Here is a 144,179-nt window from a genome sequence, read left to right as displayed (position 1 = left end):
AGCCTGAACGTGATTCGGAAGATAGATGAGCCAACTGAGTGGGTGAGTTCCCTCATCGTTGTGGACAAAAAGAATGGAAAGCTCAGAATTTGCCTGGATCCAAGAGATCTAAACAGAGCAATAAAGAGAGAGCACTTCAAGCTTCCTACACGTGAGGAAATCATGGCACAGTTTGCAAATGCAAAGTATTTCAGCAAGTTAGATGCATCATCAGGATTTTGGCAGATGAAGCTGGACGAGGCAAGTTCAAGACTGTGCACGTTCAACAGTCCATTTGGCAGATACAGATTCCTAATGTTACCATTTGGCATTGCCTCAGCTCCTGAAGTGTATCACAAAACTATCCATATGATCTATGAGCACCTGGAGGGAGTTGATACATCAATGGATGACATCATCGTATGGGGAACCACGAGAACTGAGCATGACAGGAGACTGAAAAAGTGCTGGAAGCAACAAGGAAAACAAACCTGAAGCTGAATAGAGAGAAATGCCAGCTCGGGGTGACAGAACTGACATTCGTGGGAGATATCCTCAGCAGTGAGGGCATCAGACCAGATCCCAGAAAGGTGTCCGCCATTGAGAATATGCCAAAGCCACAATGCAAAAAGGACATGCAGAGGTTTAATGGAATGATCAACTACATGGGTAAATTCATATCCAACCTCTCAGAAAAGATGGCGCCACTGAGAAGACTAACTGAAAAGAACATAGAATGGGAATGGAATCATGAGCATGAGAAGTCATGGAGCGATCTAAAGAAACTGCTCACAGAGGAACCAGTTCTGAGGTTTTATGACCCAGCGAGACCCATCAAGATATCATCAGATGCATCACAGAGTGGGCTCGGTGCCGTTCTTCTGCAAAAATACGACTACTGGCAACCTATTGCATATGCATCGCGCTTAATGACAGACGCGGAGACGCGATATGCTCAAATAGAAAAGGAGCTGCTCAGCATCACATACGCCTGTGAAAGATTTCACCAGTTTGTGTCAGGACAAGCAATCAGTGTAGAGACTGACCATAAGCCCTTGATTGCATTGTTCCAAAAGCCACTAAATAGCTGTCCGCTTAGAATACAAAGAATGATGATCAGGCTGCAACACTATACACTGAATGTTGCGTACACACCGGGTAAGCTGATGTATACAGCAGACACATTGTCCAGAGCTGTTGACCCAAGTGGGCCCGCAAACACCACAATGGATGAAAAAGTGAACGCCTACGTGGACATGATCACAAGTGCACTGCCAATAGCAGATGCAAAAATGGAGCTCATAAAGACTGAGACAAACAGAGATGAAACAATGAGACGACTGAGGAAAAGCATCTTGGATGGATGGCCCAACGTGAAGCAAGACTGCTCACCTGACATGGCAGAGTACTGGAACTGCAGGGTGGAACTATCAGTGGTCGAAGACATCATCTACAAAGGAAGTAAAATAGTTATCCCAAAGAGTCTGAGAAAAGAGATGCTAAAAAGGATCCATGGAGGACATCTGGGAATCGAAAAGTGTAAGAAAAGAGCACGAGAGGTGATGTACTGGCCACGAATCAACCAAGATGTAACAAATGAGGTGTCAAACTGCACAATATGCCTGAAATATCGAGCAAGCAATCCGGTAGAACCACTAAAGCCACACCCAGCACCAGACAGACCTTACCAGAAGGTAGGCACTGACCTATTCGTATGTCAAGGGAAGGACTATCTTGTAGTCACAGACTATTACTCCCTGTATCCAGAGGTTTGTAGACTGCACACCACCACTGCAGATGCTGTGATAAGATGTATGAAAGCCATATTCTCCAGACATGGCATGGCAAGCGAGGCCTTCACAGACAACGGACCCCAGTTTTACAATGCAAGTTTCCGACACTTTGCCAAAGAGTGGGACTTTGTCCACACAACGTCAAGTCCTCACTATCCACAGTCCAATGGACTAGTGGAAAAATCAGTCCAGACAGTGAAAAGGCTGATGTACAAGGCAAAAGACAGTGGAACTGACTTCTACCAGAGCATGCTTGTATACCGCACAATGCCGCTCAAGTGTGGTAAGTCACCAGCCCAACTCCTTATGGGACGTCGGCTAAGGGCAAACCTACCCATCCCGGAGAACCTCCTGAAAACAAAAGAGGGGGAGAAAGTGAGGAAGTTCAAAGAACAACAGAAAGAAAAGCAAAAGTACCACTATGACAGAGGAGCACAAAACCTACCTGAACTCCACACTGGTGACCAAGTAAGGTTCAAAGACAAAACAAACACATGGACTCAGAAGGGAACTGTCCTGAGTGAAGTTCAACCAAGATCATACACCATTCAGACAGATGAGGGTGCTGTTCTGAGAAGAAATCGTCGAGATCTTCTCATGGGACCAGCCACAGCAAGTCAAAAGACTGATACTGTTGAACAACCTGATCACACAGCTGAGAACACATCATCTGAGGCAACAACTCAGATTCAAGGACAATCAATCAGAAAATCCTCAAGACACGTGAAGCCTCCTGAGAGACTCATTGAGCAAATTTAAGGACTATTGTTATAGAAGGAAGTAATGTTATCTTATTCTTTCTTCAAGTTCTAGTGTATTTACATATTTCATGTGAACACACAAAGCAAGGTTAAAAAACCTTGATCATGATAATGATAATGTAAGTTCATTAAGTGTTACAGTTAAAATGCAGATTAATACAAAGAAAACATGTTGTTAGTTAAAAGTAAAATACTTTTGTTTTAAGAAAGGGAGATGTAATGATATCAGCAAATAGTGATGTTATTTGCCTGTTTGATTATGATGCCTTACCAGCATGTTTGCATGTATTGATTACTTATGCCTGACCAGCAGAGGTCATGTGAGAGACAAGCAGTTGAGTTTAGTTTCAGTTTCGTTCTAGATGCATCACTAGCATGATGTCTCCTGTAAATGCTGTTAAAAGAGTTGAACAAGCGTTAGATTAAAAGACATTCTCTTTCCTAAATGTCTCGTCATTGAACCCACAAAGAAATCAATACAGTGGTGAGTATACAATTTGGTCTTATCGACCTCCGAAAAGTCAAATTCACGGAATTTTCGAAACAGCTCTGTTAATAGGGCTTGATACAATTTGGCAATCTCTGCGGGGCACCACACGGGTAAGTGTACCTCAGTGAGGTTTAAAATCACCGAGGCCACCGCGTAATGCACCCCTTGATACAGCACCTGGTCTGTGGGTACTAGCACCAGGCCATTCCCTGGTTCCTTGGTGGTGGCGGGGCATCCCTCTGCTACTGTCCATGATGTCGGGGTCATGGGCAGGTGCCATCAGGGGCGGGTCACTAGTTCAGTGGCATTAACTGAGATTGGGGAGTACAGGATCGCGCATGCATCCAGGCGGGACTCCCAGTCCATCCCCCTCCCGTTATTTTGCCACTGACTGTGGAAAATGATGGAAATGCCTATGGGGCAGACTTTCTCTGATCCTCACATACAAACGTAGATCCCCTGATCCAGTTCCCACCATTTATCCCAACACACACTTAACCCTACCTGGGTCCCTGTAATGGTCCTGTGAGTGTCATTCCCTAACCTTTCCCACTCTACCCTGGGGTACCGCATGTCTTTGCTTAACTTTCTGAGCCACCACCACCTTTCCAGGGAAACATTCCCATTACACGTCAAACATATTCTTTTACCCACGGTGACGCTAATCCTTGGGGTGACGATTCGTATCCTCGGGTACTGGAGGGAGGCCTCCCCATACGTGAAGCCGGTCTCACTAGAATACTGGGTCGAATTGGATCCCAGCCATCCTGGCCAGCTCCCCTCATGGACATACAAGGTGATTTCATCCGCCTCCTGTGGACTACTTCCCTCGTGTGCTAGGGGCGCTCTCTTCCCCGAGCATCCGAAGATATGATGGTCCTCGACATCGCCCCTTCTCGCAAGGCTCAGACCGAACAGGGCGAGTAGGATTATGCCTCCGCACATTTCAAAATTCTGAAATAGACATAAAAGCATCTAGCCAGGTTCCCTGGAGGCTCCCTGGCTCTGGGGAAGCGTGAATGGGTCCCGCGACCTCGGCTCACGTAGACAGCACTCTGGAACAGTTCCATACTTAAAACTTATAGACTACCGGTTCCTTACATAGAATTAAATTAAAACACCCTAACTTAACCTTATACACATTACTAAACTTAAACAAAGCTATGTACATCTGCCGGCCGTCTCCGAGCGGCTAGCCTAATCTCTGTTAGGACTGTTGCAGGCTACTACCTGCGGCGAAGCTGGACTGATCTCCACTTCTGGTCCCTCACAGCTTATGGCTGCTGGCTGGGGACCTCTGCCTTTCGGCTTCTCCCTGACTCGGGAGTCCGCCGTTTTGAACTGAAGAGCCGGTGACCATACTTTTCTGGGCTGGGAGTGCTACTGGTGAGGCTACCCTGGTGAGTGGACCCTTGGCTCGGGTCACAGTCCTCGCTGGCTGGGGTCTTCTCCCTCGGGTCCCTCCCCTCCCAAACCTGAACTGGGGACGGGCAATCCCCCGCCACTGGCTGCCGGTGGCTGAGGGTCTTCCCCTCCAGGTTCAAAACCTGGTTCTGGGGCAGGGCCATCTGGTTCGGGCTCCTCCTCCTTGGAATCCTATAAGAGAGGGGGAGTGGTCTGGACAAAGTGCTGGGGAACTTCTCCCTTGACGCACGCGACTGCGCCTGCGTGTACAGCCTGTGTGTGCGTACCCGCTGCAGGCTGAGGATTTCTAACCTCGGGTTGAATCCCAGCTGCCTGTTTCCCTGCCTCCGGCTTAAACAACTTACATTGATTCACATGGAACCATTTTGTGCGCCGGGGCATTTTTACTGTGTAAACCATGGGGCTGGCTTTATCGACTATGCTATAGGGTCCCATGTACAGTGGCTCTAAACTCCCCACTCGGGCGTAGTTCCTAACCATCACTTGGTCCCCTATCTCCCACTGGTGACTTTTGCTAGGCTCGAGCAGCAACCGGTTATTCCGATGTTGCTTCCCCATACTACCTGCTGCCTGTTCATAAATCTGTTTCAGGCGCTCGAGGAGTGTTCAGGCGAATTTATCCCGATTTACCTCCCGAAGCTGCCCTTCAGTAAGAACTGGGGCTAGGACACGGGTAGGGGTCCTCATAACCCTACCGGTCATGAGTTCGTGCGGGGAATACCCTGTAATCTTGGACTGGCTGGCCCGGATCCCCATGAGGACTAGAGGCAGGACCTCTACCCATTTTTGGGGCGAGCCCACTGTCTCCTTCCTCAACTTTTCTTTAACGGTGCGGTTCATGCACTCCACAATCCCTGAGGACTGTGGATTGTGGGCTACGTGCCACTTCCCCTGAATACCAAGCAGCGTAAGGGTGTTCTGCATGACCTAGCCGGTGAAGTGGCTTCCCTGGTCGGACTCCACAAATTGGGGAAGTCCCGACCACGAGAACACCTCTCGCACCAAGATCCTTGCAGTCCCCAATGCTGTGGTCGTTTTGCAGCGGAAGGCTTCCACCCACTTGGAAAACACGTCTACCAGGACGAGGCAGTATTTGTAGCCTCCCTGGGTGGAGGGCAGGGGCCCGATGTAGTCGATCTGGATCGACTGCCATGGTCCCTCTACCCTCCTTATGTGTCCCATAGGCACCTTCCTTCTGTGGGGGTCGGGGTTGTTTACAGCGCACACAAGACAGCTAGCACAGAACTCGCGGACGTCTTCCAGCCACCATCCCGCCTGTTCCACCCGTTGCCAGGTGGTCTCAGGCCCGGGGTGTCCTGCCCCCGGACCCTCATGGGCCAGTTGAAGGAACTCCCTCTGGTGTTGCTGGGGTACTACCCACTGTTCTTCTTTGAACAGCATGCCTTCCCTTATGGAGAGGGCCGCTGCGCCGTAAGGGCCTTCTACCTTCCTGCCCTCCACTGCTGCGCTAATGACGGTTTTCAGGACAGGGTCCTGGGCTTGGACTGTTTTAAGGTCTGGGGCTAACACTACTCCTAAGCTCCCTTGGGTCCCATCCCTGCCTCTAACTGCCGCCACGGGCCCGGACTCATACGGGTCCCAGAAAGTGCCTGCGCGTGCACCCTCCTTGGCCAGCATGTCGGCTTACTGGTTACCCTGGCTGCGGGGCACTGTGGAGGAATGGGCCTTCACTTTGCGGATGAAGACTTCGCCTTCCTCCCCCACGGCTGCCAGGATTTTCTCCAGCAGGGGCTTTACTGTTAAGGGCCTCCCGTCGGCGGAGGTATACCCATGACGGGACCAGATGGCCAGTTATTCCGTACACAAGTTGCAAGTGAACATGCTGTCCGAGCAAATCGTGTATGGGGTGGGGAAGATTTCAGGGTGGGTAACCATGTACTCCACCGCGGACAGTTCAGCCTGTTGGGCGCTCATGGTGCTGGGGAGCTTGATCGCCAGGGCAATGTTTGCCGTTGGGTCATAAACACCACAGCCTGTGAGTCGTTCGCCAGCAGATACCATGCTGGAACCGTCTACATAGATTTCGCGGCCTGAGGGATGTATCCCGGCCCGTAAACCTACGTTCACCTCCCATACCCCTTCTATGGAACACCGATGGGCTGTTCCAGGATATACCATATTGGCCGCGAGCTTTGGCTCGCAAAGACCCCTCACCTTCAGATCCATCTGCGAGAGGAGGAGGGTCCAGCGTGCAATGCGTACACTGCTGACTGTCCCATCTTTAATCCTCCCGTCCAGAAGCATCTGGGTGGGTGTGTGGTGTGTGAGGAGGGTGATGGGAGAGGTGCCTGTGAAGATCAAGGATCTTTTCACAGCCCAATACGTGGCCAAAAGGTGCCGTTCGCAAATTGAGTAGCTCCTCTCCACATCAGTGAGTACTCTGGAGGAGTAGACCACGGGCCTTAGCCTACTATGCCTCTCTTGGAGCAGCACAGCACTCAGGCTATCCCCGCTAGCCGCTGCCTCCACAAAGAACTCTTTCCCCCCATCTATGGCTCTTAGGGCTGGTGCAGTCTGCAAGTCTCCCTTGAGTTTGACAAATGCTGCCTGGCAACCCTCATCCCAAGACCACTCCACTCCTCTGTGTAGGAGTCGGAGCAAAGGGGCTGCTGTGGCTGCATAGTCTTCAATGAAGTCCCTGCAGTACCCCGTTAACCCTAGGAACGACTTCACACCTCTCACTGTGTTGGGGACCTGCAACTCTTGGACCGTTTCCCTCCTAGCCTTGTCTATGGCTCTCACTCCTGCGCGGACGGTTCGGCCCAGGAATTTAACTTCCCGCTGGCCGATCTGTGCCTTTTTCGGGTTGACTTTGAACCCCTTACTCTGTAGCAGCTCCAGCAGTTAGGCGAGTAGCGGGCCATGCTCCCCGACTGAGTCGGTAAACAAGAGCAGGTCATCCACATACTGCAGCAACTGGGTGGGCTGACTAACTTCCTTTAAGCTATCCGCCATACACTGGTGGAAGATGCTGGGGCTGTTATGAAAGCCTTGTGGCAAGCAGTTCCAAGTATACTGTTGCCCTTTAAAAGTAAAAGCGAACTTATACTGGTCCTCCCTCCTCGAGGGATACCCCAAAACCCATTTGAAATATCCAGCACCGTGATCGTAGTTACGGATGCTGGAATACTCCCGATGAGGTCGGCCACTGCTGCCACTGTGCGGGCGCACACGGGGATATTGCTGTTGAGCACCCGATAGTCCACCGTCGCTCTCCATGAATTGTCCGGTTTTCTGACCGGCCAAAGCGGAGAGTTAACATGGGTGGCTATGGGCCTCAACACTCCCTGCTGTACTAAAGAGGACATGGCTGCCTCCATGTCGGGCTCTGCTTCTCTGGGGAAGTTATACTGCTTCAGGGGCCGGGCCATGGGGTCCCCTTCCACTCTGACCTCAAACCCGGTGACCCTCCCGCAGTCGTGTTTGTGCATGGCAAACACAGCTAGGTTAGCCTGCACGAATGCCTGAAATTCACCCGGGACACCATCGACCATGAGCCCGAGGTTGTAACCTTCTTTCAGCTTCAAAGTACATAGAAACATAGAAACATAGAAGATAGGAGCAGGAGTAGGCCATTCAGCCCTTCGAGCCTGCTCCGCCATTCAACGAGATCATGGCTGATCATCCAAACCCTAGCACCTGGTCCCTACACCGACAGCCATCCCACCCAAGCCCTATCCCCGTAACCCCACATATTTAATCCCCCCTAACACTAAGGGTCAATTTTTTTTATCATGGCCAATCAACCTAACCCGCACATCTTTGGACTGTGGGAGGAAACCGGAGCACCCGGAGAAAACCCACGCAAACACGGGGAGAATGTGCAAACTCCACACAGAATGTGCAAACTCCACACAGGGTCCCCTTCCCTTCCTTGCTCGGAATGACTACTACACCTCCCTCTTTACCCGTGTTGGCTCCCCAAAGGCAATGATTGCAGAGATCCACGAGGATCCCGTGGCCCACGATGAAGTCGGCCCCTAGGATCCCCTTTCCTCCCTCTGCTTCCCACCTAGCCACAATGCACGTCCACTTGGTCCGGAGCGTGCCCAGGCGGATTGAGAGCGGCTTGGAGAATGATCCCGCCTGTTCCTTACCAGTGAACCCCAATAGAACGTATGGAACCCCGCTAGAGGTGAGGTGGTGGGATTAGCTGCGTGGATCATGGTGCATGATGCTCCCATATCCAGCAGATAAGTCCCTTTAACCTTCTCTACCTCCATCTGCACGAGCGGTCTCTTCCATCCGTCATACCGGAGAGCACACAGGTAGACAGGCTGCGCGGGCTCCAGTCATTGTGGGGCATCAGAGGGGGCCGAGGGAACCACCACACCGGTGGTGGCTGCTATTCTCCCCTGGCTGGTCATAAGAGATCGCATGGTCTCAAAAATGACTCGATCACAGCGGGAGCAATTTCCCTCTCTGCCTTCTGAGCTGGGGCTGTGGAGTTCTTTACTTTATTGTCTTTCCATGGATTTTTACAATCCTTCACCAGTGGCTGTCCTTCCCGCACCCGTAACAGTTTAACTTAGTCTGGGAGGGACGTTTCCCCTCCTGGTGCCATTCTTTCTTATTCTGGCCCCCCGGTTTAACCTCATGGACCTTTCCCTTGGGTTGGGGCGTCTCAATACCCCTCATATTCCTAAACGCTACCATGAGCTGGCGGATCACCATTTCTTCGGTGGCCTGGGGGCTTCGGGGGTCAAACCAGGCCGCAGCCTGGGCTCGGATTTGGGGCAGGCAGTTTATCATTAGACAATGGAGCCAGTGGGTCAATTGGACTTGGTTCAGTAATGTCCACGCTGGCTTTCCCGGGCATGCACTCCGGTAGACTGGCCACAGCCTGTCTGCGAACGCCTGCGGGGACTCCCCTGGGAGCTGTACCGTTTTTTCCGCCCGGGCGAATGGACTACCGTCATTGAGTCCCATGGCCTCCAATATCTCGTTCCTCAAATCCTCATAATCTTTCTGCCCCTTTTTACATTCATCAGATAGGGTCTGGAGGAGATCACTCCCCAGAGAAAACAGCAGCATCTTAGCTTGCTCTGCGTCATCGCAGTCATTAACGCACGCTGCCTGTTCTATCTCCCTGAAGTGCAGAGAGGGGTTTCCCTTTTTGGTGAGCTTGGGGATGTGACTAACCATGGCCCTGAGCTGTTGGGTGCCATGCGACACCACAAACTGATTTTGGATGGCCCCTGGGGCCTCGTCATCAATGGGCGGGCCGTAGCTCCGTTGTCGGAGGGTGTACACCGGTCCTGGTCCCGGCCTATCTAGCGGGGCCCGCTGTGCTTCCCCTACCACTTCATCCTTCACCCCCCCTTGCTGCCAGAACTCCTGAAAGCTCGGAGCTATGGGTGGCGGCCGTGGGACCTCTGATTCCCTAGCCAACTTTGTTCTGGGTGCTGCCTGTGGGATGGTTCTGTTTGGGTTGCTGGTAAATTCTGACTGGCCCGCCTTCGGGCTGATGAGGCATACCATGCCCTTCACCCTCAATAAGGCCATGCCCAAGCTTTCTATCTCCTCCCTACAGGGCCCGTGATCTGCCTCCTCGAACCCCCGGTCGCAGGCTAGCTTGTATGCTGCCTTTACCTCCCTTACTTTCTCCTCCTGCTCTTTTAATTCTTGGGTGAGGTCGCAAATCATGTCCTGCAGCCTTATCTCGCTGTCCCTCACCTCTCTGGCCTGGTATTCCAAGTGCTCCATCTTGCGCCTAATGCTGGCTTTAATTTCAGCGGTCTGGTATTCCAGGCGTTCTACCTTTGCCTGATGTTCCCATTGCACTTCGATGGCCTGAGCCTCCAGGCGCTCTACCTTTGCCTGGTGTTCCTTTGCCATCTGCGCTCTTTCTTGGCTTAACGCCTGAAGCGCCACTAGCACTTTCTCTTCCACTAAAACCTTATCCTGCATTTCTATGGCCAATTTCTTGAACTTGGCAGCCTGTGCTGCTACAACACTGTCCAGCACTAGGACTTGTTTCTTGTAACACATTAACCAGACTGCCTTTTCAATTGCCCTCTTATGCTGTTTACTCGCCGTCCACTGGGTGGTGGCGTCTATGGGACGCTCGGCCTTTAACATAGCGCCCACCCATTTCTTGGCGATATTGAACTTTCTGCACACATAAGTGGACACCCTCTCTTCCATTGCGGTTTCTCCCTCCGCACCACTGTCTGTCATATCGCATACTGTCGCCGATGGTCCTGCCGCGGTCGCCATTTCAGTAGGGGGTTTTGGTTTGGGGTTTGTGTCTGGTCAGTCAGTCGTGTGTCTGAGCTGCTCCAGCCCTGTGTGGTTCAAATCACTTCCCCTTTGATTCTGACCACCGGACATATTTACAAGTAGCGATATAGACAAACGAGACCAGTGGTTCGGTGCAAAGAAAACCAATGTTTATTAAAATAGAGAAAAATTACTATACAGAGAAAATCACTATGGATGCACCACAATTACACTTAACGGGGGAGGAAAAACGGACACATCGAGGGAAAATGACTAAAATGACACTTTAGCAATTCCCCCTAACTCCCACCCTTTACACCTATCTAGATTATCTTGTGATGAGCCAGAAAATTGATGCTCACCAGTCTAGGATGTTGAAACGCCTGCTCCATGCCCTGTTGCCTGCCGATGTCTTAGGTTTTCACCGCCCAAAGCAGCGATACCCCAGTAATTTAAACGTAACTGCGGGTATTCTACTTCCCTGGACGGGCTCTTCATCGACGATCCTCTTGCTGGGTTGATGTTAAGGCAGGGCACCAGAGATGAGGCGGGAGCGAGAAAGAGAGAAATGGCCTCCCAAGGGACTAGCTATACCTTTCCTGGTAGCCTTTATCTCCCACCAGATCAGCTCATTTCTTTTGTCTAATCTGGACGTATTGAAACTCATACAAAAGGTACCGATCTGGGCCCATCGACCGGGATGGCCGGTAATTGGTTTTACTGGTCTCATCAGTGTTCCCCTTTGTCCAATTGTTTACGTGATGGGGCCATTCCAGTCTGAATGCCCCGTTGATCGTTTTGAAGTACTTAGGTAAACAATGTTGACGTTCTCTAAACGAAGGCCTGAATGCAGCTGAGCTTGTCCCACTACATATTCAATAGGCCCTGTCTGCTCTTGATTGTTTTTGCAAACAACCTTGATGGCTTTTAATCAGAGGCCCGAATGCCACTGAGTTTGCTTCTAATGCATAAATGCAGAAGGTCTGTCTGCATTCAAGTTCTGGAAAGTTCCTTCTCACTGTCATCAGAATACAAGCTGTCAGTCCAAACTCAAACTTACAGGCTTTGGCCATGAGGCTGACCGCAGCCATCTTGTTGTGCCCTGGATTTTAAACTCAATCCGACCAGGGTTTCTTTAATAAACCAAAAGCAAATCCTCGGGGGAGAGACATGAAATTTGCGAATCCTTTCAGCCCAGGGAATTTAAATTCAGAGGCCGGGATGGAGACAGCAGCAGGGTCGTGACCCCGACGTCACCCGAAACGGACCCGCGGAGGTTCGTAAAATCGCGGCCTATGTGTCAGCAGTAATAAAAAAAATTACAAAATGCGCCTTTAAGAGGCTTGAAATACTTGCCTGGAAAAATCTGTGGGTCTTTGAAATTCTCTCCTGCCTGCAGGTCTTCCAGAGTGCTCCACCTTGCCAGGTTTCTATGGAAGGGTTGGGGGCGTGATGTCCAGCACACCTGGGGGCTGGCAAAAGGTGTGGTGTCCTTTCTGCTCTCTTTTACAAAGGGTAATGAGGCACCCACCTGCTTTGGACAGGAGCTCTCCACACCCACCATCCCCCCACCACCAATGTTCCCTTTAGGCTGCGTGGCTGTCTAGGGCTTTCGCGCAGCCGGCTCAAAGGCTTTTAAATGCACAAACCGCCAGGCAGCTCAAAAAATTAGAGGGAGCAATGCCCACCACTGACCGCCGCCCCCACCCCCCGCCCCCCAGAATAGTAGGGCAGTCCCAAAACCCAATAGAAGTGGGCAGGATCAAATCCTGCTCCATCTACCTACTGCTATTGCCCGATTTTTGGATGCACAATAGGGGCATTAAAGAGATCAAATTTGGCCATCATGTCTTCTTGACATGTGGTTCTCAGATAACTTCAATGTCACATAATTACTGTATTATTAAAACATTATGGGGGGGAAATTGGCTCACGCCCCCTTTGGCGCAATAACTTCGCCGGGGTGCTACTTTTAGCGCCGTGAAAAAGTTAGCGCCCCCGCGCCCGAAATTCAATGGTAGCGCCCCAAGCAGGAGGTGGGGCACAACTGGAAGCGCTCCCCCTCCCTCTTGGGGTGCTCCCATTGAATATCGCGGCATTACATGCAACAGCGCCACACTCATCGGCATATAGAGCCGTGGTACCGCAGGCCTCCCTCCCCTGATTAAAGGGGAGGGGCCAAGCGCAGCGCACTCTGGGGCCCTGCTGGCCCACCAGGGAGCAGAGTGCCAGCAAAAGAGCCCGGCACTCAAGGGGAGTCTCGGGCTGACGGATCGCGGCCGCCATCCCGCAGCAGGAGGCCAGAGGGGGCAGGTGCTGGCAGGCGGCCCAAAAAAAAGGCCGCCCGGCAGCAGTCCTTTGTAGGGGGTGGCGGGTGTGGCGCGTGTGCCCAGTCAGTTATGCCTCTGACTTGGTGAGCGGTTCGAATCGCTCCCACGCCCCTGGGTTCTAAACACCGGACTTAGGTGCAGGCAGCGATACAGAAGAAAATCGAGTAGACAAGTGGATTGGTGTAAGAAAACCAAGATTTTATTAAAACAGGAATAAAACACAGTCTTATGAGAAATTACTGGTAAATGATTACAGGCATAAACAAAATAACTATACTTATACAGGGAATGGGGAACACACGGCACATCGAGGGAAAAACAATTACTTTAACAATCCCCTTATCCTTATCCCACCCCTATACCTAATTAGATTAAGCTATGAGGGGCCAGGAATTCATGCTCACCAATCCAAAGCAAAGCCTGTTGTTTTAGCAATCGCGGGTTTTGAGGTCTGGTCTCCTGTCCTTTGGGGTACCTCGTTGTCACATGGCCTCAGGGCATGGTGCTGGAGCTGTTGCTGCGACACACCTTTCCTCTCCTCAGCTACTGTCGTCTTCTCATCGCAATAGGTTCTCTTCTTCTTCTCCCTCGGGCGGTTGTTGGCGGTAACGTTGCGTTGGCAGTCTTTACTGCTTAGATTTTTCTACCCATTCTTAGAACGCCAGTATATTCGTTATGGCATGGACACCTGCGTTTAACGCCTGCTTAATTCGCAGTGGTCAATGGCAAACTTATTCTCACTGTCCATATATTTTCTTCCTCCAAGCGCCAGCTTATAACTAGGTGCTCGGTTTTTATTAGTGCGTCTTCTGCTGCCCTTCTCTGCTCTTTGTTGGGTCTCTACCTTATTCTTCGTCTCGGTTCATTTTGCCTCGTTTCCTCTGCCCTCTCTCGTGGCCCGGGTGTCCTGGGTGACTTTGGACTCGGGTCTCGTTCCCTTCTCCTGCGATTGGTATGGATGTCTTTGACTGCTGAAAACCCAATGCAGGGAGCGAGAAGAGAACCCCCCACGAGGCCAGGGCACGGGTATGGGTGGCAGCAGCCCAAGAGGTCAGAGCAGAGCAAGAGACAAGAATGACAAGAGTAAGAGAGCGATTGGTACTGATGGGCCTACAATTATACTCCTTCGGCAGGCCCTAATCTGCGCGCCAAATCAGGTCAGTCCATTGTTTCACTTTTGGTGGGCTGTTTTAAATGATTACACCAATCTAAACTAACTGGTTTTAGATGGCCGCTTATCGCACCTGATGGCCTGATGTCCAAGCTGTATTGTCATTAATGCATTTTAATCAGCCTGTCCAGCCTTGGTGGCTTCCTTAAGCTGTTTCTGATTATTTATGCGGACAAACTAATGGCTTTATGCTTTGGCCTAACTGGGCTGATCTGTTCCAATCTGACTAAATGCATATTCAGTGTTTGCTTAACTGTCTGGGTTTTTTTTCAAACACAAAGTCCTTTTTCACAGAAATGCATTTTAAGTTTCGATTTCCCGAAACTGCCTGTTCTGTACTACAGATGCCAAGCTTTTTAAAATCTTACAGGCTTTTGGTCACGAGGTGCGGACGCCATCTTTTGGGTACCCTTTTTAAATTGTCCAGGCAGGGTCCCTTTTATTAATAACCTTGGGGGAATGTGGGAATTTTGCGAATCTTACACTTTTATTATCACTGCCCCGGCCACAAAACACCCCCCTGACCCTGTTGGACATAATGTTCGGCGGTAGGTCAGGGGGAGCGAGCGGGGCGTGAGCAGGACACTGCACACGGTGATGATACCATCGCCAGAGGCACAGCACAGCGGGGCGCTACCGGCTACTGCCGCCGCTAACCTCCTCCTGAATTTCGTGGGAGGCGTTAGCGCCGCTGCAGCAGGGCGCTTTCCTGTTAGCACCCCGTCGAGGTGCAAAGCAACCGAATTTTTCCCCTATAAGTATTGAAAATATTGCAGCCATATTATTTTCTATAGTTTATGGCTTATATTTATTTTTTATAATACCTATTAAAATATGTACCTATATATAAAGATCAAAATAATGTCTGTACATGCAGTATCCTGCTATAATAAAAGATGCATAAATGTTAGTCAACATCTGATTGGGAAAGACAGGCTAATGTTTAAAATGGGACCTTTCATTCGAATTTTCCTTTTTATTTCAGATTTCCAGGTTCTTTCCCATTTTATATCTGTATTTATATTTGGGTTGAAAAAGAATGGCTTATTGAGATGGACAGTGAGCTTTTAATTACATTAAAGGTTCCTGAACATGAAATCTTCCATTCAGCTGCTCATACTTTCCATACATGATAAACCAGAGTTACTCGGCCATTGAAAGCATTAGTTATGTTTTGTCAAATATGGAATTTTTTAGCAATCGTCCTGTGTAAACTTGCTTCTTCTGTGGCAACTGTTTCCTCTCAGTCATGCCCACTGGACAAGTTTAACATCAAATTATTATGCAAACACCTGCATACCTGCTATTAATTCCTTATGCAAGGCTGCGGCTGCAGCTTCTGAATTTTCCAGAACGTTTATTTGATTTGCCACTGGCTTTTGCTTTTTAATCCTGCTGAGCCCTCTACTGACTTTTCCATTCAGCAGAGCTCAGGAGTGGTATGATATAGATACACAGCTTTAACAGTACGTACAACAGAAATCATCGCTTTACACTGTTAATCGTTTCACACTTATTTTTCAGAAAGTGTCCATATAGAGATATGACAATGTTTTATCGATGAGATTATTTTACATCTCACTGTTAATGTTAAGACCACTATTGAAAACATGTTTTTTTCACCACACTTGTCAGATCACAGACTGGCTCCTGGGTGAGAAATACGTGGTAATGTTTGGAACTGTTACATAACAGAAATTTGGTGGCTTCAAATTGGAAAAGAAAAAGAGAACAGTTACTAAAAAGATATATACGCAGGGAAAATAGGTTATAAAAATAACATTAAAAATTAAACTTTTTCAGGAAAATTGACTATGTTAAAACATAGATCAATAGGATGTACAATTTTGTTATATGTAATGCACAGAGAAAATCTTCCCTCAACACTTCTTATCTAACATTTCTGGGCGAGTTCATTTTCGCATGACTACATCATTTGGGTTATGACATTTATGTTTAGATAAACCAGTCAATCTCCAGTGGCATTGTATATGGGGAGTCCAGACCAAGTGCAATCTTTAGGTCAATCAGGGTTAGAGGGTAGAGGGATAATTGGACAGAGCAAAGAAAGAAGGGAAGAAGGGGGAAAGGAAGGGGAAGAGAGCAGGGGAGTAGGAGAGCAACAAGAGGGAGAAGAGTGAGAGAGAGAAAGGGCAAGGGACCCGGGTTCGAATCCGGCCTCGGGTGACTGTCTGTGTGGAGTTTGCACATTCTCCCCGTGTTTGCGTGGGTTTCCTCCGGGTGCTCCGGTTTCCTCCCACAGTCCAAAGATGTGCGGGTTAGGATGATTGGCTATGATAAATTGACCCTTAGTGTTAGGGGGATTAAATACATGGGGTTACGGGGATAGGGTGGGATATGTGTTGGTGTAGGGGTTACGGGGATCGGGTGGGATATGTGTCGGTGCAGGCTCGATGGGCCGAAATGGCCTCTATCTGCATTGTGGGGTTTCTGTAATCTGTGATCTGTGAGATGTATAAAAGAGGAGGAGAGAGGAGAGCGAGAGGAGGAGGTGAGAGGAGGGAGAAAAGTAGAGGAGGGGGTGGGAGGTAGGAGAGAAAAGGAGAAATGTGGGGAGAGGTGGTGGGGAAGGTGAAAGGAGAGGAGAGGGAAGAGAAATGGGAGGAGGACATAAAAAGGGAGAGAGGATAGGGAAGTGGAGATGAGGAGGGTCAAGGAGAGGTAGTAAGGAGATAGGTGGAGAGGAGGGGAAAGGGAATAGCAGAGAATGGGGGGGGTGCACAGAAAATGGGAATGGGGATGAAGAGGGGAGCGAGGGGGGAAAGAGGACAAGGAGTGAGATGGGGAGAGGGGGGGATCAGTAAAATCCAGGGCAGGGTAAAAGATTCACAATGGATGCAGGACAGAAGTATATATGAAGTGGGAACAGGATTGTTTCTCAGTCGGGAGGACGATGAGGGGAGAATTGAATTTCAGCAGGAGAGGGTGTAAGCACAGAATTGTTTTTGAGCAGGGGTTGGGTTCAAAGGGATGTGCAATGGAGAAAGGGGATTCCAGTTTCTCTGAATTGTCTCAGGAGGAGGGGCTGTGTTCCAACAGCTGTGTCGCTGCAGTGGGGTGGGGTGGTGGGGCGGGGGGTGGCGGGCATTGAGTTGCTCAATTGATCAAGAGTTAGAAGAACAGGATAAATGCATCTAAACTATGATCTTGTGAATGTTGGCCAGTGCGTTTGTCAAAGAGGATTAAGGCTGGGTAACAATGAATTTGACAAGCAGGAACTTGGCTGCCTCTTGCCTAGCTCAAGGATGCTGGAGCCAATTGCACAGCCCCATTTGCTGCCCTAAGCTAAAGCTCTTTTTCAATTTGCTTTATAAAAAGGAAGTTCAACTAATACTTTTACACAGTTTGCCACTGCTCTCAATAAGACATTATGGTAATAGATCAGTGAGTGATTCATCAATACAGGTCCAAGTCATTTTCCATGTCATTGGATGCTGCTTTTCAACAGTTAATGTCAACAAGCTGTCAATATATGGATTAGCATCAATGTTAATATTTCAAGTTATAAACATTTTTAGCTCCTTATTATGAGACAAATACAATTATGTTCTACACAATGGGGCTAGGGTTCCCAACTCTGGTTGGACATCTTCCCGGAGGTTTAATCACATGACTTCCCACCTCCAACCGCCCCGCCGCATGCTCCCACCATTGGTCGCCCTACATGCCTATCCTCGCGGTGCACTGCTTTCTCTGCCACTGGAAAGAAAATACGATTCTTCATTACCCGATTAGATGATTCTTCACTGTCAGTCAACCTGTCTTTTTTCCCCATCTCCAATATTTTCATAATTATGATGCTCGCAGCATTGTGTCGGAGCAAAAGGTGCAAAGTGATTTCACTCTTTACTTTGGGGAATTGACGTTTTATCTTCACGCGATTCAATTTTATTTTTAACTTAATGGGCTCTTTCTTCCAAAGAAACTTCATTATGAAGAAAACAATAATTTATTATTAACACGTTAGAAAATTTTCATTAGCATCTAAACAATATGTTGGGTTTATGCACAAATTAGAATTGCCTTAACAATACACTACCATCTGAATTTCCAAAATGCATAACCTTCAGAATTAAATGTCTATCCAATACTAACCCCATAATGAAAGACATACGTAATCATGCTTGACTCAAGCTTGTCAGGAAGATTGGCAGCACGCAGCCAAGAGGTGAGGTGGTGCCGCCAGGAAGTGAAAAGCGAGGTGGGAGCAGTCACGGTGCAGCTGTGTCTCATTTCCACTCTTCAAAGAATCTAGCTTTTAAGTCTGTTGTAAACTGGAACCACAACTGAGATGGTGGCTTGTCAGCAATTAGTTCCAACAAATACCACCCACGAATGAGTGACACACTTTGTTTTTAATCGTTTCTGGAATGTGGGCTTCGCTGGCAAAGCCAGCATTTATTGCCCATCCCGAATTGCCCTCGAGAAGGTGGTGGTGAGCCACCTTCTTGAACCACTGCAGTCCGTGTGGTGAAGGTACTCCCACAGTGCTGTTAGGTAGGGAGTTCCAGGATTTTGATCCAGCAACGAAGAAGGATCGGCGATATACTTCTAAGCCAGGATGGTGTGTGACTTGGAGGGGAACTTGGAGGTGGTGGTGTTCCCATGCACCTGCTGTCCTTGTCCTTCTAGGTGGAAGAGGTTGCGGGTTTGGGAGGAGCTGCCGAAGAAGACTTGGTGAATTGCCGCAGTGCATCTTGTAGATGGTACACACTGCAGTCACGGTGCGCTGGTGGTGGATGGAGTGAATGTTTAAGGTGGGGATGGGGTGCCAATCAAGCGGGCTGCTTTGTCCTGGATGGTGTCGAGCTTCTTGAGTGTTGTTGGAGCTGCACTCATCCAGGCAAGTGGAGAGTATTCCATCACACTCCTTACTTGTGACTTGTAGATGGTGGAAAGTCTTTGGGGAGTCAGGAGGTGAGACACTCGCTGCAGAATACCTAGCCTCTGACCTGCCCTTGTTGCCACAGTATTTATGTGGCTGGTCCAGTTAAGTTTCTGGTCAATGGTGACCCCCAGGATGTTGATGGTGGGGGATTCGGCGATGTTAATGCCATTGAATGTCTAGGGGAGGTGGTTAGACTCTCGCTTGTTGGAGATAATCATTGCCTGGCACTTCTGTGGCGTGAATGTTACCTGCCACTTATCAGCCCAAGCCTAAATATTGTCCAGGTCTTGTTGCATGCAGACATGGACTGCTTCATTATCTGAGGAGTTGTGAATGGTGCTGAACACTGTGCAGTCATCAGCGAACATCCCCATTTCTAACCTTATGTTGGAGGGAAGGTCATTGATGAAGCAGCTGAAATGGTTGGGTCTAGGGCACTGCCCTGAGGAACTCCTGCAGCGATGTCCTGGGGCTGTGATGATTGACCTTCAACCGCCACAACCATCTTTCTTTGTGCTAGGTATGAATCCAGCCAGTGGAGAGTTTTCTCCCCGATTCCCATTGACTTCAGTTTTACTAGGGCTCCTTGATGCCACACTCAGTCAAATGCTGCCTTGATGTCAAGGGCAGTCACTCTCAGCTCAACTCTGAAATTCAGCTCCTTTGTCCATGTTTGGACCAAGGCTGTAATGAGGTCAGGAGCTGAGTGGTCTTGGCGGAACCCAAACTGGGCATCAGTGAGCAGGTTATTGGTGAGTAAGTGCCACTTGATAGCGGTGTCGATGACACCTTCCATCACTTTGCTGATGATTGAGAGTAGACTGATGGGGGTGGTAATTGGCCAGATTGGATTTGTCCTGCTTTTTGTAGACAGGACATGCCTGGGCAGTTTTCCACATTGTCAGATAGATGCCAGTGTTGTAGCTACACTGGAGCAGTTTGGCTAGTGGCGCAGCTAGTTCTGGAGCACAAGTCTTCAGCACGATAGCCGGGATGTTGTCGGGGCCCACAGCCTTTGCTGTATCCAGTGCGCTCAGCTGTTTCTTGATATCACGTGGAGTGAATCGAAGTGGCTGAAGACTGGCTTCTGTGATGGTGCGGAGCTCAGAAGTTGGCCGATATGGATCATCCACTCGGCACTTCTGGCTGAAGATGGTTGCAAACACTTCAGCCTTGTCTTTTGCACTCACATGCTGGGCTCCACCATCATTGAGGATGGGGATATTCATGGAGCCTCCTCCTCCCAATAGTTGTTAAATGGTCCACCACCATTCACGACTGGATGTAGCAGTACTGCAGAGCTTTGATCTGATCCATTGATGTGGGATTGCTTAGCCCTGTCTATAGCATGCTGCTTCCATTTTAGCTCCCTGTGTTACAGCTTCCCCAGGTTGGCACCTCGTTTTTAGATACGCCTGGTGCTGCTCCTGGCATGCTCTTCTACACTCCCTATTGAACCAGGGTTGGTCTCCAGGCTTGATGGTAATGGTAGAGTGAGGGCTATGCCAGGCCATGAGGTTACAGATTGTGGTGGAATGCAATTCTGCTGTTGCTGATGGCCCACAGCGCCTCATGGATGCCCAGTTTTGAGCTGCTAGATCTGTTCTGAATCTATCCCATTTAGCACGGTGGAAGTGCCACACAACACGGTGGAGGTTGCCCTCAGTATGAAGACGGGACTTCATCTCCACAAGGACTGGGTTGTCATGGCTACCAATACTGCCATGGACAGATGCATCTGTGACAGGTAGATTGGTGCAGATGAGGTCAAGTAGGTCTTTCCCTTGTGTTGGTTCTCTCACCACCTGCCACAGGCCCAGTCTGACAGCTATGTCCTTCAGGACTCGGCCAGCTTGGTGCTACCGAGCCACTCTTGGTGATGGACATTGAAATCCCCTGCCCTGAGTATATTCTGTGCCCTTGCTACTCTCAGTGCTTTTCCCAAGTGGTGTTCAACATGAAGGGGTACTGATTCATCAGCTGAGGGAGGGCGGTAGTTGGTAATCAGCAGGGGGTTTCCTTGCCCATGCCTGAAGCCATGAAACTTCATGGGTTCCGGAGTCAATGTTGAGAACACCCAGGGCCACTTCTTCCCGACTGTATACAAGTGTGCCTCCACCCCTGGTGGGTCTGGCCTGCTGGTGGACAAGAAGGTGATGGAGGAGTCTGAGACGTTGGTTGAAAGGTATGATTCTGTGAGTAAGACTATGTCAGGCTGCCGCTTGACTAGTCTGTGGGACAGCTCTCCCAATTTTGGCACAAGTCCCCAGATGTTAGTGAGGAGGACATTGCAGGCTCGACTGAGCTGGGTGTGCCTTTGCTGTGTCCAAAGCCAGTGCCTAGATCGACGCCAGGTGGTCCATCCATGCGGGCCACAAAAAAACAATTGCTGACGCAGAGTTGGGCTACTTCCCCCCGACTGGCCAGCAATTGCGCATGGAAATGTTACAGTTGATGCAGACAGGCACAGGGCCTGTTTGCATCAGTGTAAGGGGGATTTTCAGGCATGGTTGAAACGTTTTCATATCGTACATTATATGCATACATTGAATCAAATATTGGCCTGGATTAGAGTTTCAATGATGCCCAAAATTATTACCAAAAAATAAATTTTTAGTGAGGTTGGTGGAATGAAGCTACTTATGAATTAAATTCCAATTCTGTAAAATGTAATTAGATGAGATTTCGGGATTCCCTTCAGAAATGATTAAAATAGAATTCTGCTTTGTGATTGGAGGACCAGGCCCACATGATCCCAGGTATGCTTCTGCACTACCTGCCTCCCTGGGATCCATGGGCCATTACGCATCCTCAGACCGAAAGTATTCACGGCCTCACTGCCAGCAGGTAGGTGCGTAGTTCAGAGGCGTACTCCAGAGGTACGTCTCGGACCGCAATTTAGGCCCAATATTTGTTTCTCCAATATGAGCTCCCAGACTGTCCATATTGTTGGTTTGACTGCAGTGAATTGTTTATTGTCTGGTCCCCGTTTCCTACTTATTGGAGGTTGAGGGTTTAATTCTCCACCTTTCAATTTGAAGGAAGGCTGCATACTAATCTCACTCACTTTTACTCCAGATTGATTTTCTTCTTCTCATAGAATCATAGGCCTAGAAATTGGGTTGGGGCGCCAAAGTGGCGCAAAAGTCGCCTGAGCGAAGGATTTAGCTCAGCGATCGGAGTGATGCCGATCGCCAGAAATTCAGTTTCAGTGCCCCTCGAGGGAGACGGGACGAGGCTCGAGGCGCTCCGCGTCCCTCTTAGGGTGCTGAAACTGATTATCGCAGCGCAACGTGCCGCAGCGCCACATGCTGCGGCACGGCACGCTGCGGTACTGCAGGCCTTCCTCCCACTGTTAAAGGGGAGGTGCCTGCAACAGCGTGATCCCCGCTCGCGAGTGCCGGCAAATGAGCCCGGCACCAAGGAGAAGTGCCGGGCTCTCGGGAAACAGCCGGCAATGCCGCGGGGGGGGGTTAGGAGGCCGGGGACGGAGGTGCTGGCAGGTGGCCGCCGAAAAAGCGGCCGCCCTGCACCTCCACCTTAACTTGCGCCGCTGCCGGCACAGTAAGGCCCCGTGAACCGGGCGCGGGTAGCGAGTGGCGCAACTGCGGCGTTCGCTACCAAATATCGCGAACGGGGCATGAATGGGGCGCTGCGCACACCAATGACGTCATCGGTGGTGGCACAGCGCAAATGCCTAACGCCACCATTAGCGCCCCAACTGAATATCGCCAGAGACGCAGCCAGTGGCGCTACAGCCACTGACTGCCTCTTTAGGCGCTAACAGGTGGCGCTACTCACCCAATTTCTCCCCCGTAGAATCATAGAATTGTTACAGCACAGAAGGAGGCCATTCAGCCCATTGAGCCCATGCTGGCTCTCTGCAAGAGCACTTCAGCTAGTCCCACACCCACACCCTTTCTCCGTAGCTCTGCAATTTTTTTTCCTTCAGGTACTTATCCAATTCCCTTTTAAAAGCCATAATTGAATCTGCCTCCACCACCCTTTCACGCAGTGCATTCCAGATCATAACCACTCACTGCATAAAAAAGTTTTTCCTCATGTTGCCTTTGGTTCTTTTGCCAATCACTTTAAATCTGTGTCCTCTGGTTCTCGACATTTTCACCAATGGGAACGATTTCTCTCTATTTACTCTGTCTAGACCCTCATGATTTTGAACACCTTTATCAAATCTCCTCTCAATCATCTCTGCTCTAAGGAGAACAACACCAGCTTCTCCAGTCTATCCACATAACTGAAGTATCTCATCCCTGGAACCATTCTTGTAAATCTTTTCTGCACCCTCTCTAAACCCTTCATATCCTTCCTAAAATGCGGTGCCCAGAAATGGACACAATACTCCAGTTGTGGCCAAACCAGTGTTTTATGAAGGTTCATCATAACTTCCTTGCTTTTGTATTCTAGGGGGGTGATTTTCATTCAGAAGTCGGGAAGGAGGCGGGACTACAACTTTCGGGGTTGTAGTCCCGCCTACATCGAGATGCGGCCAATCCACACAATTTTAACTTGATTGACCTTGTTGAGCCCTCCCAGCGGGCTCAGCAGGCCAATTAAAGGCCACCCAGCAACAGGTGATGTCACAGACTGAAATTTAATCTGTCAAGATGTTTTGACAGATGAAATATCAGTGTTTCACAGCTGTTTGAAGCTGTCAAACACTGACAGTCTTACTTCTAACCTGAGTCCTTCTACACAGACTCAGTTAGAAATCTCACCAGCACAGAAAGCTGCAGGCTGTCACTTTTGACAGTTCGCAGCCATTCTGCTTTCTGTGCCGGTTCGATGATGGACTCCCGAAACCTAGAGGAAGGAAGGCTGAGAAGGTAAGTACAGGTAATTTAAACTTCTTTACAAACTTTAGACACACCAAACACACTTACCTTTGCACTCATGCATCCATCACTCACCTGAACACCGACATCTCGACCCCTCCAAGTCCTTCAACCTGACGGCCCGACTCCTCTAACTTGGCGTGGTTTGGAGCCATCGGGAATCCCACACTTCAAGCTTTAAAATAGGGATTAGGCTAAAAACTGCCTGTTAACAGGCAATTAATTGGCACTAATCCCTTCCCGCCTCGGGTAGGTGGGTCCCAGTGCGGGCGGGTACCCGCCTCCTTTGAAACTTACATGGAGGCGGGTTGGGGGTGGTATGGTGTCGGGACCCCTGAATTCAGGACTTTACCCCCCCGCACGCCTCCAATCCCGACTCCACGGGTCAATGAAAATCAACCCCATGCCTCTATTTAAAAAGCCCAAGATCCCGTATGCTTTTTTAACCGCTTTCTCAACCTGCCCTGCCACCTTCAACAATTTGTGCACATATACCCCTAGGTGTCTCTGTTCCAGCACCCCCTTTAGAATTGTACCCTTTAGTTTATATTGCCTCTCCTTGTTCTTCCTACCAAAATGTATCACTTTGCACTTTTCTGTGTTAAACTTCATCTGCTATGTGTCCATCCATTCTACCAGCCTATCTATGTCCTCTTGAAGTCTATCCCTATCCTCCTCACTGTTCACTATACTTCCAAGTTTTGTGTCATCTGCATATTTTGAAATAGTACCCTGTCCACCTAAGTCCAAATCATGAACATATATCAAGAAAAGCAGTGGTCCTAGTGCTGACCCCTGGGGAACACCACTATATACCTTCCTCCAATCCAAAAAACAACTATTCACCACTACTCTGTTTCCTGTCACTTAGCCAATTTCGTATCCATGCTGCCACTGTCCCTTTTATTCCATGGGCTTCAAATTTGCTGGCAAGCCTATTATGTGGCACCTTATCAAACATCTTTTGGAAGTCCATATACACCATGTCAAATGTGTTGCCCAAATCAACCCTCTCTGTTACCTCCTCAAAAAACTCAATCAAGTTCGTTAAATATGATTTGCCTTTAACAAATCCATGCTGGCTTCACTTAATTAATCTACACTTGTCCAAGTGACTGTTAATTTTGTCCTGGATTATTGTTTTTGAAAGCTCCCCACCACTGAGGTTAAACTGACTGGCCTGTAGTTGCTGGGTTTACCCTTTCATCCTTTTTTGAACAATGGTGTAACATTTGTAATTCTCCAGTCCTCTGGCACCACCCCCATATCCAAGGAGGATTGCAAGATTGTGGCCAGTACCTTCACAATCTCCACCTTTACTTCCCTCAGCATTCTATGATGCATCCCATCCGGTCCTGGTGACTTAGCTACTTTAAGCATAGCCAGCCTTTCTAATACCCCCTCTTTATCAATTTTTATCCCATCCAATATCTCAACTACCTCCTCTTTCACTATGACTTTGGCAGCATCTTCTTCCTTTTACTGTTTGAACATTATCATTAAGAATTTCAGCTTCTGAAATTATCCATTCAATTTTTGTTTCATGCGTTTCTACATCCCTAGTAAGTTTACTTTTAGTTTGAAATGGCAGGGAATGAAAATGTAGGTCCTTATATTGTCTTTCCTCAACATTGGGGTGGTCTTCTCCCCAAAAATACACCTGTTTACATTCATGAAAATAATCCCTAGGGCGTTCATCAGGTTTGCATGACATTGCATCAGCTGTTCTTATTACTGCAGTGCTATTGTGGTATGTACCACATTTCTTTCTCAGTATTATGCAAGTGGCTTCTACCGTTTCTGTGGTGTATGTGCCTTTAAGAGCAATTATGGTGTATGTGCCTTTAAGAGCCCCAGGTGTGCGTAATGCTGGTAATTGCCACTTGGGCTATATAAGCCTGTGTATTGTGTATATCCTTTAGAAAACCCCCCCCAGACTTGCTTAGTAAATACCTATGAACCAACTCCTGTCTTCAGTGTCTTTATCTACACACGGACACTACAGTGGCAACGAAGTGGAAACGGACTTACCTGCAATTCGGCAGCACCTCAAGGACATCGATTCCTCCAGCGTCCAGAAGACTCAAGGAAGTAAGAGAAACTGTGGTTTCACCAGCTGGCCAAGCTGGTGACAGGTACTGCGCTAATCCTTCCTGGGCGTCAGGCTGGAGCTCCAGCGGTGGGCTCTACAGCTGAGACAGGCAGCGAAATCGGAGGCAAGCAATAACGGACTGGGAGGGTGCACTCGAGAGACGGCCGGCGCGGCAAGCAGTTCAGCGTTTAGACCTCCGTCGGGAACGAGTCTCCAACAGTGAATAAACGGAAACCACAGTGAAACAGCGTTGTTATCGGTAGCAGCGGCGGGAAAGCACGGGAAGCGCCATATTGTTGCTACAGAGAAAAAAAAAAGCACGGGAAGCGCCATATCTTTTCTGAAATGCCTAAATTCTGGTAATATTGAGGCTTTTGATGGCGAAATAGAAGATTGGACCACATACGTGGAAAGAGTAGAGGTTTATTGCACTGCAAATGGAATAACAGATGAAAAAAAAGCTTCAGTACTTCTGAACTTAATGGGCGCGAAGACATACGGGCTGTTACGAAATTTAATCACTCCAGCCAAACCAAAGGACAAGACTTTTAAAGAAATTGTTGATACCCTGCAGGAGCATTTAAACCCAACACCACTGCTGATAGCGGAACGATTCAAGTTCTTCAAGAGAAATCAACACAAGAATGAAAGTAACGCTGATTACCTAACCGAATTAAGAAAGCTATCAAAGTACTGCCAATTCGGAGCAGGACTATCGGATTATCTTCGAGACAAATTTGTTTGCGGTCTCTTAAGTGAAGGAACACAAAAAAGACTGCTTTCTGAAAAAGATTTAACATTGGACAAAGCTTTCAGTATGGCTGTATCATACGAAGCAGCAGCAAAAGGAGCTGCAGAGATACAACAAGAGACACAGGACTTCGGCACCCATAAAATGACACAGGAGTTCGGAAGATGTTATCGCTGCGGCAGATCCACCCATAGCCAGAGGGACTGCTGGTTCAAGGGCAAAGCATGCAGGCAATGTGGTAAGATTGGACACATTGCACGGGTATGCCAATCTGGACAAAATAAATCCACTGACAGAAAACAAAAAATCAATAAAGAAAAGTACAGGAAGGTACAAATGATGACGGACAATAGCTCCGAAGACCAGAATAGCGATAGCGACTCCGGAAACAAGAGACTAAGCTGTCTCAAATTACATAATGTACTTGTCAAAGAGGATTACCAAACCATTTGGGTTACCCTCACAATAGCAGGGTCCCCAGTTAAAATGGAGCTAGATACAGGATCAGCTCTAACCGTAATAAATCGACGAGATTACGAGAGGCTATTTTCACATATACCTCTAAAGGACACATCCATTATCTTAAAAACATATACGGGGCAGAAAGTCTACCCCAAAGGAAAAATAAGGGTGCCTGTGGTATACAACGGCAAAGAAATACAAAAGTTGTATTTATACATTCTACAAGATGGTGGTCCACCGTTGTTGGGACGTGAATGGATAAGGAAGATACGTTTAGACTGGCACTCCATTCAGGCACTGACGGTGACCAGTAAGGAAAAAAACAATGATGACATCATACCTGAACGATTAAAAGACATCTTGGCCAACGCCAAAGAAGTGTTTCAAGAGAAACTAGGAACCTTGAAAGGCATCACCGCCTCAATAAAAGTGGAAGGTACAGCAATTCCAAAAATTTTTAAGACAAGACCGGTGCCATACGCAATACGTCCGGCAGTTGAGGCAGAGCTGAAGAATTTGGAAAAGGCAGGCGTATTATCCAAAATAGATTGGAGCGAATGGGCAACACCCATCGTTCCAGTCATGAAAAAAACATTGAAAAATAACTCTGAGGAACAGAAAAAATTCGCATCTGTGGGGACTTTAAGGTGACTGTAAACCCGGTCCTTCACACGGTACAGTATCCTCTTCCGAGGATAGAAGATATTTTCGCCTCACTATCTGGAGGGAAACGTTTCACAAAAATTGACTTGGCACAGGCATATCTACAGATGGAGGTTGAGGAGACCTCTAAAAAGTATCTCACAATAAACACACACAAAGGCCTGTACCAGTACAATCGACTGGTTTTTGGAATAGCATCAGCTCCAGCTATCTGGCAAAGAGCTATGGAGCAAGTCCTGCAAGGGATTCCGGGGACTCAATGCTACCTAGATGACATCCTTGTAACAGGAGAAAATGACAACGAGCACCTTGCCAATTTGGAGCAGGTGCTCACTAGGCTGAAAGAACGGGGCCTACGAGCAAATCGCCCCAAGTGTGAATTTTTCCAAAATCAGATATCATATTGTGGCCACATAATTAATAAGGAAGGGTTGCATAAGTCACCTGAAAAAATTGAAGCAGTTATAAAAGCCCCAGCACCTGAAAATGTTTCACAATTAAGGTCATTCCTGGGATTAATAAATTACTATCATAAATTTTTACCGAACTTATCAACTATTCTACACCCTCTTAATGATCTTCGACAGACAGGAGTGATTTGGAAATGGAACGAAGACTGTAAACGTGCCTTCCATAAATGTAAAGACTTAATCACATCCGAGAAAATTTTGGCTCATTACAACCCATCACTACCAATCAGACTGGCGTGCGATGCATCCCCTTACGGCATAGGAGCGGTATTGTCCCATAGATTCCCTGATGGCTCGGAACGGCCGATAGGTTTTGCGTCACGCTCATTGAACTCAGCTGAGCGTAACTATGCCCAGATAGACAGGGAAGCACTCAGCCTGGTATGGGGAGTGAAGAAATTCAACCATTACCTACACGGACAAAAATTTACCTTGCTGACTGACCATCAACCCCTCATCTCCATATTCAACCCTAAAAAAGGTGTCCCCATTATGACGGCACAAAGACTACAGAGGTGGTCCCTTTTTCTAGGAGCACACCAATACAACATTGAATACAAAGGGTCAAAACAGCATGGGAATGCTGACGGTTTATCACGCCTACCGTTGCCAACGATAGAAGAGGCACCTACAGTAGACCCAGTAGAGATATTCCACTCTACCATAGTGGAATGTCTACCGGTGACAAATTCTGCCATTGAAAGGGAGAAAAGAAATGACCCTACTCTCTCACGGGTCTACGATTTAACAGTGAAGGGATGGCCAGCACATGGCGAACCACTGTTGCCAGCATTCTCGCAAAGAAGAGAACAGCTGTCAGTGTGCCGAGGAACCTTGATGTGTGGATCCAGAGTGGTGATTCCACCCAAACTCCAGGATAAAGTGCTAAAGGAGCTTCACGAGGGGCATCTGGGTGGAGTGAAAATGAAGAACGTAGCTAGGGCGTTTGTATGGTGGCCAGGTATCGATGGAGACATCGAAGACATGACCAAGAGCTGCCTAGGATGCCAGAAGGTCCAAAATGCTCCGCCACAGGCCCCTCTACATCCATGGGAGTGGCCCTCATCTCCCTGGCAAAGGGTGCACATCGACTTTGCTGGTCCATTTATGGACTCAATGTTCTTAATCGAAGTTGATGCACACTCCAAGTGGCCGGAGGTAATAAAGATGTCCTCCACCACCACGGAAAAAAACCATCACAGTATTAAGGACCATATTTGCCAGGAATGGGCTGCCGGAGCAGATATGTTCTGATAATGGACCGCAATTTGTGTCCGAAGAATTCAGAAAGTTCTTAAAGAACAATGGGGTAAAGCACTACACGTCCGCCCCATACCATCCCGCCACCAATGGATTAGCTGAAAGGTTTGTCCAGACCTTTAAGAAGGCCATCAAGGCCATGGGTAATGAAAACATAAAACTTCAGCACAAGGTGGATAACTTTTTATTTGCATATAGGAATGCAACGCATATGGTTACTAACCAAACTCCCGCCATGATGTTCTACAATAGAAACCTAAGATGCCGGCTGGATTTGGTCAAGCCCAACATCCGAAGGGATGTGGAGAACCGGCAGTTTCAGGGCATGAATGAAAGGCCAACTAGGGTCTTCCAGATAGGCCAACCGGTTTTGGCCCGGGACTACCGTACTGAGAAATGGCAGCCTGGAACTATCTGCACACGATTAGGACCACTGATGTATACCGTGGACATCGGAGACAGCATAATAAGGCGCCATGCTGACCAAATCATCAAGTCATCCGAAAAGGGACAACCTACACCACCACTCTATACATCTAACGATGAAGTAGAGATACCCATATCTACCTCCGATCCGGTGATACTGGAGCCCGATGAACCCGACACTGGCCTTCAAGCCGAATCAGCCTTGCCAGAAGAACCTACTACACCACCAGAAACTACTACACCCCCGAGGCGTTATCCGGACCGAGTCAGGAAGCCTCCTGAGAGACTAACTTATAATTAATTAATACAGCAATGTATATTATTTTGCATATAACATGTAATTAATAATTACTTAAAATATGATGTACTAGTTAGCTAGAAGGGGAGGAATTGTGGTGTATGTGCCTTTAAGAGCAATTATGGTGTATGTGCCTTTAAGAGCCCCAGGTGTGCGTAATGCCGGTAATTGCCACTTGGGCTATATAAGCCTGTGTATTGTGTATATCCTTTAGAAAACCCCCCCCAGACTTGCTTAGTAAATACCTATGAACCAACTCCTGTCTTCAGTGTCTTTATCTACACACGGACACTACAGTTTCTTTTGCCTCTAATGGTAACTGATCAAACCACTCTCTATGTTCATCATATAAGGACCACTAAAACATTTTACCTTTTTCGCTCTCTGAATTTATTTCAAGAATATTCAGAGCCCTTTTCACTCTACAATGGAACATTTTGACTTATCATGCGAGTATTGCTTTCCCATCAAGTACATCAGGTATCAGATTTTCTTTGCCTTAGATATGGCAGTGATCTGTTTTCTTTTAAAAATCAACAAATGCCTGAAGGGTCTATACGACGCTTCCTAATTCAGAATTTGAAAATCAGGATGTGAAAAATGATGCCTGCATTCTCCACCAAATTATGTAGGAGCAAAAAGGTGCAAAGTGATTTTACACTTTGCTTTGGGGAATTGCCTTTTTATCTCCACATGATTTAATATTATTTTTAATTTAATGGACTCTTTTTTCCAAAGATACTTCAGGCACAAGCCATGGCTTTATAAAGAAAACTCTCTCTCCACAGCCTGACCTGCTGAGTGTTTCCAACTTTTTCTGTTTTTATACCAGATGTGGGTTGCGCAGTAAATAGGAAAACAGGAACACTGCAATAAAAATGGAAGATATCTTAGATTGAATATAGAGCCTTAAAGTAGGGCTACAGGTCTGGATTACATCCACCAAGGGTGATTAAAGATCCCTTTTTGTTAACAGCTTGCCTGATTCTGGGATTGTTCCCTTGGATTGGAAAGATGCTCATGTTGTACCAAATTTCAAAAAGGATGCCAAGTCAGATCCAGGGAACTACAGGCCCGTCAGCCTGACATCAATCATAGGTAAGAGGCTTGAAGGGATCGTAAGAGATGCTTTCTATGATCACCTGGCTAGGGAGGATATCATCAGAGACACTCAACACTGCCTCTGGAAAAGGAGGTCATGTCTAACTAATCTACTGGAATTTTATAAGCAAGTTATAAGATTAGTGGATGAAGGCATCCCGGTAGGCGTTGTCTACTTGGACTTCCAAAAAGCTTTTGATAAAGTACCCCACAATAGGTTGCTCGACAAGACAGAATCTTGTGGTATTGGTGGGGAGCTGTTAGAATGGATTAAGAAATGGATACATTCCTGTAGACAAAAATGGCATCTACCCGGCAATGTGGAAAATTGCCCAGGTATGTCCTGTCTACAAAAAGCAGGACAAATCCGACCCGGCCAATTACCGTCCCATCAGTCTACTCTCAATCATCAGCAAAGTGATGGACGGTGTCGTCGACAGTGCTATCAAGCGGCACTTACTCAGCAATAACCTGCTAACTGACACCCAGTTTGGGTTCCGCCAGGGCCACTCAGCTCCTGACCGCATTACAGCCTTGGTCCAAACATGGACAAAAGAGCTGAACTCAAGAGGTGAGGTGAGAGTGACTGCCCTTGACATCAAGGCAGCATTTGATCGAGTGTGGCATCAAGGAGCCCTAGCAAAACTGAAGTCAATGCGAATCAAGGAGAAAACTCTCCATTGGTTGGAATCATAGCTAGCACAAAGGAAGTTGGCTGTGGTTGTTGGAGGTCATTCATCTCAATCACATGACATCACTGCAGGAGTTCCTCAGGGCAGTGTCCTAGGCCCAACCATCTTCAGCTGTTTCATCAATGACCTTCCCTCCATCATAAGGTCAGAAGTGGGGATGTTCGCTGATGTTTGCACACTGTTCAGCACCATTCGAGACTCGTCAGATACTGATGCAGTCTGTGTCCATATGCAGCAAGACCTGGACAACATTCAGACTTGGGCTGACAAGTGGCAAGTAACATTCGCACCACACAAGTGCCAGGCAATGACCATCTCCAACAAGCGAGACTCTAACCATCTCCCCTTGACATTCAATGGCATTACCATCATTGAATCCCCCACTATCAACATCCTGGGGGTTACCATTTATCAGAAACTGAACTGGACTAGCCATATAAATACTGTGGCTACAAGAGCAGGCCAGAGGCTGGGAATTCTGCAGCAAGTGTCTCACCTCCTGACTCCCCAAAGCCTTTCCACCATCTAGAAGGCACAAGTCAGGAGTGTGATGGAATACTCTCCACTTGCCTGGATGAGTGCAGCTCCAACAACACTCAAGAAGCTCGACACCATTCAGGATAAAGCAGCCCGCTTGATTGGCACTCCATCCACCACCTTCAACATTCACTCACTCCACCACCGGCGCACTGTGGCTGCAGTGTGTACCATCTACAAGATGCACTGCAGCAACTCGCCAAAGCTCCTTCAACAGCACCTTCCAAACCCGCGACCTCTACCACTTAGAAGGACAAAGGCAGCAGACGCATGGGAACATCACTGTTGTGCCCGTCAGTAATAAGACACAAGACTGCAGGAGAACGGTACAACAGGTGTTTACTCAACATGGCTCACTCTGGAACTAAACTGTACAGATTACTACTTAGTGCTATATACAGGTGTGCTCACTGCCGGTACTGCAGTATACATGAGCTGTAAAAAGTAGTTCCTCCCTTAAAGGTATATACATTCTATATATACATTACAATTCCTCCCCTTTTAGATTAACAGTACCATAACACTTTTTTAACAAATAAATATCAAACTAATTACAATTAACACTTTTAACATACAACGTTATATGGAAATAGTCCATTTATATATTCAGTCTTTGGGGAGGCTTCCTGATCCTTTCTGGATAACGCCTTTCCCGAGTGTCTCGCTCTTGGTGCGGAGGCGATTCTGGCACCCTGTCGTCGGTTGGGTCATCAGCTTCTGATGCTACTGCTTCTGAGGTAGATGCGACCTGTACGTCGGGTTCATCACCAGGTACGTATGGGTGAGACATGGGGTTGACTTGTTCCTGTGACTCTAGGATCTGGTCAGCATGGCGTCTCACGATGTTCTCCCCAACGTCCACTGTGTACATAAGTGGGCCCTGCCATGTGCATATCATTCCTGGCTGCCATTTTTCTGTTCGGTAGTCGCGGGCCAAGACTGGTTGCCCTACATTGAAGCTCCTTGTTGGCTTCTCATGGATGTGCTGGAATTGCTTACTCTCAACATCTCTTCGTACGTTTGGTCTGAGCAAATCCAGGCGAGATCTTAACCTTCGGTTAAAGAACATCATGGCCGGGGCCTGGTTGGTGACTGCATGTCTCGCATACCGGTAGGCGAACAGGAAATTGTCCACCTTATGCTGCAGCGGAATGTTGTCATTGTACATAGCCTTTATTGCCTTCTTAAAGGTTTGTACGAACCTCTCAGCCAATCCATTTGTGGCTGGATGATACGGGGCGGATGGGTAATGTGCAATTCTTCATAAACCTCTGGAACTCTTCGGACACAAACTGTGGTCCGTTATCGGAGCAAATCTGTTCTGGCAAGCCGTTCCTGGCAAAAATGGTCCAAAGGACTGCAATAGTTTTCTCCGTGGTGGTGGAGGACATTTTGATGACCTCAGGCCATTTCGAGTGCGCATCCACGGCTATTAAAAACATTGAGTCCATGAATGGACCAGCAAAATCAATATGCACCCGTTGCCATGGAGATGAGGGCCATCCCCATGGGTGTAGAGGGGCATGTGGTGGTGCATTTTGGACTTTCTGGCATCCTGAGCAGCTCTTGGTCAGGTCCTCGATTTGTTTATCAATTCCCGACTACCACACATAAGCCCTGGCAAGGCTTTTCATTTTTACCCCTCCCAGATGACCCTCATGAAGCTCATTGAGCACTCTATCCCTTAACTTGGGTGGAATTACCACTCAGGATCCACACATCAAGGTCCCCTGGCACACTGACAGCTGTCCTCTTCTTGACGAGAATGCTGGCAACAGTGAGTCGCCATGTGCTGGCCATCCCTTCACCGTCAAATCATATACCCGAGACAGTATCGGGTCATTTCGGGTCTCCTTTTCTATACGAGCGTTAGTTACCGGTAGGTATTCAACTATAGTCGAATGAAATATTTCGACAGGATCCACTGCTGGTGCTTCCTCCGCAGTAGGCAGTGGCAGGCGTGATAGCCCATCAGCATTTCCATGCTGTTTCGTGCCCTTATACTCAATCTCATAGTGGTGCGCCCCTAGAAAGAGTGACCATCTTTGTAGTCGTTGCGCAGTCATCACCGGAACGCCCTTCTTCGGATTAAAAATGGAGACAAGGGGCTGGTGGTCAGTCAGCAAGGTGAACTTCTGCCCGTGCAGATAGTGATTGAACTTTTTCACTCCCCACACTAGGCTGAGGGCCTCCCTGTCAATCTGGGCGTAGTTATGCTCGGCTGAGGTTAGTGATCGTGACGCAAAGGCTTTTGGCCTCTCTGAGCCGTCTGAGAAATTGTGCGACAGCACCGCCCCAATGCCGTAGGGTGACGCATCACACGTCAACCGAATTGGTAGTGCTGGGTTGAAATGGGCCAATGCCTCTTTCAATGTGATTAGTGTTTTGCTCTTCTGGAAAGCTCGTTTACATTCGTCACTCCATTTCCATGGCACCCCAGTTTGCAGTAGGGTGTTCAGTGGGCGTAGTATTGTAGACAAATTTGGCAAGAACTTATGGTAGTAGTTTACCAGCCCGAGGAACGACCTCAGTTGTGACATGTTTACCGGTGCTGGAGCCTTGACTACTGCCTCAATCTTTTCTGGGGACTTATGTAACCCCTCTTTATCGATAACGTGGCCACAATACGAGATCTGTTTTTTTAAAAACTCGCATTTGTGGCGGTTAGCTCGGAGCCCATATTCCTTCAATCTAGTGAGCACCTGCTCCAGGTTGGCGAGGTGATCACTGTCATTTTCGCCCGTGACCAGGATGTCATCCAAATAACACTGGGTCCCTGGGATCCCTTGCAGGACTTGTTCCATTGCCCTTTGCCAAATAGCCGGAGCTGATGCTACCCCGAATACCAGCCGGTTGTATTGGTAGAGACCTTTATGGGTGTTGATTGTGAGGTATTTTTTTGATGCTTCTTCTACCTCCATTTGCAGATACGCCTGGGCCAGATCAATCTTAGTGAAGCATTTCCCTCCAGATAGCAAGGCGAAAATATCTTCAATCCGCGGAAGTGGATATTGTACGGTGTGAAGGACTGGGTTAACTGTTACCTAAAGTCCCCACAGATGCGAACCTTCCTTGGTTCCCCAGGCGTGCTGCTCAATGACTTTTTCATCACAGGGACGATGGGTGTAGGCCACTCGCTCCAGTCTACCTTGGACAGTACACCTGAACGCTCCAGACTCTCCAGCTCTGCTTCGACGGCTGGGCGGATCGCATAAGGTGCCGGTCTGGCCTTAAAAAATTTTGGGCTTGCGTTTTCTTCGATTTTAATTGTTGCTGTCATGCCTTTTAGTGTTCCGAATCCTTGCTGGAACACTTCTTGCGTGTCGGTTAGGATCTTTGACAGCCGCCCAGGTGTGCCCTCGTCATCCTTTTTGGCAGCCACATTCAGTGCTTGTATGGAATGCCAATCTAGCTGTATTTTCTGGATCCATTCACGTCCCAGTAATGGTGGTCCTCCATCTTGCAATACATACAGGTCTAGTTTTGGTGTTTCCTTACCGTTATATATAACGGTCACCCTTATATTTCCTTTGGGGTAGACTTTTTGCCCCGTGTACGTCTTCAAATAACTTTTGAGTCTCTCAAGGGTATGTGTGAGAATAGCCGCTCATAGTCCCGTCGGTTTATGACTGTTAGGGCTGATATTGTGTCCAATTCCATTTTTACCTGGACTCCTGCTATCTTGAGAGTGACCCAAATGGTTCGGTGATCCTCCGTTTTGATCACATTATGTAGTTTCAGACAACTCAGCTCCCTGCTTTCAGAGTCGGTATCACTCTTTTGTTCATCTGAAGCATTCTCCATCACCTTATGTACCTTCTTGTACTTTTCTTTTGGAGATTTCTTATTGCTGGTTTTCTTTCCCGACCTGCAGACTCGTGCTATGTGTCCTACTTTTCCACACTGTCTGCACACTTTGTCTTTGAACCAGCAATCATTATGGTCATGTGTTTTCCTGCCGCAGCGATAGCACTTCTCTGTTCTGTATGACATTTTGTTTGTGCCATATTCTTGCGGTCTCTGTTGTATCTCTGCAGCGCCCCGTGCTGCTGCTTCATATGATACCGCAATGCTGAAAGCCTTGTCCAGCGTAAGGTCCTTTTCAGATGAAAGCCGTTTCTGGATTCCTTCACTTTGAATCCCACACACAAACTTGTCCCTTAAGGTGTCTGCCAGTCCCGTTCCAAACTGGCAGTGTTTCGATAGTTTGCGCGGTTCTGTTAAATATTCAGCATTGCTTTCATCTTTATGCTGGTTCCGTTTGTGAAACTTGAATCTTTCTGCTATCAGCAGCGGTGTGGCATTTAAATGTTCCTGTAGTATTGTCACTATGTCTCCAAAACTCTTTTCCACTGGCTTCGCTGGAGTTACTAGATTTCGTAATAAGCCATACGTCTTTGCACCCATTAAGTTTAACAATACCAGCGCTTTCTTGTCATCTGGCACCTATTTGCCTTGCAGTATACCTGTATTTGTTCGACATATGTAGTCCAATCTTCGACTTCATTGTCAAATGCGGTGATACTGCCACTCTTCGGCATTTTGGGTGTGGTTTAAAATGGCTTAAAATGGCGTCTCCTGCGCTTTCCTTCCTCCCTCGCTGCTGCCAATGAGTTTTCCACGGGCCTTCCTACGCTGCTGCCAACGCCGCTCTCGGCGGTCCTCGTGGCAATGGCGGCGCCTTGCGGGTTTCTGCACGTCTCTCTCTCTCTCCTCGACGCTGCTCGTCCCCTGAACACCGGCTACACCCTGTGCACTCTGCCCTCTCTCTCTCTCCCCCATCGACGCTGCTCGGCCCTTTGCTGTGCCGCTCCGTCGGGCTCTAGCCCGCTGCTGTCCAGGAAGGGTCTGCGCACTACCTGTTGCCAGCCCGTTTTGCTGGACCACTGTGACTTGAAAGCCAAGCCTGGCTCTCAACAGCCTCCCCCGCAATTCTAGAGTTTCTGCTGCTCTGATGGATGACTGGGCGGTTGCCCGTGGTCGACGCCCATGTCTCTGGCCTTGACCTCCAATCTTCTGGTCTCCAGGAATGAATCCCTGGGAGGTGATGCAGAGTTGCAGGTAGGATCGAATTTTTCTCGTCGCCAATGTTGTGTGCGTCAGTAATAAGGCACAAGACTGCAGGAGAACGGTACAACAAGTGTTTACTCAACGTGGCTCACTCTGGAACTGAACTGTACAGATTACTACTCAGTGCTATATAAAGGTGTGGTCACTGCCGGTACTGCAGTATACATGAGCTGTAAATAGTAGTTCCCCCCTGAAAGGTATATACATTCTATATATAAATTACAATCACCATCTACAAGTTCCCCTCCAAGCCACACACCATCCTGACTTGGACCTGTATCGCCGTTCCTTCACTGTCGCTGGTCCAAAATCCTGGAACTCCCTTCCTAACAGCATTGTGGGTGTACCTACACCATATGGACTGCAGCAGTTCAAGAAGGCGGCTCAGCACCATCTTCTCAAGGGCAATTAGGGATGGGCACTAAATGCAGGCCTAGCCAGCGACGCCCACATCCCATCAATGAATAAAAAATTTTAAAAAATGCTTGCAGGCTGATTACTAGTGGTATCCTGCAGGGATCGGTCTTGGAACCGTTGCTTTTTATTATTTTCTGAATGACCTAGATGCAGGTGTTGGGGAAATGGTCCACAAGTTCGCAGATGACATTAAAATGTGTGCAAGTGTCAGGACTCCACAGGAGAAGAAACTTCTGCAAGTGGATCTAAATGTGCTAGGTGAATGGGCCAAACTCTGGCAAATGGCCTTTAACTTAGTTAAGTTCAAGTATAATGCACTTGGCAGGATCATCACCAAGTGTACTAACACAGTGCATGGTACCAAACTAAAATCAGTTGAGAGAGAAAGGGATCTTGGTTTAATTGTTCATTACTCCCTAAAGGTTCATGACCAATGCCGAGAAGCTATAGCCAAAGCAAACAGGATATTGGTTGCATTAATAGAACTATTCAATATTTTAAAAAGTGCACCATTTTGTCCTTGTTATTCCTGGTTAAAGTGCATTTGGAAAACTGCATCCAGTTTTGATCCCCTCACATGTTGGAAGTTATAGAAACATTGGAAAAAGTCCAAAGGAGAACAATGAGGATGTTATTCAGAAAGGCCTAAAAGGCTGAGTCGATTCCCTTTAGCAATGAGTAGACTTCGGAGGGATGTGTTACAGTAATACAAAATTGGTAAAGGGCTTGATTGTGTACCTCATTTCAACTAGATAGGTTGGAGTAGAGGGCATACAGATAAATTATGTAAGAGTAGAGCTAGGTTAGATGTTAGATAGTTCTTCTTTTCCCAGAGGATAGTAGACGTATGGAACAAGTTACTAGCTCCCGTGGTGAGTGCAAACTCTCTGGCTGCCTTCAAGAGTGTGCTGAAACAGTTTCTGATTGGGATGAAGATTGAGTCTTATAAAAGGTAGGTAAAATATTAGGTACTTTATGCATTGACCGTGTGCTCTCCTGGACTAGCTTTGATTGCCTGAGGAACTGGAGTGCAATTCCTAGATTCTTTTTCGCCCATTAGCCTTGGGGTTTTCATGACTGATGGTGGGCTGGTGGGTACGTGGGCTGGTGGGTACGTGGGCTGGTGGGTACGTGGGCTGGTGGGTACATGGGCTGGTGGGTACGTGGGCTGGTGGGTACATGGGCTGGTGGGTACGTGGGCTGGCTGGTACGTGGGCTGGTGGGTACGTGGGTGAGTGGGTATGTCTGCTGGTGGGTATGTGGGCTGGTGGGTATGTGTGCTGGTGGATATGTGGGCTGGTGGGTATGTGGGCAGGTGGGTACATGGGCTAGTGGGTACGTGTGCTGCTGGGTACATGGGTTGGTGGGTACGTGGGCTGGTGGGTATGTGGGCTGGTGGGTATGTGGGCTGGTGGGTATGTGGGCTGGTGGATATGTGGGCTGGTGGGTATGTGGGCTGGTGGATATGTGGGCTGGTGGGTATGTGGGCTGGTGGGTATGTGGGCTGGTGGATATGTGGGCTGGTGGATATGTGGGCTGCTGGGTATGTGGGCTGGTGGGTATGTGGGCTGGTGGATATGTGGGCTGCTGGGTATGTGGGCTGGTGGGTATGTGGGCGGGTGGGTATGTGGGCTGGGGGGTATTTGGGCTGGTGGGTGCGTGGGCTGGTGGATATGTGGGCTGGTGGGTATGTGGGCGGGTGGGTATGTGGGCTGGTGGATATGTGGGCTGGTGGGTATGTGGGCTGGTGGATATGTGGGCTGGTGGGTATGTGAGCTGGTGGGTATGTGGGCTGGTGGGTATGTGGGCTGGTGGGTATGTGGGCTGGTGGGTATGTTGGCTGGTGGGAATGTGGGCTGGGGGCTATGTGGGCTGGTGTGTACATGGGCTGGTGGGTGCATGGGCTGGTGTGTATGTTGGCTGGTGGGTATGTGGGCTGGTGGGTATGTGGGCTGGTGTGTATGTGGGCTGGTGTGTATGTGGGCTGGTGGGTGCGTGTGCTGATGGGTATGTGTGCTGGTGGGTATGTGTGCGGGTGTTTACATAGGCTGGTGGGTACGTGTGCTGGTGGGTATGTTGGCTGCTGGATATGTGGGCAGGTGGGCATGTGTGCTGGTGTGTAAGTGGGCTGGTGGAAATATGGGCTGGTGGGTATGTGTGCTGGTGGGTATGTGTGCTGGTGGATATTTGGGCTGGTGGATATGTGGGCTGGTGGGTATGTGTGCTGGTGGGTATGTGTGCGGGTGGGTATGTGTGCTGGTGGGTATGTGGGCTGGTGGATATATGTGCTGGTGGGTATGTGTGCTGGTGGGTCTGTGTGCTGGTGGGTATGTGTGCTGGTGGCTTTGTTGGCTGGTGGATTTGTGGGCTGGTGGAAATATGGGCTGGTGGTTATGTGGGCTGGTGGGTATGAGGGCTGGTGGGTATGTGTGTGGGTGTGTACATGGGCTGGTGGGTATGTACATGGGCTGGTGTGTATATGGGCTGGTGGATATGTGGGATGGTGGGTATGTAGAATCATAGAATCATCGAAAGTTAACAGCATGGAAGGAGGGCATTTTGGCCCATCGTGTCTGCGCCAACCAACAAAGAGCTATCCAGCCTAATCCCACTTCCCAGCTCTTGGTCTGTAGCCCTGCAGGTTACAGCATGCCAAGTGCACATCCAAGTACTTTTTAAATGTGGTTAGGGTTTCTGCCTCTACCACCCTTTCAGGCAGTGAGTTCCAGACCCCCACAACCCTCTGGGTGAAGAAATTTACCCTTGAATCCCCTCTAAACATTCCACCAATTATTTTAAATCTGTGCCCCCTGGTTTTTGACCCCTCTGCTAAGGGAAATAGGTCCTTTCTATCCACTTTATCTGTGCCCCTCATAATTTTATACACCTCAATCAGGTCTCCCCTCAGCCTTCTCTGTTCCAAGGAAAACAAACACAGCCTATCCAATCTTTCCTCATAGCTAAGATTCTCCACTCCCGGCAACATCCTTGTAAATCTCCTCTGTAACCTTTCTAGTGCAATCACATCCTTCCTGTAATGTGGTGACCAGAACTGCACGCAATACTCTAGCTGAGGCCTAACTAGTGTTTTATACAGTTGAAGCATAACCCCCCCTGCTCTTGTATTCTATGCCACGGCTAATAAATGCAAGCATGCGTGCGGGTGTGTATGTGGGCTGGTGGATATGTGGGCTGGTGGGTATGTGAGCTGGTGGGTATGTGGGCTGGTGGATATGTTGGCTGGTGGGTATGTCTGCAGGTGGGTATGTGGGCTGGTGGGTATGTCTGCAGGTGGGTATGTGAGCTGGTGGGTATGTGAGCTGGTGGGTATGTGGGCTGGTGGGTATGTGAGCTGGTGGGTATGTGAGCTGGTGGGTATGTGAGCTGGTGGATATCTGGGCTGGTGGGTATGTTGGCTGGTGGGTATGTGGGCTGGTGGTTATGTGGGCTGATGGGTATGTGGGCTGGTGGGTATGTGAGCTGGTGGGTATGTGGGTTGGTGGGTATATGGGTTGGTGGGTACATGGGTTGGTGTGTATGTGGGTTGGTGGGTACGTGGGTTGGTGGGTACGTGGGTTGGTGGGTGCGTGTGCTGGTGGGTATGTTGGCTGGTGGATATGTTGGCTGGTGGATATGTGGGCTGGTGGATATGTTGGCTGGTGGGTATGTGGGCTGGTGGATATGTTGGCTGGTGGGTATGTGGGATGTTGGGTATGTGGGCTGGTGTGTATGTCTGTTGGTGGGTATGTGAGCTGGTGGGTATGTGAGCTGGTGGGTATGTGGGCTGGTGGGTATGTGAGCTGGTGGGTATGTGAGCTGGTGGGTATGTGGGTTAGTGGGTATGTGAGCTAGTGGGTATGTGAGCTGGTGGGTATGTGGGCTGGTGGGTATGTGGGCTGGTGGGTATGTGGGCTGGTGGGTATGTTGGCTGGTGGGTATGTTGGCTGGTGGGTATGTTGGCTGGTGGATATGTTGGCTGGTGGGTATGTTGGCTGGTGGGTATGTGGGCTGGTGGGTATGTGGGCTGGTGGGTATGTTGGCTGGTGGGTATGTTAGCTGGTGGGTATGTTGGCTGGTGGGTATGTTGGCTGGTGGGTATGTTGGCTGGTGGATATGTTGGCTGGTGGGTATGTGGGCTGGTGGGTATGTGGACTGGTGGGTATGTTGGCTGGTGGGTATGTTGGCTGGTGGGTATGTTGGCTGGTGGGTATGTTGGCTGGTGGGTATGTGGACTGGTGGATATGTTGGCTGGTGGGTATGTTGGCTGGTGGATATGTTGGCTGGTGGGTATGTGGGCTGGTGGGTATGTTGGCTGGTGGATATGTTGGCTGGTGGATATGTGGGCTGGTGGGTATGTTGGCTGGTGGGTATGTGGGCTGGTGGATATGTTGGCTGGTGGGTATGTTGGCTGGTGGGTATGTTGGCTGGTGGGTATGTTGGCTGGTGGATATGTTGGCTGGTGGGTATGTGGGCTGGTGGGTATGTTGGCTGGTGGGTATGTTGGCTGGTGGGTATGTGGGCTGGTGGGTATGTGGGCTGGTGGATATGTTGGCTGGTGGGTATGTTGGTTGGTGGGTATGTTGGCTGGTGGGTATGTTGGCTGGTGGGTATGTGGGCTGGTAGGTATGTTGGCTGGTGGGTATGTTGGCTGGTGGGTATGTGGGCTGGTAGGTATGTTGGCTGGTGGGTGTGTTGGCTGGTGGGTATGTGGGCTGGTGGATATGTTGGCTGGTGGGTATGTTGGCTGGTGGGTATGTTGGCTGGTGGGTATGTTGGCTGGTGGATATGTTGGCTGGTGGGTATGTTGGCTGGTGTGTATGTTGGCTGGTGGATATGTTGGCTGGTGGGTATGTGGGCTGGTGGGTATGTTGGCTGGTGGATATTTTGGCTGGTGGGTATGTGGGCTGGTGGGTATGTTGGCTGGTGGGTATGTGGGCTGGTGGGTATGTGGGCTGGTAGGTATGTGGGCTGGTAGGTATGTGGGCTGGTGGGAATGTGGGCTGGTAGGTATGTTGGCTGGTGGGTCTGTTGGCTGGTGGATAATTTGGCTGGTGGCTATGTTGGCTGGTGGGTATGTTGGCTGGTGGGAATTTGGGCTGGTGGGTATGTGGGCTGGTGGGTATGTGGGCTGGTGGGTATGTTGGCTGGTGTGTATGTTGGCTGGTGGATATGTTGGCTGGTGGGTATGTGGGCTGGTGGGTATGTTGGCTGGTGGATATTTTGGCTGGTGGGTATGTGGGCTGGTGGGTATGTTGGCTGGTGGGTATGTGGGCTGGTGGGAATGTGGGCTGGTAGGTATGTTGGCTGGTGGGTATGTTGGCTGGTGGATAATTTGGCTGGTGGGTATGTTGGCTGGTGGGTATGTTGGCTGGTGGGTATGTGGGCTGGTGGGTATGTGGGCTGGTGGGTATGTGAGCCTAATCGTGATGTTTCAAGCATCACTGTTGTGTGGGGCAGGGTCGTTAGCCAACTGATTTTTTCCTGCCCATCGATCTCGTATGTTCGTAATTGAACCTGCCTTCTCCTCATCACAGTTCCATGATCACGTAAAGCGAATATTTTTGCGAATTGGCTCAGAATTTAAATTTAGGTTGCGTGCTTCAGTTGCACAAGGAAGTGGTAATTAACATAGCCAAAGCTAAAAAAACAGGAGATTCTTGTTATACAATACAAAGATGTGTGCTAATTACTGCAATACTGCTTGATGCAAGACTAATGAAAGAAGTCATCCCTGGCACCTTATTAAGTGAGTAACAACAGGTTTGCTTGATTGCTTTGGACAGCAAACACAAGTCTGTGCATATGTATTCCATTAATGTCACTTCACATACAGAAATAAAACTGCACTGATGTAAATGGGTCATTTGATTCCTTTAGTGTGACAGTGAAGAGAGATGCGTCCTTATATAGCAACCACAATTTTATCATGCACAGCATAAATCTATAGTGGTCTCTGTAGGTGAGGATCCCGTGGTATCAGTAATTAAACCAGTTAACCTCAATAACATTTTCTTTTCTTTTTTCAACAAAAAAGTTACAAACAATTTTCAGAATAAAGTTATAGACAGTATGGTCACTACAAATGACTGTGATAGGTAGTTGAAATGACAAAATGATTACAGAATAATTTCACAAAGCAGACATGTGTTTTACCAACCATCCAGTGGGTGGTAAGCCTGATATTCTATTTTTCTTTAATTAAACGGATCTTAAAATGATCTTGTCATTGTTATTGAGCGATATGTTTCAGGTGTCTGGAGTTTCAGCATTAGCCAGCAGATCACTCTGAAATGTTTACTCAAAGTGTAAAATTCTTACCACCTGCCCACAATGCCCTTTTAATGCAAGGTGAGCACTCCGGCAAATTTATGAAGCAACTCCTACTATATCTGCTTCAGTAATATATTTCTACAAACTAGTCTTTTCTACGTTTTCTCAAACTTAAAAGATGTGTTTCTGGGCAGAAATGATTGACTCAGGAACATGTCAAAATTATCCAATATATCATTGTACAAGCTTGTTTAATTAAACCTAGTAAATATCTTGCAAGTCATTTGTTATTTGAGCAGTGTGGATTATGTAAGAACATAAGGAAATAAGGACTAAGATCAGCCATTGACCCCATTAAACCCTCTTAATCCACAGACCAGATACAATGGAGAGTACAATTGGGAAGGGTGTAAAACTGTTGGCCAATCTAATCCCATCAGTTTCCTGCTGGGCAGGTTCAGTTCAAATTGCCCCCAATTGTATTTTGTTATGGTCTCTATCCAAACCAAAGTAAAACAAGTGATGCTTTGGTGATTCTATTTCTAGAAAGGTCTCTTACATAAGTTGGGAATTTGGAATTCTGTCACTAAATTGTGGCTCAATGAGAAAATAATGATTTCTGATTTATTAATATGCAGGCTACGTTTTAAGACTTCCAACAGTCATACCTGTGCAGAATTCTAATATACTGATCCCAGCTATGTGCTAATTCTCAAGGTATTGATACAATTTTACTCAAATCAAGTCATATCTATGTGACCGAAACAAGCTGCCATCAGTTACCTCTGTAAAATCCATGGAAATGAAACAGGTCCAATGAGCCACTTATAACTCTGGACTCCCAAAGGGAAGATGGCCTTGGTTAGCTACTGCTTGATGCTGGTTCGAAATCAATTTGATTATTAAAGTATTTTATAAAAATTTCAGGATTTCAGCTAATACAGGTTTGGTGCGATAATGATCAGAAACATTTATTTGAGTTGAACATTTATCTGGTCTCTATCTTTGTTACATTGGTTGTAACAATGGGAAAAATGTCACATTGTTGTGGCCGATTTACAGTCATAAAACGGACGCAATGGTGACGAACTTAGCTGTGCAATGACCCAGGCTCGATCTGCGCGAGCATTCGGATACTGCTAAATGTGTCAGGTCAGGGCCTTTATTTTAGGCGGCCCTGGTGGCCACCTGAAGCGAGCGCGAGACTCGTTTCAAAATTGATAAGAAGTTGCTGAACCTGTTACAGGACCCGTTTGTGACTGTCCAAGCTCCAACTAGTTTTTCTGGATCTACAGAGGATTAACAAATGGATCTTAATGGAACTGCTGGAGGTTGCCGAAGAAACCATCAGGTAAGATTTTTATACTTACCACAATATGGAGCCAAAAGGAGCAGGAATGTTCCAGCAAGACAGCCAACCCAAATTGGGTCCTGACAAAGTGGGAGCTGCCTTTGGAGGCACAACCAGCTTGCTGCTATCATTACATTGAGGACTGTGGCCCAATTTCTGTCGAACCTTGGTCCTCCCAGTTCAGGCACTGGTAGTGCGGTGTCAGTTATGCGCCTGAGCGATCCTTAACTAATTTCTACCCTAATGAGTCTACATCTGAATGCAATAAATGTTCAAGCAGAATCATTCTAATTAAATTGTGTTATGCATCAAGAGAATATGTGTGTGTGTGAGAGAGAGGGACTGTGAGCAACAAAGGGATAATAATCTATTCCTGCAACATTTGAGGGAATATCATGGGTTGAGGGATGAGAACTACTACCTGCTAAAGTCCTTAAAAAAACTGCAAAGCACAGTGATATTTCTCTGTTGAGTGCAACTGTAGGGGGTGGCGTGTGGTGGTGTTTGGCGCATATGCCCAGTCAGTTATGCCTCTGACTGTTTTGTGAGCGGTTCGAATCACTCCCACGCCCCTGGGTTCTAGACACCGGACTTAGGTACAAGGCGACGGTACAGAGAAGACTCGAGTAGACAGGTGGTTGGATGTAAACAAAAACCAAGATTTTTACTGAAGAGGAAAACTGATACAATCTTATGGAAAATTGCTAGTGTACACTTCTACAGGCAAAAATACAAAAGAATAACTATACATATACAGGGAATGGGGAACATACGGCACATCGAGGGAAAACAACTATCTTAACAATCTCCTTATCCTTATCCCACCCCCTATACCTAACTAGATTAAGCTATGAGGGGTCAGAACTTCATGCTCACCAATCAAATGGGTTTGTTGGACTCAAAACAGCGGTGGGGTTCGGGGTTCGCTCTTGGTGCTCTCTGGAGCCTGCCATCATCACGTGGTCTTCGGGCACTGCAAGGGCGTTGTCCAGGTTCGAGTACCCCAAAGTTAAAGTCTCTGTTGGGTACTTTACCTTGCAGGGATGATTCTTCGTCGCCAGCCGACAGTTTGAGTTGGTGTGCAGATATTTGCAGGTCGGCTGAGGCTGAATGCCCGATAATTCGAAGCCTCCCCTCAGTTCATCTCCTCAGTTGGTCTTCTTCAGGTGGCCTTCCCTCCGATGGTCTTCCCTCCTCCCCTCATCGCGTCCCGCCTCACCTAGCCTGAATTGTCCGTGTCCGCCAGATGCAGTGCTGGGGCGATTTTTCAGATGGAGTGGCAAAAGGCATGGGCAAAGGCCAGGGGGTAAGTGCGGGATGGGGAAAGAGCGGCAGCCACGAGGGCGAGGGGCCGAAGAGCAGAGAGAGAAGAGAAGAGCCGAGCGATTGCTACCCGGGGGCCTTCAATTATACTCCTTTCGAAAACCCTTATCTGCGCATCAAATCAGGTTAGTTCTTTGTCTTAATCTTGGTGGGCTATTTTAAATAATGGTAGCAATCCATACTAACTGGCTTTAGATGGCCGGTAATCGCATCTACCGGCCCGATAATTGACTTGTATTGTCATGAATGTTCCTTGATGGGCCTGTCCAGCCTCGATGGCTCTCTTAATCTGTTTCCGATTATATATGTAGACTGCTTGATGGCCTTAAGTTTGGCCTAAACTGAATTTACAGTTGTCTCCAATTTGGTCTAATACATAATTCAGAGTCCTGTCTGGTTTCAAAATACATAGTCTCACTTCACAGAAACCTGCAGCTTGGGTTTCGATCCACAAGCTGTCTGCGTTACAGAGTCCATTTAAAAAATCCCACAGGCTTTCTGCCACGAGGCACGGACGCCATCTTTGGTACCCTTTTTCAATAAAATGACCATGCAGGGTCCCTTTTCTGATTAATAACAGCCTTTGGGGAAATGCAGAAATTTTGCAAATCTTACACTCCGCCCTGTGATACTAAAACTTACTTGAAGTATCATACTTTTAAGGTGAGCAAAATTTTTCTGACCCTCCATAGTCAACCTTCCCCTGTAATTACCTATCTAATATACCCACGACACATGCACTTCCCATTCCACAAAAATGTAGTGTACATCAGCATACAGAGAGTAAAATTACAGACTTTACACACATATCCAAGCATGGAGTGGGTCCAACACCCCTGCACCACTTGGTACACACATCTTTATTAAACCACGTCGCAAAAAAACAACAAAAGAAACACCTTTATTAAAAATAACAAACACAAAGAAACAACAATCCTTTACTGATAATACAGGGAAAAGACTTAAACCAGCATATCTCCCTCCAACTTTACATAGTGTTCCTTCCAAATTCTCTGGTTTCGGAATTCTGACCACCGACCCTTTCCCTTACACTGGATACACACTAAATACAACACTATCCCTAACTGACAAACCACGAGAATGTGGGAAGCCAGTCTGATCCACAAAGGGACTTCTATATTACGGAAAATGTTCCACCAGGGTGGAGTCACTATATCCAATATCTTAGCCCCTATATCTACTGTTTTCTGTTTGAGTGTGCAAAAATGTTTCTGCGAAACTATAACGGCTTTGAGTATTTTGGTAAGGTGTTCAGGGAGAGGGGGAATTTCATAGCCAAAGTGTGCTACGTACTTCTGCAAATCCGTAAATTTCTCCTTCACAGTGAGGTGAACAGTGGAGGGTTCAGGAATGGGGACGATTCGCTCCTGGGCCACTTGAACTTCTGCCTCGGGTTTAAAACAGAAACTGCTGTCACTAACCGGACACCAACTATGCTGTCCATGCTGGTAGTGGGACGCGCCGGTGGTGACACAATATGTCCCACCCCCTATATATGCTACCTGCGGGGGAACATGGCCTTGTGCCATTGCCTCCATGGTACAATTTATAGGCTTCACGTCAGCAGCTCTGAACCCACACTGCAGTTTTGAAAAGGCATTCAAGTGCTGGGGACACAGGATTATGTGTGCTCCCCGGCTCCGGCACCCTGAGAGGTCAGTACCTGTCATAGCGTGCTCCCACTTAATGACGTAAGGCGGGACTGCTGTGAACCGAATGTGTGCACCCCCCTGAATGACTCCAATGTTCTCAACCCTGTATACCGGGGCGGGTCAGGCTGTCCTACCCATGACCGGCATCCTAACTACTACTCCCATGATTGTGTGGTTGGACCGCCCACAACCCATTGGGACTGGGTAGGCTTCGGAAGCTAGCCGGTGTTGGCACGGGTTCAATGCATTCTCAAAAGGGTGGAGGGCTGCGAGGTGCTTGTTGCTAATCCAGGAGGGGACCAAACCTTGTTTTAAATCCTCCAGATTACTGCAGCCCTCGCCCAGTAACCACGCCCCGTATAACATGCACACCTCATTCTGCGCAGCCTGGTCAGAAGCATTTCTGTCCTCCCTTATGAGAGCATTTACCGTCTTTGCGTGCTTTTCCAACTCGGCTATGATCTCTTTTAAATGGACCGTCATGGCTTGGTCCTCATGCAACTCCGAGCCCACTACCTTGTTCTCAGCCAGTAATATCCTTCTTAACTGTGTTTTTAAACCACTTATCTGGGTCTGCAGCTCTATGTCATCCAAGCTGTTGATGACAGAGGACCCAGTATTAAACACAGTGAAAACATCATTCCATACTCCCCTTCTTTGCCTCCCTGCATTACCCAAAAACTCTCGGTGTGTGGTGTAGAGTTCGGTCTTGTCCACGTGGGCAAAATCAAACTCGTAAAACTTCTTGAACATGTCCTTCAATAGGGCCTGGTAAAACTGCTCTGTTTCTTTGGGGCACCACTCCGGTAAATGTACCTCGGTGAGATTTAAAATCAAGGAGGCTACCGCGTAGTGTACCCCCTGGTTCAGCATCTGATCGGTGGGGACTAATACCAACCCATTCCCTGGTCCCTTGGTGGCAGCGGGGCAAACTTCCCTGGGTAACCTCGCTGCCTGCGCCGTGGGCGGGGCACAAGCTCAGTGGCGTTGACTGGGATCGGGGTGTAAGGGACTGCACACACCTTCAGGCTGGTATCCCACTTCATCCCCTCCCCGGTGTCGTGCCACTGCCGGTGGAAAACAATGGATATGCCTGCGGGGCAGACCTCCTCTGACCCCCACATACAGATGTAAATCCCTTGATCCGGTTCCCACCACTTGCCCCAACACACGCTTAGTCCACCATGAGTCCCTGTAATCGTCCAATGGGTGTTGTTTCCCAACCGTTCCCACTCGACTTCGGGGTTCCTCATGTCCTTGCTCAACTTCCTGAGCCACCACCACCTATCTAGTGGAATGTGTCCTTTGCATGTTAAACATATTCACTTTCCAACGGTGACGCTGACCCTCGTGGTAACGACTCGTACCCTGGGGCACAGGAGGCAGGCGTCCCCTTACGTGAATCCAGTTTGGCTGGAGTACTGAGACGAATTGGACCCCAGCCATCCTGGCCACCTTCCCTCATGGAAGTAAACGGCAGTCTCCTCCGCATCCCGTTCACCGTTCCCATCGATCGCCAGGGGCGCCTTGTCTCCCGAACACCCATAGATGTGGGAGTCCTGGACGTCGCCCCTCCTCTCCACACTCATCCCGATCAGGGCGAATAGGATCACGATCCATTCCATCCCGAAAATCTTTCTGCAAAAGATGTAAAAGAACATGCAGCCAGGTCCCCAAGAGATTCTCTGGCTTGGTGAAGCATGGTCGGGTCCCGCGACCTCGACCCAAAGATACACTCTTAACAGATTACTTAACTTAAAACTAACCATCACCTTATTTAACTTAAATTATAAACACCCAAACTTAAGCCAAATAATTACACTTTACTTAAACTTAACTTAAACTAAACTATATACATCCGCCGCCTGTCTCTGGGCGGCCAGGCTAATCCCTGGTTGGACTGCGGCTCGCCGCTACCCCCGGCATGACCACACCGTCCTTGACTGTTTGTCCCTCGCAGCCCGTGGCTGCTGGCTGAGGGCCTGTGCCCTTGGACCCTTCCCTGACTCGAGGGGCGGCCCTTGGTAACTGGAGGGCTGGTGACCATGGCGTTCTCGGCTGGGGCATCTGTGGGGACCTTCTAGGGGCTTTGACAGGTGGGGCTTTCTTGGCCGATGGGCCTTTTACCCGAACCGCTGCTCCCCCAGGCTTGACCCCTCCCGAACCTGGGCTGGGGGCAGGTAACTTTTCGCAGCCTGCTGCTGCGAGCTGAGCGTCTCCGCCCCCAGGTCCCATGGCTGGGTCCGGGGCGGGGTTTTCGACCTCAGGTCCCTCCCTCTTTACACCTGGGTTAGGGGCGGGGTTTTCGCCCTCAGGTCCCTCCCCCTCGTCTAGATCCCAGAAGAGTGGGGGAGTGTCCCAATCGATGGGCCGGATGGCCCCTCCCTTCACACAAGCCACAGCGCCTGCCTGTGCAGTCTGTGAACTCGCTCCTGCTGCAGGCTGAGGATCTTTATCCTCAGACCCTTTTCCAACTGGCTGTTTTCCCCTTTCGGGTGTAAGCAGCTTACACTGGTTGATACAACCAGCAGCCTGTTTTAAAACCTGTGCTAAAGTTTCGTCCGCTGCCCTGAACGAGCCTTCTAGGGGCTCCCCTTTCTCTTTCCTCACTGGGACGGCCTTACAAATGGGATCCTGGGCCCGGACCTGCTTTAGGTCCGGGGCCAAAACTACCCCCTGTGTGCCTCCCTTGTCCCGGACTGCGGCTACCGGACCTGCCCAATAGGGGTCCCGGGACTCTCCTTCCCTGGCTCCCTGTTCGGCTACCTCGTTGGTCCTTTGGTTACCCTTCTACGTGGTAGGGAGGGATCCCAAAAGTTTGGCCAAAAGTTTGGCCATTTCCCCAACCTGCTCGTTCCCTGCGGCTCCCATTGGGCTAAATGGGACCTCGCTAGACCCGAGTGGATTGGTCGGGCCTTCCGGCTGGACCACCGTGCTGGAAGCTTTGGTGTTCACCGAATATCTCCCTTGCACCGTCTTCACCCGCATCTTAACACAGGGCCTGCTCCCCTCGTTCTTTTCAAAGGGACACAGGTCGACAGGCTGCCCTGGCTCTAGTCAGGGCTGTGGGTTGGATGGGGCTGACAGAGTGAGAGCACCGGTGGCGGCTGCTACTCTCCCCTGGCCAGTCAATATGGACCTCATGGCGTCCAAAAATGACTCGACCTCTGCGGAAGGGATCCCTGCCCCCGCCTTTTGGGCTGTGGCTGTGGAATTCTTTCCCTTGTTATCTTTCCAAGGGTTTTTGCACTCCTTCCGCCAGTGACCATCCTTCCTACACCCGTAACAATGGAGCCTTGCGTTGGGGGGGTTACTCCCTTCATGGTGCCACTCTTTCCTACCCGGTCCGGGTTTTACCTCATGCACCTTTCCCTTGGGTGGGTGTGCATCAGCTCCCCTACCGTTTTTGTAAGCCAGAGTGAGCTGCCTAATTACCGTGAGTTCTGTGGTCTGGGGATCTTTGGGGTCGAACCAGGCTTCTGTCTTGGCCCAGACCTGTGGCAAGCTGTTCGCCACCAGGCAACGGAGCCAATGCGTGAGGGAATCCCCATTCAGGAACGCCCGGTCCGGCGTCCCCTGGCAGGCCCTCCGGTACACCAGCCACAGCCGGTCTGAAAAAGCCTGCGGGGTTTCCCCTGAGAGCTGGATCGTCTTCTCCACGCGGGAGAAGGGACTTCCCTCATCCATCCCCATGGCCTCTAGAACTGCATCTCTAAGCTCCTCGTACCCGCTCTGCCCCCTTTTACACTCGTCAGAGAGGGATTGGAGGAAATTACTCTCCAGGGAGAATAGCAGCATTTTGGCCTTCTCAGCATCATCGCAGTTGTTGACGCTGGCGGTCTGCTTTATTTCCCTGAAGTGGATCGAGGGGTCTCCCTTTGCGGAAAGCTTCGGGATATGGTTGACCATAACCCTGAGCTGTTGGGTGTTAAAGGGCAATACAAACTGGTTTTGGAGGGGTCCCTCAATGTCGCCATTAGCGGGTGGCCGAACCTCCGATGCCGTGCTGGGCACATCGGTCCCAGCTCCGGCCTCTCGGGTGGGGGTTGCTCTACCTCTGCCTCCACCTCTGACTCCACTTCCGGTTCCACCCCCGGTTCCACCCCCACTTGCTGCCAAACCTCGCTGAAACTTGGCGCTAGGTTGGTGGCCATGAGGTCTCCTCTCTCTCAACCGGGTCATCCCTAGACACTACCGGTGACGTTGGAACTGCCCTCCCATCGTTCCCCATAAAATCTGCCTGGCCTGCCTTTGGGCTTATGAGGCATACCATGCCTTTTGCCTTCCGGAGGGCCCGGCTCAGATTTTCTATCCTCTCTCTACAGGGGCCGTGGTCTGCCTCCTCAAACCCCTGTTCACTAGCTAGCTTGTAAGCAGCTTTTACCTACTGTACTTTCTCTTCCTGTTCCCTGATCTGCCTTGCCAAGCAGGCGTTCTTCTCCTGCAACCTGAATTCGTTTCCCTTGGCCTCGATGACTTGGCACCGTAGGTATTCCAACTGGGCCTTGTGTTCTCCCACTAAATGCACTCTCTCTTGGTTCAAAGCCTGCAAAGCTACTAATAACTTCTCCCCTGCGAGAGCCTTATCCTGGATCTCCAGGGCTGATTCCCTTAACTCGACTGCCTGTGCTGCAACGAGCCTGTCCAAGAGCTGGACCTGCTTTTTAAAGCACATCAGCCAAACTGCCTTCTCTAAGGACTTCTTGTGTTCCTTTCCCTCTGTCCACTTAGCTGCTGCATCTATTGGACGCCCAGCCCTTAACAGAGTGGTGATCCACTTCTTAGTGATATTCACCTTGCTAAACACATAATCCGAAATCCTTTCCTCCATCATGGTTCGCTCATCCGAACCACTGTCTACTGCATCGCAACCTTGATGCCGGTGTCCTGCCGCGGTCGTCATTTCTGTAGTGGGTGGCCTGTGGTGGTGGCGCGTGCGCTTAGTCAGTTATGCCTCTGACTGTTTTTGGTGATTGGTTCGAATCGCTCCCACGCCCCTGGGTTCTAGACACCGGACTTAGGTACAAGGCGGCAGTACAGAGAAGACTCGAGTAGACAGGTGGTTGGATGTAAACACAAACCAAGATTTTATTGAAAAGGAAAAAAAACTGATACAATCTTATGGAAAATTACTAGTGTACACTTCTACAGGCAAAAATACAAAAGAATAACTATACTTATACAGGGAATGGGGAACACACGGCTGTTGTGTATGTACCTTTAAGAGAAGAACTGATTTTATACTGCAGTACCGGCAGTGACCACCCCTGTATAAAAGGCCCTAGCAGGCTTCTGTATTTCAGTCTGACGTTACCCTCTGTTCAGTAAAATACCTGTTTAAGTGTTCTCCCGAAGTCCGTGTATTATTGAGGCGCGGACTTTACAGTGGCGACGAGCAGGTTCGAACTCACCTGTGGTACTGCATCACCTCACCCTGAGAAGAAGTTTCTTGGAGGTCGAAGTCTGAGCAACGGGCGTCGACCGCGGGCAACCGCCCAAGGATCCATCGGTGTTCGGAGAATTGCGGGAGAGGCTGTGGAGAGCTGAGCTTGGCTCCCCAGTCAAGGTGTTCCAGCAAATCGTGCTGGTAGCAGGTAGTGCGCTGACCCTTCCGGACTGCGGCGGGCTCGAGCTCGATCGAGCGGCTCTGCAAAAGGGGCCGCGCAGCGTCGCCGGGAGGAAAGAGAGAGAGAGAGGGTGGAGCACACAGGGCGCGGTCGGTGCTCAAGAACCGGGCAGCGGAGAGAAAATAAACGAGGGGAAGGAAAAGTGAGACATGCCGAAGCCGCGGGTCACCGCCATTACCCTGTAGAATGCTAGGAGCAGCGTGGCAGCAAGAGGAAGAAGGAAAAGCGCGGGAGGCGCCATTTTATTACATTGGGGAAGAAGAAAAAGCGCAGGAGGCGCCATTTTAAATCACTCAAGATGCCGAAGAGTGGCAGTATCACTGCTTTCGACAACAAGGTAGAAGACTGGACCACGTATGTGGAAAGAATTGAAGTATACTGCAATGCCAATGAGGTGGCCAATGGAAAGAAGGCGTCGGTATTATTAAATTTGATGGGCGCGAGAACGTACGGCCTATTGCGGAATTTAATTACCCCAGCTAAACCAATGGAGAAAAGTTTTGAGGATATTGTTAATATCTTACAGGAACACCTAAACCCTACACCGCTGCTGATAGCAGAAAGATTCAAGTTCCATAAAAGAAACAAGCACAAAGATGAGAGCAATGCTGACTATCTTACAGAACTACACAAGTTATCGAAGCACTGCCAGTTCAGAGCAGGACTGGCAGACACCTTACGGGATAAGTTTGTCTGCGGGCTCCAGAGTGAAGGAACCCAGAAACGACTACTTTCGAAAAAGGACCTGACGCTAGAACAGGTTTTCGGCGTGGCAGTATCCTACGAAGCAGCAGCACGGGGAGCTGCAGAAATACAACAGAAACCACAAGAATACAGCGCTAACAAAATGGCGTATGGAGCAGAAAAGTGCTATCGCTGCGGCAGAACAACCCATGATCAGAAGGACTGCTGGTTTAAGGACAAAGTATGCAGGCAATGCAGGAAAATGGGACATATAGCAAGAGTCTGCAGGTCAGGAAAGAAAACCAACACTACAAGAACTACTAAGGAAAAGTACAAGAAAGTAAAAAAAATGACAGACAGTAGTTTGGAGGATCAGGAGAGTGATAACGACTCCGGGAGCAGGAAACTAAGTTTTCTAAAGTTACACAATGTGATCGCAAAGGAGGATCACCGAACCATTTGGGTCACTCTCATGATAGCAGTGTCCCCAGTAAAGATGGAATTGGACACAGGATCAGCCCTAACTGTCATGAATCGAGGAGACTATGAGCGGCTATTCTCACACATACCCTTGAAGGACACGTCCATTGTATTGAAGACATACACAGGGCAAAATGTCTACCCCAGAGGAAAAATAAGGGTGCCAGTTGAATACAATGGCAAGGAAACACAGAAACTGTATTTATATATACTACCAGATGGAGGACCACCATTATTGGGACGTGAATGGATCCAAAAAATAAAATTGGATTGGCATTCCATTCAGGCGCTAACTGTGACTGACAAAAAGGATGATGATGCCGCACCTGGACGTCTGTCACAAATTCTAACTGACGCAAAAGAGGTGTTCCAACAAGGACTTGGGACTCTAAAAGGAGTAAAGGCAATGGTAAAAATCGAAGATAACGCAACCCCAAAATTTTTTAAGGCCAGACCGGTGCCATACGTGATTCGCCCAGCCGTCAAAGCAGAACTGGAGCGTCTGGAGCGTTCAGGTGTGCTGCCCAAGATGGATTGGAGCGAGTGGGCCACACCCATCGTTCCTGTAATGAAGAGATCATTGAGCAGCACGCCTGGGGAGCCGAAGAAGGTTCGCATCTGTGGGGACTTCAAGGTAACTGTGAACCCAGTCCTGCACACAGTACAATATCCACTTCCACGGATAGAAGATATTTTTGCCTCACTATCTGGAGGGAAACGCTTTACGAAGATTGATCTGGTCCAAGCGTATCTACAAATGGAGGTGGAAGAAGCATCTAGGAAATACCTCACGATAAACACTCACAAAGGTCTTTACCAGTACAATCGACTGGTATTCGGGGTAGTATCAGCCCTGGCTATTTGGCAGAGGGCAATGGAACAAGTCCTGCAAGGGATCCCAGGGACCCAGTGTTATTTGGATGACATCCTGGTGACGGGCGAAAATGACAGTGAACACCTTGCCAACCTGGAGCAGGTGCTCACGAGATTACAGGAATATGGGCTACGGGCCAACCGTCCCAAATGCGAGTTCTTCAGGAGACAAATCTCGTATTGTGGCCACATGATTGATGAGGAAGGGTTGCATAAGTCGCCGGACAAGATTGAGGCTGTAGTCAAGGCTCCAGCACCAGAAAATGTGTCTCAACTGAGGTCGTACCTCGGGTTGGTGAACTACTACCATAAGTTCTTGCCGAATTTATCTACAATTCTGCACCCACAGAACACCCTGCTGCAAACTGGAGTAACATGGAAATGGAGTGATGAGTGTAAGCGTGCCTTTCAGAAATGTAAGTGCCTAATCACTTCAAAAGAAGTATTGGCCCACTACAACCCAACACTACCGATTCGGTTGGCATGTGATGCGTCTCGCTACGGCATTGGAGCGGTGCTGTCACACAAATTCCTTGACGGTTCAGAGAGGCCAATAGCCTTTGCGTCGTGCTCGTTAACCTCAGCCGAGCGTAATTATGCCCAGATTGAGAGGGAGGCCCTCAGCCTGGTGTGGGGGGTGAAAAAGTTCAATCACTATCTGCACGGGCAGAAATTCACCCTACTGACTGATCATCAGCCCCTGGTCTCCATTTTTAACCCAAAGAAGGGCGTTCCGGTGATGACGGCGCAACGGCTGCAAAGATGGTCACTTTTTCTAGGGGCACATCAGTGCGACATAGAATACAAGGGTACGAAGCAGCATGGAAACGCTGATGGGCTGTTGCGCCTACCGTTGCCTACGGTAGAGGAAGCACCTGCAGTGGACCCTGTTGAGATATTCCATGCGACCATAGTCGAATGTCTGCCTGTTACAAACTCAAGTATAGAGAAGTAAACCCGAAATGACCCGACACTCTCTTGCGTCTATGATTTGACGGTGAAGGGATGGCCAGCACATGGCGACTCACTGTTGCCAGCATTCTCGCCAAGGAGAGAACAGCTGTCAGTGTGCCGGGGGACCTTGAATTGTGGATCCCGAGTGGTAATTCCACCCAAGTTGAGAGACAGAGTGGTCAATGAGCTTCATGAAGGTCATCTGGGAGGGGTAAAAATGAAAAGCCTAGCCAGGGCTTATGTGTGGTGGCCGGGAATCGATAAACAAATCGAGGACCTGACCAAGAGCTGCTCAGGATGCCAGAAAGTCCAAAATGCACCACCACAGGCCCCTCTACACCCATGGGAGTGGCCCTCATCTCCATGGCAACGGGTACACATTGATTTTGCTGGTCCATTTATGGACTCAATGTTTCTAATCGCCGTGGACGCCCATTCGAAATGGCCAGAGGTCATCAAAATGTCCTCCACCACCACGGAGAAAACTATTGCAGTCCTACGGACCATCTTCACCAGGAATGGCTTGCCAGAACAGATTTGCTCCGACAATGGGCCACAGTTTGTGTCCGAGGATTTCCGGAGGTTTCTGAGGAATAATGGGGTGAAACATTACACATCTGCCCCATATCATCCAGCCACAAATGGATTGGCTGAAAGGTTTGTTCAGACCTTTAAAAAGGCAATACAGGCGATGTATAACAACGACATACCACTACAACACAAGGTAGATAATTTCTTGTTTGCTTACCGGAATGCGACACATGCAGTCACCAACCAAGCTCCAGCCATAATGTTCTTCAACCGAAGGCTAAGTTGTCGCCTGGATTTGCTCAAACCAAACATAAGACGAGATGTTGAGGATAAGCAATTCCAGCACATCAACGAGAAGCCAACCAGGAGCTTCAAGATAGGACTACCAGTCTTGGCCCGCGACTACCGAACAGAAAAATGGCAGCCAGGAACGATATGCACACAGCAGGGACCACTAATGTACACAGTGGACGTTGGAGAGAGCATCGTGAGATGCCATGCTGACCAGATTCTAGAGTAACAGGAACAAGCCAAACCTATACCACGAGCATGTGCACCTGGTAATGAGCCTGAAGTACAGATTGCGTCTACCTCAGAAGCAGTGGTATTGGAAGCTGACGAAACAACCAATGAAAATGAGCCAGAATCGACTCCGCCGCAAGAACAGGATATTCAAGAAAGGCGCTATCCAGTCAGGATTAGGAAGCCTCCTCAAAGACTGAACTTATAAATGATTATTTCAGTTGATGTATATCGTACCGAGAAAATTGTAATTGTAGTTATTATTTAGTTGTTAAATGAATGTTATGTACTGTTTATCTAAAAGGGGAGGAATTGTTGTGTATGTACCTTTAAGAGAAGAACTGATTTTATACTGCAGTACCGGCAGTGGCCACCCCTGTATAAAAGGCCCTAGCAGGCTTCTGTATTTCAGTCTGATGTTGCCCTCTGTCTCAGCATTTCTGGCTGTGCAGCTGTCTCAATCAGCAGGAGGAGAAGGAGCAGCCAAACCAGGAGAGTAGAGAGTGGACTAAAGTGTTGGTCCCCTGACCAGGAAGAGGAGGAGAACGCTGGACCACCACCACCAACTCCACCATCATCACAACAACAGAGGTGCCTGGAGAGAGAGGACAGAGGAGGAGAAAGAGAAAGGAGGCCTGCAATAACATCAACCAGGGGAAAGGCCTTTCCCATTACTGCCTCCCCAAATTGGCCTCCACTTCAGGAGAGGGAGAGAGGGGAGAGAAACCACCATCAACCAACAACAACTGTTCGGAAGGAGGGAGGAATATCATCTTTCAGAATATCTAGAGGTGGGTGTTATTTGGGGCACTCTCCCAAAGACTTTGTATTTTAGGTGGGGGGAGAAAAGAAGAAACAAGGCCGGATCATCAAGGGGTGTCTGTGTGTGTGTGTGTGGCTCTTGTTAAAAACTAGGCCACACAGACCACTAATAAGCACCCCTTCTATTGCCTGACCTGGGACAGCTGGAGCTGCCTAGGTGAGGTCCAATTTCATTAATTACATCGTTAAGACCTGGTGTGGGACTGAGCCTGGGGCATCTCCAGCTTTCCCAGGTGAAGACATCTTCTCCCCCTGCCAGAAGACCACCACCATCAAAGACTTTTAATTTTCCATCGGAGAGTGCACCCCTGCCAACACCCACCCACCCACCATCCTGAGTGGCAACCCTGCCCTTGCGGCCTCCCTCCTTCCCTCCGCCCCCCTCTATCTCTCTCTTTGTCTCTCTCTGCCTGTTTCTCCAGTCACTTCAATTTCATTTCATCTTCATTGATTAATTGCCTATTGAGCAGAGGAGAGAAGGCCCCTCTCCCAATTTCAATCAATAAGGGGAGAGGGGTACCTTCATTTTAAACAGCTCCCTCTGCCCAATAGAGGACCAAAAAATACCTGAGGCCATTAACACCTTCAGGCCTGTGACTTGGGGTGAGTGTAGCCCTTATAAAAACACCCCATAATGGCAACTGCATCTTCGCCGGTGGCGGGGCCAGCCAGGACTTAAGCGGGAGTGGCAGGCACAGCCACAGCTGCTCCCGTTACTTCTGCTGCCACGTCACCTTTTAAACTTATGACAAAAAAGCTTGGGGTGAAGAGCGGCCTCAAAAATGTATGGGAAGGCTGTGTTCTTCCTGGGGTCGGAGTGGGCGGTGTCCCTGGCCGTCGCCAAGGGGCTCACCGTGGGCGGGACCTTCCTGCTGGTGGATCCTCTCGAGGCCACCGCGCAGAGGATCGTCATCTCTAACGTCCCGCCCTATGTTCCTGGTGAGCTCCACCTCCCCCATTTACGCCAACTTGGGGAGGTGATGTCGGGGATCACACCCATCCCGCTCGGCTTCCGGGAGGCCAGCCTTCGCCACGTCTTCTCCTTCCGGCGCCAGCTGTTTATCCAGCTGGCGAGGGAGGAGGACACCGACGGGGCGTTCGTCGTCCTCCACGAGGGGACCGCCTATCGCGTCTTCTGGACGTCGGACGGTATGCGGTGCCACGCCTGCAAGGAGGTGGGGCACATCAGGAAAAACTGCCCCGCCTCCAAGGCCGCCAGATCGTCAAGTGCGGCCGAGGCTGGCGCCGCCGCCGCTCCTCCCCCCGGGTCTGCCCGCGCATCCCGAGTAACCGGTGCGCGGTCTACGCCGGAGGCCGATGCCACCAAGGCCTCCGGCGGGGGGGAGGGAGCGCGTCCGGCCGGAAAGAAGGCACGGAATAAAACTAAACACCTTGGGGCGGGTCCCCCCGTGGAGGGCCATCCCTTGCCCCTTGCGCCCCTTACACCCGCGCTCCTCGCGGAGTTGATCGGGGCAGACGCGAGTGGGAGGGGCCTCGTGCCCGAGCCTGTGGCCACAACCGCCGTAGCGGTAACGCCAATCCCTGCGGCCGGGCTCGGGCCCGTGGAACCCGACAAACCTGCTCCGCCGGAGGGAGCAGAGGAGGAGGCCTCTGCAGACATGGAGGTCTCCCTCGCTCCCTCCGTGCTAAAAAGAAGGCGCTACCCCCTGGAAGAGGAGGAGGACCAGGAGGAGGAAGGTCCCTCCGGGCAGGGGGAGTCGTCGTCCGCCGCGTGTACTGCGCCCCCCCCCCGCTGTCATCATCACCAGCGATCGGCAGGGGTCGCCTGTCTCTTGGGAGGCTGAGGCCGATGGGTCTGTCCAGCACGTGCCTCCCGGGGATGGGGATGAGACCCTGACCGTGGGGGGGGGTCGCGGATCAACCTGCGGAAATTGACATTTTATCGGTGCCGTTACCCCTCGCCTGGTCGGGCGGCCTGGGGTCTGGGTTGGGCGAGCTCGAGGAAAATGAGCTCGCCCAATGCGACCCGGACATCTCCCAGGGGCTGCTCGTCCCGGTCGAGGTTTTAATTCAAGACACCCCATCCGCTGGGTCGGAGGTTGGTGGCGGGGAGGAGGATGGCCCCCTGGCTGCGTCTCTGGTGCCGGACGTACTGGAGGAGCTGGGAATTGTTCTCTCCCCGGTTTCTCCAGTCGTTCTGGCGCCTGAGGCGGGGGGGGACTCCGAACCGCCGCCGTCTTCTGGCCCGGCGCCCCCAGAGGAGCTCAGAGAGGAGTCCTCTGCCGCCGATCCTGGGGGTGGGGCCGGCTGGTGCGGCCGAGCTGTTCGCTGCGCACAGCGCGACGGACGGGTCGGCCGCTAGTGACGACCCCCTGGAGGAGGATGGGGACTCGGTGATGGGCATGGAATACGATTTGGATTCCACCGTCAATGAGGCGCTGGATGACCTCGTGCCCCTCGCCGAGTCTCTCCTCACTCCCATAAGGGAACTCTGGGACTTTATGGCCACGTGCCAGGGTCGGCACAGTAAGATCCGGCTGGCCCTCGACAGGTGGTCGGAGCTGGCGCTGCTCATCGTGTCCGTCCGCGCCGCCGTTAAAATAATGGGCACGGACGAGGGCCTGGACCCGCTCGAGCTACGTCGGCTCAGACGTTTCTCACTGTGCTGCTGAGGAAGTGGCGGCTGACCAGCGGCTGCGCTCCCTCTCCCCGTTAGGTGTAGGTAGAGGTTGCACTATGCTTCTGACATGAAGATAACCATAGCCAGCCTCAACATCAACGGCAGCAGGGAGGCGCGCCGCAGATTCAATAACTTCTCGGTCCTTCGGGATGGGAAGTATGCGGTGTGCTTCCTGCAAGAAACCCACACCGTTCCGGGAGACAAAGCCACATGGCTCCTGGAGTGGCAAGGAGGGGTCAGCATGAGTCACCTCTCCAACAATTCCAGCGGGGTGGCTATCTTGATGGCCCCGCATTTTCAGCTGGAGATCTTGGGTGTCAAGGAGCATGTGCCGGGCCGCTTGCTCCAGGTCACTGTTTGCCTGGGGGGTGTGCCGCTCCATCTAGTGAACGTGTCCGCCCCTCAGACCGGTGCGTAGCAAGTGCGCTTCTTCAAAGAAGTGTCCGCTCTTTTGGGTTCCGTCGACGCGGGCGAGTGCGTCATCCTCGGGGGGGATTTTAACTGCACCCTCGAGACGAGGGACCGTTCGGGACCCCCGCGAAGCCCGGCGGCGATGGAGAAGTTGTGGGACCTAGTCGGGTCCTTCGACTTGGTGGACGTCTGGCGAAATCTCCACCACGACTCCAGTGCCTTCACTAGTGTGAGGTCTGGGGGAGGAAGGTCCAGAATCGACCGCCTCTACATTTCCCGGGCGTACGTCTCCTGCGTTCCGGTGACTTCCATGTGGCCAGTGCCATGCACGAACCACCACCTGGTGTGGGCGGAGCTCGCTCCGCTGCGCACGTCGGGGGGGGCCCCGCTTACAGGCAATTTAACAACCTGCTGCTGGAGGACGCGCGGTTCCGGGATTTGTTTCGTCGGTTCTGGGACGACTGGAGAAGGAAGCTGGGGGCTTCCCCTCCTTGAGGCTATGGTGGGACGGGGGCAAGGCTCACATCTGTCTCTTCTGTCAGAAGTGCGCGAAGGGGTCAACCAAGAGGTGGGAGGCCCGGGTCGGGCGGTTGGAGAAGGAGGTGCTCGACCTGGAGTCCCGTCTCGGTCAGGTCGTCGAGGACCCGGCCTTGCGGAAGGTGTACGAAGAGAAGAAGGGCGCGCTGAAGGACCTGCAGCTCGTCGGGTCCCGAGGCGCGTACGTGAGGTCGCGGATCCAGCTCCTGCGGGACCTGGACCGCGGCTCCCCCTTCTTCTACTCGTTGGAAAAAAGACGAGGGATCCGTAAGCAGCTCTTGGGACTGCTGGCCGACGACAGATCTCTGGTCTCGGATCCGGAGGGAATCAGCGTGGAGACCCGCGCCTATTACGGGGCTCTGTTCTCTCCGGATCCGTCCAGCGAGGATGCGCGCAGAGTTTTGTGGGAGGACGCTGAAAAATTGGACGCTCCGCTAAGCCTGGCGGAGCTGACCGGCGCCCTCCGCCAGCTCTCCAGGGGAAAGTCCCCGGGGCTGGACGGGCTGACCGTGGAGTTCCACAGGGCATTCTGGGACGTCTTGGGGGGGCGACTACGCGCGGGTCCTGGGGGAAAAGTTTGGCGACCGGGGAGATGCCCCTCTCTTGGCGCAGGGTGGTCATTGTCCTGCTGCCTAAGAAGGGCGATCTCCGCCTCGTTAAGAACTGGCGCCTGGTCTCCCTCCTCAGCACGGACTATAAAATCTTTGCCAGGGCCATGTCTGCTCGCCTTGGCACCGTGCTGGCCCACATGATCCACCCCGAGCAGCCCTACACGGTCCCGGGCCGGACCATCCACGATAACATCCATCTGGTCCGGGACCTGGTCCACCACTCCCAGAGGGCTGGTCTGTCAGTCGCCTTCCTTTCCCTGGATCAGGAGAAGGCATTCGACAGGGTGGATGACGAATATCTCTTCGGGACTCTACGCGCATTCGGGTTCGGGACGCATTTCGTCACCCGGATCCGACTTCTGTACGCCGCCGCGGAGTGTCTGATTAAAGTTAACGGGTCCTTGACGGCGCCGCTTCGCTTCGGGAGCGGGGTGCGTCAGGGATGTCCCATGTCCGGTCAGTTATACGCCATTTGCGTGGAGCCTTTCCTGCGCCTCTTGCGGAAGAGGTTGACGGGACTGGCTCTGCAAGGGCTGGGCGTGGAGGTGGTCCTCTCGGCTTACACCGATGATGTGCTCCTCATGGTCACGGATCCCGCTGACTTGCGGAGAATGCGGGAATGCCAGCAGATTTACTCGGACGCATCCTCCGCCGAGATCAACTGGGAGAAATGTTCCGGACTCCTGGTGGGTCAGTGGCGGGTGAACTCCCTGCCGGAGGAGTTCAGGCCTTTCGCCTGGAGCACCACGCACCTCCTCTATTTGGGAGTCTACCTTAGCCCTGCCGAGGACGCCTGGCCGGCGAACTGGCAAGAGCTGGAGGCCAAAGTCACCGCTCACCTAGGACGCTGGACAGGACTGCTCCGAGTGTTGTCCTACAGGGGTCGAGCGCTGGTCATAAACCAGCTGGTGGCTGCCATGTTGTGGTACCGGTTGGTCACTTTGATCCCTCCCCCTGTGTTTGTTACCAAGATGCAGAAGAAGCTCATCGACTTCTTCTGGGACAAATGGAAGCACTGGGCCTCTGCCGTGGTTCTGAGTCTCCCGCTTCGGAAGGGCGGTCAGGCGCTGGTGTGCCTTCGCACCCAGGCTGCGACTTTCCGTCTTCAGACACTGCAGAGATACCTGTACGTCGAGAATCCTCCGAGATGGTGTGCGCTGGCGACGTATTTCTTCCGCCAGCTGCACAGCCTCAATTACGACACGCAGCTCCTGTTTGTGAAAGTGGGCTGCAGGCGTGCCGGCCTGCGGGAGCTGCCTGTCTTCTACCAGGAACTGCTATGGGTTTGGAACTACGTCGCTTCCAGGCGGAGCTCTCCCCCGTCAGGAGCGGCGGCTCTCCTTCGGGAGCCGCTGCTCAGGAATCCGCACCTCCATGACCGTGGGTTCGGGCGGCTGGCGGAGGGCAGGGCTGTGCCTGGCAAGGTGACCAGAGTCGGGGACCTGCTCGATGGCAGAGGAGCGGGCTGGATGGCGCCGGAGGAGCTGGCGCGGCGCCTGTCCTGGGCTAACGTCCGGCTCGCTGTCGAAGCCATCGAGTCGGTGAAAGTGGCACTGGGCCCCGACTCCACTTGGTGTATCGAGGTGGCTCAAGCACGTGGGGCGATCCCGTCCGAGCTTACACCCGTTCGGACGGAATTCCTCATCGGCGCCCGGCCCCGAAACTCCCCTCGGGAACCGACGCCTCACAACTTGAGCCGTCTCGAGGAAATACCCTCCGTGCCTTTTCATTCCGCGCGGAGCGGTTTCCTGTACGGGCTGCTCCTGCACACTCTCCACTTTGCCATCTTCGTCTGCCATCCAGACATGCATTGGCGTGGCGTCTTGCCGACCGGCGGAGGCGGAGGTCCCCAATGGAGGGCTCTCTATGCGGGAGTCCTCCCTTGTTCCATCAGGGATTTGGCCTGGAGGGTGTTGCACGGAGCGGTCCCGTGCAATATGGTTTTAAGTAGGTTCACTGACTCCCCCAGGCCACCTGCATTTTTTGCGGCCTGGAGGAGTCCGTGTTTCATGTTTCCGTCGAGTGTGAGAGGTTGCAGCCCCTCTTTCGCTACTTGAAGGGGCTGCTCCTCGATTTTTTGTTGCACTTCAGTCCCACGCTCATGATCTACGGTCACCCGGTGCGGAGGGGAGCGGGCAGGTTGGAGGACCTCCTCGTGGGACTGCTCCTGGGCCTGGCCAAGAGAGCCATCAATTGGTCCAGGCAGCGGGCGGTCGAGTGGGTCGTCCGGCCAGATTTCTGCCTCTCTTCCGCAGCCATGTTCGCGCCCGGGTGGCCCTGGAGATGGAGCACGCGGTGTCCACCGGCACACTTGAGTATTTCCGTGACCAGTGGGCGCCGCGGGGACTGGAGTGCATCATCAACTCGGAAAACCAAATTTTAATTTGATTTGTTAAGTTTTAGTTGAACTTTTGTTTAAAGTCCAATTTGTTTTTTTTTTGGTTCAAACTAAAAGAGTACCCTCTGTTTCAGACCTCATTCTCAGCATTGCTGGCTGTGCAGCTGCCTCAGTCAGCAGGAGGAGAAGGAGCAGCCAAACCAGGAGAGTGGAGAGTGGAAAGTGGTGGTCTCCTGACCAGGAAGAGGAGGACAATGATAGGCCACCACCACCACCTCCACCATCATCATCATCACATCAACAGAGGTGCCTGGAGAGAGAGGACGGGGGAGGAGAAGGAGAAAGGAGGCCAGCAACAACATCAACCAGGGGAGAGGCCTTTCCTATCACTGCCTCCCCAAATTGGCCTCCACTTCAGGAGAGGGAGAGAGGGGAGAGAAACCACCATCAACAGAAAACAACCAACTGTTTGGAAGGAGGGAAGGAGAACATCTTTCTGAACATCTACAGGTATTTGGGGCACTCTCCCAAAGACTTTGTATTTTAGGTGGGGGGAGAAAAGAAGAAACAAGGCCGGATCATCAAGGGGTGTCTGTGTGTGTGTGTGTGGCTCTTGTTAAAAACTAGGCCACACACACCACTAATAAGCACTCCTTCTATTGCCTGACCTGGGACAGCTGGAGCTGCCTAGGTGAAGTCCAATTTCATTTATTACATCGTTAAGACCTGGTGTGGGACTGAGCCTGGGGCATCTCCAGCTTTCCCAGGTGAAGGCATCTTCTCCCCCTGCCAGAAGACCACCACCATCAAAGACTTTTAATTTTCCATCAGAGAGTGCACCCCTGCCAACACCCACCCACCCACCATCCTGAGTGGCAACCCTGCCCTTGCGGCCTCCCTCCTTCCCACCCACCCCCACTCTCTCTCTCTCTTTGTCTCTCTCTGCCTCTTTCTCTGAAGCACTTCAATTTCATCATTATTTATTAATTGCCTATTGAGCAGAGGGGAGAAGGCCCCTCCCAATTTCAATCAATAAGGGGAGAGGTGTGCCTTCAATCTAAACAGCTCCCTCTGCTCAATAGAGGACCAAAAAAATACCTGAGGCCATTAACACCTTCAGGCCTGTGACTTGGGGTGAGTGTAGCCCTTATAAAAACACCCCATAATGGCGACTGCATCTTCGCCGGTGGCGGGGCCAGCCAGGACTTATGCAGGAGTGGCAGCCACAGCCACAGCTGCTCCCGCTACTTCTGCTGTCCCGTCACCCTTTAAACTTATAACAAAAAAGCTTGGGGTGAAGAGCTTCACTCACCCCACTATGACCACTGAGGCCTGCATTAAAGCCATGGCTGGGGTTGTCGGCCCCTCAGCCATCGCCGCGGCCTCAAAAATGTATGGGAAGGCTGTGTTCTTCCTGGGGTCGGAGCGGGCGGTGTCCCTGGCCATCGCCAAGGGGCTCACCGTAGGCGGGACCTTCCTGCCGGTGGGTCTGCTCGAGGCCACCGCGCAGAGGATCGCCATTTCTAACGTCCCACCCCATGTTCCTGGTGAGCTCCTCCTCCCCCATTTATGCCAACTTGGGGAGGTGAGGTCGGGGATCACACCCATCCCGCTCGGCTTCCGGGAGGCCAGCCTTCGCCACGTCTTCTCCTTCCGACGCCAGCTGTTTATCCAGCTGACGCGGGAGGAGGACACCGACGGGGCGTTCGTCGTCCTCCACGAGGGGACCGCCTATCGCGTCTTCTTGATGTCAGACGGTGTGCGGTGCCACGCCTGCAAGGAGGTGGGGCACATCAGGAAAAACTGCCCCGCCTCCAAGGCCGCCAGATCGTCTAGTGCGGCCGAGGCTGGCGCCGCTGTCGCTTCTGCCCCCGGATCTGCCCGCGCGTCGGGAACCGCTGATGCGCGGTCGAGGTCGGAGGCCGATGCCACCAAGGCCTCCGGCGGTGGGGAGGGAGCGCGTCCGGCCGGAAGGAAGGCGCGGAAAAAATCAAAACACCTTAGGGCGGGTCCCCCCGTGGATGGCCAGCCCTTGCCTCTTAAGCCCCTTACACCCGCGCTCCTCGCGGAGTTAATCGGGGCAGACGCGAGTGGGAGGGGCCTCGTGCCCGAACCTGTGGCCGCAACCGCCGTAGCGGAAACGCCAATGCCTACGGCCAGGCTCGGGCCCGAGGAACCCGAAAAACCTGCTCCGCCGGAGGGAGCTGAGGAGGAGGCCTCTGCAGACATGGAGGTCTCCCTCACTCCCTCCATGCTAAAAAGAAGGCACGACCCCCTGGAAGAGGAGGAGGACCGGGAGGAGGAAGGTCCCTCCGAGCAGGGGCAGCCCTCGCCCGCCGCGGGTACTGCGCCCCCCCCCCCCGCTGTCATTACCACCGGCGATCGGCAGGGTTGCCTGTCCCTCGGGAGGCTGAGGCAGATGTGTCTGTCCGGCACGTGCCTCCCGGGGATGGCGGCGAGACCCTGCCCGTGGGAGTGGACGTGGGACAACCCGCGGCGGTGATTGACATTTTATCGGTGCCATTACCCCTCGCTGGGTCGGGCGGCCTGGGGTCTGGGTCAGGCGAGCTCGAGGAAAATGAGCTCGCCCAATGCGACCCGGACATCTCCCAGGGGCTGCTCGTCCCGGCGGAGGTTTTAATTGAAAACACCCCATCCGCTGGGTCGGAGGTTGGTGGCGGGGAGGAGGATGGCCCCCTGGCTGCGTCTCTGGTGCCGGATGTACTGGAGGAGCTGGGAATTTTTCTCTCCCCGGTTTCTCCGGTCGTTCTGGCGTCTGAGGTGGGGGGGACTCCGAACCGCCGCCGTCTTTTGGCCCGGCGCCACTAATTGAGCCCAGGGAGGAATCCTCTGCCGCCGATCCTGGGGGTGGGATCTGGGCGGAGGCGGGGCCGGCTGGTGCGGCTGAGCCGTTCGCTGCGCACTGCGCGACGGACGGGTCGGCCGCTGGTGACGATCTCCTGGAGGAGGATGGGGACTCAGTGATGGGCACGGAGGACGATTTGGACTCCACCGTCGACGAGGCGCTGGATGAGCTCGTGCCCCTCGCCGAGTCTCTTCTCATTCCCGTAAGGGAACTCCGGGACTTTATGGCCACTTGCCAGGGTTGGCACAATAAGATCCGGCTGGCCCTTGACAGGTGGTCGGAGCTGACGCTGCTCATCGTGTCCGTCCGCGCCGCCGTTAATATCATGGGCGCGGACGAGGGCGCGGACCCGCTCGAGCTGGGTCGGCTCAGAACGTTTCTCACTGGGCTGCTGAGGAAGTGGCGGCTGACCAGCGGCTGCGCTCCCTCCCCCCGTTAGTTGTAGGTAGAGGTTGCACTATGCTTCTGACATGAAGATAACCATAGCCAGCCTCAACATCAACGGCAGCAGGGAGGCGCACCGCATATTCACTAACTTCTCGGTCCTTCGGGACGGGAAGTATGCGGTGTGCTTCCTGCAAGAAACCCACACCGTTCCGGGAGACGAAGCCACATGGCTCCTGGAGTGGCAAGGAGTGGTCAGCATGAGTCACCTCTCCAACAATTCCAGCGGGGTGGCTATCTTGCTGGCCCCACATTTTTAGCCGGAGATCTTGGGGGTCAAGGAGCATGTGCCGGGCCGTTTGCTCCAGGTCACTGTTCGCCTGGGAGGCGTGCTGCACCATCTAGTGAACGTGTACGCCCCTCAGACCGGTGCGCAGCACGTGCGCTTCTTCGAAGAAGTGTCCGCTCTTTTGTGCTCCGTCGACGTGGGCGAGTGCGTCATCCTCGGGGGGGATTTTAACTGCACCCCCGAGGCGAGGGACCGTTCGGGTCCCCCGCGAAGCCCGGCGGCGATGGAGAAGTTGAGGGACCTGGTCCGCTCCTTCGACTTGGTGTACGTCTGGTGAAATCTCCACCCCGACTCCAGCGCCTTCACTAGTGTGAGGTCTGGGGGAGGAAGGTCCAGAATCGACCGCCTCTACATTTCCCGGGCGTACGTCTCCTGCGTTCCGGCGGCTTCCATGTGGCCGGTGCCGTGCAAGGACCAACACCTGGTGTGGGCGGAGCTCGCTCCACTGCGCGTGCGGGGGGGCCCGCGTACTGGCAATTTAACAACCTGCTGCTGGAGGACGCGCGGTTCCGGGATTCATTTTGTCGGTTCTGGGCCGACTGGAGAAGGAAGCGGGGGGCCTTCCCCTCCTTGAAGCTATGGTGGGACGTGGACAAGGCTCACGTCCGTCTCTTCTGTCAGGAGTACGCGAAGGGGTCGACCAAGAGGCGGGAGGCCCGGGTCGGGCGGGGTCGGGCGGTTGGAGAAGGAGGTGCTCGACCTGGAGTCCCGTCTCGGTCAGGTCGTTGAGGACCCGGCCCTGCGGAAGGTGTACGAAGAGAAGAAGGGTGCGCTGAAGGACCTGCAGCTCGTCGGGTCCCGAGGCGCGTATGTGAGGTCGCGGATCCAGCTCCTGCGGGACCTGGACCGCAGCTCCCCCTTCTTCTACTCACTGGAAAAAAGACTGGGGGTCCGTAAGCAGCTCTTGGGGCTGCTGGCCGACGACGGATCTCTGGTCTCGGATCCGGAGGGAATCAGCGCGGAGACCCGCGCCTATTACGGGGCTCTGTTCTCTCCGGATCCGTCCAGCTAGGATGCGCGCAGAGTTTTGTGTGAGGACATGCCGAAGGTCAGCCTGGATGGCGCCGAAAAATTGGACGCTCCGCTAAGCCTGGCGGAGCTGACTGGCGCCCTCCACCAGCTCTCCAGGGGAAAGTCCCCGGGGCTGGACGGGCTGACCGTGGAGTTCCACAGGGCGTTCTGGGACGTCTTGGGGGGCTACTACGCGCGGGTCCTGGTGGAAAGTTTGGCGACCGGGGAGTTGCCCCTCTCTTGGCGCAGGGCGGTCATTGTCCTGCTGCCTAAGAAGGGTGATCTCTGCCTCCTTAAGAACTGGCGCCCGGTCTCCCTCCTCAGCACGGACTATAAAATCTTTGCCAGGGCCATGTCTGCTCGCCTTGGCACCGTGCTGGCCCACATGATCCACCCCGACCAGTCCTACACGGTCCCGGGCTGGACCATCCAAGATAACATCCATCTGGTCCGGGACCTGGTGCACCACTCCCAGAGGGCTGGTCTGTCGGTCACCTTCCTTTCCCTGGATCAGGAGAAGGCATTCGACAGGATGGATCACGAGTATCCCTTCGGGACTCTGCGCGCATTCGGGTTCGGGACGCATTTCATCGCCCGGATCCGACTTCTGTACGCCGCCGCGGAGTGTCTGATTAAAGTTAACGGGTCCTTGACGGCGCCCCTTCGCTTCGGGAGGGGGGTGCGTCAGGGATGCCCTATGTCCGGTCAGTTATACGCCATTTGCGCGGAGCCTTTCCTGCGCCTCTTGCGGAAGAGGTTGACGGGACTGGCTCTGCAGGGGCCGGGCGTGGAGGTCGTCCTCTCGGCTTACGTCATCACGGATCCCGCTGACTTGCGGAGGATGCGGGAATGCCAGCAGATTTACTCGGACGCATCCTCCGCCAAGATCAACTGGGAGAAATTTTCCGGACTCCTGGTGGGTCAGTGGCGGGTGAACTCCCTGCCGGAGGAGTTCAGGCCTTTCGCCTGGAGCACCACGCACCTCCTCTATTTGGGAGTCTACCTTAGCCCTGCCGAGGACGCCTGGCAGGCGAACTGGCAAGAGCTGGAGGCCAAAGTCACCGCTCGCCTAGGACGCTGGACAGGACTGCTCCGAGTGTTGTCCTACAGGGGTCGAGCATTGGTCATAAACCAGCTGGTGGCCGCCATGTTGTGGTAACGGTGGGTCACTTTGATCCCTCCCCCTGCGTTTTTTGCCAAGATGCAGAAGAAGCTCATCGACTTCTTCTGGGACAAATGGAAGCACTGGGCGTCTGCCGCAGTTCTGAGTCTCCCGCTTAGGGAGGGCGGTCAGGCGCTGGTGTGCCTCCGCACCCAGGCTGCGACTTTCCGTCTTCAGACGCTGCAGAGATACCTCTACGTCGGCAATCCTCCGAGATGGTGTGCGCTGGCGACGTATTTCTTCCGCCAGCTGCACGGCCTCAATTACGACATGCAGCTCCTGTTTGTGAAAGTGGGCTGCAGGCGTGCCGGCCTGCGGGAGCTGCCTGTCTTCTACCAGGAACTGCTATGGGTTTGGAGCTACGTCGCTTCCAGTTGGCGCTCTCCCCCATCAGGAGCGGCGGCTCTCCTTCGGGAGCCGCTGCTCAGGAATCCGCACCTCCACGACCGCGGGTTCGGGCGGCTGGCAGAGGGCAGGGCTGTGCCTGGCAAGGTGACCAGAGTTGGGGACCTGCTCGATGGCGGAGGAGCGGGCTGGATGGCGCCGGAGGAGCTGGCGCGGCACCTGTCCTGGGCTAACGTCCGGCTCGCGGTCGAAGCCATCGAGTCGGTGAAAGTGGCACTGGGCCCCGACTCCACTAGGTGTATCGAGGTGGCTCAAGCACGTGGGGCGATCCCGTCCGAGCTTACCCCCGTTCGGACAGAATTCCTCATCGGCGCCCGGCCCCGAAACTCCCCACGGGAACCAGCGCCTCACAACTTGAGCCGTCTCGAGGAAATACCCTCCGTGCCTTTTCATTCCGCGTGGAGGGGTTTCCTGTACGGGCTGCTCCTGCACACTCTCCACTTTGCCATCTTCGTCTGCCGTCCGGACACGCCTTGGCGTGGCGTCTTGCCGACCGGCGGAGGCGGAGATCCCCAATGGAGGGCTCTCTATGCGGGAGCCCTCCCTTGTTCCATTGGGGACTTGGCCTGGAGGGTGTTGCACGGAGCGGTCCCGTGCAATATGGTTTAAAGTAGGTTGACGGACTCCCAGGCCGCCTGCATTTTTTGCGGCCTGGAGGAGTCCGTGTTTCACGTTTATGTCGAGTGTGAGAGGTTGCAGCCCCTCTTTCACTACTTGAAGGGGCTGCTCCTCGATTTTTGGTTGCACTTCAGTCCCACGCTCTTGATCTATGGTCACCCGGTGCGGAGGGGAGCGGGCAGGTTGGTGGACCTCCTTGTAGGCCTGCTCCTGGGCCTGGCTAAAAGAGCCATCAATTGGTCCAGGCAGCGGGCGGTCGAGGGGGTCGTCCGGCCGGATTGCCTGCCTCTCTTCCGCGGCCATGTTCGCGCCCGGGTGGCCCTGGAGATGGAGCACGCGGTGTCCGCCGGCACGCTTGAGTATTTCTGCGACCGGTGGGCGCCGCGGGGACTGCAGTGCATCATCAACCCGGAAAACCAAATTTTAATTTGATTTGTTAAGTTTTAGTTGAATTTTTGTTAATTTACAGTCCAATTTGTTTTGGGGTTTTTTTTGGGGTCCAAACAAAAGAGTACCCTCTGTTCAGTAAAATACCTGCTTAAGTGTTCTCCCGAAGTCCGTGTATTATTGAGGCATGGACTTTACAACGGCACATCGAAGGAAAACAACTATCTTAACAATCTCCTTATCCTTATCCCACCCCCTATACCTAACTAGATTAAGCTATGAGGGGTCAGAACTTCATGCTCACCAATCAAAAGGGTTTGTTGGACTCAAAACAGTGGTGGGGTTCGGGGTTCGCTCTTGGTGCTCTCTGGAGCCTGCCATCATCACGTGGTTTCCGGGCGCTGCCAGGGCACTGTCCAGGTTTGAGTACCCCAAAGTTAAAGTCTCTGTTTGGGTACTTTACCTTGCAGGGATGATTCTTCGTCACCAGCCGACAGTTTGAGTTGGTGTGCAGATATTCGCAGGTCGGCTGAGGCTGAAGGCCCGATAATTCGAAGCCTCCCCTCAGTTAGTCCCCTCAGTTGGTCTTCTTCAGTCGGTCTTCCTCAGGTGGCCTTCCCTCCGGTGGTCTTCCCTCCTCCCCTCGTCGCATCCCGCCTCGCCTGGCCTGAATTGTCCGAGTCCGCCCGATGCAGTCCCGGGGCTATTTTTCAGATGGAGTGGCAAAAGGCATGGGCAAAGGCCAGGGGGTAAGCACGGGATGGGGAAAGAGCGACAGCCACGAGGGCGAGGGGCCGAAGTGCAGAGAGAGCAGAGAAGAGCAGAGAGCGATTGCTACCTGGGGGCCTTCAATTATACTCCTTTCGAAAACCCTTATCTGCGCACCAAATCAGGTTAGTTCTTTGTCTTAATCTTGGCGGGCTATTTTAAATAATGGTAGTAATCCATACTAACTGGTTTTAGATGGCCGGTAATCGCATCTACCGGCCCGATAATTGACTTGTATTGTCATGAATGGTCCTTGATGGTCCTGTCCAGCCTCGATGGCTCTCTTAATCTGTTTCCAATTATATATGTAGACTGCTTGATGGCCTTAACTATAGGCCGAAACTGAATTTACAGTTGTCTCCAATTCGGTCTAATATATAATTCAGAGTCCTGTCTGGTTTCAAAATACAAAGTCTCTCTTCACAGAAAACTGCAGCTTGGGTTTCGATCCACAAGCTGTCTGTGTTGCAGAGTCCATTTTAAAAATCCCACAGGCTTTCTGCCACGAGGCACGGATGCCATCTTGGGTACCCTTTTTCATTAAAATGTCCATGCAGGGTCCCTTTTCTGATTAATAACAGCCTTCGGGGAAATGCAGAAATTTGGCAAATCTTACACAACGTTTCTGTTGTTGCAGTTGCATGAAAGGAACATGCTCCAAGTATCACTATTTTTCAAATAGGGGAAGTAGCAACAGAGGAAGGTGAGCAAGAACAACAACTTGCATTTATATATTGCCTTTAATGTAGTAAAACATCTGAAGGTGCTTCACAGGAGCGTTATCAAACAAAATTTGACCCCAAACCACATAAGGAGATAAGTCTTCTTGACCAGGCCAACATCCCCAGCATTGAAGCTTTGACCACGCTCAATCAGCTCCGATGGACAGGTCACATTGTCCACATGCCCGATATGAGACTCCCAAAACAAGCGCTCTACTCGGAGCTCCGACACGGCAAGAGAGCCCCAGGTGGGCAGAGAAAACACTTCAAGGACACCCTCAAAGCCTCCTTGAAAAAGTGTAACATCCCCACCGACACCTGGGAATCCCTGGCCCAAGACCACAAAAAGTGGAGGAGAAGCATCCGGGAAGATGCCGAACACCTCGAGTCTCTTCGCCGGGAGCAAGCAGAAGCCAAGTGTAGGCAGCACAAGGAGCGCACGTCAACCCAAGCACCCCACCCAAGCCCCTTCAACCACCGTCTGCCCCACCTGTGACAGAGACTGTAGGTCCCACATTGGACTCATCAGTCACCTGCAAACTCATTTTTAATGTGGAAGCAAGTCATCCTCGGTTCCGAGGGACTGCTAAGAGAAGATTAGGGCAGATGACCAAAAGCTTGGTCAAAGAAGTAGGTTTTAAGGAGCGTTTTAAAGGAGGAAAGGGAGGTAGTGAGGCGGAGAGATTTAGGGAGGGAATCCTAGAGTTTAGGGCCTTGGCAGTTGAAGGCACGACCACCAATAGTGGAGTGATTAAAATTGGGAATGCTCAAGAGGGAAGAATTGGAGGAGCACTGAGATCTCGGAGGGTTGTAGGGCTGGAGGAGGTTACAGTGATAGAGAGGGGAGAGGTCATGGAGGGATTTGAACACAAGAATGAGAATTATAAAATTGAGGCATTACCAGACCGGCAGCCAATGTAGGTCAGCGAGCACAGGTGTGATGGATTAACAGGACTTGGTGCGAGTTAGGATATGGGCAGTGGAGTTTTGGATGAGCTCAAGTTTACAGAGGGTGGAAGGTGAGAGGCTGGCCAGGGGAGCATGGAATAGTCAAGTCTGGAGGTAACAGAGGCAAGGAAGATGGTTTCAGCAGCAGATTAGCTGAAGCAGGGGCGATGATGGGCGAGATTACGGAGGTGGAACTAAGCTGTCTTGGTGATGGAAGCTCAGCTCAGGGTCAACTAGGACGCTAAGGTTGCAGATCATTCCAGTAAATTTTCTCCCAGTGGAAATCATATTCTTTCTATGTTTCCTGTGTTCTTACCATTGTGTTTCAATAAGAGAGCACACTCAGCTACAGGTTCAGCATCCAAAATCCGGAGTTCCTGAATCCAGAATGTTCAAGAATCCGGACTCCGGGGCGATTGGTGGCAGGGTCTTCTGGAATCCATAAAATGTTCCGGAATCCGGATCTCCGGATTTTAGATGCTCGACCTGTACTTCAAAAAGGCATTAACTTTTGTTATCTCTTTTTGAAAAATCCTATGAAAAATGTGAGTGATGCAATAAAACTTTTGTGTTGTGTTTCATCCTCCTTAATCTGCACAGATCCACTAAGTGTTTCCGCCAGGCTGCGGCCATGCCACCACGCCGCCCTGGCGGCCTAGTGTGGGCCATCGGATGCTCTGCAGAGCTCGCAGCGCCCCTCCCCTTTAACAGAAGGGGAGGGGCGGAGAAACGCGTCAGCGCTACGCGGAGTGGCCCAGGCATTTCCGAACTCAGAACCTCTTTCTGATGTCCGAAGAGACTGGAGAAACTGGGATTGTTCTCCTTAGAGCAGAGGAGGTTAAGAGGAGACTTGATAGAGGTGTTCAAAATCATGAGGGGTTTTGATAGAGTAAATAAAGAGAAACGGTTTCCATTGATAGGAGAATCGGTAACCAGGAGATGCAGATTTAAGGTAATTGGCAAAAAACCCAAGGGGAAAATTAGGAGAATTTTTTTAATGCAACAAGTTGCTATGATATGGAATGCACGTCCTGAAAAGGTGATGGAAGCAGATTCAAAAGGAAATTGAAAATATACTTCAAAAGGAGAAATTTGCAGGGCCATGGGGAAAGAGGAGGAATGTGGGACTAATTGGATAGATCTTTTAAAGAGCCAGCATTGGTACGATGGGCCAAATGGCCTCCTTCTGTACTGTTTGATTCTATGAATTCAGAGGAGAGCTGGGAATGGAGTTAACATAAAGTGGGGACGGAAACTGGAAAACAAAGTGAAAAAGTTACATTTTTATCCCAGCAAGTTAAAGAAAAAAAATCCTGGTGTGTTACTCTGGCTGAGCATGATGTACACAGGATCCATAAGAGCATTCTTGAACTGTAAGCGGTAGTTAAAACTGTCGGCATTTTTACTGGCCTGCAGAACAGAATTGCCATCCACATTTCTTTTCATTTCAGTGCACTAAATTTCCTATACTGATGATCTATTCTTTATGAAAAATCTGCCTGCCATTTTGACGCTCTAATTACATATATTCTGGTGCAGTTTGTGGTATTAGATTTCTCTGTGGATGAAAATTATACCATGGAAAGAGATCTCAGTGCTTGCACAGTACTTTGTGTCACTTAACTGTTACAAGAACCTTGTTAATTATTTATTTGCTTACTACATTAAAATATAGTTCAGAGCTGTGAGGTTTATATCACAAAAGCAGCAAAATAGGATAGGTAATAACTCCGTGAAGGATGTTTTGCCCTCTCCCTGGACTCAATAAGTGACACTGATTCTAATATCAGTAAATTGCTACACCAGAACTTTTTATATTTGCCAACAGGAGATAAAGTATTCCTTTCTCATTACTAATGCTTATTTTAAGCATGAAATAGGAACTGTCTGCAACAATAGTGGGGTTAATAATGCTATGTTTTTGTAGAATTGAATGACCACCATTAAAAGTGGCAGCTGAGAACAATGTTTCCTGCTGGTGAGTTGGTAGGACATGAATTACTTGGTGGGAACATCAGAAAACTGGTTAATTATGCAGCACCTGTAATGGTGCTCCATTCAAACTTGTTAAATAGATGAATAGCTAGTTAGCAGGTATAAAAGGTGAGAGGATGTGTAATCCATCTTGGAGGGGGAAGGGGGAGAAGAAGAAGAAGAAGAATGGGGAGAAGAAGAAGAAGAAAAAGGGGGAGAAGAAGAAGAAGAAGGAGGGAGAGAAGAAGAAGGGGGAGACAAAAAAGAAGAAGAGAAAATGTAGAGGTTTTGGGATAGAATTCCAAAAGCCAATTTACCCCCTAGGCTCAGTCTTTATGAAGAACAAGTCTCAATCTTTAATATTTTCTTGTGAAGAAAATGACTAACATATTTGAGCTGAAACGGAAAATAAATAATTTCCCATATAACCTACCTGATGGAGAGTGAAAGGGAAACTGCAAGAATATGTTCATATAGCTGAATAACAAAGGCTCAGTTACACATAGTCCATCTAATGATGTTTGTTGTCTACAGCTAAATTAAAACAGAACCTTTGAAAATAACAGGGTATTTTATATTGGAAATTCTTCTCTTAAAATAGACAATTGCCACTGGATAGAAAGGGATTTCCCCCTACCAATAAAACCATCAAGAATGACAGAGAAATAAATGATGAACCATCAATTTTGTTGGAAATGAAATGCCTCCTTCCCCACAGTGAATTAGGTCACCCGAGATTGATTGTGTGTTGTAGGATAATTATAGGAAAACCTATTCACCTTTGTGGCTGATAGTGCTTCGCATTTTAAGCTGCTGTGATGTGTGACATGTGACAGAATATCTACATTAAAACTGCCTAACTTAGAAAAGGTAACCATTGATCTTACAGTACAAGAATGCATAGATCATGCATTCTGAGGAATAGGTTGCCTCCATTTGCAGGTGAAAGAACAGATTGAACACAGCGTGTGGCTCACAGACTTCAACCATGAATTAATATTTAGCTGGCATTCTTTAGAGTTGCACTGGGGAAAATTGTGCTCCTTTAAAAATGCACTTAATCAATATGTCAACTGTAAGTACAAAATGCTGCTGAAATCTTGAGGAATCACATTGGATGCAACTGCAAACTCTCCTTTTAAAGTAAAATTATACGGCTGATTGATTAGACCTTTCTCTGACCTTTCAGAAACAAAATAGTTATTTTGTTTTACACACACTTGTTGGCAAATGTTCTCACCATTTAGAAGTGCAAAGCATGATAACAAGTATATGTGGAACAGGTTGTGAGCCAGTGACAGCACTATGCACTTCATTCAATGCGTTGCCTTATTCACTGCAGAGACAGGAGAGATAACGAAAGCCGATTGGGCCAGAATTTGCTATCAAAGTAACGGCGCTCGCCATTATTTATGGGTAAATGGTACAGCAACTTCAGACGAGGAGCAGATGTGCAGTTAAACGTGAATATCCAAAAGTTGCTGTCTGAGTTGCGCTGCTCCGCTGTTAGCTTCGTGAAAACGACATCTCGCCCGTAGCCTCTCTGTTTTTAAGAACTTGCTGCATTTTCCCATTAAACTCACCACAGAAATTTAAGTCTCATCATTGCAAGTGTGAGTACCCTTTTAACGGCATGATAAGTGTTAATGACTGCCAATCAACTTCTCTGGCACAGAAACTTAACTATTACAAGTATGGAGTCTCATTCCTTCAGGTTTTGAATTATTCAGGGAGATTTTAAAAATTGCAAATTTTTAATTTACTTATTTTTTCTTATTTTTCTCTGACTCTTTTTTCACTCTCTTTCTTAATCCAATCTTTCTTTCTTTCTCTTTATTTCTCTTTCTGTACCTGATTTGACATTGAATTCACTCCCTTTAATTGACCCTCATTCTCAGTCCTTCCTGTATTTATTTCTTAATCCTTCAATCGGACTGGTTAAGGAGATACCCTGTTGGTTGCCCTGTTCACTCAGGAGGGTGAATTGAAGGGTGCAGGGGCAAGTCTAACTAATGGCAGATGCCATTCGATGCCCTGCTGCAGTAAAATCTGGCACACGATGCTTGAGTATTTGCTGGAATCCTTGCAAGATAGTGCAAACAATTCCAGATTACTAGTGGAAAACAAGTCTGGGAATTCCAAAGTGTTGTAATCTACATCTTCAATTATCGGAAGACAAGTCATTATACATTTTATAGACAACAGTATAGAGCCTTCTCTGACAAATCAAACAAGAAGGTTTCTTTGAAATATGGGCTATAAACAGAGGCTATTGAGTTATTTAACATATCCTGGATACAACCTGTTGCCTTGGTATAATCAAATTAAGACTCAGGGAAATTGTGTTATAAAATGCTATAAAAATGTCAAATTAAAGCACTTTTCTAAAGTTCCACAGATTGAAAGAAAGTTTGCATTTATATTACAATAGGTTATACGGCACAGAAACAAGCCATTCCGCCCAATCAGTTCGTGCCGGCATTTATGCTCCACTCAAGCCTCCTCCCGTCTTTCCTCATCCAACTCTGTCAGCATAACACTCTATTCCCTTCTTGCTCATATGCTTATCTAACCACCCCTTAAATGCATCTATACTATTCGCTTCAATCACTCCCTGTGGTAACGAGTTCCACATTCACACCATTCTCTGGGTAAAGAAGTTTCTTCTGAATTCCCTATTGGATTTCTTGGTGACTATCTTATATTGATGGCCTCTAGTTATGCTCTTCCCCACAAGTGGAAACATTCTCTCTGTATCCACTCTATCAAAACATTTCATAATTTTAAATACCTCTATTAGATCATCCCTCAGCCATCTGTTTTCAAGAGAAAAGAGACCCAGCCTGTTCATCCATTCCTGATAGGTACACCCTCGCATTTTTGGCACCATCCTTTTAAATCTTTCTTGCACCCTCTCCAGTGCCTCTATATCCTTTTTATAATATAGCAACCAGAACTGTACGCAGTACTCCAAGTGTGGTCTAACCAAGGTTCGATACAGGTTTAGCCTAACTTCTCTACTTTTCAATTCAATCCCTCTAGAAATAAACCCTAGTGCTTGGTTTGCCTTTTTTATGGCCTTGTTAACCTGTGTTGATACTTTTAGTGATTTGTGTATTTGTACTCCGAGATTCTTTTTCTCTTCCACCCCGTTTAGATTCTTACTTTCCAAGTAATATGTGACCTCCCTATTTTTCTTACCAAAATGTAATACCTCACATTTATCTGTGTTCAATTTCATTTGCCAATTATATGCCAATTCTGCAAGTTTATTAACGTCTTCTTGTAATTTGTTGCTGTCCTCCTTATTATTGACTATCCCCCCCCAATTTGGTGTCATCCGCAAATTTAGAAATTGTGTTTTTGATTGCAAAGTCTAAATCATTAATATAAATTGTGAACAACAGTGGTCCCAGCATGATCCTTATGGAACACCACTTCCCACCTTCTGCCACTTTGAATAGTTACCCTTTACCCCTACTCTCTGCTTTCTGTCTTGAAGCCAGTTAGTTATCCATTCAGATACTTGTCCCCTGACTCCGCATTCTCTTTGTAACGGCTTCAGCGGCACTTCCCTCTGCTTGCCGCCTGAGGGCGGTTTTTGAGGCTTCGGTGCACTGCTGCCGTGCCTTTGGGCCCCTCTCCTCACCTGTTTCTCCAGTAATTGATCTCATCAGAGTAATTAGGCTAGTTAATAAAGTTGTTCGTTTTTGGTCCTTGTCTTGTCCTCTTTTTTTTAAACCCAAAAAGAAAAACCCTTAAACAAATAAACCCTTTAAATAAACCCGATAAATCAAATTAAAATTTGACCCCTTAAATCGATTATGCACTCCAGTCCCCGCGGCGCCCACCGGTCACGAAAGAGCTCGAGCTCGCCGGCGGACACCGCGTGCTCTATCTCCAGGGCCACCCGGCCGCGAACATGGCCGCGGAAGAGAGGGAGGCAATCCGGCCGGACGACCCCCTCGGCCGCCCGCTGCCTGGACCAATTAATGGCTTTCTTGGCCAGGCCCAGGAGCAGGCCCACGAGGAGGTCCTCCGACCTGCCCGCTCCCCTCCGCACCGGGTGACCGTAGATCAAGAGCGTGGGACTGAAGTGCAACCAAAATTTGAGGAGCAGCCCCTTCAAATAGTGAAAGAGGGGCTGCAACCTCCCACACTCGACATAAACATGGAACACGGACTCCTCCAGACCACAGAACAAGCAGGCGGCCCGGGAGTCCGTGAACCTACTTAAAAACCTATTGCACGGGACTGCTCTGTGCAACACCCTCCAGGCCAAGTCCCCAATAGAACAAGGGAAGACTCCCGCATAGAGAGCCCCCCATTGGAGACCTCCGCCTCCGCCGGAAGGTAAAACGGCACGCCACGGCGTGTCCGGACGGCAGGCGAAGATGGCAAAGTGGAAGGTGTGCAAGAGCAGCCCGTACAGGAAACCCCTCCGCACAGAATGGAAAGGCACGGAGGGCATCTCCTCGAGACGGCTCAAGTTGTGAGGCACCAAACCCCTAGGGGAGCTTTGGGGCAGGGCGCCGATAAGGAATTCCGTCCGAACGGGAGTAAGCCCGGGCGGGATCGCCCCACGCGCTTGAGCCGCCTCGATACACCTCGTGGCGCCGGGTCGCAACCTCGCCTTCACCGCCTCGATGGCATCGACCGCGAGCCGGACGTTGCCCCACGACATACGCCGCGCCAACTCCTCCGGCGCCATCCAGCCCGCTCCTCCGCCATCGAGTAGGTCCCCGACTCTAGTCACCCTGCCAGGCACAGCCCTCCGCTCCACCAGCCGCCCGAACTCACGGACGCGGAGGTGCGGATTCCTGAACAGCGGCTCTCGAAGGACAGCCGCCATTCCTGACGGGGGAGAGCTCCGCCTGGAGGCGACGGAGTTCCAAACCCATAGCAGTTCCTGGTAAAAGACAGGCAGCTCCTGCAGGCTGGCACGCCTGCTGCCCACTTCCAGAAACAGGAGCTGCATGTCGTAATTGAGGCCGTGCAGCTGGCGGAAGAAATACGTCGCCAGCGCACACCATCTGGGAGGATTCTCGACGTACAGGTATCTCTGCAGCGTCTGAAGACGGAAAGTCGCAGCCTGGGTGCGAAGGCACACCAGCGCCTGACCGCCCTCCCTAAGCGGGAGACTCAGAACCGCGGCAGCGACCCAGTGTATCCTGTTGTTCCAGAAGAAGTCGACGAGCTTCTTCTGTATCTTGGCGACAAACGCAGGGGGGGGGATCAGAGTAACCAACCGGTACCACAACATGGCGGCCACCAGTTGGTTTATGACCAACGCCCGACCCCTGTAGGACAACACTCAGAGCAATCCTGTCCAGCGTCCTAAGCGAGCGGTGACTTTGGCCTCCAGCTCGTGCCAGTTCGCCGGCCAGGCGTCCTCGGCCGGGCTGAGGTAGACTCCCAAGTAGAGGAGGTGCGTCGTACTCCAGGCGAAGGGCCTGAACTCCTCCGGCAGAGAGTCCACCTGCCACTGACCCACCAGGAGTCCAGAACATTTCCCCCAGTTGATCCTGGTGGAGGATGCGTCCGAGTAAATCTGCTGGCATTCCCGCATCCTCCGCAAGTCAACGGGATCCGTGACCATGAGGAGCACGTCATCGGCGTAAGCCGAGAGGACCACCTCCACGCCCGGCCCTTGCAGAGCCAATCCCGCCAACCTCTTCCGCAAGAGGCGCAGGAAAGGCTCCACGCAAATGGCATATAACTGGCCGGACATGGGGCATCCCTGACGCACCCCCCTCCCGAAGCGAAGGGGCGCCGTCAAGGACCCGTTAACTTTAATCAGACACTCCGCGGCAGCGTACAGAAGTCGGATCCGGGCGACGAAATGCGTCCCGAACCCGAATGCGCGCAGAGTCCCGAAAAGATACTCGTGATCCACCCTGTCGAACGCCTTCTCCTGATCCAGGGAAAGGAAGGCGACCGACAGACCAGCCCTCTGGGAATGGTGGACCAGGTCCCGGACCAGATGGATGTTATCGTGAATGGTCCGGCCCGGGACCGTGTAGGACTGGTCGGGATGGATCATGTGGGCCAGCACGGTGCCAAGGCGAACGGACATGGCCCTGGCAAAGATTTTGTAATCCGTGCTGAGGAGGGAGACCGGGCGCCAGTTCTTAAGGAGGCGGAGATCACCCCTCTTAGGCAGCAGGACGATCACCGCCCTGCGCCACGAGAGGGGCATCTCCCCGGTCGCCAAACATTCCCCCAGGACCCGCACGTAGTCGCCCCCCAGGACGCCCTGTGGAACTCCACGGTCAGCCCGTCCAACCCCGGGGACTTCCCCCTAGAGAGCTGGCGGAGGGCGCCGGACAGCTCCTCCAAACTCAGAGGAGCGTCCAATTTTTCGGCGCCCTCCAGGCCGACCTTCGGCAGGTCCTCCCACAAAACTCTGCGCGCTTCCTCGCTGGACGGATCCGGAGAGAACAGAGCCCCGTAATAGGCGCGGGTCTCCGCGCGGATTCCCTCCGGATCCGAGACCGGAGATCCGTCATCGGCCAGCAGCTCCAAAAGCTGCTTACGGACCCCCCGTCTTTTTTCCAGCGAGTAGAAGAAGGGGGAGCCGCGGTCCAGGTCCCGCAGGAACTGGATCCGCGACCTCACGTACGCGCCTCGGGACCCGACGAGCCGCAGGTCCTTCAGCGCGCCCTTCTTCTCTTCGTACGCCAGCCGCAGGGCCGGGTCCTCGGCGACTTGACCGAGACGGGACTCCAGGTCGAGCACCTCCTTCTCCAACTGCCCGACCCGGGCCTCCCGCCTCTTGGTCGACCCCTTCGCGTACTCCTGACAGAAGAGACGGATGTGAGCCTTGCCCACATCCCACCATAGCCTCAAGGAGGGGAAGCCCCCCTGCTTCCTTCTCCAGCCGGCCCAGAACCGACCGAACGAATCCCGGAACCGCGCGTCCTCCAGCAGCAGGTTGTTAAAGTGCCAGTACGCGGACCCCCCCCCCGGCGCGCGGCGGCACGAGCTCCGCCCACACCAGGTGGTGGTCCGTGCACGGCACCGGCCGCACGGAAGCCGCCGGAACGCAGGAGACGTACGCCCGGGAAATGTAGAGGCGGTCGATCCTGGACGCTCCTCCCCCAGACCTCACAAAAGTGAAGGCGCTGGAGTCGGGATGGAGATTACGCCAGACGTCCACCAAGTCGAGGGACCCGACCAGGTCCCTCAGCTTCCCCATCGCCGCTGGGCACGGCTGGGTACCCGTGCGGTCCCTCGCCTCGAGGGTACAATTAAAATCCCCCCCGAGGATGACGCACTCGCCCGCGTCGATGGAGCCCAAAAGAGTGGACACTTCTTCAAAGAAGCGCGCTTGCTGCGCACCAGCCTGAGGGGCGTACACGTTCACTAGATGGAACGGCACGCCCCCCAGGCGAACAGTGACCTGGAGCAAGCGGCCCGGCACGAGCTCCTTGACCCCCAAGATCTCCGGCTGAAAATGCGGGGCCAACAAGATAGCCACCCCACTGGAAACACTGGAGAGGTGACTCATGTTGACCCCTCCTTGCCACTCCAGGAGCCACGTGGCCTCGTCTCCCGGAACGGTGTGGGTTTCTTGCAGGAAGCACACCGCATACTTCCCGTCCCGAAGGACTGAAAAGTTATTAAACCTGCGGCTAGCTTCCCTGCTGCCGTTGACGTTGAGGCTGGCTATGGTTATCTTCATTTCAGAAGCACAACCAACCCCTACTTATGACTAACGGGGTAAGGAAGGGCGGCCGCTAGTCGACCGCCACTTCCTCAGCAGCCCAGTGAGAAACAGCCGGAACCGACGCAGCTCGAGCGGGTCCGCGCCCGCGTCCTCGCCCATAGTCCTGTAGGCGACGCGGGCCGACCCGATGAGCAGCGCCAGCTCCGACCATCTATCGAGGGCCTGCCGGGTGGTGCGGCGACCCTGGCACGTGGCCACAAAGTCCCGGAGGTCCCTGACGGGAATGAGATCGAGGGGGGTCCCGGCGAGGGGCGCGAGGTCATCCATCGCCTCCTCGGCGACGGCATCTAGATCCTCCTCCGCCCCTACCACCGAGTCCCCGTCCTCCTCCGGGGGGTCGCCACCGTCGGCCAAACCGTCCGCCACGCAGTGCGCATCGGGCGGCTCGGCCGTGACGGCCGGCCCCGCCTCCGCCCGGATCCCACCCCCAGGATCGGTAGCGGAGGATTTCTCCCTGGGCTCCTCTAGGGGGGCCGGGCCAGAAGACGGCGGCGGTTCGGAGACCCCCTCCGCCCCAGGCGCCGGTACGACCGGAGAGGCCGGAGAGACCGGAGAATACGAAAACCGGGCCTCCTCCAAGTCGCCCGGCGCCGGAGACACAGACCGAGGGCCCTCCTCTGCGACACCACCGGCCTCCGACCCAGCAGACGGGGTGAACTTTTTACATACCTCGACTAGGTCGAGCAGCACCTGAGAAAAATCCGGGTCGTTCTGGGCGAGCTCGTCCTCAGACGACTCGCCCGACCCGGTCCCCTGGCCGCCCGACCCGTCGAGGGGCAATGCCACCAACAATGGCTCTATAACCGCCGCGGGTTGTTCCGCGACCCCCCCCACGGGCAGGGTCTCGTCCCCCTCCCCGGGAGGCACGAGCTGGGCAGACGCTTCTGCCTCAGCCTCCCCAGGGACAGGCGACCCCTGCCGTTCGCCGATGGTGTTAGCGGTGGGGTGGGGCGCAGCGCCCGCGGCGGGCGACGACTCCCCCCGACCGGAGGGACCTTCCACCTCCCGGTCCTCCTCCTCGTCCAGGGAGTCGCGCCTTCTTTTGAGCGCGGAGGGGTAAAGGGAGGCCTCCATTTCCTCAGGGGCCTCCCCTGCTCCTTCTGGTGGAGCGAGTTCTTTGGGTCTCCCGGGCCCGAGCCCGGCCGCAGGTTCTGGCATTACCGCCTCGGCGGTCGCGGCCACAGGCTCGGGCACGAGGTCCCCCCCACCTCCGCACTCCGCGATTATCGCGATTACGCGCTCGGGCGTCAGGGCCTCCAAATTCAGGGGGACGCCCTCCGCGGGGGGACCCACCCTACAGTTTCTGGTCTTGTCCCGCGCCTTCTTTCTGACCGGACCTCCCTCCTCCCCCCCGCCGGAGGCCTGGATGTCGTTGGCCTCCGACGACGACCGCGCCCCGGTAGCATTCGATTGAGCGGGGGCGCGGCTAGACCCGGAAGGAGGAGCGGCGACGGCGCCAGCCTTGGCCACGCCAGATGACGTGGCGGTCTTGGAGGCGGGGCAGTTTTTGCGCACGTGCCCCACCTCCCTACAGGCGTGGCACCGCACGCCGTCCGTCGTCCAGAAGACGCGGTACGAGGTCCCCCCGTGGAGGACCGTGAAAGCCCCGTCCGTCTCCCCCTCCCGCGCCAGCTGGATAAAGGCCTGGCGCCGGAAGGAGAAGACATGGCGAAGGCTGCTCTCCCGGAGTCCGAGCGGGATCGGGGAAATCCCCGACCTCACCTCCCCGAGTTGGTGTAGGTGGGGGAGGAGGAGCTCACAGGTGATAAAGGGCGGGACGTTTGATAAAACCACCCTCTGCACGGTGGCCTCCAGCGGGTCCACCGGCAGGAAAGTCCCGCCCACGGTGAGCCCCTGAGCGATGGCCAGGGCCACCGCCCGCTCAGACTCCAGGAAGAAGACAGCCTTCCCGTACATTTTTGAGGCGGCCACTATGGCCGGAGGGCCGACAACCCCGGCCATAGCCTTCACGCACGCCTCAATAGTCATGTTGGGGTGGGTGTAGCTCTTCACCCTGAGTTTTGTGGTCATTAGGCGGAACGGCGACGGGGCAGCAGCGGAAGCGGGAGCGGCCGCGGCTTTCGTCGCCACCGCCGCGTATGTCCTCGCCGGCCCCGCCGCCGCCGCAGATGTAGACGCCATGGTGGGGTGGATTTAAAAGAGCTACACACACCCCAAAAGTCACAGGCCTGAAGGTGTTTAAAGGCCTCAGGGAAAAGAGTCCTGAGCAGAGGGAGTGTAAATTAACTGGGCAGCCTCTCCCCCTGATGATGTTAATTGGGAGAGGGCCCTTTCCTCCCTCTGCTCAATTGGCAATTAGTAAGTATAAAAAAGAGGTGCCTTTTGGAGAGGCAGAGGCAGAGAGGACAAGGAGAGAGAAAGAGGGGGACGGGAAGGAGGGGGGAGCCGAAAAGGCAGGGTCCCCACTCAGGGTGTTGTTCGGTGGGTGGGTGTCGGCAGGGTGCACTCCCCCTGATGGTGTAACAAAGTCTTAAGATGTTCTTCGGGCAGGGGGAGAAGATGTCTTCACCTGGGCAGGCTGGAAAAAGCCCAGGCTCAGCCCACACCAGGTCTTCTTAATGCAGGGGAACAAGCTTCACCTGGGCAGGCTCCAGCCAACCCAGGCCAGGCTTTCGGCCCGTCTTCTTTCCCCCCCCGCCTAGAATGTAAAATCTTTAGAGGAGTACACAGAGACACCCACCTGCAGTTAGTCAAGTTGCAGCTCCTCCCCTCCTTCCAAGTGGAGCTGTGTAATTGTATCCTCTCTCCCTCTCCCAGGCTGGGGGCCAAGTTGGAGGCAGTGATGTAAAGGCCTCTGTGAAAACTGGAAGCTGGCCTCCTCCTCTACCCTCTCCTCCTCCCTCTCCAGGCACCTCTGTAGATGATGTTGGTTGTAGTGGTGGTGGCCTGGGGTCACTCCCTCCTTCCACACCCAGGCCAAGGCAACCACACTCTCTCAGCAGCAGCAGGAGCAGCTCAAGAGCACAACCTGCTCCTCTCAGAGCTGGAACAGAATGAGGTCAGGCTTCGGTGCACTGCTGCCGTGCCTTCTGGGCCCCTCTCCTCACCTGTTTCTCGAGTAATTGATCTCATCAGAGTAATTAGGCTAGTTAATAAAGTTGTTCGTTTTTGGTCCTTGTCTTGTCCTCTATGCCTCTGGCCTCACCTGTGTCTTGTTAATGTATTTGTCTCCTGTCTCATTTGATTAATTATGTCACGTGACCACTCTGGCCTGTATTTAAGCTTCCTGTTTACTGTCCTCTTTGCTCAGTCCTGGGTTAGCCTGCCTGCAAGTAACAGCTCTTGCTGTGTCTGTGGCGTTCTCAAGTTTCTCTGTGTTTTCGAGTCTCAAGTGAATCTCCTTTCGAGTGTTACCATGTCTCTGTATTTTCGAGTATCAAGTGAAGCATCTTTCGAGTTCTACCTGGTCTCGAGTCCTTGGATAGGTTTCCTGCACTTGGGTCCACTACCGAAACCCTAGCATAACGGCCCCGTGACACTCTTACTTTATTCATTAATCTATTATGTGGTACCTTATCAAAGGCCTTTAGAAAATCTAGATGTAGTGTATGTACCTTTAAGAGCCCCTGTGTACTGTAACACCGGTAGTAACCACTCGGGTATATAAGCCTGTATAGCGTCTTGTATCTTTTAGTTCACCTCCAGACTTTGTTCAGTAAACACCTGTTAAACCAACTCCTGCATTCCGTGTCTCCATTAACACACGGATACAACAGTGGCGACGAATTGGAAATGGACTTACCTGCAATTCGGCAGCACCTCAAGGAGATCGATTCCTCAGACGAAGGTCAAAGAAAAAAAAAAAACTGTGGTTTCACCAGCTAGTCGGGCTGGTGGCAGGTACTGCACTAATCCTTCCTGGGCGGCGGGCTGTGGCTCGATCGGGTGGCTCTGCAGCGGGGCCGAGCAGCGAGTCGGAAGGCGGAGGGAAACAGAGATGGAGGGTGGAGCACTCGGGAGACGGCCGGCGCTGCAAAGCAGGTCGGCATTCGGACCAAGCAGAGGGAGGGAAAAGTCCCAGAGAGTCCGGCGGGAACGAGTCTCCAACTGTTAAAAATATCTGTGTAAATACAAACCACGGAGAACAGCGTTGTCAGCAGCGGCAGCGGCGGGAAAGCGCGGGAGGCGCCATTTTTTCTCGGCAGGGAAGAAAGGAAAGCGTGGGAGGCGCCATTTTTGATTTTCAGGATGCCTAAGACTGGCAATATTACTGCTTTCGATAGTGATATAGAAGATTGGACCACATATGTGGAAAGAGTGGAGGTATATTGCACAGCGAATGAAGTAGAGGATGATAAAAAGGCATCGGTACTTCTAAATCTGATGGGCGCAAGGACATACGGGCTGTTACGAAACTTAATCACTCCAGCCAAACCGATGGACAAGAATTTTAAGGAGATTGTTGATACCCTACAGGAGCACTTAAACCCAACACCGCTGCTGATAGCGGAACGATTCAAATACTTCAGGAGGAATCAGCACAAGAATGAAAGTAACGCTGATTACCTCACTGAATTAAGAAAGCTGTCAAAGCACTGCCAATTCGGGGCAGGACTGGCAGATTCTCTACGAGACAAATTCGTCTGCGGTCTCCTAAGTGAAGGAACACAGAAAAGGCTACTTTCTGAGATAGATTTGACACTGGACAAGGCTTTCAGTGTGGCTGTATCATACGAAGCAGCAGCAAGAGGAGCTGCAGAGATACAGCAAAAGCCACAGGACTTCGGCACCCATGAAATGACACGGGGTTTCGAGAGATGTTATCGCTGCGGCAGATCCACCCATGACCAGAGGGACTGCTGGTTCAAGGACAAAGCATACAGGCAATGTGGAAAGATGGGACACATTGCACGTGTGTGCCAATCTGGAAACAAAAAATCCACTGACAGAAAAAAAATCAATAAGGAAAAGTACAGAAAGGTACAAATGATGACGGACAGTAGCTCCGAAGACCAGAACAGTGATAGCGACTCCGGAAACAAGAGACTAAGCTGTCTCAAATTACATAATGTAATTGCCAAAGAAGATTACCAGACCATTTGGGTTACCCTCACGATAGCGGGGTCCCCAGTTAAGTCGACGGGATTACGAGCGGCTATTTCCGCATATACCTTTGAAAGACACATCCATTATCTTGAAGACATATACGGGGCAGAAAGTATACCCCAGAGGGAAAATAAAGGTGCCTGTTGTATACAACGGCAAGGAAATACAGAAGTTGTATTTATACGTTCTGCAAGATGGTGGTCCACCGTTGTTGGGACGTGAATGGATCAGGAAGATACGTTTAGACTGGCACTCCAGTCAGGCACTGACGGTGACCAGTAAGAAAAAAAATGGTGATGATGTCATACCTGAACGATTAAAAGACATCTTGGCTAACGCCAAAGAAGTGTTTCAACAGGAACTAGGAACCTTGAAAGGCGTCACCGCCTCAATAAAAGTGGAAGATGCGGCAATTCCCAAGTTTTTTAAGGCAAGGCTGGTGCCATACGCAATTCGTCCAGCAGTCGAGGCAGAGCTGGAGAATTTGGAAAAAGCAGGCGTGTTATCCAAGGTAAATTGGAGCGAGTGGGCAACACCCATCATCCCGGTCATGAAGAAAACATTGAATAATGATAAATCTGAAGAACAGAGAAAAATTCGCATCTCTGGGGACTTCAAGGTGACTGTAACCCCGGTCCTTCACACGATACAGTATCCTCTTCCAAGGACAGAAGATATTTTCGCCTCATTTTCCGGAGGGAAACGTTTCACCAAAATTGACTTGGCACAGGCATATCTACAGATGGAGGTTGAGGAGGCCTCTAAAAAGTATCTCACGATAAACACACACAAAGGCCTGTACCAGTACAATCGACTGGTTTTCGGAGTAGCATCAGCTCCAGCTATCTGGCAAAGAGATATGGAGCAAGTCCTGCAAGGGATTCCGGGGACTCAATGCTACCTAGACGACATCCTTGTAACAGGAGAAAACGACAACGAGCACCTTGCCAATTTGGAGCAGGTGCTCACTAGGCTGAGAGAACGGGGCCTACGAGCAAATCGCCCCAAGTGCGAATTTTTCCAGAAACAAATATCATATTGTGGCCATATAATTAACGAAGAAGGGTTGCATAAGTCACCTGAAAAAATTGAAGCGGTCATAAAAGCCCCAACACCTGAAAATGTCTCACAATTAAGGTTGTTCCTGGGATTGATAAATTACTATCATAAATTTTTACCGAACTTGTCAACTGTTCTGCATCCTCTTAACGCACTGCTACAAACGGGAGTAATTTGGAAACGGAGCGAAGACTGTAAACGTGCCTTCCATAAATGCAAAGGCTTGATCACGTCCAAGGAAGTGTTGGCTCATTACAACCCATCACTGCCAATCAGACTGGCGTGCGATGCGTCCCCTTACGGCGTAGGAGCGGTATTATTGCATAGATTCCCTGATGGCTCGGAGCGGCCGATAGCTTTTGCGTCACGCTCATTGAACTCAGCTGAGCGTAACTATGCCCAGATCGACAGGGAAGCACTCAGCCTGGTGTGGGGAGTGAAGAAATTCAACCATTACCTACACGGACAAAAATTTACCTTGTTGACTGACCATCAACCCCTCGTCTCCATATTCAACCCTAAAAAGGGCGTTCCCATTATGACAGCGCAAAGGCTACAGAGGTGGTCCCTTTTCCTAGGGGCACACCAATACAACATAGAATACAAAGGATCAAAACAGCATGGGAATGCTGACGGTTTATCGTGCCTACTGTTGCCAATGGTAGAAGAGGCACCTACAGTGGACCCAGTGGAGATGTTCCACTCAACGATAGTAGAATGTCTACCAGTATCAAATTCTACCATTGAAAAGGAAACGAGAAATGACCCGACTCTCTCACGAGTCTATGATTTAACGGTGAAGGGATGGCCAGCACATGGTGAACCACTGTTGCCAGCATTCTCGCTAAGAAGAGAACAGCTGTCAGTGTGCCGAGGAACCTTGATGTGTGGATCCAGAGTGGTGATTCCACCCAAACTCCAGGATAAAGTGCTAAAGGAGCTTCACGAGGGGCGTCTGGGTGGAGTGAAAATGAAGAACCTAGACAGAGTGTTTGTGTGGTGGCCAGGTATCGATGGAGACATCAAAGAAATGACCAAGAGCTGTCTAGGATGCCAGAAGGTCCAAAACGCCCCACCACAAGCCCCTCTACATCCATGGGAGTGGCCCTCATCTCCATGGCAAAGGGTACATATCGACTTTGCTGGTCCATTTATGGACTCAATGTTCTTAATCGCGGTTGATGCACACTCCAAGTGGCCGAAGGTAATAAAGATGTCCTCCACCCCCACGGAAAAAACCATCACAGTATTAAGAACCATATTTGCCAGGAATGGGCTGCCGGAACAGATCTGTTCTGATAATGGACCGCAATTTGTGTCCGAAGAATTCAGGAAGTTCTTAAAAAACAATGGGGTTAAGCACTACACATCCGCCCCATACCATCCCGCCACCAATGGATTAGCTGAAAGGTTTGTCCAGACCTTCAAGAAGGCCATAAAGGCCATGGGTAATGAAGACATAAATCTACAACATAAGGTAGATAACTTTTTGTTTGCATACAGGAATGCAACACATGTGGTTACAAACCAAACTCCCACCATGATGTTTTTCAATAGAAGACTAAGATGCCGGCTGGATTTGATCAAGCCAAACATCAGAAGGGACGTAGAGAACCAGCAATTTCAAGGCATGAATGAAATGCCAACTAGAACCTTCCAGATAGGTCAACAAGTTTTGGCCCGGGACTACCGTACCGAGAAATGGCAGCCTGGAACTATTTGCACATGACTAGGACCGCTGATGTATACCGTGGACATTGGTGAAAGCATAATAACGCGCCATGCTGACCAGATCATAGAGTCATCCGAAAAGGGACAACCTACACCACAACTCTATACGCCTAACAATGAAGCAGAGATACCCATAATATCTACCTCCGATCCGGTGATACTGGAACCAGATGAACCCGACACTAGCATTCAAGCCGAATCGCCCTTGCCAAAAGAACCTACTACACCACCGAAAGCTACTACACCACCGAGGCGTTATCCGGATCGAGTCAGGAAGCCTCCAGAGAGACTGACTTATAATTGATTAACTGCAGCAAATGTGTAGATTATTGTTCTTGTAAACATGTTAATTAATGATTACTTAAAATGCTATGTACTAATTATCTAAAAGGGGAGGAATTGTAGTGTATGTACCTTTAAGAGCCCCTGTGTACTGTAATACCGGTAGTGACCACTCGGGTATATAAGCCTGTATAGCGTCTTGTATCTTTTAGTTCACCTCCAGACTTTGTTCAGTAAACACCTGTGAAACCAACTCCTGCATTCCGTGTCTCCATTAACACACGGATACAACACTAGATAAATTACATCTCCTACATTACCCTAGTCTACTCTTTCTGTTTCCTCTTCAAAAATTTCAATGAAATTGGTCAAGCAAGACTTTCCCTTTTGAAATCCATGCTGACTATTCATTATTATATTTTTGGTTTCTGGATGTTCTTCTATTTTCTCCTTTAGTCGGGATACCATTTTATTTCCTACCACCGATGTTAAGCTGACTAGTCTATAGTTCCCTGGACATGTTCTATCTTCCTTCTTAAATATCAGTAATATGTTAGCTATCCGCCAGTCCTCTGGCACTACACCTTGTTCCAATGAATTATTAAATATGTGTAGTAATGCCTTTGCTATCTTTTCCCTAGATTCTTTTAAAATGCGCAGATGTAATCCGTCCAGACCAGGGGTTTTATCCTCTTTTTGTTTGATTAGTTTATTTAATATTTCTCCTCTTTTTATTTTAAATGCTGTTATTTCATTTCTAATCTCATCATCTGATGTCATATCCACCTGTTCTGTCTTGCTGGTAAATACTGAAGCAAAGTAATTAATTAATATTTCTGTCATCTCTCTATCGCTGCATGTGGTAGTATTCTGTCCATCCCTTAGTGGACCTATTCCCATCCTGACTTTCCTTTTTTTGTTTATGTGCCTGTAAAATATTTTAATATTTTGTTTTATGTTCCTTGATAATTTAATTTCATAGTTCATTTTTGCCTTTCTAATTTTTTTTTTACTTCTCTCCTAATCTTTCCGTATTCTCTCTTGTCATGTTGTCCATGTACTCAGTGTATGCCTGTTTCCTTACCCTCAATTTTTCCCTTATGTCTTTATTTGTCCATGGTGTCTCATTAGTGTTTCGCTTATTCTTGTTTTTTAGTGGAATATATTTTTCCTGGACTCTGTTGAACTCCATTTTAAATATTTCCGACTACTCTTCTACATCATTGTTTGCCAATATTGTTGTCCATTTTATTTTCCCAAGTTCTATTCTCAGCCCCTCAAAATCAGCTTTTCTCCCATCTATTACCCTGGTCTTGGTCATACTTATGTTCTTCTCAATTATTATCTTAAAGCATTTTATATTATGGTCACTAGAGCCGAGATGTTCCCCTACTTTTACTTCTTTCATCTGCTCTGGTTCATTCCCCATTACTAGATCTAATAGTGAATCATCCCTTGTTGGGCTTCTTACATACTGGGTTAGAAAGGAGTCCTGTACACATTGTAGGAACCCTTATTCCCTTTACCTACCTCTTCTGTCCAATTAATATCGAGGTAGTTGAAATCTCCCATGATTATTATTCTATGTTTTTTACTCATTTCCCTAATTTGTTTGCATATTTCTTCCTCCACCTCCCTTCCACTATTAGGTGGCCTGTAGATTACACCTATTAGTGTGATTGATCCATTATTATCTTTTATGTCTAGCCACATGGATTCTGTTTCTGTCTTGCTGATAGCTGCGTCACTTTTTTCTACTGCCATTATGTTATCCCTAATAAGTACAGCTACGTCACCTCCCCTTTTCCCCTCTCAATCTTTTCTAAATATGTTGTACCCTGCAATGTTTAATTCCCAATCCGGAATCCACTGGTTCTTAGCCATTGTCAAAGCTCTGGTAAGAAGCTGCAAGGCAAAAGTGCTTGATTGGCTAAGCTAAGCAAATCTGGCCAAGATGAGTGCGTTCCTTGCATCCCGGGCAGCAATGTTCTCGCGTACTGCTGCCGCTGGTTGATGGACCTCTGCAAGATGTTAGTTTTCGCTCTCCTCCTCCTCCTCCTGCACCTCCTCCTCCACCTCCTCATCCACCTCTTCCTCCTCCTCCTCCTCATCTGAGGAGGATATGTGAGGAACCACTTGGTCCTCAGGAATCTGCAAGCCACGACGCTGTACCATGTTGTGAAGTGCACAGCAAACCATGACGATTCTGGAGACCCTGGCTGCTGAGTATTGCAGGGCTCCACCTGATCTATCCAGGCATCTGAAGCACATCTTCAGCAAACCGATGGTTTGCTTGATTATGGATCTAGTGGAAATGTGGCTGGAGTTGTAGCTCTCCTCAGCTCCATTGATGGGCTCCTCAACGGCATCATTAGCCACGTCTTCAGGGGATAGCCCTTGTCTCCAAGTAGCCATCCGTTAAGTTGGTCTGGCAGACTGAATAGCGGAGGCACACTAGACTGGCGCAGCATGAAGGAGTCATGGCAACTGCCAGGGTACTTGGCACAAACATGCAAAATTTCCTTCTTGTGCTCACACACCAGCTGTATGTTGAGGGAGTGGAAGCCCTTGCGGTTGACAAAAATACCTGGATTGCGATGGGGTGCCCTAAGGGCCACATGTGTGCAGTTAACGACACCCTGCACACTTGGAAAGCCTGCCAGATGAGCTAATCCAACCGCTCGCGCCGTGACACTTGCTTGATCCTTGGTGAAATGGATGTGATTGTGCACGATGGCAAAGAGGGCATCGGTTACCTGCGTGATGCAAGTGTGTGTGGCCGCCTGGGAGAGGCCACTGATGTCTGCTGCTGATCCCTGGAATGAGCCGGAGGCAAAAAAGTTGAGTGTGGTGGTGACTTTGACGGCCACTGGTAAGAGTTGTCCACCTGCTCCTCTGGGCTCCAGGCCTTGTTGCAGCATTGCACAGATGTCACCCACCACCTCTCGCGAAAGTCGGAGCTGCCTTTGACACTGCTGCTCAGACATGTTGAGGTAGCTGACCCTGTGTCTGTAGACCCTGTTTGGGGGGTATCTCCTGCGCCAACGGGCTTCCATGTGCTGGCCCCTTCTGGCCTGTTCAGCTTCAGGTGGGTGAGCAGCAGCTTGGCGCTCCTGTTGTTGCTGCTGATGTTGGTGCTGCTGTTGTTCATGGTTCTGCTGGTGCCGCGGCTGGTCTTCACCCTCATCTGATGTCCAGAAGGGAAGGAAATAAATGGCACCCATGCTTCTGGTATATGCCTCCGTTGAGGAAGCGCTCAGTCAAGGTGGCGAGAGGGGTTTCCCAGGAGGTCACACTGGAGATGGGTGTCAGGCTCCAAACTTCCACAGCTGTGGTTATGCCTTCTAAAAGTTCCCCCAGACCTGAGACAACAAAGTCCTGCCACCTGCAAATGATGGCTGATCAAATCTCTTATTTAATGGTGGAGCTGCAGCTAATAGTCAGCAATCCAATTGTGCTCCCGTTCATGTTTCACCGCCGTGTTTCAGAACAGGTGTGCTTCACGTGGGAAAAGGGTTAAAATCACAAAGGCCTTTCAAAATGGGATAATAGAGGCAATTTAGTGCTTGTTAAGAACCTTAAGGGCCTATCCCGCCTCTTGGAGGCGGGACGGAGATGGGGGCAGTAAACACAGTTTCTGGAAAATTGCTTGGAGGCGGGATGGAGGCGGGGTTGGGCCCGCCCGCCACTTTTTGCAATTTTAACACCCCACACGCCTCCATTCCCACCGCCACAGCCCTGGGAAATTCGAGCCCTTTAACTCATTTTTAATAGCAGTTCCTCTCACTTTATTTTTAACCATCATTTTACACTCCTGTTCTGTAACTCTATTTATTTCCTGGCCAGCAATGTCCTCCCTTACTTTATTCTTTCCTATGCTCTCCTTTCCTGTTTTATTTATATTTAGGCTGGTTTCAATTCTTGTAGATCCCTCCCCCCATCTTACTAGTTTAGTATATAGTGCCTTTCATGACCTCAGGATGTCCCAAAGCACTTCACAGCCAATTAAGTACTTTTGAAATGTAGCCTCTGTTGTTATGTTGGGAAACATGGCAACCATACTGAGATGCTGAGAGGCGGTTTCCCTAGGCTGGAGAGTCTAGAACTAGGGAGCATAGTCTTAGGATAAGGGCTCAGCCATTTAAGAGTGAGGTGAGGAGAAATTTCTTCACACCGAGGGCAGTAAATCCATGGGATTCTCTAACCCAGAGGCTTGTGGATGCTCAATCGATGAGCATGTTCAAGACTGAGATTTTTAGGCACTAAAGGAATCAAGGGATATGGGGATAGGGCGGGAAAGTGGAGTTGATGTAAATATTCAGCCATGATCTTATTGAATGGCAAAGCAGGCTCGTTGGGCCGTATGGCCGACTCTTGCTCCTAATTCTTATGTTTTTTGGGGAGAAAATTCGGTTGGTTTGTGACTCCCGTTAGCACCTTAAGAGGGTGCTAATGGGGTGCAAAGCAACTTGCGCCCAGGCACGACGATGTCTGCGCTGCTCGCGAAATTAACCAGACATTTTGCGGCGGCGCTAAACAATACTGCCCCGATCTCTTGCGGCCGCAGATCTTGACGTCAGTCGAGTGTGCAATGCCCTTATGGCGCCCCGGACTGGATATTGAGTGGCACCCCCTCCTTTCCACCTGGCGCAAGCAACAACAGGTAGACTGGAACGTTTCCCAGTCGGTGTGGGGCTGGGGGGGCGCTATTTAAAGGCAGCCTCTTCCTGGCTTTTTCTGTGGAAGACATTTTTGCATCACTCATTCTGAAAGAGAGATAGATTCTGAGAGAGAGGAGAGACTTCTGCATAGACTCAACGCTGTGTGCAGTAGTTTTGGCTACTGAGCATCACTTTGCAGGTACTTTTGGATTTGACCTTCATTATTTTGATTACCAAGAGACTATGGGGGCTGCACTGATTCGGGGCATCATCCTGTGCCTGCAGAATTGGAGGCAATAGAGACGCAGAGAGAGTGGCAATCATGGCCAGATGGAGGAGAGCCAACAGGCCTCTGTACAGGAGACCTTACCTTCCCAGGGTATTTCGCCAACAATTCGCCTACATTAATTTGAGGAGCAGTGTTTGCGCAGGATGCGCTTCAGCAAGGAGGTGGTCACTGAGCTCTGCCACCTGCTGCAGCCAGATCTGCAGCCTCAACTGAGGACCAGGAGGTCTCTGTCGGTGGCAGTGAATGTCACAGTGGCTATGAACTTTTATGCCACCGACTCTTTTCAAGCAGCTACTGGGGACATCGCCAAAATCTCCCAGTTCACGGTCCATTGCTGCATCCGTCAGGTCACAAATGCCCTCTATAAAAGGAGACGCCAGCACATCTCTTTCCTGATGACCTGGGCCAAACAGCATGATCGAGCATGCGAGGATAGCGGGCTTCCCCATGGTGCAGGGCGACATTGACTGCACGCATGTGGCATGGCGTGCACTGCATGAGAATGCAGAGGATTTCCGCAACTGCAAGGGGGTTCCACTCCTTAAACGTCCAGTTGGTCTGTGACCACAGACAGCTGATACTCGCTGTCAATGCCCGCTATCCTGGCAGCACCCACGATGCATTCATCCTGTGCCAGACTGCTGTGCCAGAACCTTTCCAGGCACCGCATCAGCCAAGTGGTTGGCTCCTCGGGGACAAGGGTTATCCACTGCGCACCTGGCTGATGACACCGCTCCGTAACCCCAACACCCCTGCTGAGCTGCAGTACAACGAGAGCCACCTCACCACCAGGAACATCATTGAGCAGACGATCGGCGTGCTCAAGCAACGGTTCCACTGTCTGGTCAACTCAGGAGGAGCCCTGCAGTACTCGCCTGAGCGAGTCTCCCTCTTCGTTGTTGTGTGCTGCATGCTGCATAACCTGGCAATCCTCAGGACCCAGCCAATGCCACCAGGCCTTGGAGCACCACCAGCGGAGGAGGAGGAAGAGGAGGAGGAAGAGGAGGAGGATGATCAGCAGTAGCACCAAGGCGGGAGGGAGGCCCACAATGTTGAAACTGCAAGGGCCATCCGTCAACGGCTGATAGCAAGCCACTTCTAGGCCCCTGCTGAGGAAATGGCTTCTGCCATGGAGAAAACATGAATGAAACCAACCCACAACCCCAAAGCCGGCAAAGGCAGCAATGAGTCCAAAGACCAAACATGTGCATTTTGAATACAAAAACTTATTTATTTTAGTCTTATTGGGCTTATACTCACTGGAGCTTAGAAGATTGAGAGGGGATCTCATCGAAACCTAAAAAATTCTGTCAGGCCTGGACAGACTAGATGCAGGCAGGAAGTTTCCAATGGTCGGGGAGTCCAGAACCAGGGGTCATAGTCTAAGGATAAGGGGTAAGCCATTTAGGACTGAAATGAGGAGGAATTTCTTCACCCAGAGAGTGGTGAACCTGTGGAATTCTCTGCCACAGAGGGCGGTGGAGGCCAGTTCATTAAATATATTCAAGAAGGAGTTGGATATATTTCTTAAGGCTAAAGGGATCAAGGGATATGGGGAGAAGGCAGGGACAGGGTACTGAATTTGGATGATCAACCATTGTTGTGTATGTACCTTTAAGGGAATAACTGGTCTCAGACTGCAGTACCGGCAGTGACCACCCCTGTATAAAAGGCCCTCGCAGGCTTCTGTAGTTTCAGTTTCCAGGTTGTCTCCATTCAGTAAAGACTTGTTATAATCAACTCCTACAGTCCGTGTCTCAATTATACACGGACATAATACTGGCGACGAGTAAGAAACGAACTTACCTGCAACTCGGCAGCACCTCAGACGACATTATTGAAGGTCGGAGCCAGAAGAAAGAAAAAAAATAAAATAAATAATCCAAAGAAACTCGAGAAACGGGCGTCGACCGTAGGCAACCGCCCTCCAAATCATCGAATTGAAAAGTTGCAGGAGAGACTGTTGAGAGCCAGGCTTTGTTCTCCAGTCTGTGGTTTTCCAGCGAATCGGGCTGGTGGCAGGTAGTGCACTGATCCTTCCTGGGCTGCGGCGGACTAGAGCTCGATCGGGTGGCTCTGCAACAGGGCCGGGCAGCGAGTCGGGAAGCAAAGAGAGAGAGAGAGGGTGGAGCACACAGGGCGCGGCCGGTGCTTCGAAGCTGGGCGGCGTTCGGACCTAAGGAGAGGGAGGGAAGTGTCCCAGAGGGTCCGCTCCACGACGGGAATGGTTCTTCAATTAACGGAGCAAATATTGAAGCGTGATAGAAAGATAAAAATACCACGGAGAGCGGTGTTGGCAGCAGCGATCGGGGAGGCACGAAGACCATAGGGCGTCGCCATTACAGGATAGTAAAATAAATATAATCACCAGCAACAGCGTTGGCAGCAACGGCAGCGGCGGGAAAGCGCGGGAGGCGCCATCTTAACTCGGCGGGGAAGAAGGAAAAGCGCGGGAGGCGCCATCTTAGATTTTCAAGATGCCAAAGACTGGCGATATCACTGCCTTCGATAATGCAATAGAAGACTGGACCACGTATGTGGAAAGAGTCGAGGTATATTGCGAGGCAAACGAAATAGCCAATGAGAAAAAGGCATCGGTATTGCTAAATTTAATGGGCGCAAGAACGTACGGCCTATTGCGGGACCTGATTACTCCAGCCAAACCGAAGGCGAAGAGTTTTAACGAAATTGTTGCTATCCTACAGGAACACCTAAATCCTACACCGCTGCTGATAGCAGAAAGATTTAAATTCCACAGGAGAAATCAGCATAAAAATGAGAGCAATGCTGATTACCTTACGGAACTATGCAAGCTATCAAATCACTGCCAGTTTGGAGCAGGACTGGCAGATACCTTACGGGACAAATTTGTCTGTGGACTCCTGAGTGAAGGAACCCAGAAGAGGTTACTCTCAGAGAAAGAGCTGACGCTAGATAAGGCTTTCAGCGTGGCAGTATCGGACGAAGCAGCAGCAAGGGGAGCTGCGGAAATACAACAAAAGCCACAGGAATACGGCACCCACGGAATGACACGGGGATTTGCAAAATGTTATCGCTGCGGCAGAGCAAACCATGACCAGAAGGACTGCTGGTCCAAGGACAAAATATGCAGGCAATGCGGAAAGATGGGACACATTGCACGAGTTTGCAGGCCTGGGAAGAAGACCAACGACAACAAAAAGGCTACTAAGGAACCGTACAGAAAAGTACAGAAGATGACGGACAGTAGTTCCGAAGACCAGATGAGCGATAGTGAATCCGGGAACAAGAGACTAAGCTGTCTCAAACTTCACAACGTAATAGCAAAAGAGGATCACCGAACCATTTGGGTCAACCTCACGATAGCAGGGTCCCAAGTCAAAATGGAATTGGATACAGGATCCGCTCTAACCGTCATGAATCGACGAGACTACGAGCGGCTATTCTCACACATACCCTTGAGAGAGACATCCATTGTCTTGAGGACGTATACGGGGCAAAAAGTATGCCCCAGAGGAAAAATAAGGGTGCCTGTCGAATACAACGGCAAGAAAATACGGAAATTGTATCTCTACATTCTGCAAGGTGGTGGACCATTGTTATTGGGATGTGATTGGATCAGAAAGATAAGTTTAGACTGGCACTCCATTCAGGCACTGACGGTGGCTGGTAAAAAGGATGACGACGTCACTCCTGGACGATTGTCAACAATCTTAGCTGACGCCAAAGAGGTATTTCAACAAGAACTGGGCACTCTTAAAGGCGTAACCGCCTCGATAAAAAGAGAGGAGAATGCAATTCCCAAGTTTTTGAAAGCAAGACCGGTACCATATGCAATTCGCCCAGCCGTCGAGGCAGAGCTGGAGAATCTGGAGAATGCAGGCGTGTTAGCTAAGGTAGACTGGAGCGAGTGGGCGACACCCATCATTCCTGTCATGAAAAAAATGTTAAACAATAAGTCTGACGAGCCAAGGAAGGTTCGCATCTGTGGGGTCTTCAAGGTGACGGTGAACCCAGTCCTTCACACTGTACAATGTCCTCTTCCAAGGATAGAAGATATCTTCGCCTCACCATCTGGAGGAAGCGTTTTACAAAAATTGACCTAGCACAAGCATATTTGCAGATGGAGGTTGAAGAATCCTCTAGGAAGTATCTCACGATAAACACTCACAAAGGTCTTTAACAGTATAATCGACTGGTATTCTGAGTAGCATCAGCTCCGGCGATATGGCAAAGAGCGATGGAACAAGTCCTGCAAGGGATTCCGGGGACTCAGTGTTACTTGGACGACATCCTAGTGACAGGTGAAGATGACAGTGAACACCTTGCCAACCTAGAGCAGGTGCTCACTAGACTACGTGAACATGGGCTACGAGCCAATCGCCCCAAGTGCGAGTTTTTTAAGAAACAGATATCGTATTGTGGCCACGTGATTGATGAAGCGGGGTTGCATAAGTCCCCTGACAAAATTGAAGCGGTAGTTAAGGCTCCAGCGCCTGAAAATGTGTCGCAACTGAGGTCATTCCTCGGATTGGTGAATTACTACCATAAGTTTTTGCCGAATTTGTCCACAATTCTGCATCCACTGAACGCCCTACTACGAACAGGAGTAGCATGGAAATGGAGCGATGAATGCAAGCGGGCCTTTCAGAAGAGTAAGGACCTAATCACTTCAAGAGAAGTATTGGCTCACTACAACCCATTACTACCGATAAGATTGGCGTGTGATGCGTCTCCCTACGGCATCGGGGCGGTACTGTCACATAAATTCCTTGATGGTTCAGAGAGGCCGATAGCTTTTGCGTCACGCTCGTTAACTTCAGCCGAGCGTAACTACACCCAGAATGACAGAGAGGCCCTCAGCCTGGTGTGGGGGGTGAAGAAGTTCAATCACTACCTGCACGGTCAGAAATTTACTCTACTAACTGATCATCAACCTCTCGTCTCCATTTTCAACCCTCAGAAGGGCGTACCGATAATGACGGCACAACGGCTACAGAGGTGGTCCCTTTTCCGAGGGGCTCACCAATATGACATCGAGTACAAAGGAACTAAACAGCATGGGAATGCTGATGGGTTGTCGCACCTACCGTTGCCGACGGTGGAGGAAGAACTGGCAGTGGATCCAGTGGAGTTATTCCACTCGACTATAGTCGAATGTCTCCCTGTGATGAATGCAAACATAGAAAAGGAAACACGAAATGACCCGACACTCTCCTGGGCCAATGATTTAACGGTGAAGGGATGGCCAGCACATGGCGAACCACTGCTGCCAGCATTCTCGCCGAGAAGAGAACAGCTGTCAGTGTGCAGAGGAACCTTGATGTGTGGATCCAGAGTAGTAATTCCACCCAAATTGAAGGATAGAGTGCTCAATGAGCTTCATGAGGGTCATCTGGGAGGGGTAAAATTGAAGAACTTAGCCAGAGCGTTTGTGTGGTGGCCGGGAATCGATAGAGAAATCAAAGAGATGACCAAGAGCTGTACAGGATGCCAGAAGGTCCAAAACGCCCCACCACAAGCCCCTCTACATCCATGGGAGTGGCCCTCATCTCCATGGCAAAGGGTGCACATTGATTTTGCTGGTCCCTTTATGGACTCGATGTTTTTAATTGCGGTGGATGCACATTCAAAGTGGCCAGAGGTAATAAAAATGTCCTCAACCACCACAGAATAAACTATCACAGTCTTACGAACCATATTCGCCAGGAATGGGCTGCCCGAACAGATTTGCTCTGACAATGGACCACAGTTTGTGTCTGAAGAGTTCCGGAGGTTCTTAAAGAACAATGGTGTTAAGCATTACACATCCGCCCCATATCATCCAGCCACTAATGGATTGGCCGAGAGGTTTGTCCAAACATTCAAGAAGGCTATCAAGGCAATGTGTAATGAAGATATACCCTTACTACACAAGGTGGATAACTTCTTGTTTGCCTACCGGAATGCGACACATGCGATTACCAACCAAACTCCAGCCATGATGTTCTTCAATCAAAGATTACGATGCCGCTTGGATTTGGTTAAGCCAAACGTCAGAAGAGATGTGGAGAACAGGCAGTTTCAGAATATGAATGAAAGGCCGACCAGGAGTTTTAAGATAGGTCAAACAGTTTTGGCCCGGGACTACCGCACAGAGAAATGGCAGCCAGGAACGACCTGTACACGGCAAGGACCTCTAATGTATACCGTGGACATTGGGGAGAGCATTGTAAGACACCATGCTGACCAGACTCTAGGGTCACTGGAAAACGTCAACTCCACACCACAATCTGATACACCTGACGATGAAACCGAAGTACCAATTGCATCTACCGCAGAATCGGTGATATTGGAAGCAGACGAACTGTAGTGTATGTAACCTGTACTACCTTAAGAGGATACCTTAAGGTGATGGACTACTTTTTAACTGCTCCTGTACATTGTAGTACCGGTGGTGACCACACCGGTATATAAACCCTGCGGAGCAAAGTGTACCTCAGTTCCGCCCTGACCCTCAATCACTGAAGACCTGTTTACTTACTTCTGTAGTCTGTGTCCTGTTATTCAGTTTAACTGCACTTGTAAACACAGACTCAACAGTGGCGACGAGTCTGATCGTACCTCGCGGCAGTTTTGCATCCAAGGAAGCTTCGTCCTCAGAAATGGGTGTCGAAAAAGTGCATCCGCCCTCAACATCCTGCTGAGCACTGCATCGCATGGGAGGCCATCAGGAACCTGGCTTGGTTTTCTGGCCACGAAGTCCAACATCAGCAACAGGCAGTGATCATCCCTTCTACGACAGCGGCGGGTAAGCCCGATCGAGCGGCACGGGGGGGAAGTCGGCTGAGTTGTCAGTGGGAGAAGGGGAGGGAAAACGAAGAAAAGGGCGGAGAACACGACCGCAGCCGATGTCAGGGGCCGGACTGCAATTGGGGCAGAGACGCGCAGCAGCCAGAAAAGTGTTTTATGGCCACAAGGACCGCGGGAGCGGCGGGGCAACAAGAGCAGCAGTGCAAGGAAAATAAAGGCAGGAAGGACCACTGGGAGGCGTGGACGGCAACAGCGTGGGAATCGCCATCTTGAGTCGGCGGGGGAAGAAGACAAGCGCGGGAAAAGCCGCCAAGCGCGGGAAAAGCCGCCATCTTAAATAAAATAAAAAAAGTCATCATATTAAATAATATCCGAAGGGAAAGGAGAAACTCAGCAAAGATGCCAAAAACGGGTAACATCACTGCTTTTGATAACGATGTGGAAGATTGGGCCACTTATGTGGAACGCATCGAAGTTTACTGTACAACGAATGATGTACCGGATGATAAGAAAGCACTAACCCTATTAAACTCGATGGGTGCGAAGACGTACGGGTTATTAAGGAACCTGGTAACCCCAGACAAACCAGTCGGGAAGAGTTTCACGGATATTGTTACTATCCTGCAAGAGCATTTAAACCCCACGCCGCTGCTGATAGCGGAACGATTTAAATTCGACAAAAGAATTCAACTTAAAGAAGAAAGCAACGCTGAATTCCTAACAGAACTGCGCAAGTTATCAAAGTACTGCCAGTTCGGAACAGGACTAGCAGACGCACTGAAAGATAAGTTTGTGTGTGGGTTCCTAAGGGAAGGACCCAGAAGCGACTGCTAGAGGAAAAGGATCTTACGCTGGACAAAGCTTTCAGCGTTGCAGCATCCCATGAGGCAACAGCACGGGGCGCTGCAGAGATACAGCAAAGGCCACTGGAATTCAGCACCAATGAAATGGCATTGGACGCAGTAAAGTGCTATCGTTGCGGAAGGACAACGCATGACCAGAACCAGTGCTGGTTCAAAGACAAAGAATGCAGGCAATGTGGCAAACTTGGTCACATAGCGAGAGTATGCCGGTCATGAAAGAAGACCAGCAGCAAAATGTCACCGCAGGAGAAGTACAAAAAAGTACACAAGGTGACAGAGAACAGTTCGGATGAACAGAAGACGGATTCAGACTCCAGCAGTAAGGAACTGGGTTGTCTGGAAATACATAATGTGGGTAACACAGCAGACCACCAAATTTTCTGGGTCATGCTCCGGATAGCAGGAGTTCAAGTGAAGATGGAATTGGACACAGGGTCGGCATTAACGGTCATGAATAAGCAAGATTACAAAAGGTTATTCTCGCACATTCCCCTGAGGGATACGGAGATTGTATTGAAAACATACACGGGGCAAATAGTATACCCCAAAGGAAAGATAAAAGTAAATGTGCTCTACAATGATAAAGAAAGTCAGAAAATGGACTTGTATGTGTTACCTGATGGAGGTCCACCACTACTGGGACGGGAATGTATCCGGAGAATAAATTTGGACTGGCATTCCATACAAGCACTGACTGTGGATGCCTGTAAGGAGGACGACATCAAACCTAAACGACTGTCCAAAATCTTAGACGATGCTAAGGAGGTGTTCCAACAGGGACTTGGAACACTGAAAGGAATTACGGCAACCATCAAGGTTGAAGAACATGCAAACCCAAAATTTTTCAAAGCCAGACCGGTGCCTTATGCGATACGACCTGCTGTGGAAGCAGAGCCGGAAGGGCTAGAATGTTCAGGGTTACTGTCCAAGGTGGACTGGAGCGAATGGGCTACACCCATTGTTCCTGTCATGAAGTGTTCGTTGAGCAACAAGCCGGGGGAACCTGGGAAGGTTCGCATCTGTGGCGATTTCAAGATCACTGTTAATCCAGTTCTTCACACGGTGCAATATCCGCTTCCGCAGATTGAAGATATCTTCGCTTCGCTGTCTGGCGGGAAGCACTTCACCAAGATAGACCTGGCGCAGGCGTACCTACAGATGGAAGTTGATGAAGCGTCACGACAGTATCTCACGATCAACACACATAAGGGCTTATATCGGTATAATAGGCTGGTTTATGGAGTGGCATCGGCTCCAGCGATTTGGCAAAGGGCCATGGAGCAGGTATTGCAGGGAATCCCAGGCACACAATGCTACCTGGTTGACATCCTGATTACAGGAGATAACGATAATGATCACCTCGCGAATTTGGAGCGGGTGCTCATCAGATTGAAAGAATATGGGCTAAGAGCTAATTGCCAGAAATGCGAGTTCTTTCAAAAGCGAATCTCGTACTGCGGTCACGTCATTGACCAGGAGGGGCTCCATAAGTCACCTGACAAGATCGAAGCTGTTGTCAAAGCTCCAGCACCGGAAAATGTATCCAGTTGAGGTCGTTCCTCGGGCTGGTTAACTATTACCACAAGTTTCTTCCAAATTTATCCACGGTGTTACACCCGCTAAACACTCTTTTGCAAACGGGAATACCATGGAAGTGGAGCGATGATTGTAAGCGGGCTTTTCAAAAGAGCAAGGCACTGATCACCTCTAAGGAAGTGTTGGCTCACTTTAACCCAACGCTGCCTATTCGCTTAGCTTGTGATGCTTCTCCATATGGTATCGGGGCAGTGCTCTCACATAAGTTTCCAGATGGCTCGGAAAGGCCAGTCGCTTTCGCATCCAGATCATTGACCTCCGCTGAGCGCAACTATGCTCAGATAGATAGGGAGGCTCTCAGCCTCGTGTGGGGAGTTAAGAAATTTAACCATTACCTGCAAGGCCAAAAGTTTACGCTGCTGACAGATCACCAGCCGTTGGTTTCCATTTTCAACCCTAAGAAGGGTGTTCCGGCAATGACGGCGCAAAGGCTTCAGAGATGGTCCCTTTTCCTAGGGGCACATCAATATGAAATTGAATTCAAAGGTACAAAGCAACATGGAAATGCTGATGGGCTGTCGTGCCTGCGACTACCTGCAGCGGAAGAGGCACCGGCAGTTGACCCTGTCGAGATATTTCACTCAACCATCATCGAATGCTTACCAGTCACCAATGCGGGTATTGAGAGAGAGACCCGAAATGACCCGACACTGTCTCGGGTCTATGACTTGACAGTGAAGGGATGGCCAGCACATGGCGAACCACTGTTACCAGCATTCTCAGCCAGACGAGAACAGCTGTCCGTATGTCAAGGAACATTGATATATGGAACAAGGGTGATTATTCCTCCAAAATTAAGAGAGAGAGTTCTGAAAGAATTGCACGAAGGTCATCTGGGGGGAGTCAAGGTGAAAAGCCTTGCTAGGGCTTATGTGTGGTGGCCAGGTATCGACAAACAAATAGAGGATCTGACTAAAAGCTGCTCAGGGTGCCAAAAAGTTCAGAACGCACCTCCAATTGCACCGCTGCATCCGTGGGAATGGCCTTCAGCCCCATGGCAACATGTGCATATCGACTTTGCAGGTCCATTCATGGATTCCATGTTTTTGATAGCAGTAGACGCACATTCTAAATGGCCAGAAGTGATTAAGATGTCGACCACTACCTCTGAGAAGACGATTGCAGTTCTAAGAACCATATTTGCAAGGAATGGATTGCCGGAGCAAATATGTTCAGACATTGGACCACAGTTCGTGTCAGAAGAATTCCAGAAATTCATGAAAAAGAATGGGGTGAAACACTATACATCTGCCCCATATCATCCGGCTACAAATGGGTTGGCCGAGAGATTTGCTCAGACGTTCAAAAAGGCGATAAAGGCCATGAGTGAAGATCATATTCCACTACAACACAAGGTGGACAATTTCCTAATGGCATATCGAAATGCCACGCATGCAGTGACAAATCAAAGCCCTGCCATAATGTTCTATAACAGAAGGTTGCAGTCCCGGTTGGATTTGTTAAAACCCAATGTGCGACGGGAAGTTGAAAACAAGCAATTCCAGCATGTAAATAAAAAGGCCACTCGTAGTTTTGAAATAGGATAACCAGTGTTGGCCAGGGACTATAGGGATGATAAATGGCAACCTGGGACAATTCGTGCATGACAGGGACCCTTGATGTACACGGTAGACGTTGGAGAGAACGTAATACGACGTCATGCTGACCAACTTGTGGAATCGAGAACAAGGGTCGACCCCATGTCTATGGCAGAGACACCAGTTGAAGAACTTATTGAGCCTGTAGCACCTACCTCAGACTCGAACGTATTGGATGGTGTTGAATCCATAGGAGATCAAGTGGATGAGTCACCCCAGCAACGGGAACCAGAGATCCCTGAAAGGCGTTATCCGGGTCGGATCAGGAGGCCTCCTCAGAGACTGAATCTTTGAACAGTTCTTGTGTGTAAATTGTATATATGTTATCCATGTAGTGTATTATTTGGGGGTGTCCACTGTTAAGCTAAAAGGGGAGGAATTGTAGTGTATGTAAGCTGTACTACCTTAAGAGGATACCTTAAGGTGATGGACTACATTTTAACGGCTCCTGTACATTGTAGTACCGGTGGTGACCACACTGGTATATAAACCCTGCGGAGCAAAGTGTACCTCAGTTCCGCCCTGACCCTCAATCACTAAAGACCTGTTTACTTATTTCTGTAGTCTGTGTCCTGTTATTCAGTATAACTGCACTTGTAAACACAGACTCAACACAAACCAAACAACGACATTGATCCCGACTCAACCTTGCCAGAAGAACCTGATATCCCAAAGAGGCGTTATCCAGACAGAATCAGGAACCCTCCTCGAAGACTGTACTTATAATTGCTTAACTTCAACCAAAGTATCTAGCAACCGTAATTGTAATTGTAATTAGTTCTTATTTAGTTGTTAAATGAATGTTATGTACTGTTTATCTAAAAGGGGAGGAATTGTTGTGTATGTACCTTTAAGGGAATAGCTGGTCTCAGACTGCAGTACCGGCAGTGACCACCCCTGTATAAAAGGCCCTAGCAGGCTTCTGTAGATTCAGTTTCCAGGTTGTCTCCATTCAGTAAAGACTTGTTATAATCAGCTCCTGCAGTCCGTGTCTCAATTATACACGGACATAATAGCCATGATCTCATTGAATGGCGGAGCAGGCTCGAGGGGCCGAATGACCTACTCCTGCTCCTATCTTCTATGTTTCTATTTTACAAACTCTGTGTGTGTCATTTCTTCATGACAAACTAATAGAAACAAACACAAAAAATCATTCATTATTTCCAGGTTGTGAGAACCAGTTATGTTAATGTCCAAAACACTGAACGAAAGTTTGAACGCGAACCTCGGCCTTTAATAAAAATTGACCAACATTTCGTCACACCTCCTACTTTTTGCCCTTCGAGGGTGATCTCCTTCCCTTGCGCACTTCCCCACTTCCCTCCCTACTGCTCCTCCGTAATGGGGCCCCAGTGGCTGCAGCAAGGCTGATGGAAGGCTGCTGATTGTCAGAACCTGAGGTTGCAGATGCCCTTGAAGGATGGCCTTGACCAACTCTGGGCCTGGAGGGCCCAGCTGCAGACTGCACCAACTCTGCATGGGCGGCAGCAGTCTGGGCTACAGGCGGTGGCAAGTGCAATGGGGAGTGGCAGCAGGAATGCTGTCATCTTGAGAGAGGACAGCAACTCCCTGCTTGACCGACACACTGGCACTCCCACGGGACAGCATATCAGCATCCGGAACAATCTGCTGGTGCACAGATTGCTGGTCTGCTGAGAGCCCCGGGGAAATGTGTCCGAACCAGCGACAATGGTAACAGTCAGTGCTTGCGTGACCTCAATCTGAGTCTGCATGAGAGCAGTCTGAGATGGGATCGCGGCAGCCACTGACTGAATTGCAGCACTAAGCATTAGCGTGGCATCCGCCTGTGCTACAGCAAAGTGCTCCACACTCCTTGCCAGTTCATCAATGCATTCGGGCACCCTTCCCACTGCACCCATGAGCTGAGTGTGCATGTGCACCGTCTGGCTGTTCATTTCAGCGATGAGCCACTCCTCCTCTGCGTCCAGTGCAGTAGGACTCACTGGCCTACTCTCCCTCCAGGGAGAAGGCCCCCGAGCTTCCCTAGACGCATCGCGTTGCTGCAGCCCGCTGGGTCCTGGAGCTTCACCCTCATCAGACCCTTCCCCCCTGCTCCCCTCCAGGGAAGACGTGTTCACAGTGTGGGCATGTGCTTCCTTGGGAGAGGGTGGCGCTGATGCTCTGGCTTCCTCTTCCTCCTCAACTTCACTCCCACTGGCAGCTTGAGGGCCCATCTCCTCAGCTGGTGAATCACCATCTGAAAGCAGGGAGGTACAAGAGTGGCTTTAGCATGAGGACAGGGGGGCAGTAAGTGAGGAAGGAGTGCAGCAATTTAGTAAGTTGGGTTGAAAGTGCCAAAGGCTGGTGTTGTGAGGGACAAGTGGAATGAGAGAGGAGAAAAAGGTGATGACCTTACCATTGCTGTCCAGAACGGGGTCGGCCTCTCCAGGGGCGACGGGACCAATCACCTGGCTTGCCACAATCCTGTGGACGTGTGCCTCAAGATCACTGAGGGGTTGCAGCTGAGTCCGTCCTCCACCCGTCCGTTGCTGCAGTCTCCTTTTATGAGATAGCTTGGCCTGCAAGAGAAAAGACGGCGTCTGATTAAATATACAGCCATGGTCTAGCCTGATGTGCCTCTCATAATCGAATAGCCCAAATGTAAGCAGCCATGGTCTTGCCTGATGTGCCTCCCATAGTTGAATAGCCCTTACTGTATGCAAAGTGTGGAATGTGCGTGTGTGTTTCATGAGAGGGCCATAGGTGTTGGATGAGTGTTGGGCATTGGGATTTTAAGATCCTCTGGCCATATAGTAAGGTTGAGATGGAGGGATGGAGTTGTATTGAAAAAAAGCCACTCACCCTGACGACCCGAGTGAGGTCGTTGAACATTTTGTGACATTGTATATGGGTCCTGGGCACCATGCTCCTGGAGGAGACGCTCTGAGCCACCTCCCTCCACACTCTTCTGTAATTGCGCGGCAAAGGCCTCCTGCCACTCTCAGGGAAGAGTATAGATCTTCTGTGCTCCACCGTGCCAACCAGAGCCTCCAAGGCCCACTCGCTGAAGCGCTGAGCTCGTTTTCTCACCCTCTCCATAGTCCTTGGCTGGAAAATGTAGCCACAGGTCTCTCCAGGCTGAGATTCAAGACTCCAATGAGTAGGGTGTGGATGGAGAGCGAGATCGACCCTCCCCTTTAAGAACAGTGTGTCTGTGTTCCATCGCAAACTGACATTACCAGCGCTGCGCCCGCGCTCTGAGTTAGCGTCTCGCTCCTCGGCCTTTGCGCCTTAAGACAGGTGTGCAGCGCCTGATTTAGCGCTCCAATCATCGCCAGGGGCGATAAAAGCCAAGTTTGCAGTCAGAGGCGATAATTAGCACCAGGCGCTAAACTTTGCGCCCGGCCGATAATCGCGCCCCAAACGGGGCGATACTGAATTTCTCCCCCTTTATGGTTAAACAATTTGCACGCAACAAGATCCCACAAACAACAATGAGATAAGTGCTCAGTCAAGCTGTTTTTGTAATGTTGGTTAATATTGTATAAATATTGGCCACGATACCAGGAGAACACCCTTGCTCTTCTTCAAATAGTGCCATGGGATCTTTTATATCACCTGAGAGGGAGGACAGAGGGAGGTCTCGGTTTAAAGTCTAATCTGAAAGACGGCACCTCCAACAGTGCAACATTCCCTCAGTACTGCACTTTTGTGCTCAAATCTCTGGAGTAGGGCTTGAACCCACAATCTTCTGAGTCAGAGGCAAAAGTGCTACCTCTGAGCCAAGACTGACACCTGATTGATAATTACTGGAATACATGTGTCACCTGTTGGAATTATGCGGAAATGCTGGCAGATGGGAATTCTTGAAATAGAAAGTGAAAACAATGCTTTTGCTACTTGGAGTAGTAGTTCACTGTCAGGCTGATGACTCTCTAACACAGCTGTTGATGATGTCATTAGTACTGACAGACTGTGTAAGACGTCTTCTCAATTTAATAAAGAAAAGATCTTACTCTAAGGTGATTCCATTCAATGGGGATTGGGGGGGAGGTGGGATAACTATCTGACACAAAAGGTAATTTGACTGAATAGCTACTTACATATTAGCATACTGAATCTTTGAATCTTTTGTTGTCCTAAACAGACTTTCCACTCAGCTGCCTTTGCATCATCTAGTCCAAGGGTTCTCAAACGGAGATCCGCGGTGCCCTGGGGTCCACGAGAAGATTTCAGGGGGTCCGCCAGTTGGTTTGTCCCATCAATATACAGGGGAGACTACTGACGTTTATGACATAAACATCAGTAGTTTCCCCTGTATATTGAAACAAATGGCATAGTCTTAGCGATACAAAGACTGCGCATGCGCAGTCAATTCAGGTTCTTACTGTTGGACACTATTCGAACACAGACACGTTAAACCTTGCTGGATTAGGTGTAACTGGGGTTTTAACAGCGTATTGACTGCTAAACAAACGTTATGGCCCTGAAAAACTAATTTTAAATTTCTGGAGTGTCAAATTTCTCCATTATAATAAAAATTACAATTTTTACAAAACTTTAAAAAAAATTATAATTTTAAAGTTTGTTCATATTTATTTCAAGATTACCTTTTCCCCATGTGAGAGCCTCAATCTTTGTTTTGCTCTCTGTAACATTTTTAAAAAGTCAGAATAAAAGGAGCTTCTTCACTTCCTGGTTCCCTGCCTGTGCGAATTCAACATTGTGATTGGCTGCTTAGACAGCCTGTTCACAGCAGGGGTTACCACTACACTGATCTCAATTACACTGCAAAAAAGCCAAACTTCTCGCCACAGAGATCGTGAGACCTTTGTGGGAAGTTTTCTTCGGGGCCAACGGTGAATGGCTTTGCTTCGCCGCTGACCGCAAATTACGGGCCAATAAATTCTTCTTTACTTAACGTGTAATCGAACTATTAATAACTAATAACTCATTTTTATACAGAAAGAATACTTGTATTGTGTTACGGGGGGCCGCGGAATTTTTATCACATGGAGGGGGTTCTCGGAAGCAAAATGATTGAGAAACCCTGCGCTAATCCCCTTGTACCTCTCCAATCTCCGCCTCTCCGCCGCTGAACTATACACACTCTGTAGATTCTCCCCATCTCCCCCTCTGCTCTCACTTTACTCATTTACTCCAAGAGATCTGGCATCCAATCCCTCAATCCACTTCTAACTCACCTACTCAACTTCCCTCTTTGGCCCAATGCTCACTGACAGCATCAACCTCTCCCTTTACTGTAGCATCAGTCTTACCTTCCTTCAAAATTGCTGCATTCACTCCCTTCTTATAAAGCCTACCTTCTCATCTGCCCTTTCAAATTGCCCTTATTCAGCCTCTACATCCTTTGGTGCAGTTAGCCATTGTCCACCTCTGGAGCACTGGTCACTGCTGGCATTCCCCATCTTTGCCTTCTGCTTCTTATCTGTATGCTGTCTTTTGGAGACAATAGAGCAGATTTTCCTTGACAATGCACATGAGCAATCATTATTCCACAGATGCAGTAATGAGAATAAGGGAGCAGAGACACATTGGCCCCGATATTGACAGAAGGTTCACTCGGTTAATCCCGGGGATGAGGGGATGGTCATATGAGGAGAGGTTGAGTAGATTGGGACTCTACTCATTGGAGTTCAGAAGAATGAGAGGCGATCTTATTGAAACATATAAGATTGTGAAGGGGCTTGATCGGGTGGATGCGGTGAGGATGTTCCCAATGATGGGTGAAACTAGAACTGGGGGCATAATCTTAAAATAAGGGGCTGCTCTTTCAAAACAGAGATGAGGAGAAACTTCTTCACTCAGAGGGTGGTAGGTTTGTGGAATTTGCTGCCCCAGAAAGCTGTGGAAGCTACATCATTAAATAAATTTAAAACAGAAATAGATAGTTTCCTAGAAGTAAAGGGAATTAAGGGTTACGGGGAGCGGGCAGGAAATTGGACATGAGTCTAGGTTTGGAATGGTCATGGCCCTGTGGGTAGTGGAGTGGGCCCTGGGGCCGTGTAGCCTGGTTCTGCTCCTACTGTGTTCTAATTCTCTGTTAGATTTCAGGAGATGGTTTTATTCCTGTTCCTGGCTGGGGTGGAGATCACCTTTACAGAAGGTAAGTACTGTAGAAAATATAGGGACAGAGTGATCTCCTGGAAGAATTTTGATCACCTAGATGGGTCGGAGAGGAATTTCCCAGACTTTTTTCTCCCAAATTAGCCATTGGGTCTTTATCTGATTTTTCGCCTCTCCCGGGAGACCACATGGGTTCGGGTGGATGCACAGTGATAGAAGATTTGAGGTTAGGATCAGATCAGCCATGATCTTATTGAATGGTGGAGCAGGCTCGAGGGGCCGATTGGCCTACTCCTGCTCCTATTTCTTATAAGCGGGGGAAGGAGGGGGAGGAGTTTTGGCCGGTGTTGTGAAGTTTCAGTTCCACATCGTGAGTCATTTTTTCAACAGGTTCCCTGCATGGAAGCCAGCCTGGTTGACAGGCTTGGCACCTTGTTGGGCAGGGAACACTTTGGAGGAGGCCGCAGGAGCAGGTAAGTAACCTGCTGCTGCGTTAGTGGAAGTTTGGGAGCTGGGTGGGGGCCGGTTCTTGGGGGGACCCTGTTAAGTCTGTGTGTTATAATGAGAATTACTACACAGACCACAAGAGTAACTTTTAACAGGTCTTTACTAGTCGAAGGTCCGGGCTGAACTGCCCAATAAATCATTACACAGCACTTATATACCGGTGTGGTCACCACCGGTATTACAGTATACAAGAGCCAAGATAAAGTAGTGCAACTCTTAAAATAGTTCTCTTAAAGGTGGGACGGTTACATACATCACAATCCTCCGTTTTTAGCTTAACAGTATATATTCCCCATTAACATAATAACATATATACACAACTTCATGCAAAAACAGTTCACAGATTCAGTCTCTCTGGAGGCTTCCTGACTCGGTCCGGATAACGCCTCGGTGGTGTAGTAGTTTTCGGTGGTGTAGTAGGTTCTTTTGGCAAGGTCGATTCGGCTTGAATGCCAGTGTCGGGTTCATCTGATTCCAGTATCACCGGATCGGAGGTAGATCCTATGGGTATCTCTGCTTCATCATTAGGCGTATAGAGCTGTGGAGTAGGTTGTCCCTTTTCGGATGACTCTATGATCTGGTCATCATGGCGCCTTATTATGCTTTCACCAATGTCCACGGTATACATCAGCGGTCCTAGTCGTGTGCAAATAGTTCCAGGCTGCCATTTATCGGTACGGTAGTCCCGGGCCAAAACTTGTTGACCTATCTGGAAGGTTCTAGTTGGCCTTTCATTCATGCCTTGAAATTGCCGATTCTCTACGTCCCTTCTGATGTTTGGCTTGATCAAATCCAGCCGGCATCTTAGTCTTCTATTGAAAAACATCATGGCGGGAGTTTGGTTTGTAACCGCATGTGTTGCATTCCTGTACGTCAACAAGAAGTTATCTACCTTATGTTGTAGATTTATGTCTTCCTTACCCATGGCCTTTATGGCCTTCTTGAAGGTCTGGACAAACCTTTCAGCTAATCCATTGGTGGCGGGATGGTATGGGGCGGACGTGTAGTGCTTAACCCCATTGTTTTTTAAGAACTTCCTGAATTCTTCGGACACAAATTGCGGTCCATTATCAGAACAGATCTGTTCCATCAGCCCATTCCTGGCAAACATGGTCCTTAATACTGTGATGGTTTTTTCTGTGGTGGTGGAGGACATCTTTATTACCTCCGGCCACTTGGAGTGTGCATCCACCGCGATTAAGAACATTGAGTCCATAAATGGACCAGCAAAGTCGATATGTACCCTTTGCCATGGAGATGAGGGCCACTCCCATGGATGTAGAGGAGCTTGTGGTGGGGCGTTTTGGACCTTCTGGCATCCTAGACAGCTCTTGGTCATTTCTTCGATGTCTCCATCGATACCTGGCCACCACACAAACGCTCTGGCTAGGTTCTTCATTTTCACTCCACCCAGATGCCCCTCGTGAAGCTCCTTTAGCACTTTATGCTGGAGTTTGGGTGGAATCACCACTCTGGATCCACACATCAAAGATCCTCGGCACACTGACAGCTGTTCTCTTCTTTGCGAAAATGCTGGCAACAGTGGTTCGCCATGTGCTGGCAATCCCCTCACCGTTAAATCGTAGACTCGTGAGAGAGTCGGGTCATTTCTTGTTTCCTTTTCGATCGTAGAATTTGTTACTGGTAGACATTCCACTATGGTTGAGTGGAACATCTCCACTGGGTCCACTGTAGGCGCCTCTTCTACCGTTGGCAACGGTAGGCGCGATAAACCGTCAGCATTCCCATGCTGTTTTGATCCTTTGTATTCTATGTCATATTGGTGTGCCCCTAGGAAAAGGGACCACCTCTGTAGCCTTTGCGCTGTCATAATGGAAACGCCCTTTTTAGGGTTGAATATGGATACCAACGGCTGGTGGTCTGTCAGCAGTGTAAACTTCTGGCCCTGCAGGTAATGATTAAACTTCTTTACTCCCCACACCAGGCTGAGAGCCTCCCTATCTATCTGAGCATAGTTGCGCTCAGCGGAGGTCAATGATCTGGATGCAAATGCGACTGGCCTTTCCGAGCCATTTGGCAACTTGTGTGAGAGTACTGCTCCAATACCATAAGGAGAAGCATCACAAGCTAAACGAAGAGGTAGCGTTGGGTTGAAGTGAGCCAACACTTCCTCTGAGGTGATCAATGCCTTGCTTTTGCGAAAGGCCTTCTTACAGTCCTCGCTCCACTTCCATGGTACTTCTTTCTGCAAAAGAGCATTCAGCGGGTGCAGCGCCGTGGATAGATTTGGCAGAAACTTATGGTAATAGTTAATCAACCCTCGGAACGACCTCAACTGGGATACATTTTCCGGAGCGGGAGCCTTCACAACAGCTTCAATCTTGTCAGGTGACTTGTGCAGCCCCTCCTGGTCAATGACATGACCACAGTACGAGATCCATTTCTGAAAGAACTCACATTTCTGGCGATTAACTTGAAGGCCATATTCCTTCAACCTGGTGAGCACCAGTTTCAAATTTGCAAGGTGTTCCTCATCGTCATCTCCTGTAATCAGGATATCGTCCAAGTAACATTGAGTGCTTGGAATTCCCTGTAATACCTGCTCCATGGCCCTCTGCCAAATTGCTGGAGCCGAAGCCACTCCAAAAACCAGTCTATTATATCGATACAAGCCTCTGTGCGTGTTGATTGTGAGATACTGGCGCGACTCTTCCTCAACTTCCATCTGTAAGTACGCTTGCGCCAGGTCTATCTTGGTGAAGCGTTTCCCGCCAGACAATGAAGCAAAGATATCCTCAATCCGCGGAAGTGGATATTGTACCATGTGAAGCATCGGATTAACTGTGATCTTGAAGTCTCCACAGATGCGGACCTTCCCCAGTTCCCCTGGCTTGTTACTCGATGAACGCTTCATGACGGGAACAATGGGCGTGGCCCACTCACTCCAGTCCACCTTAGACAGTACTCCTGAACGTTCTAGCCCTTCCAGCTCAGCTTCCACAGCAGGTCGTATCGCATAAGGTACCGGTCTGGCTTTGAAAAATTTTGGGTTTGCATGTTCTGCAATCTTGATTTTTGCCTTAATTCCTCTCAGTGTTCCCAGTCCCTGTTGGAACACCTCTTTAGCCTCATCCAATATTCTGGACAATCGTTCAGGTTTGACATCTTTTTTTTCCGGAATCTACCGTTATTGTGTTTAGGGAGTGCCAGTCCATATTTATTTTCCTGATCCACTCCCGTCCCAGAAGTGGTGGACCTCCCTCAGGTAGTACATATAAGTCCATTCCTTGGTGTTCTTTGCCCTTGTGTACCACCTTGACTTTTATCTTTCCGATGGGGTATACTCTCTGCCCCATGTATGTCTGCAATACTATCTCCGTATCCCGTAGGGGAATATGTTTGAATAACTTTTTGTAATCTTGCTTATTCATGACCGTCAATGCCGATCCGGTGTCCAATTCCATCTTCACTTGGACTCCTGCTATCTGCAGTGTGACCCAGATAGTTTGTAGGTCAGCTTCCTTACTCACATTGTGAATTCTCAGACTACCCAGTTCCTTGCTGTTTAAGTCTGAATCCGAATTCTGTTCATCCGAACTCTTCTCAGCCACCTTATGTACCTTTCTGCACTTTTCCTGCGGTGACTTTTTGTTGCTGGTCTTCTTTCCTGACCGGCATACTTTAGCTATGTGACCAAGCTTGCCACATTTTCTACATTCCTGGTTTTTAAACCAGCATTGGTTCTGATTGTGTGTTGTCTTTCCACAACGATAACATTTCGTTGTACCCAAAGCCATTTGATCTACGCTGAGTACCGCTGCCTTCAGCTGCATTTCCGCAGTGCCTCTCGCTGCGGCTTCGTGCGATGCTGCAATAGTGACAGCCTTATCAAGTGTAAGATCATTCTCTTCAAGCAGCCGCTTTTGTGTTCCTTCTTTCGACAATCCACACACAAATTTGTCTCTCAGTGCCTCTGTCAGACTTTCCCCAAACTGACAGTATTTCGCTAGCTTACGCAGTTCAATTAAATACTCCGCGTTGCTTTCCTCTTTCAGTTGCGTTCTCGCATAAAATTTAAATCGTTCCGCTAACATCAGCGGTGTGGGGTTCAAATGATTTTTCAGGACAGCAACAATTTCAGCGAAAGTCTGATCCGCCGGTTTAGCTGGTGATAGAAGATGCTTCAATAGCTCGTATGTCTTTGCACCCATTGAGTTTAGTAAGGTTAGTGCTTTACCTTCATCTGATATTTTATTTGCCTTACAATATATCTCTATGCGTTCTACATACGTGGCCCAATCTTCAACATCGGGATCGAAATTGTGGATGTTACCACGCTTAGGCATCCTCGCAATCTTCTTGAGAAACAAAAAGAAATTTTTCTTCTTTTTTTTTTAAATGGCGGTTTCCCGCGCTTGTCTTCTTCCCCCGCCTACGAAAATGGCGGCTTCCCGCGTTTGCCTTTCTCCCCCGCTGGCTGTAATGGTGATTGCCGTATTGCTGCGTTCGCCCTCCCCAGCGGTTTTCAAATCGTGCCTCCCAGCCCCTCTTGCAGTCCGGTCCTTTCCCCCCGGCTGCGGCTGAGTTCTCCGCGGTTTTTTTATTTTTATTTTCTCCCGCGCCTTACGCTGACCCGGTCGCTGCGCCTCGCGGCCTCGGTAGCTGCCCGGCCGTTTTCACCGGTCGCGGTCGAGCTCTTTCTCGACGCTGTTGCGTCTCCCAGCCCGCTTGCAGCCCGGTCTTTTACACCGGCTGCGTTTGCATTCACCGCGGCTCCCGTGCCTTACGCTGCCCCAGTCTCAGCGCCTCTGGCCCCGACTTCTGTCCGGCTCTTTTCCCCGGCCGTGGTCGAGTTCTCCGCCCTTATATCCTCCGTTTTTCCCTCCCCTACTTCACGCCAACGTGGCCGACTTGCTGCTCGTCGCTGATCGGCTTACCCACCACCGTGACAGAAGGGATGATCACTGCCTGTTGCTGATGGAAGGCTTCGTGTCAGAATTCTTCCTTTGCTCTGCAGACCCGAGTCTTTTCTCAGCAGAATGATGAGGGCGGATGCCTCCTCTCGACGCCCGTTAAACTGCCTTGGATGTATCTCTGCCGCAGGGTAAGATCGTACTCGTCGCCACTGTTAAGTCTGTGTGTTATAATGAGAATTACTTCACAGACCACAAGAGTAACTTTTAACAGGTCTTTACTAGTCGAAGGTCCGGGCTGAACTGCCCAATAAATCATTACACAGCACTTATATACCGGTGTGGTCACCACTGGTATTAAAGTATACAGCAGCCAAGATAAAGTAGTGCAACTCTTAAAATAGTTTTCTTAAAGGTGGAACGGTTACATACACCACAGACCCGATCCCCGATCCCGGGAAGGGGGGGCGGGCGGAATTCGGATCCCTCTCTGATTTTCACCTGCTCCTACTTCAAAAGGCCTTTTCAAAACGTGTCTCCTTGACCATTGTGTCCTCTACTTTTTGTTGAGTCGCTCCTTCTGTAAAAGCATTTTGGAGCATTTTATTACATGAAACTTTACAAATGTAAGTTGTTGCTAGTGGCTAAGTGATATTAGAACATCTCAATCCTTTGCTACTGCATCTCGTTTATATTTGTACTACTTTGACTGCACATATTTGATAAGGGCACAACATATGTATCTATCTTGGCTACAAGATTAAAATGTGCCAAATGGAGATCTTTGCACTCCACTGGAACCTCTGTGGCTTTCATTTGCAGGATTTCATTGAAATTCTTTAACAAAACTGCAGCTTTTCACAGAGACCACTTAAAACAGTTAGGCCTAGAAATTGGGTTGGGGCGCCAAAGTGGCGCAAAAGTCGCCTGAGCGCAGGATTTAGCGCAGCGTTCGAGGCTTTAACGATCGTCAGATATTCAGTTTCATTGCCCCTCAAGGGACACGGGGCGAGGCTCAAGGCGCTCCACGTCCCTCTTAGGGCGCTGAAACTGAATATCGCAGCGCAACGTGCCGCAGCGCCACACGCTGCGGCACGGCACACTGCGGTACTGCAGGCCTTCCTCCCGCTGTTAAGGGGGAGGGGCCTGCAACAGCGTAAACCCCGATCGCGAGTGCCGGCAAACGAGCCCGGCACCAAGGAGAAGTGCCGGGCTCTCGGGAAACAGCCGGCAATGCCGCGGGGCGGGGGGGTTAGGAGGCCGGGGATGGAGGTGCTGGCAGGCGGCCACCGAAAAAGGCGGCTGCCCCGCACCTCCACCTTAACTTGCGCCACTGCCGGCACAGTAAGGCCCCGTGAACCGGGCGCAGGTAGCGAACGGCGCAACTGCAACTGTGCCGTTCGCTACCAAATACCGCGAACGGGGTGCGAATGTGGCGCTGCGCACACCGATGACGTAATCGGTGGCAGCGCAGCGCAAATGGCTAACGCCACCATTAGCGCCCCTGCTGAATATCGCGGGAGGCGCAGCCAGTGGCAGTACAGCCACTGACTGCCTCTTTCGGCGCTAACAGGTGGCGCTACTCACCCAATTTTTCCCCCTTAGTATCACCAAATACCAAAAGAACCATCATTAACCTTTTGAGTTTACACGAGACTCAGGCTCGAGCTGCTGCATGAATTATTGGTCAGCATTCCAAAGTAAAAATGAGTCATAAATGATTTAGCTCTGAAAAAAACCAACACGATTCCCGTCACCCTCCTACTCCTTTAGATGTAAACCATCTAAGAAATCCATGACTTATCAGGCTTGCAAAGAGGCCAGGCATGCATTTTTCATGATAACAAATCACTATTTTGAGTTTGTATTTCCTGTGCAAGACCTTAAAATGAATATTATCCAACCTCCTCAGATTTCTTAAAGTTGCTTTAGCTTTCTTCAGATTGTAGCAGATATAGAATTTTGTAATGTTTACAAATTCTGTTGTGTTTGGTGCAATCTATTGCTAAATCATATCACGGTGTTTCATTAGTGTACAGTTGATTCATTTGTACATTTCTGACAAAAATTACAATTGAACTTTTACAATGTATTAGGCACATAAAAATTGCAATGACTACTTAGCAAAATATTGCCATTATGTATTTTTAAAAATTCTTTATGGGGTGTGGGCATCATTGCCCAAGCCCAGGTTACATAATGATATTTTTATACAACACATCTGAATTAGCTTTATCATTGTTGCGTCATTATTGGATCGTGTCATATTGAGACTATTTTTAAACAATGTGTGTAATTTTATAACATGCAGTGGCTGCTATTTCCTGATGGGAGCTGGACGAAGTAAAGGTTCACTGTCTTAAAGGGACACACAGCTGACAACTGCACCTTAGAGGTAAAATGATCCATTGTGCATTATATAGTATAATGCTCATGTCCTACTGAAACAGAATATCCTCTGACTTACTGTGAACAGCTCCACAGGCGATTTGCTGACATGTTTTAACAAAACTTAACAATTAAACATTAATGGCCCAGAATTTGCGGTTGTAATGATGGCGAAACTGTTAGCGTTCACCTTCATTACAACTGTGAATCTGACAGCAACTTCTGGAGTACGCACAGGCGCAGTTAAACGTGGAAATCTAAAAGTTGCTGTCAGTCATTCCCGGCTCCTCCACAGGGACCTCTCCACAGCCGGCAATCAATTGAAATCTCTGAACTGATGAGAACATCCACTTTTACGCTGGAATATCGCTCTTAAAACTCCACGAAAAAGTTAAGCCTTGTTGAATGAGAAGTAACTGGGTTTTTAATGGCCTACTGACTCATAATTACTGCTGAACAACCGTTCTGTTCCTGAAAAACGAATTTTATATTTGTGGAATGTCAATTTTTTTATATTATGGTAAAAATGCCATGTTTTTTTTATTTTTTAAGTTTTTTTTAGTGATATTTCCGCTTCTACCATAATCCCATGTGCATGTCCCAATCTTTATTTCGCTCTCTGTAAAATGGTTAAAAAGTGAAGGAAAATCACTGCATTTTACTTCCTGGTTTGCTGTCTGTGAGAGTTCTTCAATGTGATTGGCTGCTTAGCCAGCTTGATGACATCACTGTTGCTGGATGCTGGAGATCCCCTAGACTTGGTGTCAGATTCAAATTAACATCGGGAGAGGTAAAATCGACGCCACAGAGATCGCTAGATCTTTGTGAGCAGCTTTCTTCATGATCAGCAGCGAGTGCCATCACTTCACCCCTGACTGCAAAATCCAGGCCATTATTTCTGGAAACTTCTAATCTGATCTAAAATACTTAATTGACGTGTGTGTGTATATACATATATATGTATGATATACACATATAAGAAATCTATTGTTTTAAATTTAAATTTCTGCTGTGTAGAAATATGAGCAATAATTTGTTGGTCTGATTTATATATTTTTTTCTGTGCCAGTGTCTCTTACTTACTGTAGTTATGGCACAAGCTACCTAGCATTTAGTACCATACCTAGAGGGGTTAGCTAAGCCTTGGCACTAAATATTGTTTTGAACTGTGCGGTGTAGGGGGGCATCCTTTACCTGGTTTACGGTAATTTACCTGGTCAGGCAGCCTTTTGCCACTGCACTGTGACCAATTCCAATCAGTGGTTTCGAATCGCTAAACCCTCCTTCCAGTTCTGACTGGAGGAACATAGAATTAATGATATATTAAAAATGGACAAATGGTCTGGATGCAAGAAAGTCAAATTTTATTAAAACTAAAGAAACTACACCACGCGATCAAAGTAATCACGGTAAAATTGCTTAACAGGGGAAGGCTGACGGCAAAAACGAGGGATAAATGACTACAATGTTAATTTTACAATCTTAGCAACATTTCCCATAAATTACCATCCCTTTACTTCTCACTAGATTGTCTTGCTAGTGGGTCAGAAGCATTGCTCACCTGCAGTCCAAAGAGTAAAAGAGAAGAGAGCGATGCTTCTGGGAAGCTATCTTTTATACCCCTTTTTTGGGGCCCGCACAGATCTGATGTTTCTGGGCTAAAACAAAAGAGATCCAAACTGTCCACTTGTCTGGCATGGGTTTGGATAAAGTTGCAGTTTAAATGTGTCCATTGTCTGTGATGGCTTTCGAATAAAGCTGCAGTGGTTTGAATGTGTTCTCCCATTCATTTAAACGGTTCCTCCTTAGTTTGGATGTGTCCACTTGATATACAGACAAATGCTAATAGCATTCAATTGCTTTGTAAACAAAGCATTGTCCTGTGGTCATCTGGAACCGCAATTGATTGACAGTCTTGAGTGCTTAGCAAACAAAGTCCCTTTGTTCATGCTGTCAGTTTCAAGCACTTGATCTTAGAGTCAATTTCAGTGAATGGATGTGTGTAAACAACCCAGTGTGCTTGCTGTCCGATGATTGGCTGATTCAAACGGGCTACTCCCCAGTGTAAACAAACAGCTTGTAGGTTACCGGACCCGCCCAATACCACAGGGTGACTGACAGCTCGGGCTCCATTCAAACCCACTACAGGGCAGCGCTGAGCTTTTTCATATGCTAACAGCCTGTCTGTTTCATATGCTAACAGCCTGTCTGTCCTTTTAAATTCTGTTTCCAAGAGGTCTGTTCAGCCATTTTTAATAGTCCAAAACTCAAGAGTACATCTTTTAATAAAATGTGCAATCTTAAAGTGTGTGATTTTCACAAAGTTCTTTGATTCCAGTGTCCAATTGCTGCCCAGCTTACAAGCTTTTTAACGCAGCCTTTTGCGGTGCTGGGTATGTTTTAAAACATTGCCCAACCCAGAGACAATTTAAATCACACAGGTCTTCGTCCACGATGTGGATTAATATTTGCCGATCTTCGAGGGGCTGAGGGGATTTTGCGACCACTACAGCAGGCGATTTTCATATGTAGCGCAGATTGGGCAGGCAGTGGGCAGAGCAATTGCACCGCCTACCAGATGACATCAGCAAGAGGCCCAAAAACATTTATGATCAGGCCTCATTTTAATTTGATTGGTGCCTGAATGTTGACTGGCAGCTTGCTGATCAGGGATTGCAGGTAATCAAGCTCCTCCGTGGAGCCGAAACAGAATCAAATCTTTGTAAGAGGGGAGTCAATCCCAGGGGGCATGGAGTGACAGGCTGTGGATGATGGGTCAATCGATTGATAGAGCTTTGTTAGGTAATGGTATTAAAGGATATTGAGCAAAGGTGGGTAAATGGAGTTGAGGTGCATGACCTAATTGAATGGCGGAACAAGCTTAAAAGGATGCTTAAAACAGCCTAACATCTGTGGTTGGCAAAATGTTGGAGTCCATTATTAAGGAAACAGTAACAGAGTATTTGGATAAACATAATTTAATAGGACAGAGTCAGCATGGTTTTATGAAGGGGAAGTCATGTTTGACAAATTTGCTCAAATTCTTTGAGGCTGTAACATACAGGGTGGATAAAGGGGAACCAGTGGATGTAGTGTATTTGGACTTCCAAAAGGCATTTGACAAGGTACCACACAAAAGATTACTGATCAAGATAAGAAATCACGGGATTGGGGGTAATATACTGGCATGGGTGGAAGATTGGCTATCTAACAGAAAACAAAGAGTTGGGATAAATGGTTCATTCTCGGGCTGGCAATCAGTAACTAGTGGTGTTCCGCAGGGGTCAATGCTGGGACCCCAACTCTTTACAATCAATATTAATGATTTGGAGGAAGGGGCCGAGTGCAACATATCCAAGTTTGGCGAGGATACAAAGATGGGAGGGAAAGCAGTGAGTGAGGAGGACATCAAAAACCTGCAAAAGGACATAGACAGGCTAAATGAGTGGGCACAGATTTGGCAGATGCAATATAATGTTGGAAAGTGTGAGGTTATGCACTTTGGCAGAAAAAATCAAAGAAGAAGTTATTATCTAAATGGAGAGAAACTGCAAAGTGCTACAGTACAAAGGGATCTGGGGGTCCTGGTGCATGAAATACAAAAAGTTAGTATGCAGGTGCAGCAGGTGATCAGGAAGGCCAATGGAATCTTGGCTTTTATTGCGAGGGGGATGGAGTATAAAAGCAGGGAAGTCTTGCTGCAGTTATACAGGGTACTGGTGAGGCCACACCTGGAATACTGCGTGCAGCTTTGGTTTCCATATTTAAGAAAAGATATACTTGCTCTCGAGGCGGTTCAGAGAAGGTTCACTCGGTTGATTCCGGAGGTGAGGGGGTTGACGTATGAGGAAAGGTTGAGTAGGTTGGGACTCTACTCATTGGAGTTCAGAAGAATGAGAGGTGATCTTATCGAAACATATAAGATTGTGAGGGGGCTTGATCGCGTGGATGCGGTGAGGATGTTTCCACTGATGGGTGAGACTAGAACTAGGGGGCATAATCTAAGAATAAGGGGCTGCCCTTTCAAAACTGAGATGAGGAGAAACTTCTTCACTCAGACGGTAGTAAATCTATGGAATTTGCTACCCCAGAGAGCTGCGGAAGCTGCAACATTAAATAAATTTAAAATGGAGATGGACAGCTTCCAAGCAGATAAGGGAATTAGGGGTTACGGGGAGAGGGCAGGGAAGTGGACGTGAGTCTAGATTTGGATCAGCCATGATCCTATTGAATGGCGGAGCAGGCCCAAGGGGCCGTATGGCCTACTCCTGCTCCTACTTCTTATGTTCTTATGAATGAGCAACTCAAGTTCCTATGTTCCTATATCCATGCTCCGCCTGAGTCCACAAAAATCAGCGCCACAGGTTTGTTTTAGGATGTTTCACAGCAACCTGCAGTGGTCCCCTTAAGGACAACCTAGTTTGTGCTGGCCGCCCATTTTGAGGCCTGCTCGATAATCAATTCAGGTAGGGCCCGGGTGACCAGTGAGCGTTCCATTTAAAAGACAAGGGCCTAGAAATTCAGTTGCGTGCGCCAGCCGTTAGCGCCTAAGGAGTAGTAGATCTCGAGCGCTAGGCGCTTAGCGCCCGGGCGCAGCGCGATCTGTGCCTCGCCCCAACTTCAGTAGACATTTAGCGCCGGCCCAAAGTCTTTGCGCGCGCCCTGCTGCGCGCGCAGATTATGACGTCATTTCCTCGTGCAACGCCCTTTGTGCGCCCCAAACCGGAACTTCAGTCGCGCCGGCCCATTGTGCGCCGGGCGGCCCTAACGACTGTGGAGTGGAACGGTGCACAGCCGAAGCGGGCCGCGGGGAGCGCAAATTAAAGGGCACTTACCCTGCACTATAAAGGGCAGGCATTTTGCAGCAATCACTCTTGTGCAACAGATTTTTTGAAAAAAACCAAGGAAGGGAGCTTACTGCTTTGGGCCAACACTAGGACAGGTATTTTTGGCTTCAGGCCAGAGCTTTGCAATTCGCCTTCACTGATATCTCATTGTTTGCCAGCATATTATGGGGGCTGCATGGGGTGCCAATGCTGAGTTTCAGGATTATGTCGGAAGGGCTCGCAGATGCTGTGTTAGAGGGGCAGCCCTGGCTAGACGCAGAGGGAGCAACAGGCGTCGGCAACGTGGGCCTTACCCACTCAGGCAATACCGCCAGCAGGTCTCGTATCTCAACATGACTGGCGCGCAATGTGTTAGGAGGCTGCGATTCAGAAGGGAGGTGGTTGCAGAGATCTGCCATCTGCTTCATAGAGATCTGCGTCCACAGCTGAGTTGCAGGACGTCTCTGTCGGTGGAAGTGAAGGTGACGGTGGCTCTGAACTTCTATGCCACCGGCTCCTTCCAATCAGCTGCTGGGGACATTGCTAACATATCCCAGTTCGCCGTCCATTGCTGCATCCACCAGGTCACCAATGCCCTTTTCAGAAGGAGACGCCAATTCATCTCCTTCCCCATGACCCTGGAGAGGCAGCAGCAGCGTGCAGTGGGATTTGCAAGAATCGCGGACTTCCCCATGGTGCAGGGCGCCATTGACTGCACGCATGTGGCTTTGCGGGCACCTCTGGACCATCCCGAGGATTACCGCAACCGGAAGGGCTACCGTTCCCTCAACGTACAGCTGGTGTGTGACCACAGGCAGCGCATCCTAGCTGTCAATGCCCGCTTTCCAGGCAGCAGCCACGATGCCTTTATCCTGCGACAGACTACTGTGGCTGACATCTTCCAGGCACAGCCTCACCCAAGAGGATGGCTTATCGGGGACAAAGGCTATCCTTTGTGTACCTGGCTCATGACCCCGCTCCGCGCGCCCAGGAACCCTGCTGAAGAGGCATACAACGAGAGCCATCAAGCGACTAGGAACATCATAGAACAAACAATTGGCGTCCTCAAGCAACGGTTCCGCTGCCTGGATCGTTCCAGCGGATCTCTGCAGTATTCGCCGGAGCGAGTCTCCCAGTTCGTGGTTGTTTGCTGCATGCTGCACAACCTGGCTATCCGCAGGACTCAGGCACTGCCACCTCACGCTGGAGCACCACCTCAGGAGGAGGAGCAGGAGGAGCATGAGGAGGAGGGGGAGGAGGAGGAGGAGGAGGAGTACCAGGCCAGGAGGGAGGCACAAGGTCCAAGGGCCGCCCGTCGGCGGCTTATTGAACGTCACTTCTAGGCCCCCTGTCAGGGAATGGCTTGTGCCAATGAAAGAACATGAATGCAGCCGCTCCGCAAGCCCTCAGCCGCTTAAGGCAACAAACACTTCACAGATCAAACATGGACAATATGAATAAATAAAAAGCTTTATTGAACAAACTCAGGGCCCTTCCCACATGAAACCCAAAAACAGACAACACCCCCCAAAAAACAGTCACACACATGACTCACTCCCACAACCTGGGGAGGAATAACAAAACATTTAAACAAAAATGGCCTTCATCCTCGGCCTTAACAAAACAACCATCCCCATAAACAAAACAACCATCCCAATATAAACAAACATTTGTCCACACCCTCTACTTTGTGGCCCGCGAGGGCGATTCCTTGTCCAGCCTTTGGCGGCCCCTGGCCGCCCTGCTGCTCCTCCTCAAACCGTGCCCAGTGGCTGCTGCAAGGCTGGGGGAAGGCTCCTGAGGGGCACATGTCATCACGGCAGATGCCCTTGGGGGTCGGCCTAGACGAGGTCTGGGCCTCGAGGGGCCGGCTGGTGAATGCTGCAGCTGTGGCTGGCCAGCATCAGTCGGACCAGCATCTCGTGGCAGCTCCACTGGGGGAGTGACAGTGGCGGCTGGAGGAATGGGGGCAAGCTGGCATATCGCAGGCGGCCGCTGGTCAAGTGACACACTGGCACTCGACCGGGCCCGCACTGCAGCATGCGCTGCAATGTGCTGAACGACAGACCGCTGTGCTGCTACAGCGCGGCGGGCGTCCTGGCGATGCCTGGCTGACGCAGCGAGTGTGGCAGCAGTGAGTGCCCGTGCTGCCCTGGTCTGTGACCGCATCAGACCAGCCAGTGACTGCACGGCACCACTGATCACCTGCCCACTCACTGCGTGAGCTGCCCCGAATTCCACCCAACTCGCTGCCTGTGCTGCCACGAATTCGGCACGACTCGCATCCTGTGCTGCCCCGAATAGCTCCAAACTCTTGGCCTGTGAGGCCCCGAACTCGGCCACACTATGAGCCAGGGACTCGATGGCCTCAGGCATCCGTGCCACAACCCCCATGAGCTCGGTGTGCCGGCGCTCCGAGTCCACGGACATTTGATCGAGGAGGCGCAGCTCCTCGGAGTTGACCGTCGCCGGACTGGAGGCCGGACTCTCCCTCTGGGGAGAAGGCCGCCGAGCTGGCCGACCCTTCCCGCGTTGCTGGATGCCACTGGGCCCAGCAACTACACCCCTCTGGGAAGAAGGCCGCTGAGCAACCGCACACCCCCTGCGTTGCTGCACGCCACTGGTCCCAGGAGCGACACTCCCCTCCGACACTTCCCCCACACTCTCCTCCAGGGAAGATGTGTCCCCTACATTGGCATCCCCTGGCACGGGTGAGGGTTCCCCTGATGGGCCGCCTTCCTCTTCCTCTTCCTCCTCCTCCTCCTCCTCTTCTGAGGGGCTGTCACTGGCAGCTTCAGGGACCTCCTCCTCACCATCTGAAAGCAGTAAGGGACAAGAGTAGCTTTAGATTGAGGAGAGGGCGTCAGCGAGGGAGGCATGAGTGGTGGCATTCAGCGCATTGGTCGGACAGTGGCAAAGGATGTAGATCTGATGCGCAAGTGGGACGAGAGAGGTCCAAAAGGTGATGTCCTTACCATTGGTGCCCAGAACAGGGTCGGCATCTCCACTGGCAACGGGCCCAATCACCCGGGCTCCCATGAGGTGACCCACGCGCTCTTCCAGGTCAGTGAGCTGCTGGATCTGGGGACCGCCTCCCCCGGTCTCAGTCCGGCTCTTCTGATTGTGGGCCAGCTTGGCCTGCAAGAGAAAGGACGGCCTCTAAGTACAGTGTGTAGCCCTGATCTGGTGTGCACTGCCTCCCATGGTCGAATAGCTTGGCCAGTGTGGAGCCCTGATCTGGTGTGCACTGCCTCCCATGGTCGAATAGCTTGGCCAGTGTGGAAAGTGCAGAATGTGCAATTGATGTTCATGCCAGTCCCATAGCTGCTGGATGAGGGCTGGCCATTAGGGCTTTCAGGTCCTTTTGCCCATAATGTGAGGTGCACATGCAAGGATGAGGAGGACACTGGAAAGGGTACTCACCCTGACAATCCTGGTGAGGTCATTGAACTTTTTTCTGCATTGGACAGAGTTCCTGGGGACCTCGCTGTTGGCTGTCACCCTGATGGCGACCTCCCTCCAGGCTTTCCTGTAGACACTGGTCGCAGGCTTCTTCCCACTGTCCGGGAATAGGTGTTTGCGTCTCCTCTCCAAAGCCCCAACCAGCAGCTTCAAATCATGGCCAGAGAAGCGCTGCGCTCGTTCACGGGCCTTCTGCATCTTTCCCGGCGCTATTTCTGTTCAGCAGCAGTGTTTAGGCCTAGCTGGAGGGCTGCCGTGTCCAGGGCGTGGCAGCAGATGAACTCGACCCTTCCCCCTTTAAGAGCTGGCCGGCGCCAGGGTGTCTGCTGTCAATCAAGAAATGACCGCACCTGCGCTGCGCCCGGTTCGGCGGCTTAGCTCAGCACCGCCGGCTTTGCGCCTAAAGATAGTTGTGGAACGCCAGTTTTAGCGCTCGAGCAAACTCTTAGGGCGGAGCTACTGAATATCGGCGAAGTGGCCTCGACTTTGCGCCGGGCGCAAACTTTAGCGGCCGCCCGACTTTTCCGCCCCAAAAGTGGCTATACTGAATTTCGAGGCCAATATTTTTGTCTTTCCACCACCCCATTTTTTTACAGTGAACAGGGCTTAGGCCGACAAAAATGCCCCCGTTGGTTCAACTAGCCCTTCTCCACCAAAATAAATTTGCCTCCTTTCTGCTTTTTCCTAAAAGTAATAGCAATAAAAATGCATCAAACATTCCAATTGATAGATGCAGAATTGAAAATCAAAGCTACATTAGACAGCATTAGGGTATTGAAATGAAAGCATGTACAAAATATTATTTGCTGCTGTGTAAAATGTAGATTTCAGCATGCCCCAACTTGTTGGTCAGAGGCAGTACAGGAAGACAAAGCATCCTGTGCATTTATTACAGGTCTGGGATTGTTTCTCCAGCACTTCAAGTGTCAGCTGGAAAACTGATGAGGTGCGATGTTAGACACTATAACAGTGAATGCGATTTCCACAGTGTCCAGCAGTAGTGATGAACAACCACATCCACATCTTGAAAATACAATTGAAGTGACATTTCACAGCTTCCTTGATAGCTAAGTGGGTGAGTGTCCTGTGTCATTTAGTATTGAACCTTTTAGGCCAAGAAAACACGATAGGTTCAGTAACTTCTGTGCTGAGTTACCTGATCTTAGAAGAGCTCAATGTTCCTGAACTAGGAAGAAAGAAATCAGTTTGGGTGTTTATTTCTGATTGATATTCAATGCACATGTGTGGAACTGGATAAAGGCAGGATTAAAGTGGAAGCTAGATAAACACATGTGGGAGAATGGAATCGAGGGTTCTGGTGAGGGGGTTAGATGAAGAGGGGTGGGAAGAGGCTCATGTGGAGCATAAACACTGGTATGGACCAGTTGGGCCAAATGACCTGTTTCTGTGCTGTACATTCTATGCATTGCATAGAATGTACAACACAGGAACAGGCTATTCGGCCCAACAGGTCTATGCTGTGTTTATGCTCCACACGAGCCCCCTCCCACCCCTCTTTATCTCACCCTGTAAGCATATCCTGCTATTCCTTTCTCATTTACTTATCTAGCTTCCCCTTAATGCATCTGTGCTATTTGCCACAACGACTCCATGTGGTAGCAAGTTCCACATTCTCACCACTCTCTGAGTAAAGAAGTTTCTCCTGAATCCCTTATTTGTGTTTATTAGTGACTATCTCACATTTATGACCTTTAGTTTTGGACTCCCTCACAAGTACTGTTTTACTTTTCATATATTTCACACTGATAAAAAACAAACTGATGCTGCAATGTATAGCAATCTTATACCACACAACAGCAGAGCACCATGTGGATCAATGCCAGCCAATGCAAGTTAGGTGATCTCTTCACTTGGGTTCCCCAGAATATAATCCAGCTAGGCTCAACTCCAGTGATGTAGGAAGGATGTCCCTTTGCACAGAGCAAAGACCCTGCAAAGTAGATAATCTTTATTCCTTTGTATGCTTCTTCTGCAGCACCTCCCAAACCCGCGACCTCATCCACCTAGAGGGACAAGGGCAGCAGGCGCATGGGAACACCACCACCTCCAAGTTCCCCTTCAAGTTACACGTCATCCTGACTTGGAAATATATCGCCGATCCTTCATCATCGCTGGGTCAAATACCTGGAACTCCCTACCTAACAGCATTGTGGGAGTACCTTCACCACACGGACTGCAATGGTTCAAGAAGGCAGCTCACCACCACCTTCTCAAGGGCAATTAGGGATGAGTAATAAATGCTGGCTGTAGTGTATGTGCTTTAAGTCAGAACTACTTTTTACAGCTCCTGTATACTGTAGTACCGGCAGTGACCACACCGGTACATAAGCTGTGCGCATGCCTCTGTACCCCAGTCTAGAGATTACCCTCCTCCAGTAAAGACCTGTTATTTGTTTATGTACAGCATCCATGTAATTATTTATCCACTGAACCATGGATCTAACAGTGGCGACGAGTGTCGATGCGAATCTACCTGGAACATAAAACAAAACAAACAAAAAAAAAAATAGTCGAGTCCAGGAACACTGGCGTCGACCGCGAGCAACCGCCCAGCAGTCAGGCAGTGATCCAACTTCGCTGGGGAGGCTGTGGAGAGCCGAGCTTGGTTCCCCAGCCACAATAAGCAGTAAGAGACTGACGACAGGTCCAGAGCAGACCCTTCCCGAGCAGCGGCGTCTGGAGCCGACCGACGGCAGAGAGAGAGAGCCGAGCAGCATCGACGGGTTAAGAAAGAGGGTGAAGAGAGCAGGGCGCAGCTGGGGGTTGATCACCGAGCAGCGTCGAGGAAAAATACTGCAAACCGGAGAGAGAGAGGGTAAGTAACAGCCGGGTTCTAGACTGAGCGGCGTCGACAAATATCAAGAGAAGAATGCGCAGAGCACAGCCAGGGATCACGGGCTGATCAGGGTCCATGGGGCGAAGCAAGGGGAGATGCCATTGAGCCGCGGAGAAGCAGGGAGAGCGCGGGAGATGCCATTGAGCCGCGGAGAAGCAGGGAGAGCGTGGGAGGCGCCATTGAGCCACGGAGAAGATGGAAGAGCGCGGGAGATGCCATTTTGCGAAGCCGCAGCGGAGAAGACGGGCGAGCGCGGGAAGGAAGGAAAGCGCGGGAGACGCCATATTTTGCCAGTGGAGAAGAAGGGGAAGCGCGGGAGGCGCCATTGGTGATAGTTAACGCACAACCAAGAATGCCGAAGAGTGGCAGTATCTCTACGTTCAACAATGAAGTCGAAGATTGGGCGACATATGTGGAATGTATTGAGGTGTACTGCAGGGCAAATGAAGTGCCAGATGCTAATAAAGTACTGGTTCTGTTAAATTCCATGGGTGCAAAAACTTATGGGTTACTGCGAAATCTAATAACCCCAGAGAAGCCAGTAAACAAGAATTTTGAAAGCATAGTAGAAATCCTACAGGACCACTTAAACCCCACACTGCTGCTGATAGCGAACGATTTAAGTTCCATAAAAGGAACCAACACAAAGATGAAAGCAATGCTGAGTACCTAACGGAACTGCGCAAGCTATCAAAATACTGCCAGTTTGGAGCGGGACTAGCAGACATGTTAAGGGACAAGTTTGTGTGTGGGCTACAAAGTGAAGGAACCCAGAAACGGCTTCTATCAGAAAAGGACATTACGCTGGACAAAGCTTTCAGTATGGCAGTATCACGCGAAGCAGCCGCAAGGGGCGCTGCAGAGATACAACGGAGACCGCAAGAATATGGCACCAACGAAATGACCTATGGAACAGGGAAGTGCTATCGCTGCGGCAGAACAACATATGACCAGGAAGATTGTTGGTTCAAGGACCAAGTGTGCAGACAGTGTGGGAAAGCAGGACACATAGCAAGAGTCTGCAGGTCTGGGAAGAAAACCAACAGTAAGAAATCTCCACAGGAGAAGTACAAAAAGGTACACCAGGTGATGGACAGTGATTCAGATGAGCAGAAAAGTGACACAGACTCCAGAAGCAAGGAGCTGGGTTGTCTGAAACTACATAATGTAACCGAAATGGAGGATCACCAGACTATCTGGGTTACACTCAAGATAGACGGAGTCCAAGTGGAAATGGAATTGGACACAGGGTCAGCTCTAACAGTCATAAATCAAAGAGACTACAAGCGGCTATTTTCACACATACCCTTGAAAGCTACAGAGATTGTCTTGAAGACATATATGGGGCAAAAAGTCTACCCCAAAGGAAAAATAAGGGTGAAAGTGACATATAAAGGCCAGGAAATACCTAAAATGGATATATATGTATTGCCAAATGGAGGACCACCATTGCTAGGACGTGAATGGATCTGGAAGATACAATTAGATTGGCATTCCATACAGGCACTGAAGGTTGAGGCCAAAAAGGATGACGACGTCACACCTGGACGACTGTCAAAAATGCTAACTGACACAAAAGAAGTGTTCCAGGAGGGACTAGGAACACTAAAAGGAATAACAGCAACAATTAAAATAGAGGGAAATGCAAGCCCAAAGTTTCTGAAGGCCAGACCAGTGCCTTATGCGATCAGACCAGCGGTTGAAGCAGAGCTGGAAGGGTTGGAACGTTCAGGAGTACTGTCCAAAGTGGACTGGAGCGAGTGGGCTACACCCATCATTCCTGTAATGAAGAGGTCATTGAGTAATATGACAGGGAACCAAAGAAGGCCCGCATCTGTGGGGATTTTAAGGTGACAGTGAACCCAGTCCTTCACACGGTGCAATATCCGCTTCCACGAATTGAGGATATTTTCACCTCGCTATCTGGTGGTAAACGCTTCACCAAAATTGATCTAGCCCAGGCGTACTTGCAAATGGAGGTAGAAGAAGCTTCGAAACATTACCTTACGATCAACACTCATAAAGGTCTCTATCAATACAACCGGCTGGTGCTTGGAGTAGCCTCAGCTCCGGCTATCTGGCAAAGGGCGATGGATCAGGTCCTGCAAGGGATTCCAGGGACCCAGTGTTATTTGGACGACATCTTGGTCACGGGCGAAAATGACGGTGATCACCTTACTAACTTGGAGAAGGTGCTCGCCAGATTAAAGGAGCATGGGCTACGAGCTAATCGCCACAAGTGCGAGTTTTTCCAGAAACAGATCTCGTATTACGGCCACGTCATCGATGAAGAGGGGTTACATAAGTCCCCTGACAAGATTGAGGCAGTAGTCAAGGCTCCAGCACCGGAAAATGTGTCACAACTGAGGTCGTTCCTCGGGCTGGTAAACTATTACCACAAGTTCTTACCAAATTTGTCTACGGTATTACACCCGCTGAACACCCTACTGCAAACAGGGGTACCATGGAAGTGGGATGACGAACGTAGATAAGCTTTCCAGAAGTGTAAAGAATTGATCACATCAAAAGAGGTGTTGGCCCATTTCAACCCAGCACTACCAATTCGTTTGGCATGTGATGCATCACCCTACGGCATTGGAGCGGTGCTGTCGCACAAATTCCCAGACGGGTTGGAGAAGCCAGTAGCCTTTGCGTCTCGGTCACTAACCTCAGCTGAGCGCAACTACGCCCAGATTGATAGGGAGGCCCTCAGACTAGTATGGGGGGTAAAAAAATTCAACCATTATCTGCATGGGCAGAAGTTCACCTTGCTGACTGACCACCAACCACTTGTCTCCATCTTTAATCCTAAGAAGGGCGTGCACAGCGGTTACAAAGATGGTCCCTGTTTCTAGGGGCGAATCAATATGAAATAGAATATAAAGGCACGAAACAGCATGGGAACGCTGATGGGCTATCGCGCCTGCCACTGCCTACTGTGGAGGAAGCACCAGCAGTGGACCCTATCGAGATATTTTATTCGTCGATAATTGAACGATTGCCAGTAACAAACGCGGATATATAGAAGGAGACCCGCAATGATCCGACGCTGTCACGGGTATATGAATTGACGGTGAGGGGATGGCCAACACATGGCGACTCACTGTTGCCAGCATTCTCATCCAGAAGAGAACAGCTGTCAGTATGCCAGGGGACAGTGATGTGTGGATCCAGAGTGGTGATTCCACCCAAGTTAATGGAGAGAGTGCTAAAGGAGCTACATGAAGGTCATCTGGGGGGAGTGAAAATGAAAAGCCTTGCTAGGGCTTATGTGTGGTGGCCGGGAATCGATCAACAAATCGAAGACCTAACTAAGAGCTGCTTAAGATGCCATAAGGTCCAAAATGCACCACCACATGCCTTTCTACACCCATGGGAGTGGCCCCCCTCTCCATGGCAATGGGTGCACATTGATTTCGCTGGTCCATTCATGGACTCAATGTTCTTAATAGCAGTGGATGCTCATTCAAAGTGGCCTGAGGTGATAAAGATGTCTTCAACCACTACAGAGAAAACGATTGCAGTCCTACGGACCATATTTGCCAGAAACAGTTTGCCAGAGCAGATCTGCTCTGATAATGGACCACAGTTTGTGTCCGACGAGTCCCAAAAATTCATGAAAAGGAATGGGGTAAGGCATTACACATCCGCCCCGTATCATCCAGCCACCAATGGATTGGCTGAGAGGTTCGTACAAACCTTTAAGAAGGCGATAAAGGCCATGTGCGACGAGGAAATTCCACTACAGCATAAGATGGACAATTTCTTATTAGCCTACCGAAACGCGACACATGCAGTTACCAACCAGACCCCGGCCATGATGTTCTTTAGCCGAAGGTTGAGATCTCGTCTGGACTTGCTCAGACCAAATGTGCGAAGAAATGTTGAGGACAAACAATTCCAGCACATCAACGAGAAGCTGACAAGGAGCTTCAATGTAGGTCAACCAGTCTTGGCCCGTGACTATCGAACAGAGAAGTGGCAACCCGGAACGATATGTACAAGGCAGGGGCCATTAATGTACACAGTGGATGTCGGGGAGAACATTGTGAGACGCCACGTCGATCAGATCTTAGCGTCACAGGAACGCGTCAACCCCATGTCTCGAGTACCTGGGGATGAACCCGACATACCGGTAGCATCTACTTCAGACCCAGTAGCATTGGAACCCGATGAACTACCCGATGAAAAGGGGTCAGAATCGCCTCTGCACCAAGAACAAGAACCTTCGGAAAGGCGCTATCCCGAAAAGGTCAGGAAGCCGCCCCAAAGACTGAATCTATAAATGGACTTTTGTTATTGAATGTACATGTAAAAATGTAATTGTTATTTGAATATTAAGGGGGTATTATTAATCTATAAAGGGAGGAATTGTAGTGTATGTGCTTTAAGTCAGAACTACTTTTTACAGCTCCCATATACTGTAGTACCGGCAGTGACCACACCGGTATATAAGCTGTGCGCATGCCTCTGTACCCCAGTCTAGCGATTACCCTCCTCCAGTAAAGACCTGTTATTTGTTTATGTACAGCATCCGTGTAATTATTTATCCACTGAACCATGGATCCAACACTGGCCTTGCCAGCGATGCCCACATCCTATAAATGAATTGTTTTTTAATGCACTGACATCCTAATGGGTTAGAATCTAATTTAAACTCATGGGCAGGGTGAACCTGACTAGAAAAGCTTTGGAAAACTTCTCAATGCCCTGTGCAGATAAACTGCATAGTTTTAGCTTGTTAAACTCTAGCACTAACCCTGTGCATAATTGAAGCCTTGGTTCTATATCTAAGCTCTCTGGATTTATGTAAGTAAGGTGTATCCCTAAAGGAAGAGAGTATGCACCGTATCGGACAAGCTGAATTGCTACCTGTGCGAAATTCTTAGTAGCTTGGCTTGGAGTCTCTTAACTATGGTGATGGGTGGCTGTGTGTGTCAGACACCCAGCTGACCAAAAAGCAATAACACTGCCAGTATTTGAACTTCATGTTTACTGTGTATATGTAAATGTGTGTGTAATATAAATTCTATGTAATTCTATGGATTAGGCTGGGCTGTGAAGGTCCACATTCGTATAGCATGCCTATGCCTGTTCAGACTCACACTTAAAATTAACTCTGTTGATCAAATATTGGAAGGCACTATTGGCTATAGAACCATACCCCAGTATGAGTTGCTGCTTTCAGGGAGGAAAAGAGAAAAAGGGAGAAGGAAGGGGAAAAAAGCTGATGAATTGTTACCTTTACATTATTTTAGTGAATTTTTGAGTTCAACGTAAGGGAATGATAGCACTGCAAAAAGGAACATTTTCCACTTCATGCACTCAATGCCAGCTTCATGCGCTCATGGGTCAGTATTAGCACAATTAGATGCAAGGGAAAGTTCTGTCCTCTACTGAACAATGTGCCTCTGTCCCAATCTCAAAAGAGCACCAGTCCAGACATTTTCCATTTCCCATCCCATCCGTCTTGTCCCCCTTTCTGAATTTCCAGTTTAGTGGTGATTGGTACTGAATTAGGGGCAATTTTGTGCTCTGTGCCCACACTTACTGGGAAGTGGATTAAGGCTGCCAAAACTCATTTCCTGCAAAATCCTTTCAGACGGCAGACAGAGGAGACTTTGATCCCATCAGTCTGTGCTGATTTTAAACCTAGGTCGAAGAGGTGAACGTAAGGTTTTAACCCACTCACATTGCTACCCAGTCCCATAAATTGTCACTTTAATACTGTTGATATATTTAAGGTAGCTCAAGACATCGATGTGAGTAATGTAAATGAAATGCTTGTAATAGCCAGTTATAAGCACCCACTATATCACCCATGCCGACTTCCACTGCACTACACAGTTACATCTACACAGCAATGTCAGTAGATTAATCTATACATGTGCTGTGGTATTCTGTATCCCAGAGGAATTGAAAACAACCAAAGGCTGGGAATTTTGTTGCCACTGTTTACACACGTAAACAGGGTTTCCACTGCTCTTCTGGTGAAGTTATGGTGGGGAGCCGAAGCAGCTCCGAGGAATTCCTGGCCAGTAGGTCCAGCCACAACAGCCAAATTCACTTAATACCACAACCCTACTAAGCCCTAGGGGACAGATTAGACAGTGCTGATATATAAATAGACCTTGTTCTATGAATATGAAGTTTGGGCTATACTTGATGTTGCACAGTGCTATTCCATGTCTCATGTCATGTGTTTAGACAGGTCTGACTAAGGGCAAGATTTTCCTCTTTTAATTTTCATCCATATAATGATCCACTAATGAGATTGGGTGAATGAGTGATTTTGAAATGCATGATGCTTGAGAATGCAATCTTGTTGGCAGTATCTAGAAGGATGATCTTTTAAAGTTTCTGAAGCAACTAATGAGCCACTTACTCAGTCAAAATGATGAAAGGTTTGTAAATCTACCTGTGAAGCATGTAGTATATGAGGAAAATGGATGAAGGGCAAGTTTACAAAAGCAGATTTACTGACTTAGGCATATATGTTGCTAGCCTCTGTTTTAGGGAACCTTGAGCAAGCTTTTGGTGTGGGAGACCCTGTGCTTTTCATATCCACAACCTTATTGATAAATCGTGGCTAACTTTTCTCTGCATCAGTACTGCATTTTACATATATAATTTTACAACTGCTTTCCTTCATATCCACCTTAATCCAATGTTACTCACATATTCTGTGCTACTAATTTTTAATAATATTCACGCTTTGCCTTTATGATTTTCTCTAAGTTCTACCACTTCTACCTCCAATTAGGTTCTCTAAGTAGTTGAATAATTTGAGGGGATAATTAATTTTTTTTACAGAGGAGCCGAGGGATCAAGAAATTATTTCTGGGAGGACTCAGGTACCCTTTCCGACCACACAACTGGCACCACAATATGCCACCTCTTCAGTGAGCAGTTGCCCCAGATATGTCCCTTGTTACGTGGGCATCCAACATTGGAATGCAAAGCAGGGAATGTTCTCTTGACCCTAAAAAGGTGAGGGGTTGAAGTTCCCAGTGGGAGCTTTCTGGTGCTTACATTGGATGCCTACCTCTGTTGATTTTGAGCCCCCAAATCTCTGGTGGTCTGCTGCACTGATAGTCGTATTTTAGTGATTAAAGAAAACTAACAATCACATTTGAGTATATATGCTTGGGGCTTTACTTGTACCAACTACACAGTGATGCATGTGGGCAGTATAAATATAGCTACCCACTCGATCTCTGTAAAAAATCACTGATTACTGCATGTCTGTGCCGTGTAAGAAGATTATAAATGTCCTTCTACTCAGCCCCTAAATCATGTCTGACCATCAACTTCAGAAGAATACCCCCATTGCACTTTTTCTCCATTTCACATGCCAGCCATGCTTGTGGTTGCTGTGACTCTGACTCTAGGCCCAAAATAAGTGCCCTCTATGAGCGCAGATTCCCACTGGGAGCACGGGATAGCACAATTATTCCTTTGGTGTTTAATAAACTCTTCCTCGTCGTGTCTTAGTTTTGTTTCTGTGCCAACTGAATGTTTGCATTAAAAGAATCCAAAAGAATCCTGATCTGTTAGAAACAGGTCTTGGTAACAGCAGAAGGCAAATTAGTTCCGGACAAGAAAAAAAAATCAAAACAGCAGCAAGTAATAGTGAAGTACTCTATGTAGTTGTAGTCACACTTTGATGTACAATAACCTTGGAAATAACATATGCTTATGAGTCTCATCACCAATAAAAGCACATAAATAGCTCCACAGAGCAGAGTCAAGTGTAACTGATTAAATATTGAATGGAGAGAAACTGCAAAGTGCTACAGTACAAAGGGACCTGGGGGTCCTGGTGCATGAAACACAGAAGGTTAGTATGCAGGTACAGCAGGTGATCAGGAAGGCCAATGGAATCTTGGCTTTTATTGCAAGGGGGATGGAGTATAAAAGCAGGGAAGTCTTGCTGCAGTTATACAGTGTACTGGCGAGGCCACACCTGGAATACTGCGTACAGTTTTGGTTTCCATATTTAAGGAAAGATATACTTGCTCTCGAGGCAGTTCAGAGAAGGTTCACTCGGTTGATTCTGGAGATGAGGGGGTTGACTTATGAGGAAAGGTTGAGTAGGTTGGGCCTCTACTCATTGGAAATCAGAAGAATGAGAGGTGATCTTATTGAAACATACAAGATTGTGAGGGGGCTTGATCGGGTGGTTGCGGTGAGGATGTATCCACTGATGGGTGAGACTAGAACTAGGGGGCATAATCTTAGAATAAGGGGCTGCCCTTTCAAAACTGAGATGAGGAGAAACTTCTTCACTCAGAGGGTAGTAAATCTATGGAATTTGCTACCTCAGAGAGCTGTGGAAGCTGCGACATTAAATAAATTTAAAACGGAGATAGACAGTTTCCTAGCTGATAAGGGAATAAGGGGTTATGGGGAGAGGGCAGGGAAGTGGACGTGAGTCTAGGTTCAGATCAGTCATGATCCTATTGAATGGCGGAGCAGGCCCGAGGAAACGTATGCCCTACTCCTGCTCCAACTTCCTATGTTCTTATGGATTAATATGCTCAGTCATGTGATTATGAATTAACATTTCCAATTTTCCTATATTTTCATTTAATCTAAAAAAACACACCACCAAAGGATGACATTTTGCTGTCCATGTTACATGACAATAATTCAAATTATGTTTTGTCTGGATCTAGAAGAGTTATTTTCTAAGTATGAGCTGGTGTCGGGGAACTTTATTCACCAGCAACACACATTGGAAAATCATGGCCATGTCACTCACGCTTTTATGCGATATGTTTCCAGAGGATGAGGCTCCCCACTGCCAGTTCATATTTGGAAATTGCCCCGCATGGATTCTTAGGTATCTGTTTTTTCAGAAAACTCCAGGCACTGCTAAAAAGTTTATTTTAAAGTAATTTTTCTGAGGTATATGTCACACATTGATTAACTAAATTCATTTCCAATACCTTAGTCCCCAACTGAGCCAAAAAACACAACTTGCTTTTTAATGTCCAACTTAATATTATCAGTGATATAACTAATAAACTTTGTGAAGTGGATTTTTAGAAATCATACTAAGTAGAAGCATAGCATTATGGGTAAGATTAAGTAGTCAAGGCATTTCTGCCTGACAACAGCAAGTTAAAAGCATATAGGCTTTGCACACAGCTCAGCACGTAACCACAAAAAGGGACAAAGATAGGAAAAGCAGAAGGAGACATACTGAGACAACTCGCTTGACTGAAACTAGCCGTTGGGAGATTAGGGAAGTCACCAGATGGGCAACTGACGGTTCAACCGCCACCTAGACTGTTCGGAGAATGCGACAAGAAATAACTTGAATAACAAGTGATGCGAAAACATGTTATGTCACGTGAAAGTATGAATCATTGTGGTTTGTAAGCTTAAATACCGGAAACCGAAGACAATCGGGGAGTCAGCCAGGAACGAGTTGCAGGAGCTCTAAGCTGTACTCCCTGATCAGCCCTGAGGTACCTCCGTGGACTGTTTGTATCGTACTGTTGAATAATTTTGTGTTTTCTGTGTTTTAAATAAACTGCTTGGCTATTTATCATTTACAGACTCGTGTGCGGATTTAATTAATTTAATTTCACCACAACATTTTGGCATAGTCAGCAGGATACGTCAGAACACAGACGGACGATGGCCAAGGGGACACAAGGGGGGTGAGTAGATTTGGAATACCACCCGGAAATTACGTGATCCAGGCGGTCACCCGTCTGTCTGTGGATCGAGTATTCGAATCGTGACGAGTCTGTAAAGCGGTAAAAGAATGGACATGTAGTGAGTATGATCTTGATATGTTACGGTAAATATTAGTATTGGAAGGGACATTGTCGTTGCAATAAAAGACGGTCAGACTAAGAGATTAATTGTGCCAATTTTGACATTAAATCTTTGTTAGGTATTGTGTTGATACATTTTGGGGTAGGATTTATGTCGCGTAGGAGAGGCCGAAGGCACATAGCTCAAGTGGAAGTTGTATGTAACGCCGGAAAGGTCAGACCGCAGAATAGCGTCGGGGAAAGAATTAGACTGGGGTTAAGAAGGAACCCTTACTAAATTCTATGCAGACGACCGGAAGTGCTTAATCGACAAAATATTAAAAGACGGATGGGATCCAAATC

The sequence above is a fragment of the Somniosus microcephalus genome, chromosome 12, assembly GCF_052327205.1.
Source record: "Somniosus microcephalus isolate GS21.2 chromosome 12, FLI_Smic_1.0, whole genome shotgun sequence".
NCBI classification, from domain to species: domain Eukaryota; kingdom Metazoa; phylum Chordata; class Chondrichthyes; order Squaliformes; family Somniosidae; genus Somniosus; species Somniosus microcephalus.
The sequence above is the reverse complement of the archived record's forward strand: the minus strand, read 5'-3'. Positions refer to the sequence as shown.